The sequence below is a fragment of the Takifugu rubripes genome, chromosome 18 (genome assembly GCF_901000725.2).
Source record: "Takifugu rubripes chromosome 18, fTakRub1.2, whole genome shotgun sequence".
Classification (NCBI taxonomy): Eukaryota; Metazoa; Chordata; class Actinopteri; order Tetraodontiformes; family Tetraodontidae; genus Takifugu; species Takifugu rubripes.
In genome coordinates this window covers 5,016,158-5,145,706 of record NC_042302.1, presented here as the reverse complement: position 1 = coordinate 5,145,706, position 129,549 = coordinate 5,016,158, and the positions used below count along the sequence as shown (strand labels likewise).

The 129,549-nt window shown below is 49.8% G+C and overlaps 4 protein-coding genes and 1 long non-coding RNA gene across 9 annotated transcripts; 3 read left to right on the top strand and 2 right to left on the bottom strand.

Annotated features, from left to right (window-relative positions):
* Positions 1-10,227: 10,227 nt before the first annotated feature.
* Positions 10,228-28,517, top strand: hgfa (hepatocyte growth factor a). 2 transcript variants are annotated; one of them, XM_011613344.2, is made up of 18 exons: positions 10,228-10,452; positions 13,837-13,999; positions 14,154-14,266; positions 14,838-14,952; positions 17,893-18,035; positions 18,116-18,236; positions 18,315-18,433; positions 20,473-20,647; positions 20,824-20,957; positions 21,812-21,905; positions 22,751-22,890; positions 24,522-24,554; positions 24,631-24,739; positions 24,812-24,886; positions 25,229-25,366; positions 26,003-26,109; positions 26,196-26,329; positions 26,407-28,517. In XM_011613344.2, the coding sequence occupies exons 1-18, from the start codon at positions 10,389-10,391 to the stop codon at positions 26,581-26,583; spliced, it is 2,154 nt and encodes a 717-aa protein (XP_011611646.1). In that variant the 5' UTR covers positions 10,228-10,388; the 3' UTR covers positions 26,584-28,517. The 2 variants fall into 2 exon arrangements, with proteins under 2 accessions (XP_011611646.1, XP_029681628.1); XM_029825768.1 differs by having other exon boundaries at positions 20,806-20,957.
* Positions 28,518-28,633: 116 nt separating this feature from the next.
* pax4 (paired box 4) lies at positions 28,634-32,587 on the bottom strand. 2 transcript variants are annotated; one of them, XM_029825769.1, is made up of 10 exons: positions 32,476-32,587; positions 32,158-32,288; positions 31,854-32,069; positions 31,672-31,762; positions 31,481-31,603; positions 31,308-31,390; positions 31,173-31,233; positions 31,004-31,053; positions 30,762-30,855; positions 28,634-30,036 (listed from the first exon to the last, which is right to left on the bottom strand). In XM_029825769.1, exons 1-10 carry the CDS (start codon positions 32,489-32,491, stop codon positions 29,723-29,725), a joined length of 1,179 nt encoding a protein of 392 aa, XP_029681629.1. In that variant the 5' UTR covers positions 32,492-32,587; the 3' UTR covers positions 28,634-29,722. The 2 variants fall into 2 exon arrangements, with proteins under 2 accessions (XP_029681629.1, XP_029681630.1); XM_029825770.1 differs by having other exon boundaries at positions 29,875-30,036; positions 30,748-30,855.
* LOC115246682 (uncharacterized) lies at positions 30,587-33,520 on the top strand. Of its 3 annotated transcripts, XR_003885775.1 has the most exons (5): positions 30,587-30,598; positions 30,781-31,152; positions 31,232-31,358; positions 33,263-33,387; positions 33,468-33,520. It is a non-coding gene; the product is annotated as an uncharacterized lncRNA (long non-coding RNA). The 3 variants fall into 3 exon arrangements; XR_003885774.1 differs by lacking the exon at positions 30,587-30,598 and having other exon boundaries at positions 30,682-31,152; XR_003885776.1 differs by lacking the exons at positions 30,587-30,598; positions 33,263-33,387; positions 33,468-33,520 and adding an exon at positions 32,508-33,181 and having other exon boundaries at positions 30,682-31,152.
* A 2,484-nt stretch (positions 33,521-36,004) lies between these two features.
* snd1 (staphylococcal nuclease and tudor domain containing 1) lies at positions 36,005-124,878 on the top strand. Its single transcript, NM_001032733.1, is given in 24 exon segments — positions 36,005-36,155; positions 38,200-38,349; positions 38,681-38,801; positions 38,946-39,027; positions 41,998-42,158; positions 42,773-42,864; positions 43,339-43,497; positions 43,568-43,674; positions 43,806-43,896; positions 46,954-47,058; positions 53,033-53,134; positions 56,005-56,105; positions 56,453-56,563; positions 57,696-57,768; positions 60,328-60,469; positions 66,264-66,373; positions 94,769-94,957; positions 107,786-107,927; positions 114,277-114,400; positions 115,204-115,273; positions 116,689-116,802; positions 118,010-118,213; positions 123,495-123,539; positions 124,088-124,878. Coding segments are annotated over 24 exon segments (2,736 nt in total). The 5' UTR covers positions 36,005-36,080; the 3' UTR covers positions 124,154-124,878.
* On the bottom strand, positions 78,530-81,639 carry LOC101064199 (leucine-rich repeat-containing protein 4-like). Its single transcript, XM_029851635.1, has 2 exons — positions 79,531-81,639; positions 78,530-78,720 (listed from the first exon to the last, which is right to left on the bottom strand). The coding sequence occupies exons 1-2, from the start codon at positions 81,424-81,426 to the stop codon at positions 78,568-78,570; spliced, it is 2,049 nt and encodes a 682-aa protein (XP_029707495.1). The 5' UTR covers positions 81,427-81,639; the 3' UTR covers positions 78,530-78,567.
* Positions 124,879-129,549: the final 4,671 nt, after the last annotated feature.

The following is a 129,549-nucleotide window of genomic DNA, read 5'->3' as shown; positions in this document are numbered from 1 at the left end:
ATGACAAACATCTGCAATATTTTCCCAAAAAGTCATTCAGTGTTTAGATGTAGCGTCATTAAAAGCGTCTTATGCACGTCCAAACAACCACGAAGGAAGGATTTCTGGCTCACTTTTGACTTAAAGGTCAAGTTTGCAAGAGTTTGAAGATTTGTTCCTTGTTTGAGTTTCGCAGTCGAAATATTGAAGGGTTGTCATTGCTTTTATAGTTAGGTGTTTGGAGAAGTTTATAAATATGTCAAGATACTTTATGTTCTTATCGTCTTATATTTATAATGATGAATTTGGGGTGCTACGCTAATAGTTTTGGGATTATTTGGAAGCACTGGCTTTAAAATTTCAGGTAGTGAGTTATTTATATTGCTATAAAGTGAGATTAAGTCACTATTTAAAGAAACGAACAGGAATAATATAAGATAAAAGGTCAAGGCAGACAGAAACACACTCATTATTTTGTCAAACAACTTGACTTGTTAAGATATCAGAGACATTTTAACTGATTTTGTGTTGATTTATCCTCTTGGGCCAACACGATTTCATGATTTCAGCCAAACCAAGCGGTGAAATGACCCGCAATAAATCTTCAACAATAAATTTGAGGCTTCGGGCTGGCAGGAACGGAGCGCCTTAACCTTTGCTGACAACAAAGCGAGGAGATCAGACCACCGAGGGGCTGTGGAGGTCTTTGCCTTCGCGCTGCCTGTCATTTTCCTCCTCTGTGTAATTTTAAAGGTCGCCTCTCTGCCTCTTTGCTTTAATCACCTGGGTCCCAAATGACACTTGAGCTCTTTTATTTAAATTTCAAACACCTCATGGAGGCACTTGTTTGACCTGGACCCAAACAGCCAGTCAGAACCTCTTCAGCAGACGTCTTGTGATCCTGAGTTGGACATTTCAGGGGAAACTGGGACGGTGATGTTTATCATACCTCTGTTTTTACCTCTGTTGGTGGTGCCATAGTCAGCACCGCCATACGTCAGGACAAATGTGCCGTCGGGGCACTTCTCCCAGTGATTGACTGGCCCTAGTTTTTTGGCCCCCCGTGACCTCCAAAGAGCAAGATAGATGCACTGTGCCTCTATTCTTCATAAGCACGTACCCTGAGGGACACATTGCATTGTACGCTACTCCTTGCGCCGATGTTTTTTTTAGATATTAGATTACGATGAAGGAGATTGCGCTAAAAGTATGGAATTCTTTCATCATGGATGCTAAGCAGCTCCAGAAAGCATAAAATAAACCTTTGATTTCAGTATGTTTCGCATAAAATACTGATATAAATCAGGTTATCGCATTTGCTTTTATCATCACAAGAGTTTCGGTATGTTTGAAATAAAGGAGGAAGAATGACGTGAGGGCGCCTCTTAAGTGAGGCCATCGCTCCGGAACTCCCTCTGGTGGTGGTGTGTGGTGAGGAAGCGAGGCCCACTGTCGTGACACGATAACGGGTAGGTCTTTCTTCATGGGATACGCTGGGCAACAAATGGACATTCTGTCCCTAAAATTAATGTCGGAAGCAATTAAGAGTTGGTGGTTGGAATCTATCAAAAGTGGTGCAAGAAATCGGGTTCAGGGGGTCTGATCCAACAGATGACTAAATAAGGAGAGGGTTCTTCTGGGCGACCCAAGGTCCTGCCATCGATGTGGGCGTTGCTCCCACCACCTGCCTGACCCGTTGTGCACACTGGGAATTGTTGAATTCGGCCATCAAAACAAAAGTCATGCAAATCTTCTTTAGTTGTGAGGCCACAGCGACGGACACCAGCCTTCCCATGACATTTGGATCAGTGTGACAGCTGTTTAGAAAACCAGGTGTAACCCAGCAGAACACCTCCTGGGGCCATCTCAAAGCAGCGGGTCTGGGATCCACTTCAAGCAAACTCATGTGCGAGGCCACACAGACCGTCTCAAGCGATCATGCCGTCGCCGTGGCATTTGGCAGGAACTGGGACAACGCGGTCCTCGTATGACCTGAAATTAGGAGCAAACACATGCAAATGATGTTGACAGTGTGCGTTATTACGTAATTGCCCTGGCCCTGGTTGGTTTTTCTGCGTAAACAGCGACCCAGCGGAACACATCCGCTGGAAATTAACGCAAGAAATTACGCAAATAGACTTGAACAAACAGAGCCACATGAAAGTCCCGGACAAAAAACCCCGCTTATGAAAATCAGACGTTTGTACAGTTGGCCTCGGCCTTTTTCTTTGTATTTCCAAATTTCTTTCACCTGCGTCTGCCTCACCACTACTGCTTTGTGACTCATCCGCTGCTCACTCCTTTGCTTGTAATTGCTGCAGTCTGGTAGCGCCGGTGTTTCGTGTTTTTCTATTTCTGTGCCGCCGGAGAAGGTGAAGACAAGGCTGACGCTGGGGCTGTATTGGGGAGACGGACGGCCCGGGTTTGGACGCCCTCCCTTACAGCTCCGGGTGGAGACCAACTCATGGGGATTCTGTTGTGGTTTTCGAATCACCGGCATCACCCACAGTTTTTGTACCAGCCGTCCTTGACTGGAAATGAGCTGTTCTTATCTCAGGGGACGGGAGGAGGTGGGAGGGGAGGGGGGGGGGGAGAAGAGAAAACAGAGGAGCACTTACAGAGATCTGCAGGCAGACCTGAGGTGGGAAAAAAACAGGCTGTCAAAACTTTCCTGCTAAATGACGCCGGGCAAACATTCGGGAACTTATCCGCACCACTTTGGAAATGAGACTGTCAGCAATATCAGTACTTTATTCTATATTAAACTCTTCAAAAATTAGGACCACAAAATTCGCCAGAATGCAAATTGTCAGTAGAAATGCTTCTTTGAGAGCTCCGAAAGGGGAGCAAAGATGGACGCATCTACGAGTCTTCTCAGTCCAGATGTTCCATACTGGCTCTGCTTTCAACACCGTTGTCCACTCGATTTTTATAAAACCCCAACCCCCTAAATCAAAAAAATAGTACGTTGAGTTTGTTATCCAATTGAAAAAGCATGTCTGGGTATATTTTACTCATGTTCTGACTATAGATTATGAAACCTTTTACACACTGGACCTGTAAAAGGAACATTAATTCTTTTGTTGGTTCATGTGTTGACAAGGAAATGCTCGCCGGACTAGTCATCCGTCTGCTGATAGGAGCAATTATCAGCATCTGGACACTACAGGCAGGCGGATTTTTCACTCCAACTCGTCGCTGCACCGACCGTCTGACAGAAGATTCACTTTCAGTCACAAACTGAGTCACTCCCCAGACAAACCATTATTGTAGCATGAGTGGTTTTACAGGGAGAATTACATGCAAGATAAAGCAGACTCCAGCTAATTACAACGTGTATCACAGGAACTCTAATTCTGTTGGGAGTGAGTGACTTATTTCCTCAGCTGAGAGCTCCAGGTGTCTGATCAGCACGTCAGCACTTTGTCCACCTTAATCACTCTGAGTGTGTAAACCAGGGATCCCATCAAAGGCACGCTAAACCCCGCTACCCGTGACTCAACAACGCCAAAACACAAACTAGGCTCCGTAAATTCTTAAGATAAGCTATAAACACTCACGCTACAATGCAGAAACTACCATTTACAAGCAGACGAGCGCGCACATCACCTGCTATCAAAGTGTTGGTGTTGGGTATAACTGCGCCTGAGCTTGGGTGGGCACATGGGCAATTAGATGCTGAGTAAGTGCAAATGTGCGTAAAGACGGGATTAGACTGCACACTGGATCTTTGGCCGTGGAAGCTCTTCAAATGGGGACTCTACTGAGTGTGAAGAACACTCTAATACCTGCTCTTTAGGCCTAAGGTACCCTGCTGGGGGTACTTCAGATGCTCCAATTTGGTGGCAACAGAATTCGGTGGCGACCAAATCTGCTCAGTGTGCAGAAAATGTGTTATAAACCGACTTGGAGCTTTTCAAGTTAGTCTTTTTCACTTTTCATGTAAACTTGGTTCGATTCAAGTCGACAGATTACATCAAACTTGTGTAATGAAAATACCCTGATGGTATCTAACTGGCAAGATCGGTGATTCGGTTGTGAAGCTGTGTGTGCGTGTGTGTGTGTGTGTGTGTGTGTGTGTGTGTGTGTGTGTGTGTGTGTGTGTGTGTGTGTGTGTGTGTGTGCAGGTCAGTCCCACTTGGTAAGTGTGTGTCAGCGTGTGTGTCGCGGGCGTGTGTCTGGGGTTTGTGTTGAAGGGAGGTCAATCCTCGGTCTGGGTAATTTGCCACAGATGAAACCTGACTCCATTCCAGGGGACCAGCGCGAGCAAACCTTTCAAAGCTGCAGGAAATCTATTAGCACCTGGTTGGACTCCCCCCGCGTCCTATTATACTGCCTTCTCCCCAATCCATCCATCCTTGGGTCTACCATCTCACCCCAGCCGCACCCCAGTTAATAAAGCCACACAGGAACACCGTGCTCCCTCAGTGACACTAAAGTCAGGGGATTACATGCCGTGTGTGCACGTGTGTGTGTCAATGGCGTGTGGCGAGGTGTGCATTTATGTTTCCATACATGGACCTTGTGTTTGTGTGGTTGTGGCGTATCTGGATCAGTCCATTCACACTCACACGTGGAGCCAGTTAGCAGTGAATGAGGTGCCAGACAAGCACGCGGCGGCCGCCACACTCCGAACGACGGTTCTCGATCCAGACACGGAGGCTGATGAGAGGACGTTGGAGACCCAGTTTTATCAAATGAGGACTTTTTGTTTCCTAAAAATGTATTAGCGGGTTATTGGGCCCAAAGGCAAAGACAACGTGGGATGTCTCTTTCATGAGCTGGCTTGCCCTGAGTGTGCACAGCAGATTTATCACAGTCTGCATCTCGGAGAGTGCAGAGGGTGACAGACATTTCTGCTTCTGCTGCCAAGACAACTGGTAACTATCAAAGGTTGTCCTGTCCTCTGGCGTCAGAGACGAGAAGATGGGACTGTCCTCCCAAAAGGCTGAGGTAAATCAGACAATCGGACAGACCACAGAAGACAGGCCGAATGCAGATAACCCGTGGTGTTTAAGCATGATTTCACAATTAATTAATGCTGAAATTTAATCTGTTGACTAATTTATAATCCATGTAGAACGTACGGCTAATCGGACCTTCCCGCGTTTTCATACTCCAATAAACCTACAACCTAAGGCTTGGTTAAAAAGATAAGGTAATTAATTACAGGTTTGCAATTAATTGTTCTCAATAAATCAATAATGACGACTCAATAATCGCCCCCCTCCCCCTCAAATTCATGGATTCTGTGGGTGTGGAGGGAGTGTTTTTCCCTGGGTAATCTCCGGAGAAACCTGTTGAGTTCTTCATAATCCTTGAGACGGCACTCAGCGTGTCTTAAATCCCTCCCCAGATGGAAGGATCCTCTGATACTTAACGAGATTAAAGCTCACTCACTGGAGGAGCGCCGTAGTCCTGGAACTGAAAGTGGCACGGCAGCTTCTCCGATACAGTGGCACCGCCGCTGGGCACAAACGGAGTGAGAGAGAAACCGCTGGCCATAAATATGCCCCTTGATGATAAACTGTTGGATTTAACACCTGTGATTTCATTTATTAGATTTCATACCAAAGGCACTGAGGACGCTTACCTCATCCTTGAAAATGGACTCAGGGATTCCAGCCAGAGTTCATCTGGCTACCAGTCTCCTCTCTGAGAAGAGACGTGCATCATTATTTTGGTAAAGCATTGTTTTTTCGCTCAACCCATCACTCCCAAAACCTGAATGCTTTGTAGCCTGCGTGTCTGGCTGGAGGGCGTTATATTTTGGCACAGAGTTTGAGTGTGGATACCTGAGCTGCATTATTTGACACGAGAAGGATCCTTTTCATTTAATGCTAAAAAGTTAGCATGCGCCCGTGTCCCATGAATCTTTTGGCCATTTAAGTGTGGTTGGCGGACCACCTGTGTCAAGAAAACCCCGAAAGCAAACACTGAGCTGTCAGAGTCGATCACCCACTTCAACATCAAAACCAGACAAACCCAAATAGCCCAAATCCTGAATTAGAACATTAGTTTACTTAAGCTTAGAACGTCTTTAGCCATTACCGGGGCTACATCTTCCTCTACCTGCTGCAAGAAATCTGATTATATAAGTGTGTCTGTGGCCCTTTTGGACGGTCTTGCTCTGTAGCTAACTCGTGTGCAGGGTCCCACCTAATTGGATTTATGTGCGGGAATGTTTTCCGAAAGCCACACTTGTGAAATACCCCACATCTGCTGGCCATTAGAAGTGGACATAACACACAACAGAGAGAGCAAAGCCCCCAATGCCTTGATTCATTGGACTGGAGCTCGACTTTTATTGCAGTGAGGGAAAAAGCTCTGCAGTGTATCAGCACAGCGGACTCGGCCTTATCTCTTTTCATCAATTAGCTGCCCTGTTGCAGTTGTTTTTTTTCCCCCCTTCCTTTCGGTCAATATGTCTTTGTAATCTTTCCATTCCGCCACAGCAGCTCCTCTCATCAGGAGGTTCTCAGACATCTAGGTCACGGTACAGTCGTATTAAGTGCTCCAGTCAGCGTCAGTTGTAAGACGTTTAGGTTCTTGAAGATGTTTTACCCCATGGGCATCTTTTGGACTCGAGCACTTAAGACGATCAATTCTTCTTACGCTGTCTAAACTTCCAGCTTGAGAATTCTGCTTCCTTTACTCCAACAGATCTAATTTCCCATCTGTTCCTGACCCTGACTTCCCGCCTGGACTCCACTTTGTGTTCCTGATCCCGGTGTGCAGACACTCATTCATCTATGTCAAGGCAACTTCCATCCCCAAACCCTGTTCCTCCTCGTTCCCAAAGGAATGGACGCCCTGCCGTTTCTTCTTTCGGTGGGCACGCGGAGAAACTAGCAAGGCGGGCTGACAACCCGCTGACCCCTCATCTGTCAATCGCAAGGGGAAAGGCACCCTCCTAATTGGGGGGAACGCGTTGAGGGTTTGGGGGGCTGGGATGAAGGCTGTTATTGTAGTGTCGGGTGGGTCAGAGGTGAAAAAGGGGAGATCACACTGGTGATTAGCCTCCTTCATGTGTGGGGACAGAGGGAAGTGGGGATTGCTGGGGTGTTTGTGGGGCAGCTGGTGTTCAAAATAATTAGCAGGAAAAGGTTAAAATCCTTTATGGTAACTGTTTTTATCAACATCACTCCAAGTTTCAGACAACTGGCCTCCGATAAGGCAAGAGACAAGAAATATCCATATTTATAGGCTACATCCAAACACGCGTGCACCTGTATTTTCACTTTCCACAAGAGACACATCCTCATCAGTTGTTTGGAAACCTTGATCATGTACCTTTGTTCTACATTCTCACTGTTCTACATCAACAGCTCAAAACTGCCAGCTGGATATTCAAATCCCGAGAAACAAGTTTATCTTAGAATCGTACGTGTTGGCACAGCGCTGCGTGGAACTGCCAGAAAGTTTGTCAGCGCTGACAAGACTGGAGCCGTGGGAGCTGAAGCTGTCGAACAAAAAAAAAAAAAAATCCGGCTCGGTTTGACAGCAAGTCCACGGGGGTCGCCGGCCGTCACCTCCTCGCCACTTCCCCTGCCCACACCTGGTGAAACAGGTGTGTGCTTTGAGTCAGCGCAAACACTCCCAGACACAAACATGTCCATTACTCCTTGTAGTGGTCCATACCTGACAGGTTTCTGTGGCTGTAGGTGCAAATATGCAGGTTCAGTTGTTACAGTGAATCTTTTAGCGGTGAGTCATTTCTTACGGTTGGTCATAAATTGTCATGCAATCATGTGGGAATTGGCTCCCTCACAGGATGTGATCTGTGTCATTATTTTTTCTGGCAGTGGCGAAGTGTTTGTCAGCTACACTGATTGCATCTGTTAATCTGTCAAGTAAGGTGGCTCCTTGCTCTTACACTTCAGAGCTACCTAACCTCCCCTGCGCTAATTAACAACTTGGCGGGGTGACTGACATTTTGGAATCCTCAGCCATAGGCCGGGGGATATGAATGAAAATATAAATCATGGAAGTTAATACTCCCAGTGCTTCAGTCCGTTCAGAAAGAGCCCTCCCACCTCCGACGTCTTCTCCCCGCACGCACCGATCACTTGTCAGAACCAACTTATGTACCTGTGGGTCACCAAGCACTTGGGACAGGGCGAGCCGCACTTCTCAATCTACCCGTGTGTGGGAATCTGCTCCAAGGCTGATTTTCTGAGTGTCTGGATTTCATCTTTGCGTTGATGCATTTGCAGACCGAGAGCTGCCGAACACACACACACACACACACAGTCGTCTACACCTGCCGGTACTTTCCTCGCACGTGCTCATGCACACAGTCAGACCAAAGAGAAGAAACCAGACCAAAGAGAAATTAGAAGACCTGCACGCGTCTTAATGAGGGACGGCCGGGCATCTGGCGTTCACCTCAGACCCTTTCTTCCCCCCACCGCTCTCTCTGGAGGACCTTAAGTTCAGCGCCTGTTAACAACTAAAGTGTGGATTTCCTGTCAAGCGCGGGTTCAGGCCCAACAAAAGGCCTACATGCTGGTACCTAAATACGATCCCTTCCAGCTGCCCCACATAAACACACAGATACTACCCGAGTGCAGGTTTATACTGCATCTGCGCTGCTCAGTGCTGTCTTTTTTTGTGCCCTTATTGCACCTTTTATGGTACTCTAAAACCCCAATAATCATTGTAATATTTCTTTAATAAAGATGTAGGAGAGTATAACATTGCATGCTTAAGTGTGCTCTTTCCATTAGTCTCCTTATATAGTATAAACTCTATAGCTCTTTATGGGCACTGTGCAGCGTCGGTCTCCAAGGTGCTGTTGGGAGAAGTCTTGAGTCTTGGCACAGAACTTGCACCCATACCTCTTTTTCTCAGAGGGACTGTTTGTACAGAAGGACAAATATTGCCTCAGACATTTTTCATGTTTGTCTAGATGTGAGGGAGCAGCCGAGTCGTGGACTTGACTTGAATCCTAAATTCTGGCTAATGATGAGTCAATGACCTGCGATGCATGTGTGCCTGCGGGTTATCTCCAGGCAGAAGATGAAACACCTTTCAGTTGTTTTCCCTAAAATTATTTATTTGATTCCTTTTAAATCAGCGCTGTAAATCACGGTTACCCCATACAGTTCATACCATGGGGCAGGCTGGAACAGGAACCCACCCCAGGGTGTGTATGGATCTTCACTATGCAACAGCGTTACACTGTATGAATTGTTCTGCTCACTATAGCAAATTCAAGTAATTGCATTTGAGCTTTCTTATAAGCCCTTCATTTGGTTATATCAGGTCCTGACTCCACATTTTGCCCCATTTCCTGTTAATGTATGCTAGGATGCTGGTGTGTTCCTTGAAAGTTTGTTGAATTCCTTGAATGGCGAGTGCTGTGCTATCAAGGATCTGGGGTGGTTAGGCTGTGGACGCTACCCGTTTTTACCTGTGCTTTTCATTTAAGGTCCGAGTGTCCGTTTGGTATAGTGCCTGTTTCAGTTGCACTAAAGCGAGGTCTGTTGTCCTGGAAACATAAAAATCAATTAGTAAAACAATGAAGTAATCCTTGTAATTTGATTAGGGTCATGGCTTTTGCAGTGACCTGTCTGCTAAAGAATCACAAACTCTAATGAGCTGTAAATTTAAGGTTTTTCTCCACTTCTTCTCCTTCACCCACAGATCAGATGCCAATAAGCCCATTAAAACTTTAAGTCCAGCAACACAAACATGAATTAATGCTTGAAACAAGTCTGCAAACAGGCCGGTGTGCAGAACAGCCGCAGCATTATTCCATCACTGCTGGCTTATTCTGGCTGAACTGCTTGATTAATGGAACTATAAGCCCACATGCTCATAGAAATATGCCGACAATGCTTTTGATGACCGGGTTTAATGTGAAGTGCAGTCAAATTTGTGTGTTTTCCCCTATTCCGCTTTTGAATTGTCTTTTATTGTGAATAAAACGGAGATAATTGTTCAAAACCGTTAGTTTTGAGTGTTTCATGTAACAGATGGGCACTATGAGAGATAATTGCATTTGTTGGCACTACTTTAAGACGTGGATTAGTAGCACCTGGGCGTCGCAAGAGTCAGTGGAGGGATCCATGCGGGCACCAGCTGGATCCGGCTTTTGCTGCTCGGAGATTATTTGAGGTATGAAATGTGCAGATCTGTGGAGTCGAAGGGTTGTGAGTCACATCCGCTCTTATTTTGAAAGTAGCAGGAGGAAGTCGAGGTCGCCTCTAAATCTGAAAGGCTTGACTGCGAGGTGAGGACAGCCGCTGGCAGAGAGGAGCGCAAACTTGGAGCAGAGAGGGGGGTTGAACCGAGGACTTGTTGGAGCGGCGGCATCTGTGTGAGGAAGCTGAGCTGGACTTCACACAAACCACCGGGTTTGTCGCTCATCCAAGCCGGACTAAAGTGATCCCAGCTTCTGAACCATGAGGACAAACGTATGGATTTACCAGGCTTTGTTGTGCGTTGTGGTCACTACAGTAGACTCAGGTAAGAGCCGGGATGCCCGATTTGATTAATTACAACGTTTTAGTGTCATCTGGGCACAACTGTGGCAATTGACAGAGAAAGAAAAGTATCAAATAAAGTTACAATTAAAGTTGTTTTATCAACGCCAGGGCCTATTCTATGTATGCATATTTAAAAAATCTGCAGTTGCATCTCTAAATGTGCTTAATTTTATTTAGCGCCGCTGATTGAATTCGCAGGAACCAGCATGCAAGTCCTGTCATGGAGTGTTAACTGATAAATATATTGACTTCTGTAAAACTCCCAAGGCTAAAACTTGTAAATCAAGGAGAGCCTCTCGCCCAGCGTTCGCGTATGTGGCGCAAACAAACTTTGATTGACGCAGTCGAGCAGCTCCTCAGAAGCGCCTGCAGGAATCAGGCAGAGGCTGGAGGTCTCTCGGTGTACCCTGACCCTGATCGCCCAGCAGGACGTGGATCAACGTCATCAAAACGGTGGTTTAGTGCCGTGTTTTGAACGTTTCTCCGCACCTTCTCTCTGAATCGCCCGCGGTGACAGGGTGACAGACCTGTGCCAATGACGCACACCCTCCTGACGCGTTCTGGATCGAAAATGACTCCAGCAGAGACACTAATGTATCAGCTGGGCCGGCGGCACCCCCGTCCCTCCCGGCCTGTCGCAGCAGAACCCCACGGTGGGGGGGCGGGGGCGCACAGCCACCAGCCACTTGAACCCCATCCAGGGCTGCAGATTATCTGGTTACACGGTGTCATGACATGTCATGGAGTGAGGCACTGAACCCATTGTTACCGCCTCCGGGAGGGGTAGCGAGGACCCCCAGTGTGGGGTGGAGGGTGGGTTGAGGTGGTTGCACACCCTGACCTCTGACCGCCCGGAGTCAGGGAAAGTAATAACGTGAACCTTGGTGTGTGCTGTATGTGCGTCGATCTGGGTAGAGATAAAAACAGGGTGTGTGAGCCCGTATGTGTGAGAGAGAGGTGTGGGGTTGGGGGGGGGGGGGGGGGGGGGGGGTAGGGGGGCCCAACATCTGGCTGCTGAGCCCAGCTCCACATTCTAAGGTAGATGTAACGTTTGCTTAAATCAGAGGCAAACCTTTAACCTGCTACTTTCCTGTTGTGCCTGATACACACCATCAGTTCCTAACCCCCCCCCCCCCCCCGCAGACAGACACACACACACACACAAAAGATACCACAATCATGATTAAAAGTGACTCATTTCTGACAGCCATTTTTTTCAATACCAGCTGACACTTCGCTCAGGAGTTTGGTGTCGGTGTCGGTTCTTCACCTTTGCCTTCTTCTCCGAGCTGAACCGGGGACCCCACCTGTCCCCGCGCGCCGCCGCTGCCACTCCTCATTACATCTAACCGCCGCCCGTCAAATACACAGCAAAGTCCACCTATATGATGAAGCGTGTGGGATATCTGGAGATAGCGGCTGAGTCCGGCTGCTCGGAGAGGAAGAGACCGAGTGAAATCTAATTGAGCGGCCCGGCCAGACATCAGGGCTGGAACAACACATGTGATGAGTGCCAGATGTGGTCCGGTGGAGGCCGAACATTAATAACACCCCCCCCCCTTCAAAAAAAAGAAAAAGAAATCATCCACGAGGAGCCTCTAAACGCCGCACAGTTTACAATATCTTAAGTAGACGCAGGACGTCCTGTGTCAGATCTTGGCTCGGCAGCGTGCGGCTGTAACTCGGTAGCGTGCGATTTTACTCTGAGTTTTCTCACACTTGGTTATAGTTGGAAAATTATCGCGGCTAAATTCGAACTGCAGAAACATGAGTTACAGCAGAGTGCCCTTCTCCCGAAAGGTTGGGCCGTCTTATTTGTATCACAAAGGATTTGGCCTTAAAATATGGTTCTGTCCTGCTTCTGAACCCGCTGGGATCATGTACGTTACATGCCTCCATGCGGCGACAGAATTCCTCTTCTGATGTGCCTTTTCGGAGGTAATGGCCCTCCGCCAGCATCAGCTTTACATTTCCCACATGCTAGCGTGCTTTCAGAGGCTATTCATAGAACGTGTATCTAAAAACTTTGCTGAGATCGAGATGATGAGTCACCTCGAAGTTTCGGTTTTGGCGGAAAAGGACACAAACTCGATCGGGTCCTTCGTGACTGTTGAGGAGTCATGAAAGTGTTGCTGAAACTTATCCCCGCATGAATCACCGGTGTCCATAAAATATCCACATATCGCAAAAAATGAAGCATAACAAATAACATGATGTATTAAAAAATTTTAAGGGGGGGGGGGAAAGCTGCTTTTGGCCCTTCTTGAAAGCAGTAAAATTCAAGATAGACTTTCACGAGCTCTAAATCTCTGACTGAGGCACTGGAGCGCATCAGTCTGCTGGACGGACATCATTCTGTTCTCTTGGCTCTGTTCACGCCTGCGCACCCACTCTTCAGCTCTCTCTGGAGTTTTCCGGGGCATTTCTGTTCTTTGATCCCTGAACCCCCCCCCCCCCAAAAAAAAACCCCACTTTCCTCGCACCTACAGCGCTGCAGGCTCGTGCGCTCGCTTCAGCCGAGCCTGGCTAGGCTGTAGCCCAACCTGAAAGCGTGCCCTCTCAACATCTGCGGGACAGCAGGGTTTTCGGAGAGGGCTCGACGGTGTGGCAGATCGTCGGGGAAGGCCCGGGCGGCGTGATCGCATACATAGCAATGGCGCTAGCCGAGGGCTGCTTTCACTGACAGATACAAATCAAACAAAAACGGCACCCATAGCTTTGCAATTTCTGGATCCACCCCCTTAAAATTTATTGGACTCTTACGCAGCCAGTTTCCCTCCTCCTCCACCCTCCCCACTGAGTTTGGTGAACTCTCTGCAGGTTTTTTGCGTAATCTTAACAAACAACAGAAATGTTTTCGCCTTTGCTCCGCCTCTTCCAGGCCAGGACCCTCGCGCTTCTGTTTTCTGCTGTGCTAATGTGATGTTTCCAAATATTTAATCCCCGCTAATATTGGTATCTGACCCACATACTGGTGTAAAACAGATGAGTCAGGGGAGCAACAACGGGTGGTGGGTCTGGTAAATCCATGGAGGCCACTGATGATTCCTTTCTTGATGTAGATGTAGAAGAGTCGTGAAAGTGAAAGGAAAGTCTGTAGTTGCATGGCAACAAGAAGAAGCAGTGGGTTGACTGGTCGCAGGCTAAAGCTGGACCCAGACAAAGGTGCTAAAGCTCCAGTTGCGGGGCAGTCAAAATCAGTAAAATTTGGCCAATTTTCTAGCCGCTGAATTGCTTTTGCTGGTAAATTGGAAGAGGGTCAAAGGGTTGAATCAGCAAATACGGCCGATGTTAGAGGCCGGTCGCGTGATTGAGAGAAATAGCCACAACCCAAAATTGGTATCCTCTGTCCTCGTTCTTCTAGGTCCCGGCAGAAAGAGCCATCAGTCGCTACAGAGGTACGAAAAGTCCGACAACCACGTGCTGGTTTGCGCAGACTGCCCTCAGTCCCCTCTTGTATGGACCAGCCGGTCGCAGGAACACTGCGCCCGCAAATGCAAGAAGGTCAAGAAGAACTTCAACTGCAGGTGAACGCAACACACGCTGTTTGTTTTCTGTTAGAATACCTCAAAAACCTGGAGCGCTGCCTCGTCTCTCCCCTCCTCTGCATTGACAGTATTTACATATTTTCGCTGTTTATCGTTGGGTCATCTCTCAATGACTTCCCTGGTCTATACGCAGGGCTTTCAACTTTCAGCGGCACAACAGGAAATGCCACTTGCTTCCCTTTGACCGTTTCACCCATGGCGCGCAGAGGCAGCCCAACGTCAACTTCACCTTGTATGAAAAAAAAGGTACACTCTGTCAGGGTTGGGGTTCCACCGGCTCAGGTGCAGACGCGGCCGGGCGTGGGTTGGGGGTAGTTTCAGTTAGCCTCTAGTGTTCAGGGTGTTTGGTATTTCTCTTGACATAATAAATGCCCCTTGCTCTCCTGCTGTTAAATCACTCGGCCGGGGAGAGTTGCATGGATAAACAAGTAGCGAGCTAAATGGTAAACAAAAAAAAGTTATTGTTTATAGCGGGAATGCTAAAGGATTTTCTCCACCGCGGCCTGTGGAATCTAGCACTCTAGAATTTATTGCCAAAGTTATGGAAACTCCCCCCGGTGACATTTAATGAACTTTGGGGAGTTGTCTGTTTTGAGAGCAACACGCAGGCTGGGACATACTAAAACGCATGCAGTAAAAATGTCTTATTGACCAAACATGGATAAATGTATTCCAGGTGGTCGATTCGGAGAGCGCAAATCAACCTTTAATTGACTTTAGACTGTTTACATTGGCACACGGCAGGTACACAGGGAGCGCTAATGTGAAAGTGAGAACATGAATGGATGTTTTCTCATGTTTTTATGACCTTTCTTAGATTATATACGGGAGTGTATCATCGGCACCAAGGACAACTACAGAGGGAGGCGGTCATGGACCAAGTCAAACATTACGTGCCAAGCCTGGGCAGATAATAACATCAACGAGCACACGTGAGTCCTCCTTTTTAATCAGGGACCTTGATAAAAGGAGCACATCTTTATGGCCACTAATGAGAAAAGCTGCTGCGGCTTCCTTGCGTGATGCTCGGCGAGAAACCAAAGGTGTTAATCATTCGCTTTCCGTGCGCCTTTCGATCTAAACCAGCAGCCTTCAGAAGCCCGTTCCTCTAATCTTCGGTCTTCCACCACCTCCCTGGATGCTCCCTCTCCGCCCCTCTGATATTGACCAGGCCCCAGTAGCTGATTTATTGGGGCTCAGATCATCCCCTTGCACCTCAGGGGTTAGAGGAAGGCACGGAGATGGGCAAACGTTTAGCTAAATCAGATTTCATTCAACACATGCGAGGATTTCCTGTCTGTGGAGCCACCAGGTGCATTTCAAAGATATTTTCTGTCGGTGGCAAAAGATCTGTGCCAGTGCCTCGTTAGCGTGCGTCATTAGTTACAAAACATTTTCGCCATCCCGACCCTAACAAGAGTTCAAAAACACTTGTTCAATAACACCCCCGAATTAAAAACCATGGCCAGGGTTTCCCCTCCACAAGTAGCCCTTAGCACCAGCCATACTTTGTCATTGTTTATGTGACACACGGCTCTGATCCTCGTCCCAGATGGTGAACGTAACGTCCCACAGCATCGCCCCAGCTTGTCAGCAGCTTTTTACATCCGAGTGGTTAAAGGGGGCTGTACTTCAGGGAGATTTAGTGCCACTGTGGGGTTAGCAAACATGGGACCGTCCCGCTGTGTGAGAATTACCGCTGTAATGAACCACGGACCATTTGAGTTCCAGGTAACTATTATTTTCATGCTTGACCGATCACCATGGACCAGGGGGTGATTTCTCAGGAGGTTCCCTCCCAGGAATGGGACTTCCACCTGTTGTCTATATTTAGTGTTTGGCCCAAAGGGTCTGAAAGCAGGGTGCACTAATGTCTGGCCAACTGTGAAGAATGAAACAGAATGGAACATTTCTGTTCACATCAATAATAACATATAATAATGTTAATAACATAAGTTTTTCAGCTTACACTGCCGCAGACTCATGACTCTGAAGCTTCTGCTGAGACGCGAGATCGACACTTCTTACATGGTTACTTTGATTCCAACATTTGCTAATTAATATAGAATGATTTAGAAGCACTATCGTGAATGAAGTTAGCATTAATGTCATTCTAGATGTATTTTAAAGTCCAACTCCAGACAGTTTGATATCTGAATTTCTAAGCTAAACAGCAGCATGCTGATGTGCTAGCCCAACTTTAGCCTATCTGGTAATTACTGCTAGAGAAGTACCTGTCAGTGGCGCCAGTTAGCTTAAGAAGAAAACAATAAAGTCCTGTCTTTGAGTGCCTCAGAGGTTCAGGTATGTAGATCCGTTCCAGATCAACAGATTTCAGATGTTTCCTGTCACACCATGCTTCAGAAATGAAAAATCACTTGGAGAGATTGTTTTTTCCCCTCTGATTGACAATTCGCTCACTGATCTTGGAGCGCTTTTTCGCTTGGATGCTTTGGCGCTGAAGCCCTGCCACGCTCGTTACGTCACCGCCCGCTTTCGCTGCAGTTACTACAGGTCTAGATTTCATCTTCAGCCGTGTCCAAAACCCCAGCGATAAGATTTGTCGGCCGAGGCGGCGTAGCATGTGTGCGCAGTGTCTGCCTGCTCTGATGGGAACGGATTTTGGCAAGGAGATTAATAACTGGCCAACATCTGTTAGCGCAACATCATTATGGCTGACTTGCTCCCATGCCATGACTGTTTGTGGATTCTCACCAGATGTATAGCGAGCAAACTTGTTATTCAGTTTGTGAATTTAGGATACTGTACTGCAATCGAAATGTACTGCGCTTGTGAGTTACGTGCACCAGATGTGAGTTCTGGCACTTGGCGCTGCGCTCCATTGAAGTGGAGCCAGGATTTTGACTATAAGTGAAACTTTGCTATTAACACGGTTGTATTTTCTCTAGGTGGGACTATGATGTCTAGCTGAAGGCCTTCTCCTTCGCTCTAAGTTAGATCCCAGAGATTTATTCTAGTTCTAGTTTGAATGATGATCTACATTAGAGCAGAAGCCTCGCGTAAGTCCCAGGGCCTGGTGGGGAGAGCGGAGCTGACTGCCTGCGAAAAAAAAAGGGTCATTGTCTGGGTTAGTGCACGGACAAGCTGCTGAAGGGAGGGTGGTTCGTTTCCTGCTTCTCTTTCTACACCATTAATTAAACACAGGACTTCTTTTTGCTGACGCTGTCCTGCTTAGTTAAATCAGTCACCTGGCGTCTTATATATGCAAGGGCACGCTGTGTTTCCTGTCTTCCCTCCACCCGCCTGCCTGGGTGGGTGGGTGGGACAATGTGGTCAGCATGGATCAGAGGGTGCTGACTACCAGCTTTTCATCATCCTCCCCTGACAGAAGATGAATTTCACGCATCATCCCCTTTGCACGGAGGCCGCTCCCAAACATTACATCACATCTGTTTGGGCTGGTACTGGACTGGTCCGATTTCTTGCCAGCCGCAGGACCGCTTGGGCTACTTCCAGTGGTTCATAGTATCGTACTGTGCTGTTGGTGGTTACTCTGGTGTGACACAGTCTGGCCTTTTCACCCTTGAGCGGGCGAAGATTCAGTAGGAATCAGTAAGGGGAACGAGGAATACGTGGAATCCTAGAGACAAGAAAGGTATTGACGTATTTACCCTACAAAAGGTGTGTGTGACCGGTCAAGCTGGGAGTTACAAAGTAACCCAGTCATGCCATAATCACATGCATTTCTCAGTGCAGCCTGGATCTTTATGCTGAAGTCCCTTGAATTTATTTGCCTATGTTACTGTATACACACCCCGAGCAGCCAACTGTGCAAGTATTCCCGGAAATTTATTTATACTGCCTGCGGTGTCAGTTAACACTCTCAATAATGTTTGCCTGCTCTCCTGTAGGTTTTATCCTGATAGGTACCCAGCGCAAGACCTGAGGGAGAACTTCTGCCGGAATCCCAACAACGACCCCGGTGGTCCATGGTGCTACACTACAGACCCCAACGTAAGGGCCGAAGAGTGCGGCATACCTCAGTGCTCTGAAGGTAAGAGCCTTCGAATGAGGGCCAAATAATAAGGGGATTAATATTTGTTCCTCTAACTTTAAGGTTTTCCTACATGATAGATGTCTGTATGGTGTGTAACGGCGAGGACTACCGGGGGAAAGTGGATCATACAGAGAGTGGCAAAGAGTGCCAGAGATGGGACTCTGCAAGGCCGCACAAACACCCTTTCCAGCCCAAAAAGTGAGCTCCAACCCTGTTTAAGCTGAAACATATACATAAATTCAGGATTTTACAGCATTTCCATCCTTTCCATCCAAGGTATCGGGGCAAGGACTTGAAGGACAACTACTGCAGAAACCCAGATAATCGCCTGCGTCCCTGGTGCTACACCATGGATCCCGCAACAGCATGGGAGTACTGCAACATCACAGTGTGTGGTAAGGGCCAACTGCAAACGCTCTCCACCTTCGTCAGATCAGAGAAAGGTGAACCGAACTCCAATTATGGCACTTTGGAAAATACCTGCTACGTTTCACCTTTCCGTCTGTTGCTCTGTTGAGCTGTGCTTTGGTTCTTTCGGATTGCGGTTTGGCTAGACGGCCAAGATTTATACACAACTTTTTCGTTTCGCTGTAGGTGTGGAGTTGCTTGAGCAAAAACAGCCCCCCCCCTTCCCCCCCTTCCCCGCGGAGCCTCATAAGCCTTTGTTTATGAAACTGAGTCTTTCATGTGGCGGTTGGGTTCAAATTTATCTTAACAAGGAAAATAAATAGGTTGTTTGTAGCTGGAGGTGTGTGTGTGTGTGTGTGTGTGTGTGTGTGGGTGGGTGGGTGAAGGGAGGTGGGGGGGTGGGCTCCACGTTTAGTTAAGACAACTCACGGACCGCATTTAAAATTAAGTTTTATGAGACAGGTTATGTTTTCTAAAAATGTGTCACATTCCTTTCAGAGGGTTTCATAGATGAAAACTGTGACAAAACAATGATGGAAAAGACGAGTTTAACGACCGCAAATGCCAAACGAGCATAAACAAATGTCTTGGAGATGATGCGATGCACATGATACGACCTTGACAGTCACTGGATCTCAATCTAATTGAAAACTCATGGCAGATTTTTCCCGCTTTGTTCTACAAACCTTCTGGCATCAGCACAAACGAGGAACTAATTATTGGAAGACCGACGCTAATCCCCGTCGTAGATCTACGATGGATCGCGACAGGTCGACGTCATGGCGAAGGCTGTTGGTTTCAAGATTTTTACTTTCAACACATTGTGGTGCATGCGAGGCATTCTTATACATGAGTGGACATCTCACATGTGCTCTTCAGAGAAGAAGAAAATATGCATCAAAAGAAAATGTCGAACCAGAACAAAACCCTTGACGTTGTGTTTTTTTATGGACAATACAAATGGTTCATATCCTGAATAGTCGAAATAATTAGCAGCAGACCTGATGTCTCTCACATGGAACTCTGCGTTAGCTTTTTTAGGCGTGCTGTGCGCCGAGCGCACAAACAATCTAGCGTTACCGCGGCTAAATCGTGTTTGACAGAGTTGTGGTTTAGATAACTTTCCCCTTCGTATCTAATACAAAAGACAAAAGGAAACAGAAAAGAATGGATGTCAAAAGGAGGATCTGCCATTGGAGAGTTTGCTCAGCTCTGCCTTTGAAAGCACCATGAAATATTCCCACATGCGCGCCCCGAAACACTCTCAGCATCTCTCTTTGTCTCCCTCAGACACATACGCACATGTACTTTGCAGAACATGATATGATTTACAGCGAGGGTGGAGGATCTGCATTTGTCCAGATGTGTGCATCTGCCCTCTGAAAGATAAAAACCACTGACCTGTACTGCGCAGCGCACACAGACACTGGCATGCATTACATCAAGCCAAAGAATCCCTCTTTTCCACCCGCCTTCTCATTTCTGCTTCAAAACATTCCCCTTCCCTCCTCCATCTCCTACCATCTCATTTGTCAAAGGCTAAAGAAACAGAGACAGAAATCCAGAGGGGAGAACTCGCTCCCCTCTGCTGCGGTCCCTGAAGTGCTGAGAAGCAGAATTCCACCCCAACATGTTTGGAATAGTTTTTCTGCTGGATAAAGTTGCCCCCAGTTGGGTGTCATAACTTGGCTGAAATAAACAAGGTCCCAAGCTTGGGAGTGGCGGGGGGGAAATTAGTTTCATGTTGGGCCCAGGGACGTATTCAGGACTCGGATTGTTCATCGTTGCGTCTTGTCGGAGCTCCCTACTTGGAAGAACGTGTGGAAGCGATGTTATGAACACAGGTTTTCCATCGCAGACCCGGGGGAACTACTGATTTTGATCATCTGTCTCTAGGTTAAACATGACACATTCTTCAGGGGATTAATTCCTCCCTTCTTGTTCTCCCTCCCTCCCTCGCTCTCGTTAATGCGCTCTCCCTTTCTGATGTGCAGAAATCCAATCTGATGTCTTCGTTTCCCCCTAGACTCCGACCCGAGGCACGAGGACGCTGAGGTCAACGTGACAATGTCCTGTTTCCAGGGGAAGGGGACGGATTACCGAGGCACCATGAACGTCACCCCGGAGGGCGTGACCTGTCAGCGCTGGGACTCCCAGTTTCCCCATAACCACTCCTTTCTTCCAAACAGCTACAAATGCAAGTGAGTCATGTTTGTTTCGTGGCCTCTTGGCGTGAATTCCGCTGCCTTGGCCCTGTCAAAGAGGTTATTTATACATTTTGCGCGTCTGACTGTTGGACTGCCAGAGTGAACCTCTGGTGCGGAGAGCGCAGTCGTCAGCATCGTCATTTAAATTGTAGCTGGTGCGTTTGTTTCAGGGACCTCAGAGAGAACTACTGCCGTAACCCCGATGGAGCAGAATACCCATGGTGCTTTACCACAGACCCTAATCAGAGGAGAGCCAACTGCACCAACATCCCCAGGTGTGACGCTGTGGACACACAAACAATAGGTAACTTTCTGTAAACCTATAGCGGGATATAAGGTTGTACGCCATAAAGGAGCCATTTTACTCTCTATTGAATAAGATACATACAGGTGTGAATAAAACATGTTTTTATTTCTTGTTCATTCCAGTCTTATTATGTGGAGGAAATTTTGATGCCACGGTTCATAATGGGGGATGAGATCATTTTGTCATTAAACAAGTCTCAATGTGCAAAATTAGGATGCTCAACAATCATATTATCTTGGCCAGCTAGCAAGCAAAGCAGTTTCTCTCCATTTCCAGCTCCCGCTAAGAAAAAAATAAAAAATAAAAAAAAATTCTAGCAGCAAATATGCAACTTTGAAGATGGACAAACGTTCCTGAAGAAATGCGATCGAATTACAAACCCGCAAAATTCTCCAAGCGCTATGTCGTCGTTTTTTTTTTTCGTGAAGAGCCGAGTTACATCGACGCTCTCGTTATTGCTCCCGTCGGACTTGGCCGCTTGGCAGCGCGCTGACGAGTGAATTCCATTTCATGGAAGAACAAGAACTTTGGCAACCGGCGCTGCCTGTCATTCCCCATGTTTCCCTGTTTTACGTTTACGGAGACGAGACCACACATGTCAAACCGTGGCGCATTTGTTTGTTGATGGAGCGGCGACATTTGTGTTTAAGGGCAGAAATTGCGCCGTTTCATTTTCCTAATAGGATTGAGAGCTACAGATTGAACCCCTGACACAGAGTCGTAAGTCAAGTCAGAATCCTGAACGTGACTCTTATTCCATCACGAGAATCAGCTGCCAGCGCTGAACTCATGTTCAGTTTGCAGCTTTTAAATGCTGATTGGGTGTAACTTCTTTTTCTTTTCCTTTTCAGAGTGTTATGAAGACAGTGGAGAGTCATACAGGGGCTCTTTATCTACAACAAGATCTGGGATTCCCTGTGCTGACTGGTCGCATCACATAAACCGGTAATGATGTCATTTATTCTGCAAATACTTATCTTGGCACCTGGGAGATGTTCCTTGAGGAGATGGCAATCTTTTCTACATGGTTGTTGAGTCTTTGTTGACAGCTAGCTAGCTTCTTTGTGAAAACCCCTTTCACAGGAACAAAACTAAGCAGTGAAAACAAACAGCGAGAGGAAATCGGGGGATCCTCAGGGGTCAATACCCGGCCCGATTGTTATTCGTCTGTAAGGGACAAGAGGAACACCCTGGGGTGCTCTTTGAGCGACCCGTCCAGAGGGAAACATTCCCCACTCGAGTGTTGTTGCTTCACGCTCAAATCGAGCTGTTGGAATTACTTAATTTACGGGAATTCTAAAAGCCAAAATGGCACAGACAGATGGACATGTTCCAGAGCTGACCCCTGGCCCCAGGAAGTGCTTTCTGAGAAAGGCAGATCAAAGCCAATCAGCTCCCTCACATAGAGTGCAGCCAGCGAGTCTACTCTGCTCAAGGTCAAGGGTCATCCCAGGAAAAACTGCTGTGAGCTACAGCTTGTTTAACATTCTCCTGGGAAGAAGAATTATCTCCTCCCCTTGACAAATTGTTGCCCATCTCTCATTATTATCATTTTAGCATGTTCAGACTCACAAAATTAGATGTGAATTCCACAAATATGGATCAGAACCAACCCATTCCCGCTGGTCCCGAGCCTACGTAACACCCAGAGAACATACTTTCTTTCTCCCGTGAGACGGGTTTCTTTCCTTCTAGGGGTAACTGAATGCACCAAATTCATCGCACTATAGAAAATCCACGGTCGGAATCTTTAGGCGTGACATGAGAATCTGCATTTGTGTGTTTTACAGTTGGGATTCTCACTCTACTGAATCCCACGTAGGGCTGGAGCAAAACTACTGTCGGAACCCGGACAGGGACAAACACGGGCCATGGTGTTACACCACTCCAAATAACCTTCTGGTGTGGGACTACTGCAAACTGAAGCACTGTGAGTACTTCACGAACCCTTTCAGATGCATCTCGTGGTCCTTTCTTATAAATTGGATGTTAATGCTAACCTTTAAGAGCCAAAGACAACTTCTTAACGCATGGAATCAAAATTTTTATGAATCCAATTTGCACTCCACAAACAAGAAAATGAAATTTAGTCATACCCCAGGGGAGATCCTGCTACAGTTTTAGCATCAGGCTAGCTCTAATGCATATTATTCAGACTGGGCTAACCTGCTGTTGCCAAAGACCCGGGAATGACTTCAACCGTCCCATCTCAGCCAGCACAAATGCGTTCCCGACGTATAAAATCCTACATTGCCTCTTTCCCTCCTTTCATAGATTTTACGTGAGCAGCGTAGAGAAGGAGAGACAATTCCGAATGTGTTTCGAATTGAGCTCGGCTTTAGCGAGAGGGCCGTTTTTCGTCGGCTTTCTTGTTTAGAACACGATCCCTCTTTTTGTTGCATTTCTCAAAACAGCACTTCTCCCGTTGCCAACAAAAATGCAGTTGATACATGAGTGTGTACAGTACACATGTGGTGTGTACACATGTGGAGGCACTCGCAGACCATCGAGAGTTCTGAGAATTAGGGCCAAAATTGGTCGTCATGCTAGCAGTGTCCTGTGCACAAAAATGAATAATCTGCATAAAAATCTTGTTAAATATCATTCTTGCGGCGAATATTTATCTAAAGACTTTGTTTAAAGCCCCTTTCCTCCTCTAAGGAGCACCGCTGGACCAAACTTTTCTGGCAGCGGACCATATTTACAGCCCGTTGCCTCATTCTTTGGGGTTTTCCATTTCAGGGCTCCTCAGGTGATGAGCCTGGCAGCTTTTCTGATCCCCCCATTCCTATCCGATTGTTCTGTGTATCTCACATCGCCACCATATGCCGAATATCCCCCCCCTCCCTGAGCGAGGTTTTACATTTTACAGACTTCCTGTGTGTTCCTTCACCACATTTAGAGGTATGTTGGCGATGATTGAGATATTTCTCAGAGCTGTAGATCTTTTGGAGGACACTAAACCACCCTGGCAGATCGTCTTTGACATGTCAGCCTTCATATAGAATACAGGCAACCACAGAAGTTGCTGCCAACATAAAAAGGAGGTTTAGCTACATTATGGTTAATCCCAGCTGTGCTTTGACTGACACTTGTTATACATAAAAAGATGTTAGCATATGACTAACTATATTTACAGTAGCATGCGCGAGCTCGGTAAAATATTGTCAGGGGTTTTTTTGTGTGTGTGAGCTGTTGTTTCCCATTGGCAGAATATTCAAACAGCAAACAGATGCAGGGCTTTTTTTGGCTGCCGTCACATCATCTGATAAAACGCACTCTCCAGCTAAGATGGACCCAACGTTTTCTTTGGCTGCTTTTAATCTGGCATCTGTGGAAGCCTCTATCAAATGGCCGCCCAATGATTCCCGTAATGTAAAACACATCCTCCGTGAAGTCTTTGGGGCCTTGAGCTAATTTATTTGACGAGGTTGCTCACCATCGCAGCCCTCGCCGATGATTCGACGCGGAGATTTAGCGTGGTGTCGTGTTTCGGGGGTGTTGGCGTGCACCGTGGATGGACGGTCTTTTCTTACCTGTGTGTTCCTTTACTTGTATCAGGTGCATCTGCGACAGCGGCTCCTCAGATTTACAGTGAGTGTTGGACTTTTTTTGTCCCTTTTTTCATTAAAATGGACTGTAATTACCCTAAATGCATCTCCGTGCTTAGATGCGACTCGCCCCAAGATATCGTGCTTTGTGCACATTAACACCAGGATTGTCGGAGGACACCGAGTGCTGGGTACAGATGGCAGCTGGGTTGTTAGCATCCAAAGAGCGTAAGTTATTTATTGTTGTTCCTATAAAGCCCTCATTTGCGGTTTAACCCTAAAGGTGAAATTTTGCTCCAGGGACGTGCACGTGTGTGGGGGCTCCTTGATCAGAGAGGACTGGGTTTTGACGGACCAGCAGTGCTTCTCTTCCTGGTAAAGCCCTTGAAATAGCTCCCTAATGCTCTAATATTAGCTGAGTCACTCTCCTGTTTATTTCTTGAAACTCTTCTTTCCTTCTCGCTGCCATTCCTGAAAAACTGTTTAAAATGAAGACACAAGATGTATCCTGTTTACTGATCCTCCCCGCAGATCTGTTTAACTTCTGCGGTCGGCCAACACAAAGCAGGTCGCACACAAACAGCGTGGCTACAGCTGAAGTAGCCACGCTGTTTGTGAGTCACCTTTTTAACTAATGCTAAAGCTAACAAAAGTGAGGTATTTGTAATGAGGATACCGCTAACATGAGTTTTGAATCTGTGTCCCTGCGGTTATTAGTGTTCCAGATCTCAGGGAGTACAGCGTGCAGGTTGGTCTGCGCCACCTTAACGAATCCTGGCTCCACCCGAGGCTGCGCATTTCCCGCCTCATTTGCGGCCCGGAAGGATCCAACCTGATTTTGCTAAAACTGGTTCAGTAAGTAAACACAAAGGTTTTACCATTCGGTCCAGTTTGATACAGTGCAGGTCGGAACAGCCCGGCGTACCTCTCCTGTGGGTTGCTTGCGCTGGATTTTGCTAGCTGCGTCAACTATTTGAGTCCTGTAGCATCATTTTTACATGATTTGTCAATAATAACAGTGTCAAGGTGGCTTTCCTTAGGGGTAAATAAGCTACCCAACGCCTGTCAATAGTACCAATAAAATCAGCAGGGTAGGTTACAGGGGGAGCGAGACACACAAGGTAAGCTGGTAAGCTAAACTGCCAGGAGAGTCTTGGAGACTCGGTTTGATTGGGCTGGAAAAAGTTCCCCCCCTTGGTTTGTTTTCAGACTTCACTTTAGAAAGTTGAATTGTCCGTTTTCATTAGCACCATAAGCGGATCGGCTTTGCTGCTAGCGAATTGAGACCAGAGTTTGTTTGTTCGGTCCGTATCAGAGTCCGGATGAGCTTCCCCAATTCCCCAAAAGAAGAAGACTATCCAAGGAAGAGAACTCTGGTCCCTTTTAAGCCCCCCCGACAGTACTCACACACAGCTGACTCTGCTAGCACCGTCCAGCTTACAGCGGATCATAAGGAACTGCATGTGATTCTCTTTTTTTTGTCCGATGTAGCCCCGCCCCTGTTTCTGAAGGCGCGTCCACCATTCACCTCCCGGTAAAAGACTGCCACATCACCGAGGGCACCAACTGCACCATGTACGGATGGGGGGAAACCAAAAGTACTGCTTTCTTTCACCGATGAGTCCGTTTTAGCATTTATTCGGAGGGCACTGGCAGCGTTTAACCCCCGCGTCTCTTCGTTCAGATACAGGATACGAGGAGACCCTGAACGCCGTCACCATGCCGATGGTCAACAATGACATGTGCTCGCAAATCAAAGGGGATGCCGGGGAGAGCAGGATATGCGCTGGCGGCAAGAGAGGGGAAGGCGTGTGCGACGTAAGGGTCCCCGAGAATCCTCGTAACCCAAATGGCCTTTTCTCTCTGAGGTGTCATTCTCTCCGCTCTTCCCCCAGAAAGACAACGGCGGTCCGTTGGTTTGCCAGGAGCACGAGCGCAAAGTCATCGTCGGCGTGAGCATCCAGCGGACCAAGTGCGCCTCGTCGCAGCCGGCGCTCTTCGTGAACGTCGCCTTCTACTCGGAGTGGATATACAAAGTGTTCAAACTTTACCCCAACGCGGAGACAAACTGACGGCGTGCTGTGAAAACGTAACTGTGAAGGACTTGACCGCAAGGAGAGGCGGCGAGCAGGCCAAGAAAATTCCAAAAACTTCTCCAGCTCGATCCACGAGGGACAAGTGGGGAAAATCGCCTTATGGAAAGTGGCCATTTTGGGATTTTGCGCTCGAATTTGTGAGAACGAGGACGTAGAGCGGTGGAGTGATTGAAGGCTGGATACAACAAACGGAATCTGTTCTTCCACTTTGCAAATGAAGACATTTCGGTTGTCAAGTCGAATGTCGGTCTCACCTCCAGCGTTCCTGGCACGCGGACGGCTTGCTAATTGTTTTTTGACATGTTCAGAGTTTCTGAAGCCAAGAAAGAGTATTATCTCCTGGAATTTACTTGAAAATGGACTCGGCCCAGTGCTCTGGGTCACCTATTCGTCTTTCTTCTTTTCTGAATATGTTGCCTGACTGCAGAACATTTTTTTTTTCCCGACATTTTATTTTCATTTTAAATAACAAAAATAATGCCCTCGTGAACTTTACAGTTGCTTAAAAACACCTAAAGGCAGACCCCGAGCCCTTCTTGTGATCATTTTAAAGAAAACCCCCTACGACCCGACCCGACCCAAACCCCATCCCCCCTCCCCGTGGTATTAGGAGCAAAATCTGTCCCACCCAAATTGAAATTTCTTTCATCAAAAAGCTTTTTTTTCCTGTTGCTTTTGTCGACTCTTGCTTGGTTCACATCAGTGTTTGACGTGAATTAGTGACGGTTGCAACGTGGTCATTTCAACCCTATTTTGGTACAATTCTTCAGTCCTCCCAGCCAGCAGGGGGAGCAAACCATCGTAGAATTTAACTGATTTTTCCATTTGGTTTGTTTCAGGTAAAGTCCAAAATTAGGCCGAAACTCAAACAAAAATGCAAAACCGTGCTTCGGACTCTGTCCGGTAGCTGGACTACGTTCTCCCCAGTTAGCTGTAACTCTTCCCCTGTGGTGGGTCTCTAAGTAGGACTGAGCAAAAATGCTCTAAATCTTGTGCTAATATTTGTAGCATGAGCGAGAGAAGAGCCATGCCAAATATAACATGGCTATTTGGTCTCCAGTTTGGAGGGAACTTTGGCCCCTGGTGGGCTGTGTGTGGTCAGTAGGATATTTTATACTTTTTTATTTCATGGAAAGTGACTCTTTATGTATATAGCTGCTGTTTCTGCTGTGCTCTCACATGTTATAGGTCTTATAGATCTGGAGTATTTTTGGTCAGACTGGCTTCTTTTCTTTTTTTTAAACCTTCGAGTGGTAGCGAGTGAATAGAATAGCGGTTATTTATTTCCAGATTTCACTGCGAGATGTTTGACTCGTGGTCACGTGTGTTTTACACGTGTGACGCAAAAAGGACAATGACTCCATGTTTTATCTAATTTTCGGACACAAACAGCGGTACTCATTTATTCAAGATAAGTAGAAGCAATAGACCAATAATAGTAATAATAAACACCAATAGAACATGCTAATGATACAGTAGGAGCCTAATGCTATCAGATGAAGCCGCAAACCGTTTTTGCAAGGCGGCACATGAATTCCTTTAAAAGAAAACAAACACTTTAAATTAAAAACTAGGAGCATTGGCATGAATGTCACATGTTGCTACACCCACCGGCATGGAACAAAAGGAACAATGTGAGTTTTAGCGAAGCCAAATCTGTCATAATCTCGTTCGCAGATCAGTTTCCTGTCCCCTCGTGTCTCTTATTTAATTTTACCATGATGTAAATAGCCCGGGGCCCTCGGTTAATGACAGCTTTGTAAGTATTTTCATTTCACGGTCCGTCCCTTCGTGTTTGTGCAAACTCTTAGCGGGCTGCTATTTTTGTTCAAGCGTTGTGTATCTGAGGATTTTGTGATTCCTGTAGCCATTTTGCATTATTACTATTTTAATAAACAAGTTGAAATCCACCTCAGACTTCTGTTTCATTCCCTGCTAGGTTTTTTCCAACCCTGAAGGGGTTTATTTTGAACGATTACCCGCTTTTTGGCTTTTTTGCATCACAGGCCGACGCAAATCCGACTGCACGATAACCCCTCTGAAGTGGCTAAGGGTTTGTGCTAAAGGGGGAAACTAAAATGTCTGGTGGGGAGGGAAAATTGGATCAAAACTGGAAGTCTCATACTTAAATGACAAGATAAGAACAGCACACCCGAGTGCTTGGTTGCTCAATGTGAGATTAGATATGCAGAGATCTCCAAATGTAAGATTAGTTTTGTGTCAAACGGTTGATAGTTAGCTGGACCACCGTACATGCTATGCAGCTAATGGGAAAATACTCAGCTTTCCAACAAAAAGGTCACCGATCTGCTTTCAAACCATCTTATCCGGTATGGTTTTAAAGCAGTTTTACAGTAAATCATTACCACGTACACGCTGAGAGCTCACACGTGCGGTTTTCTCCTGTGAAAGGCATCCGAGCAGAAAACGAGTAGCATAAAATGACAAATAAAAGCAGCCCGAGGTTGAAATTCTCATTTCTGGCGTGAAGCTAAAGCTGTTTTAAAGGCTTCTGGAAGATTCACATCTGCGGCGGAGATCACAAACTGTCATGTGGGGATGTCATTTTCCCTCAAAGCCCGACCATCTCTGCGCGGCACTAAAGGGATCTGAAGGAACTCGAAGCCTCCGTCCCGTTCCAGCCGTAAAAGCCGATACCGAGAGGAGCAGATATCGGATTGGACTTTCTGATGCCCTACTTTTTCCCGATCTGCAGAGAAATCTTGAGGGGGGGAAAAAAAGATCCTCTGTGGACACTAAAACAAGCAGCAAACCAAAAAATGCGAAACACAACATAGTCATGGTGGCAAACTGAAATGATCCGTGACATAGCCAAGATAAACTGTGGGGGAAGTCCAGTCCAAATCCTGAAAATATACCTGCGATTGAGTGATTTGGATTGATGTGGTTTCAGTGTGATTGAGAGCTTTTTGTCATCGTTTTTCAGGGCAAGTGATGCAAATGGAAGAGAAAAAACTTCACTTTCGGAAGGCAAAAAAAAGGAGTATGTTCAAAATCAGTAATCTGTCGCCCTCTTCTGGTCTCAGCTCGTCCCTGCAGGCTTGGACTCAAGTCTTCAGACGTTTGACCCTAAAATAAAGCTGCAGCGGCAGGTTCAGTGTTGGGACAACTCCCATGACTGCTGGGAAAACAGGAATCCCTCATCAGGGTTTAAATGGCTCCAGGAAACAGAAATCCCCTGTTGGTTCCAGCACTGACTCCCCAGGTGTTCTCCTCTCGCAGGTTTCGATGCCAGAGAGAGGGCTGTCCTGGCACCTGCTTGATAGGCCCCTGTGGGGAGAGCGAAGCCGTCTCTGTAGAGTTCCGCCATGGCTTTCTGGGTCACGGACTGGGTCACGGCGCCGGGAGACGGGTTCAGGAACGAGGAGGGAAACGAGAAGGATGCCAAAGTCTCAGAGTGCCCCACACCTGGAATCAGAGTGAGAGAATGACATTATATTAGCTGCAGGACATGTGAACAGATATATCAATAAATAGGAGTTTTGTAAAGACTAATCACATTCGCCAATGGAAAAATAACGACTTAAGTCCCAAGTGTTGTTCCCTAAAATAACAAGGTAACAGACAAAACCTGTTATTTTTCAATGCACACACTAAAACAGAGGTTTTAAACAAATGTCTAGGAGGGTCATTAAGGCAATAGATTAGATAACCAAGGAAGACCTTTAAAAATATGTTTTGTGAAATATTTGTGAGTAATTCTCGTCTTATCCAGCAGAGGGAGCCGTTTACATAGACTCGAATAAAGGCCTAGAATAAAACCCCTCAACAAACTACAACAGAAACCATCGTTCTGCAACATCTTTGTTGGGGTCCAGGGTTGTGCCTGTTTTGTCCTACAGGGGGCGATGTTGAGCTCAATTGGCTGCAGCTGGCACTGCAGGCAAATTACATCCTGCCGCCTACTGAAGGAGGGTGCTTCTGCCTATCAGTGCCAGAGTGTTGGACCGGTTTCCGTTGCCAGAGTGTGGTGGGTTTGCCTCTGTTCCCCAGTTCTCTGCAGCCCAGGAGGGCTGCCTTTGTCTTCCTTGTGTTGTCCCCCCCTGTAAATAAAACCATTTGACCCTCTTACCATCGTGTCCTGGCCTGCTCTCAGGTTCTGTTAAACCCCTCCGATACCTTATCAATCTTACCAGTTTCTTTTAGAAACAGGTAGCCAGTTGGCAGCTCCCTGTGGTCCAGGACGGCTTCAAACGCTTCACAGCCGAGTCTCGACGCTCTCGAAGCCTTCAAGTCAACAGACAGAGGATCAACCAGGGTAGAATTTCACTCATTAAAGCTGCGTGTGATATTATTTACTATGATTTAGGAAAACCAGCTGCTCAGATGTGACATCACGGCGACTTTGCTGCCTTTGCCGAGAGTGCAGCCTCACCTGTTGAGAATAGCAGCCGTCTCCTGGAGCTCCTCTCTCCTCCTGAAGGCCTGCCGGTGGAGTGCACGTACACAGATTGTCACATAACACTCAGGTGTGAGTGGAGGTGTTGGCACGTCCCCTCTCCTCTGACTGCCGCCGGAGCTCAGGTGGGATTCAAAACACTTACTTTGGTTGCTCTTCAGCTTGGCTTCCCTCCTCCATTTAGCGCGTCTGTTTGAAAACCAGACCTTCACAGGACGCAGAGTCGTCAGCAGACGAACCAACAACCATCTCCGACGGTGCTGAAAGAGGTTCACGGTACCTTGATGGTGTCCTCCGGGAGTCGGATCTGGGCTGCCAGCTTCTCCCTGGTGTAGGTGTCTGCGTAGTGGCTGTGAGAAAACTCTGATTGGGGGCGACAGAGGGGTGTTTCTAGGTGATCTGTCAGCTCCGAGATGGTTTCCATCTGCTTTGAAACAGTTTATTGACGCGAACCTTGTTCAAGCGCCGCGCTCTGCTCCCGGCTGAAGGTGGTTCGGTTCCGGTGCCGCGCGTCTCTGTTGCCACCCGCCGCCTCCAGCAGATTTCTGCGGCCGATCTCTTCAGGAATCCGGTGATCTGCACACGTGACGCGGATCAGATGTATTTCCTCTCCGCGCGATGGAGTCCTCTCCGCCTGTACTCACCCTGCTCCGCCACGCCGCGCTCACCGAACTCCAAGCACGTCGGCCCGTGATCCAAATGAAGCTTCCTCAAGATCCTGTTTATAGACGACACCTTGAGAAGGAGGAGGCGCAAAAAGAGCCATCGTGAGTTGCAGAAGTGTTTTCTCCTCCGGTTTCAAGGTTTGAATTTCCCCGTCACCTACGCTGGGCACTTTGGAGGCCTTGCACGGCCGCGTGGCGGCCAGCAGCTTGCGGATCTCCCACGCAAAGATGCTCGGGTTCTCTCTTTTGCATCGGACTATTGTGGAGATGACCCCAGGGGTGAGGAGCCGAGGCCGGCTCCCTCCGATGGTCTTGGGTACCAGCAGCCCCGTGCGGCGGTAGCGGCTCAGGATCTTGCTGACGCACCCGTTAGACACCTGAAACGCGCGATTGCTCCACGTTCACTGACCTCGAACACATTTCGTCACCGAAAACCAAACGTGAGTGGTAAATGTGAACGCGTACTCTCAGCATCCTGGAGATCTGGCTCGGACGGACTCCCTCTGACGCCAGTTCGATCATTTTCCTCCTCTTGGAAACAGGAAGCGGTCGGCCGTTCAGAAACGTGCCTCCAAGCTGGTTGACACTTCCACCAACTTGACACAAGAAAAAGTAGTTTTAGAGCGTGTAAATGTCCCTAATATCCAGGAAGAACTGGCAAACATAACTTGTATTTTCGCCCTCAGGTGTGCGTAATGCGCACCTGGACTGACGCAGCGCACCTAAAACTATACAGATGCAGTTTGAAATTTGTTAAACGTTAACTTTTACTTGTCAGATCACCGTTTGTTTCGAACATCTCTGCTTGCCTCCAGGCTCCAAGGTGAAATGATGCGGGAGGAAAACGCGAATGACGGACGCCCGCGGTGAGAGCAGACTTGCGCAGGTGGCTCCGCGTCTGGGCGGCCAGTGGAAAAGAGGGGGGACGGCGGCCGTCGGCATGGATTTATAGGGCCGCGGACCTCAACATGACGTGGCGTCTGTTACCTGAAATGTCAATATTGCCCAGAAGTAGATGTGGACATTATAAATCTCCGATGGGTCCCGCAGGGGCGGGTCCGGGCCGCACAAATGCCACGGATGACGTAAAAACCAGAAAACAGTTTTCTTTCCAGGATTTAAGGGACTAGTTTTTAGTTTCAGGTAGCCTGTTTACAACATTTAAAAAGTTTAAAAAACTGATAATATAATTTATTAGTCAAATACTGTTGTAGGTTTCTCCGGCTACATCCCAGTCTGGACTCTGGCGATGCTTAAACACAACTGTCACACGTCAGTGAGCCACTGCCTCAAGATTGTATCCGTTTCCTGTTGTTTGCCATGTCGAGTTTTGATAGTTATGGATTTATTTCAATGTTTCTGTGATTTGGCTGAGCACGTTTTTGCCCCAGGGGTTTCTCTTCTCTCCTCTTTGCGCAGCGGCCTCAGGTCTCACTCCAACGTGCGGCGCAACGATTAACCTCTGCTGTGATGCATTAAAAACATTAAAAAAAATAAAAGTCAAAGCTTTTCCCGTCTCTCATAGGAAGCAAATGATTGACACCGATTTTTCCTGTCTCTCATCCTTTAGGTGCCCTCCGTGGTCACGTGACCAGCGCATCCTCTACCCAGGATGAGAGGCTCGGATTAAGAGGATCCCCGGCCTCCTTTCATAAAACAAACATTTGGAAACTGGCCGATGACGACGGCCATATGGTAAAGTGCTTTTGATAAATCATAAATCCATCGAGCCGGTTTGTCTTTATTACATTTTCTTTCAAAACGTGAACAAATAGACTCGTCTGCGGACTCGAGGAGAGGGCCAACATGGGGGACCGGGTTTATCCACAAGAGGCAGGTAAAAATAACCCTCACAGATGTTCCTTGGGCAGCCAGCAGATAAAAATGCGCTGTAAACGTTTCAAAGGGAAATATTTGACGAGCAAATATTAGCCCATGTGAAAATCCACACAAGCCTCGTCTTTGGGGCTGTTTAATGACTAATTGAATATCATTAGTTGGGTCCACACAGATCGAAGTGCCACCGAAATAAAGGCTCAGATTTATAAAGCCATATGGCCCAAATTATACATTAACCACGAGTTAGAGGACAACAACACTCACTGTGTACAGTCAGCCAGGTTTGATAGAGGGCGGCCATTTTTGGACACCATTGTCGCCTTGCCAACCGAGACAAAGGACAGACAAGGGCGGCCTTCTTGTTTATTACAGGGGAGCTGATGTGCACCTTGATTTATAGCACTTCATAGCACGGACAGTGTGTGCCAAAGCAGATTGATTAGAGTGTTTAAGTTGTGTTATTCAGACCGCACCACGTCTGCGCGCTGCGTAAATATTCACCACGGACCCGGTGGAGGAAACGCGAGTTTAAGAGACAGAAATGGGCAGCAGAATTGAAGTGCATTTCCCTAAGACCTTTCGTGTGTTTTTCGTGACTGTTAAGCGCGTGTTTCTTCCTTTTGCTGCGTCTTTGAGCGCCGATAAATGTGAAGAAATCGCCCGCGTAAAAGAGCCGCCAAAAGCTCTCCAAAGCGCACTCCGGTGCCTTTGTGCGCAACTGAGCAGTGGCCCGTTTAGCATAGTTTCCATTCTGTTTGGACGTACGCGGGGTCCGTGTTGTTGATTCCCTCTCTGTTTTAATGATTAGGTGGTCTTTGTAGTCCGTAGATACAGATGATTTGTTTCTGGCTCTGCTGATTTACTTGTTTGATGCTTCTGTGAGGATAAATTCAATCGTTATTACGCGGCGGAGCGCAGGACGCAGTGACATTACAACTCCTCTATTTCACCGTTCAGTTATTGCCTTGAGAAGGAGGTTAGTGTCCCTGAATAAATCTTTATTTTATAATTTAAACACCAGTAACTAATTTCTGTAATATTGTGTGCAGATCATTTACTTATCAACCTTCATTTCATCCAAATGGAAGGGATTTTGAACGAGTGCGCAATATATGCACAATTATGTACTTACGAAAATGACATTCATCAGGTAACATTACATAAAACAAACGACCAGAAAGACGTTTTAGAGTTTCCACTTTTTTTCCCCCTGAACTTTTTGGATGTTCAATGCTCGATTCTTGCCCGTGTTTGCTGGTTCAACATGCGCGTCGGCCAGAAGAACTATGCAATATGAAGCGAAGGAAATGCCTCTATAACTATGGGATTTGGAGAGAAAATCCGAGTTTGTGTATTCCTGCTGTGCAATTACGCAGGGAAGACTGTTTAGATATAGGACCCTTTCCAAATGTGAACACTTTAGCCGACATTGATACAGCTGAACAAGAGCCTGCTTGAGCCCAAGTCCCGCATGCATTATATTCTATATATCAAACTATAAAACTGAATATCAAATCGTTTTATTTTTATTTATAACATTATACCTCACAAAACTTTTGATTTTTGTCTTTTGTCTTTTGATTTTTGTCCCCTCCTGCCCCCAAATGACCCCTGAAACCTTGATTAAATAAAGAGTTTATGAGTAGCATGAAAAATATGAACAAGTCCTGCACACTCAAAATTGTATTTATTGGACCAAAATATAAAAATGATTACACAAGGTAAACTGCAACGGAAGTACAACATAATATATACAAGCGACTGCCCTAATAATTAAACAACACAATGATGAGTGCCAACCTCTTGCAGTTTAAAGTCAGAATATAGCACGGCGGTATCAGTGGCTCATCCTCCAGACTGATTTTCCTGGATAATCTACGTCTTATCCAAGGTTTAATATGGGAAAATAGGTTTTTACACCATTTACGAAGAGAAGAATACATGAGTGAGTCATGCAACTCTAATAGCAGCTCAAAGTTGTCGACGACCTGTGAAGAACCTATTACATTATCTTATTAACAATCTAAACATTTGCCTTTTCAAGCGATAAAACAGGACATCACGAATATTTTAGACAGTTTCAATCCAAAAAGCAACGCATGGATTTACTGTTTTGTGTTTTTAACATTACTGCTATTGTTGCTGCAACAACTTTTTTTAGTAGAGATGTTATTTTATTGTTAAAGTCGTTCAGGACATGTTTTCGGATCAAACTTTAATATTCCGGATACACCTGAAGGCACCACCGGAGCCCTCCTCGGGTTAACGGTATGCTGACGTGTCGCAGCTCTTGCACCGGAAGAACTTCTTTGAATCCGCCTGCGCGCGCGCACAGCTCTCCACTCGTCTCCATTCATTCCTTTGTCCAGACCCGGAAGTAATCTTGACGCGTGCGTCTTGCATGGCACTGTATGTTTCCGGGATAACGTGTGTGTTGATCAGTGCTCAGCCTTTTTCTCTTGGCTTTCAGTAGAACAGTCGCTGACTTCAGAGCCCCATCTCCCTTAACTGGTCACCCCTTAGCGGCGTTTTGTCTCCAACCTTTGGACATGGCATCTGTATCGGCATCATCTCAGGGAGCTCCTGCTCCGACTGGTCCTCTGCAAAGGGGAATCGTAAAAATGGTAAGTACCCCAACATGTGAATATGTGAGCTCACTACGTGATTGTAGGCATACAGCTAATTAGCTTGCCTAGCCACAGGCTAACTAGCGTTACTGAGTGCTAAGTAGTTTTAGCTGTCATAGAACTTAGGTAAACTTACACTTCGGTGCATATGGATTTGTCTGGTCAGTGCTGATGTTGACATCATTTACAAAACAAATGTCAGTAATATTTTGCCTACCTAAAATGAGCTGGTTTGCTACTACATTGGCTAACCTGCCAGTGAGATGAACCCATCTGACGTTAGCACATGTTTGCTAAAGTGCTAGTTTTCCAAGATTATGTGTAAGTAACTTAAAAGACCGACCAAAAGTATAACGTCCAGCACGATCATCTGATTTAGATGTGCTAAGATCGTAGTTGGCGGAGAAGCGTTTTTTAATACTTTGTTATCTGCAACGTGAACAGATGTTTATTTTCCCAGCTAAAGGCTAGCTAACAGCTAGTAAATTGCTGGTAATTAAAGTATTATAATGCAGAAAGTTCATAATTTTTAGGGCCGATTTCTACTTAATTGAGAGCGTGTCCCCCAGATTCGATTGTACAGTGTGTTTAAAAACTTGGATCATGGCTTTCCATTCAGTTCACTATTTTGTCGTAGTTACTTCTCAAAACTTTCCGATCACTCCTGCTTTAAAAGTCTTCGAGTAATTCACATGGCGTTAATCAAGTCTGCAAATGATTTCCACCGACTGGACGGACAGATCGTCCCCTCTCTGGGCCGTTTAAAGCCAGCCACAGGGGAGTGACACGTAGCGGTCTTGCCCCTATAATCTCCCAGTCACGTTGGTACTTTGTATGTGTCTACACGTTATCCCACCATAAATGTGGGGAAAACAGCCCCAATACTAGGTTTGAAACGTATAAAACTTTGTCGCAGCACCGAGTTTGGCTTGTGGAGGATGCTAAATTTAATAACAGTGCTGCCACAATCACATAAACCTTATGCCGTTTGATTTTGCTGCTTGTCATCAGCTCCTAGTGAACAGAGGAGCTCGGAAAACATTAAATTTCTCAGTCGATTCAAAGACTGGCTAGTGTGAAGATGTGTGGCTGGTTTTATATTGAAGTAAACACCAGCTGGTGTCATCCTCAGAGGGCTGGGGCTTATGAAACGGTTGCACCTTTGTGGCATTTATTGTCAGAGGAATAAGAGGGTTTGGGAAAAGAATAAATAAGGTGCCTGAGCCTTGGATTAGTATGGTTGTTGTCGGAAAGGCACCCTGGACTGTCAACAGATCTGTTATTATGCTGTATGCATATATGTAGTATGCAGACTATATGAAAGGAACACATTAATCAATTCTTCATTTCAAACTGTCATTTTTGTGTCACTCTGATGACGATCTGTGAGTCGGCCAGAGCCGAGTTGTGTTTTCTAAATGGAACTTGTTCCTTTTGTAAACAGAAGGGCCCTCTCCCCCACCACGTGGTCCGTGTATAAAAATTACTACTGCTCTCCTGTTTCACCTTTACATCGAGGGCGTGCGGTGATCCGGCCAAACAGTTTATCTCACACACATCTTAGATCAACAGGCCCAAGTGATGCTCCCCGCGGACAGGCCGGAGAGGCCACAGATAAAAGGTGTTTGCTCAGATTTGCGTAAATGCCGCGGTTGTCAAACCCAAGAGGACGTTATCTCCCTTTTTTTGTATTTAGCTACGTTATCAGCTCGCGTGATCTCGCCCTGCAGTTCACCATGACAACGCGGAGTGTGAAGTCGGCGTGTCACCTGTATCATCGTCGTCGTCATCTGAGGGACATTTTAGCTTTTGTTCAAACGCGTGTTCAGCTTTAAACACCAACTGGCTTGAGACACGTCGGGTTTCATAACCATTTGTGACGAGCTCGGCGTGTGAGGAAAGAAACCGAGAGCCGATTGTCATTTCTTCTTTCCGTCCATGTGACCTCTCTGGTTTTGTGGCCTGAGTTGCCACATCTGTTTTGCTCCGAATTGATTCTGAAAGCAATTGACCCCCTCCCCCCCCGTCCTCTCCTCCGCAGGTCTTGTCGGGCTGCGCCATCATTGTTCGGGGCCAGCCTCGAGGCGGCCCGCCCCCGGAGCGCCAGATCAACCTCAGCAACATCCGGGCCGGCGCCATGGCCCGCCGGGCAGCCCAGAGCCAACCAGACACCAAGGACACCCCTGACGAAGTGAGCGGCTCCCTCCTTTTATTTGTTTCTGTTTGTTTGACGAAGGCCGAACACACGTCTGCTCCACGCCCCCCCGCCAGCCCTGATAATCCCGTCTTCAGCTCCCAGTTGGTGTTGGATGAGGATTTTTGTTGGGGAATGTTTGTTTTCCATGAAGCTCTGACTGTATGAGTTATAATGCAGTCTGCTGATGAGGATCACTGATATTAAATTCATTTTTTTTGATAAAAAGTGTCATCTTGGCTCCACCACAACTGGTTCTGCTCTCTGATGCTGCGGGGGTCAGTTCACGGCTGATCAGACTGTCTGTATCTCTCGCTCTGTGTCGCAGCCGTGGGCCTTTCAAGCCAGAGAGTTCCTGAGGAAGAAGCTAATCGGCAAAGAAGTGTGCTTCACCGTGGAGACCAAAACCACCTCGGGCAGAGAATACGGCGTGGTATACCTGGGGAAAGGTGCGAATCTGAGCACAGTCACTTATTTTGTTGGTTGAATTTGAAGTTTCAGTGAGTTTTCTGCTGTTTTTCTGCATGTTTGTAACTCTGGTGCTCAGTTGGACTATAATTATCTTTCACCGTGGTGTTTTTCACTCATTTCAGACACGACGGGGGAGAACATCGCCGAGTCTTTAGTCAGCGAGGGTCTCGCCACTGTCCGCAGAGAAGGAATCAGAGGGAACATGTACGGTTTATTTATTTATTTACCTCTTCTGTCATTATTCCACATAACGATGATCAGAACACGCTCTGTGTTTGTAATGTTGCCGATCTCCCTGTTGTTTTTCCTCAGGAGCCATTGTGCCACAAATCATTGTGCGCCTGTAGTTTGCGACTCAGCAGTTTGTCTCTTATCATCTGCGCGCTGCAGCTTATAGAGGAACAGTTTGTGGGAGAGATAAACATAAGTCTTCCACTGAGGTGGAACCAAGTGTCCCAGATGGTGGCACTATTACCCTGTTTTACCCCGCTGCAGCCAGGCCTCCGTGAAGGCCGTTTCTGCCACATTGCCCCCCCCCATCCTCCCCTAGCAGCCCGCTGCACACCCACGGCTGCATGAGAGAATAGCTATCACCCCCCAAGCAGCAGTATTTGCACATTACAATCGCGTTACGAGCAATTTGCCTCATCCTACTACATTTGTGTCGTCCAACATGAGCAGAGATGATGGGGATATTTTCCCATTAATGACTCGTTTAGAGCATCGGGTGCAACGACCCAGAGCAGGCGCTAATGTAAACGAGGCTTTAAGTAGAAGGCGGCATCGTTTGGCCGAAGGGCGGAGGCCATCGCTCACTCAGGACCGGGGGTCTTAAGTTTCAGTATCATATCGTCTGGTGTGATCATTACCTCTGTGACCAGCCCCGCTGATCATGTGAACAGTGATGCGATCATAATTACTGGGTTATTATGGTCATGATGGGTTTGGACAGTGCAGCGCGCGTGTTTAAACAGGGTTGAGGACGGCGCTAAACGGCAAATAACGCTGACGTTCCGGTAAATGTTTACTCCCTTCAGCAGTTGCTGCATTCATTTTGAAAGGGAGATCGAAGTCATGTATTTTCTAAAATGCCTTTTGCAGGACAGAGTCACCTCCTGGGATGAAGGGTAGCTTCTTAAACTGAAACATTTACAAGCACAGCTTAGTCGAGGCTAAGATGTTCACGTGCACCTTTTGAAGGTGTTGAGCCTGGACTTAAATGCTGCACATTGTAGATAAATGTACTTGTCTAAAAAGCAAAGCCACACTGTCCAGGAACCAGAGTTCTGTTGTGAACTGTGGAGATGATTTAGGTCTGGCTCTGGTGCAGATTCATGTCTCTGCTGGACCACACCCACCCCCACGATTCCTGAAGCAGCCGTCTTACAGCTGCTTTGATATCTCCCAGATGTCATTTCATTTCATTGGAATTTCATTTTCTACTTCCGCCTATTATAGAAAACTCAAACACTAACAGGGGCTTCAAACAGTTCAACATTTAGCATCTGCTGGTATTTCTGCTCGCTCCAGCGAGCCAGAGGGTGGTTTAGCAGAGAGAAAAGAGCTGACCTGAGACCTCCCGCCTGTTTGTTTCCCCGTCCTGCTTAGTGGTGCACTCCCCCCCATCAATATCTGTTTTATTTGTAGCTGTGTGTCGTTTAGAAGGAGCTGCTGACCCGAAACAGAAACATTGCAAGGGTATCCACGGATAAGTTGACTATTATCTGCCTCCACACACAAAGCTATTCCTGTATCTTGACTGATCTGGGCTCGGGAGTTTCTCTCCGTCTTATTTTCCCGGCTCGACGGCATCTGCTCTCCTTGATTGCATTGTTAGTGTCTCCACTTCTGTCTGTAGCTCTCTGTTCTCTTTCGGTGCTTAAATTCTAAGTAGCTTAAACACAATTGACTTCTTATAGAAAGTTGCACTATTGTTGCCCGGTAAGCAATAAAAGTCAGTTCTGTTTGAAGTGGGAAAGAACTCGGCAGCTTTCGAAAACGAGTCAGAAAAACCCAATTATGAAGCGGCGGCTAGAGGACGGGGCTCCGCGTGTGTTCGCGTGTGTGGCATTTTAATTGAGACCCACTTTGTTGCCGCTCCAGTCCCTTGTTGGCGCCGCTCCCTTATCAATCGAGTAGCCTTTACTGGTGAAAACCAAAGGCAGTCGAGCATTTGAAGTAATGAATAATTAGAGCTGAACAAGGACCCTCAGAAAGAATTACACCGCGCAGTTTCGAGACGGACAAACACAGAATCAAATGTGGCTTCTGTTAGCGGCTCCGTCGATGCTGTTTGAAGTCGCTGTCAGATGCTGTTTTTTTGGGGGGTTTTCTCTGTTGTTTCCACTGAAATAGCAGCAGAGTTGATACAAAGCAGCATTTATTGAGAGTAATTGAGTTAAGAAGTTGGTTCTTTTTCATTTAATCATCACTTGGTTGTCCAGGTTGAAGCTAACTGTCGCGCTCCACTCGTCACAACCTCCAGTTCGTGTAATTGCTGTTGGTGTCATTTGTGAATTGCCCAACACGACGTTATTAGCTGCCGTCTTCATCCCGCGGGGAAACAACCAGAAACATGGAAAACAGCATACACGCCACAGGAAGTGAACACTCTCCCTCCTTTAAAAGGCAGCAAATCTAATATTTCTTAGAAAATAACAGAGAGCATTTGTGAATAATTTAAGTAATATATATGTATAGATTTAGTTTTTGCTTTGGTGACCTTCAGGTGCATCTTCAGATGTCCTTATACAGAACCCTGGGGCACTCCACAGGAACTTAACATCCTTTTCCTGTTGGCGTGATTCTCCAGTTACTCCGTTTTTATACTAACAGCGTCTTGCGGTTTAATTTCCGCGCTGATCTGAGAAGATGGCTCCATAACCTGGGTTGTTTAAGTGCTTTTTTCAGATCCTGTAAGGTTCCAGGGTCATTCCAGCTCAACAGATTGAAGGAATAGTGTTGCCACGGAGATTTCCTCATCACTTCTTTCTTTGAAACAGAAATGATAATTCTCCCTCTTCGCTGTCTCGGTCACTGTGACTTATTAGACTCGCAAAATTCGACAGGATTGTCATATCTCAGCAGGACCTTTATTTCCTCCTATTTGTTGAAAAATGTCATAAAGCAGCACTTTTTATCCCGCTCTTCCCTGGTTTTTGCTCCCACCATCAGCCCAGAGCAGGTCAGACTCTGTGAGATCGAGGATCAGGCGAAGTCTTCCAAGAAGGGCTGCTGGACCGAGGCCGGCGGCCTGCAGACCATCCGCGACCTCAAGTACACCATCGAGAGCCCCCGCAACTTTGTCGACTCCCTGCACCAGAAACCTGTCAACGGTAATAAACACGATTCCGCGCTGTGTTACCGAGGATAGAGGCAACATCATCCCTCTGAAAAATGATGTTCCTCCCAGAGGAATTTCAAATTAAAAGGATCATTAATGCTGCATATGTTGGTGTTAGCTCTTTAAAGCTAACGCAGTAAAGTTTTGAGCAATTAGTCCATTGAGTGTTTCTTTATATTGTAACTAGTAATGTTAGATTAACAAAGTGACAAATTATCTTATTGTTTTAGCGTGCTACTGTAGCTGCAAGTGTCCCGGCAGCAGAGGGGATTTATTATTCTGCAGGAGTACTTCAAAAATTCTATCATTTAATTGGAAAATTAATTAGGTCTGACCCCAGCCGGTGGGGAATGTCCGTGCAGCCAAGTTCTTCCAAGGCTGCAGTGGTGAATGCTGTAATTTATGTGGTGGAACCGCTCTGCCAAGGCGAAGTGTGTCTTTTTATCTGGACTTAAAACCTCTGCTTTGTCGCGTCAAAGTCTCAGAGCTGGGAGTTGTTAAAAACGGCGCTGTCGCGCGCTCGTCGGTCGCGGCTGCGTTTGCAGTGATCTGACGGCGCGCCTGTCCCCTCCCGTACGTGCTCACATTCTCCCGCTTCCTCCCCAGCCATCATCGAGCACGTCCGTGACGGCAGCGTCGTCCGCGCCCTCCTGCTCCCAGATTACTACCTGGTCACCGTCATGTTGTCTGGAGTCAAGGTAAAACCGCACTCGGAGGAAAGTTCTGAACGAAACGCGAGAGAAGGGTGGAATAAAAAAAAGTGGCTCACTCTAAACCTCTTTTTTCCATCATGTCGCCTTTTCCTAAAGCATTCTAGTCTTGTTTCGGCGGGCCTCGAGGCAAACGCTCGTTTCTGTCCCCTCCTGTTTGTTCCGCTGTCATATCCTTCCCGCTAAACTTCCCCATCAATCTCTTTCAGCGCGCCCGGCTTTGCCAACGGGCCACTCAAGATAACTAATCTTTTTTCATCTCCCACTTGAAAATATTTCAAGTTGTGTTTATGTCTCGTTCTTCAAAGGCCCGTCTGTTGTCTTTGTATCTACTGAGTTTTGCCGGATACTTTACACGGCGTGGTGGCACCATTTAAATGTGGATAACAGTCGTACAGAGACGGCTGATTACATCATAAAACACCTCAGTCAGGGTGGTAATTGTGCGCTTCTCGTCCCCAGTGTCCTGTGTTCAGGCGGGAAGCTGATGGGACAGAGACGCCGGAGCCCTTTGCAGCCGAGGCCAAATTCTTCACCGAGTCCCGTCTCCTGCAGCGGGACGTTCAGATCATCCTGGAGAGCTGCCCCAACCAGATCATACTGGGAACCATCCTCCACCCGGTACAGCTAGAGTTCCGCCAGCAGCGCACGTTCTGTTCAGATGTTGGCTCACGTTGTTTTTCTGTGTCAGAATGGCAACATCACGGAGCTGCTGCTGAAGGAAGGCTTCGCCCGCTGTGTGGACTGGTCCATGGCGGTGTACACGCAGGGCGCCGAGAAACTGCGCGCAGCCGAGCGGTGAGAGAGCGGAACTTTCAGCATCTCTCTGTGCACTTTTCCCTCTTAAACGACTCTGTCAGCTGTCCGGAAATGCTGGAATTCTCCCACTTAAGCTTTTCGATTCAACGGTGGATTTTGTTCTTTGCCAGATCCGCGAAAGAGCGCAAAGTCCGTATCTGGAAGGATTACGTGGCACCCACGGCCAACTTGGACCAAAAGGACAGGCAATTTGTTGCCAAGGTGAGCTCCCAGTGGACAGTTCCCAGTTTACAGCAGGCACATCTCTGTTAGTTTGGACCCTCTTGCCTCCATTAAAAGTGGCCACACGGCAACTTGAGTTTGACCTTGACAACTGTCGCCCAGGTAACCGAGAAGCCCACCCGCACTTTTAATGGAAAAAGAAATCAGACCGGCTTCATGAAGGGCGTGTGGACAAACGCTTTGTAGCAAATTGGAAGCACTCCCCAGTCAAATTAGGGGCCCAAACCGCTGGCGTGTGCTGTACCAGAAGCAGAGAACGACCCCCAAAAGCCGACAAGTACAGAATAGATATTACTTTTGGAGGTTATTGGCCAGAGCTCAGAGGAAAAGAGGTGTCCTTAATACAGAATAAGAGCAATTGTCAGAAGGATTTAGCTCAAATCAGGCCTGATGGACATTTTAGTAATGCAATCTTCCTGAGATAAAGCATTACATTGTCCATGCTATAGCTTAACGTAGTTTGGAAACTCCTGCCTCAAAAGATCAGCCTTTATCTCTGTGCCCTCTGTGGACATTTAGGGTTGCAGATCGGCCCTCTTTCTACTTGAAATCCTGTATTTTTCCATCCGAATAGGGTGGGAGAAATAAGGTTTAAAGCCTTCCACGTTTGGTCCCTAAACTGGTGAGACTGGATTATTCCTGGCTTGCGTAGAAGCTGTTGCCAGGATGATTTTCTTACAGGATGAATTTGATAAACACGCGCAAAGAAGAAAACTGAGATATTCGCCTCCCAATTTGGGTGAAAGGGTGAAACATTCATGCCAGTGGGAGGTGCTCCCGTCACGGACGCCCCATAAGCAGCACCCAGGACTGCCAGGTAGACGTTGGAGGCCGAGGTCGCTCGGGCTCCCCGCCACCGCGCCGCGCTTTTGACATTTGTCGGCACCTAATATTGCAACGCACCGACTCTCCCAGGGACACATCCATCCATCAATCCCATCATACACTCCGCCTCGCCCCGTCCCCTCCGCTTTTCACTTCTGATTATCTGAGTGATGGATAGAGTGGAGAGAGCAGAGCAGGTCCAATCCCCACAAGTCAATCCTGCTGACGCATCCTCCTCTCCGACTGACTGGCGTCCTGCTCCTCCCTCTGCTCCGCCGGGCCGGAGGAGTGGATGTAGGCCAAGTCCCAGTGGTGTTCTGCTCCCCCCCACTCTCCTCCCCTCCCCTGGGTAACCGCCGACCTGCGAGACTGATGGATAAAAGGAGACATGGTGCGCACCCTTTCATCGCCGCCCCCCCCCGGCTTGTTCAGCAGGGACGTCGCCAATGCCGTTCACACCCGGACTACTGCAGAAGTGTGTGTGTAATGTTTGGTACGAGAGGAACGTTTTTTTTAAATATATATTCCTCATAAAACAACCAGATTGAATAGTTGCAAGGTCAGAAGAAATGTTGATTGGCTCAGAAGAAGAGCGCCGTTTGGAATCGGCTGAGCGATTGGCCTCCTCAGATTTCATCTCCCACGGCAACACGATTGAGAGGCTGCCACAGGTGGGCCGAGCGAGTCGCGGCTCAACTCGCTGGGCCCCGCAGTTCAAACGACCCGGACGGAGCGCCGCGCCGGCCTCTGCAGGTGTCATCCCCGCTGCAAACTGAAGGTGGCAGCAGATCCCTGCGTCACGGCGTCAGGGCCCACCTCAGACAGGCCACCAGCCTTGTTTACCCCCCTCCGCCCCCCCCCGCCTGCCTGCTCGAGCCCCATGACAGCTACTTTGCAGAGACTTTTTGCTCTATTTTCCGAAATATCTCCATCCCCTCCCGTCTCTCCGGCTGAGATTTATAGAGACACCTCTCTGGCTCATCTCCATCTCCACTCCTCTGTCCCGGCATCTTGATCCCCCCCCTCCTCCTCGCCTTCCCTGGCCGTTAATTAGCCGGTAAACGCTGAGCCATTTTCCTCTGCTGCCACATTCTCTCGCCGTTGCAGTATATTTACTTGGGCGGGCTGCAGAAATGACCTTGTTACAACGTGAATTCCTGTAGGCTGGTGTTCCAGCCCTTGTATTTGCTCACTTCCTCATTACTCCTGATTTTTCTCCTGCCAGCCCCCCCCCCCACCCTCCCATTTTCCCCCGTTATTGCACTGATTTGTCCTCTGTGTAAAGGATTTTGTCCTGTGTTGTACGTGGTTTATTTTACACGTGGGCTCAGAAAAGAAGCCTAGCATGCATTTTCCCTCCATAATGACCTTCAGCAGCTACACCGAGACGGTGCCAGGGGAGGCTCACGCCGCTGAATGAAGACTCGTGCTCGCACATCACAGAATAGCCTACATATGATCTGGAGTTTGAGTGATGAGGCCAATTAATGCATGTGTGGGTGGTAATACGTGTGGAGCGATTGATTTCTGTCTCTCTCGCGAGCGGCCTACTTAAAGCTGCAGGTTGGGATGCGTCCTCCATCTTGGTCACACTATATCCCCAATCTGTCTTCTCTGGAGGGCACAGGCTAATGGGAAATCACTTTCTGGGTATATGAGTCCCAAATATTTATTCCTCACCTACCTTGAGATGCGTCTCGACGGCTGTTTTCCTTTCTGCTTCTGCCGTAATAAGCGATCACCCACCTCAGCACTTGCTAGCTTGTGCTGCCAGCTAGTTGGGCGATTTGTCTGCCATTCTCTCTCCAACAGTGTTTGTTGTTAAGCTCTTCCCTTCACGCTCAGACTCCCCCCCCCCCACCATGAATCCAGTCCCCCAGATAGCGCGCCGCCCTCCCTTTGTCCTCCAAAACCCTGCCGGCCTAATGGGACGTTATCGCGCTTACTTAGTCACTCAAGGATCACTCTTTTCTTTCCTTGCTCCGGCTGCCCTCCACTCCTGACAGCACCCGATCCGCGCCGTCACTCTCCTTCCATCTCAGAATGGATCTCTTCCTCTCCATTTATCCTTTACCTGGCCCTTCACTTTCCATCTCCCCCTCAGTCCGTCTGCTCACTGACGCCACCAAATATAAAAGCGCTTGACCTTAAGCACAGTTCCCTCCATCCTTAAATAATCTCCCTCTCTCTTCTCCTCTCCTGCGTTCCCAGGTGATGCAAGTGCTCAACGCCGACGCCATGGTGGTGAAGCTGAACTCTGGAGAGTACAAGACCATCCACCTGTCCAGCATCCGGCCCCCCAGGAACGAGGGAGAGGTAGGAGCAGATCCCGCCTCTTGTCTTGTTCGCACGCAGCTTTGCACACAGTTGGGGGCCGTTTACGTGGGCGAGCCGGTGGCCTCAGATGGCCGGCCAGTTAATTAGAATCTCCCCCAGAGATGACTGCTGTCTCTGATGTCTTGAAAGAGCTGGCTCGGTTCTGCTTTGAAAGTAAACACAAGCTGCTCACACCTCCAACCGCACATTTCTTTATATCCATCCAACTCTCGTATTTCACACACACACACACACACACACACACACACACACACACACACACACACACACACTCTCACTCTCACTCTCTCTCCTCCCGCAGGTGACCGTGGGAATAAACGGCACCACTTGGTGGCGCACTTGTAGTGGGGGGCACGTTGAGTTGTACACACCCAGCCTTTGCAGCACTGCAGAGAGTGATTTATTTATTTTTTTATTTTTTATTTCTCCCCCCACTCACTCTTTTCAATTTCACCCAGAATCACGTTAAAACGGCAAAACCCCCACAAACTCACTCACACGTTGGCTCTCGGCAGGACGGACTTGATTGGACGTGTGCGAAAATGTAAAAAATGACCGACGCACACGGTTCCGTCCCCCTCTCCCACACCTGCCCGGCTGTTTGTCAAAGCCTTTTTTTCTATTGCGCCGCGTTTGTTTGCTTTCAGACGGCTTGATTCTTCCAAACTGAATTAATTATCAGAAAGGCTGCGTGCGTGTGGTTGGTCTGCAGCGCGTCTGCTTCCTCCTGGCATCATTAGCTTGTTTTTCTCTCCTTTTCTTCTCCTCTCCATCTTCTCTGCCCTCCTTTCTCTGTGGGTGTGCATGTCGTGGCCTGAATGTTGACCTGCACTGTTGCCCTTCCTGCGTTTCTTCTCCCAAGCTCTGTGTGTAACCAGCTCCCTCTCTCCATTTTGGCTGCTAACTCTTCTTGTTTTAGTGTTCCATCCTTCCTTTACACGAGGCGTCCGTCACCTTTTCCTCCATCTCTTATTATCGGGAGCCAGGAGATGGTGCGTTTTGTTGTATTGGCTCGGAGGCATGCGATCTCTCGCACTTGGCGGTAGCTATAGAAACAATTTGGCTACTTTTTTCCATTGAAACGAGCACGATTTGACAATTAAGGCAATCATGTCAGCGCCTGGGACGCAGTGATATAAACTGTTGCCGTGGTTTTTGCTCCTTTTTGTTGGTTATTTCTGTCTCCGTGCTAAGTGCTGCCTGCCTGTCTGCATCTCTGCCGGCTCCGCTGTGAGTGTTGTCGCTATGGCAGCCGTGCAGAGTTATGATGAGGCCTTGGACTGCAAGTCGTAATAAAATAAATCAGATATCTTAACTACAGGGATCGGAGAATTCTGTGCCCATTCTCGTTTCCTACCGAGGCTCGTGAACACAGATTATACTTGATTGGATCATCATGATTGACCTAATCGATGTTTTCAGGGGTGTGGCAGCGGCTCGGGATGATCCTTAAATCTTATTTGGGGTGTTTGGCAGGTGAAGTGACCAGGTGGTTCCATATTAGCACAAGATTTTATATTGATTCCGTGATTATAAAAAGCCTTTTATTTTCGGGCGCAGGAGGGTCTCCTCACATCAGCGTGTTGCTTGTTTAGGGGCTTTCCAGACACCCACGGCCTGTCGCCCACAGTTATTATGATTGTAACAGGCACTGTGTAAATCTAAAAGGGAACACTAGAATTGATTTGGGTAAATATTGTTAAGTGGTTAATTTTGAGCAGTGCCTTCAGCGCTGTGGTTTAGCGGTCAGCATTTTTGCCTCCCACCCTCCCGGGTTTCATTTTTAATATTTAGGACTCGACTGTTAATTACCGCCTCGAAACCGTTGACTTGCAGCGAAGTGAAGAGGAGTCCAACGCAGCGCTCGCCACCTCCCAAGATCACAGGCGTTGCGGTGGCATATTGTGTTTCCGGCTGACATTGTGTTGGCTAACGCTGTCACAAGCGAGCTGGCTTCTTGCTTACAGTGCAGCAGACGGACCCAAAGACGTAGTCATGCTTTGCAGCACAACTTACACACGCGCACCCACACACACGGAGATGGTTAAGCCGAATTATCCTGTGTCAGGCAACATCTTGGAAATTGCTGCCAGCGTGAGCAGAAACATGGATTAAACAGCCATGTGCTGTGTGAGTGTGTGGAGACACTCCAGGTGTGTGTAACTTACCGCCATAGTGTGTCAATAGATTTTGTAAATCCCCAGAGAAAACCAAAATGTGTGTGGGTGCGTGCACGCGTGCACACGTGATTCTGTTTCCTCTAGAGGTTGGTGGGGATTTTCTTATGCTATTCATCGTTATCTGTGTCTGCCTTTGTGGTTTTTCTGGGCATTCAACAATCCAGGTTATACTTGTATTTAAGTGTGTGCGTGCACGTGCGTGCACTCTCTTAAATGCTACAGTCGGGTGACTTGGGCCAGATGAAAAGCACCAGTGCCCTGGTGGAATGTAATGGTTCCTGCAAAGCTCCCCGGATTTGTTGCCTCATCTTTCTTCCTGCTTTGTGTCCACACACACATTTGTACTTCTATCTTTTTGGAGACTTTCACAGGCATAACACACACCCTGTTCCCTTCCCTAATCAACCCCCTCCGACTCTAACCGAAGCCAAATTATAACATCAACCATAACCCTCCATCACCAGTCAAAATGTCCTCACTTTGCTAGCAGAAGGCCTTTTTCCAAGTCCAAGAACATACATCTTAAGGTTTTCTCTCATTTCAGTTAAACCACGCCCCTTTCCCCTGTCATCTTGATATAATTCAAGTCTACGGGGGGGTTTATAGCCACCCCCCCCCCCACTGTACGCAGCAGGACGGTCCAGCGAAGGCTGACGATGCCCCACGCTGACTCACTGCTGCACCCACTCATTCTGTTGTTGAGGCCTGTTTTGATGTTTTGATGTGCATCTGCATCAAGGTGTCTGCGTGCGCGCTGATGCATTCGGTGCTTATTTGACTTAAGTAGGGTTGAGGACTGTGCTGATGGCGCACCCAGAGAGGTCAAATGACTGTCCTTATAGAAGCAAAAAATGGTTATTGCTCCTCTAAACACTACTCCGTGCAGCCCTGCCTACTTAACCAACCTCTCTATAGTTGTTTTTATGCCTTTCTGTTAAGTCTCTCCGTATCTATTTTGACTTTCATCTCATGCTGCCTCCTCTACACTATTCTGTAATTCAGATTCTCTCCTTTTGCTCTGCACCATTTGCATTATTTAGTTTCAGCTGTTACACTAACACATGCGCTGCCCTCTGTAAACACGCTGCAGGTTTGGGGATTTAAAGAAAGGTGATTTCTGCACAGCAGCTGTTGGAATGCCCAAGAAGGCAAAGGTTGCATGCAGCCACTAGCTTTAATAATTAGGCACCACAAATCCATATAGACTTAATTTGATCGTTTTACTTGTATGTGGAGTGAGGCTTTGTTGTTCTAAATCGTGCAAGAATAATCAATATTTTCTACTCTTGCTGAAGGAAGTGGATGCCTCCTGACTTCCTCCTCGCGCTCTCTCTGCTACACCATCCCACTCTCCTCGGCAGCCTTTGGCACAGTTTCGGGTTTGTGCACAAATGCAATTTTTAAACGTGTAAACGGGAGCTCGATGAGTCCAGAATGGAGCCTGTGCATCGTGCCTATTAGCATCTAGCTTCTCAATTAGCTCCAGCTCTGATACTGTACCCCCCCCCCCCCACTGTCTCGGCCACCCATCAGAAAAGGCGACTTGCTGCTGACTCACTCTCACCCTCGAGGTTCAAGAAAACGGCCGATGCTTCCAGCAGTCGCGTCCCCGCATTTGCATTTGTCCTGCAACGCTGTGTAATCCCGCCTCTGCAACAGTCAGAGATGATTCCTGAGCCGTGCCAGTAATTTGGAACGAAGGGGAATTTACCCCAAATAGAACAGAACTCCCCCGGAGGACAGCCGGAGCAAACTGTTGTTATTGGGTCACGGTTGAGACCGCAAAAACTCCCTCTCTTCTCTCTCAGCTCGTGGGCGGCCGACGCGGGTTTTGTTTCAGCTGCTAAATTATGCAGATTTTTTTTTTCTTTCTGGTGATTAATTGCGACGGCCTCGTCCTCTACCTTTGCAAATACACAGCCCTCAGTGAAACCTTCATGACGGCAGCATTTCTTTTGTTTCCTGAACCGTCGGGGAGAGGGTTAGAATGAGAGGAGATCTGAGGAGGCTGTTTAGAGGCCTGACATTTAGCCCTTTCCCCCAGCAACGCCACTCCCTTTCCTCCTTATTAGGTAGACACTTTTTTCCCTGCTCTCTGTGGGTTCGATCCATCTCTCCCAGGTGCTCTGATCCATCAATGCGAATCAATAACTCCGTTGTTTGGGCAAATCCACCAGAAGTGACTGATTGGAAAGACGGCGACGGTGCACATATGCACTTGAAAAGCATTTTGGGAATGAATCTGCCACACCGCTTCTGAAGGTGGAGAGGGATGCAATCATGGAAATGCCTCTCTGGGTGAAATAAAAGCTGGACACAGAAGTAGGAAGTAGCGGAAATTGTCAGTACGGTAATAATGTTTGAGTTTAATTCTCTTTTTGGTGTCAGGTCTCATAATCCTCATGCACAGATTGTGTTTGGACACTTCCCCTGTGCTTTTTAAGCCAAATATGCAACCAAAAGAGAGCTTCCCGTTAGCAACATGCTAAATGTTAATCGTCTCATTCCCATGAGTGGAAGGCTTATGTGAAAATGTTGGCTGGGTGTTTGATTAAAGGACCCTGTGTTCTTATTACAACAGCGAAAGAGCCCTAAACCACCTGGCGGAGAGTGGAGGTCCTTGCTTCTGTGCTCTTTCATCTCACACATGGGAGGGGATAAAAATGCAGGCTGTTTGGGTTCTTAAATTCCCGCAGAGACTAAGAAGGTTTTGCCGAGTCAATTTGGCAGTCGCTGCAATTCCAGACCCAATCCAGCCGGTCTGCTGTGCAAAATAAGACATTTACTCAATTTTGTTTTTCCAGGGAAATTTCCCGTTGGTGTAACTTGCTGTGCAAATCCGTCCTAAAGACTTCGACATGCCGGAACACCCAAACGCATGCTTGCACAGCCTTTGTTTCCCATGCCCCCCCCCTCCCAATCCATCTGCCAGACCCCACCCGGCGGCTACCAACAACTGGAGGAGCATTAAAAATGAATGAGCGCTACTCAGGGAAATGAGATATTAATCAAACCCTGCGTGTTAACTTGCGAGAGCGTTCCTTCTGTTTGTCTAAGGGATAATAATGGCAGCCATAAAGAAACGTGGGAGGGCAGGACTGGCAAGCGCGCTGCTATTGTCATTCATAGCCTCGTTTCTCCTGTTAGCGCCCGTTGTTTATTTTCCCGCTGCGTCACTCTCGTGCGCTGTATTTATTTATTAATTTGAATCCTTCCGCTCCAAAAAGACACCTGTCAGCAAGCGAGCGCAGCACCAAATCTTGGCCTCTTTATTTATTTATTTTTTGAAAATGCAAATAGCTTCTATTTGCGGCCTGCTGTCACCGAGCGGGTGAGCGAATTGCGGGGAGTCCCCCCCCCCCCCCCCCCCGCATGCAGCTGTTGGCGTTCGCTCCCAAACCCAACGCAGAAAGCGTCTCCGGCGTAGCCGCTCGCCGCTACGTCCTCGGCAAACCGCGGCTCTCGCGCTTTGTTTCCTCGTGCAATTTGTCAGTATTGACAGCACAAGAGATGTTCTGTCTTGAATGGCAGCGTGAGCCGTTCATTCAAGTCCAGATCCTTCCTGTCACAGGGCTGCAGTGGGGGGGGGGGGGCAGACAAAGCCACTGTGTGCAAATCTGTGTCTTCACGGGGGGAGTCTGGGGGCTTTGTGCTCCTCTTTGAAGGGTCCGCATCTGCGACGGATGTGTTAAGTTGCGCGGCTTTGGAAATGCTTTATGAATAACTTTCTCTCCTCTGTGCCCCCCCCCCATCTTCCCTCCTTTTCTATTCAGGAGAAGAACAAAGACAAAGACAAACGCTTCCGTCCACTCTACGACATCCCGTACATGTTCGAGGCCCGCGAGTTCCTGAGGAAGAAGCTCATCGGTAAAAAGGTGAGTCGAGACCAGCCATGTTTTAAGACGAGAACCCCCCCCCCCACCATCCCTCCCCCCTTATGCCCTGAGGCCTGGTATCGGCCCAGACGCACCCTTTAAACAAGCGATGTTGATTCTCCTCCTCTTATGTCTATTGATTTAGTGGGTCTGTACACTGGAGAGCTGCTATTATTTACACACACAACTCTGTAGAACCCAGAGCTAAGCTGCAGTGGGCTGGGAACACTTGTTTTATATTGTAAAAAATGTATCTGCAAATCTGGTGGGGGGGCGGGGAGCAAGTTTTTGGTCACTTGCGTTGGCAGTAAAAGCCCAGAGACGGGCGGTGTCCGGGGCTGAATGACAGGCCTCTAAACAGCTGACGGAGCCACATTATAATGGGAAGCACTCCTGAAAAGATTCTATCTTTCCTCTCCGACTCCGTCGAAATGAATCATTTATAAACAATCGTCCCGACAAAATCACCTCAGCAGTCACAACTTATCTCATAAAACCCAAACTGTTCCGCTGCTGACCTCCGTGTATTGGCTTTTTCAGCTCCAGGCCCACACAAACCAATTCCCCGGATGCATCCTAAAATCTTATTTCAGCCAGCGGTTTGCAACATTGAAAGACTGGCAAAAAGTTGCCGAGATTTCCAGCAAACATTCCCATCTCCCACCTTTTCTAAAGAACAGAGCAGGCAAGAAAACATCTGCAAACCAGCCTGAAATACAAAACACGCACTCAAAGTGTTGAACAAACTTGGTAAAATGACTAAAACGAGTGCCTTTTAAAGTTAGCTTGCACCATCTGGAGTCTTTTGGGCTGCAGGTAAAAAGCGCAAGTGTCTGCTGGAAGGAGACGGGTCTCCCCACTTCCCTCCGTCCTGAATAAAATCATTTAAGCTGTGCAGAGGCAGATTTGGAGCAGTAAGCTTCAGAAAAGGAGCCGAAGAATGCTGCTCTCCCAGAAATTCTGCCCCAGAGAGCTCCTCTTTTATCCGCCTTTGTCCCTCTCTCACACTGACCGAGGCCAAGGTTTTACCTCGGAAGTGGGGTAATTGTGCCAGTCGGCCCAGTGAGTTCGGAACACTGAAGCCTGCTCTGGGTTTCCTCTGAGAGGACAAGGAAGGAACCAAAAACCACCTCCAGATGCAACTGCTAATTAGCTTTGACAGCGTAGCAGGTAAACCCGTGACTACGCATAAACCACAAGGCTTTAGTGCCTTTTTTCCTTCAGAACCTCCTTTTATCTCGATTTGAGGCATCAAATCTAATATCTTTTTCCTAAAAAGACTCTTTCCCTCCTCCTCCTGTGGCCAAGCAGAGTCTATATTTACTAGTTCCCAGGCAGGAAGGAGTCGCCGCGCTATTTGATCTGGGCTTCGCAGCAGCATCACTTTTTAAGATAATTTTGACAGAACTCTTAAAACATAAGCGTTGAAATTGAATTCCGCGCCACGCATTTAAGGTGACATTTACTGGACTTTGCTTTATGATCAACTCCCTCATAGAATTAAACGTTTCCTGTCGCTCATCGGCGCCTCGCTCCCATTGAAACGGCAGCTCGCGAGCGGTGACATAATCCCAAAAAGCTTGATTTGGCTAACTTTATAAGAAGTGCTTCTTGTGCACCCAGTTCTCATCCTCAGCGAAAAAAAGGACCAGTGGAAATGTTGCATTAAGCCACTTATCGGGGTTGAGCACATTCGGATAATCCTGCACGCTCAGAGTGGCTCCTGTTATGCAGCTGCTTATGTGGTACCGTTGGCACCAGAGTTTTCTACTTTTATTTTCCAGCGCACGAACACGTCTGTTTGCGCACGTAAGACCTGATCCCAAACGGTCTTGAGGTGTGGGCGTCACAGACGGTGCCGCGGTTGGATCCCAGGAGCGCGGATGATAGCGCGACGCTGCATTTAAGCTAACACACATGCAGCTGCATTTAAGCCTGCGTTTGGAGCGCCACGCGGCTCCTTCCTGCTCTCACCTGGGCGGAACCCCAAACATTTTGTATCCCAACTCTCTCTCTCTCCCTCTCCGTCCTTGTCCTTATCACACCCCAGGTTCTAATCCATCCCCCCCGCCTCTCCTCTGTCTCACTCCTGGCTGCGGTGGGTTCTCAGAGATAGCTCCTCCTTATCAGGACATCATTGAAGAATCGCCCCAGAACTGCTTTAATCTTACGCTGCTCTGATAAAGTTTATAATCGATCATCAGCTGGGCTAATAGTGGCGGTTTAAAATGTCTCCATGAGTGCACACACACACATCCACCCACACCCTTTTAGCACATTTGAATCCATTCTCTTTTGTATTACAGCGCCAGCGGTGGCCTTCAGAACCTCTTATCCATCCACTGGTATCCCTTTTAAAATCACATCTTTTGAATTACAGGCTTTACTTGCTGATGAACAGTCAACTAAAACATTCAGCTTCAACAAAGCCCCCCCCCTCCCCCCCGTCGGCGTCCTCAGCCTGTCTCTGCTGACAACTCGGTGGTTATTCCGAGCCGTTTGGCTCCTCTCTCATGTGCCTTTATAAGGCCCGTCTGCACTCCTTCTCCCCGACTGCACCGACTCTCTAACGCAGAATCAGAATCCCTCTTTTTTCGTCTGACGCCGCTGACACGTAGCTCTTAAACTGCCAGTCAAGTGCTTCGGGATAAGTGCGTAGACGCCGTCTGGATGCCGCCCCGGCACAGCTGGCTGGCAGATTTTTATCGTTGGGATGTCTGGTTTGGAGCCTAGATGACCTTTAACTGGGACAAACCCACACCAGAACATACACTAATCATCAGTCCGCTGATCCATTTTTGCCATTAAAAACGTGTTGGAATCGCTTGGTTTTTGTAACCTGGCATCTCCCGCCATCTCCGCCCCTTCAGGTCAATGTGACGGTGGACTACATCAGAGCAGCGACCGGCCCGGCAGAAGGCACGCCCACCTTTGCAGAGCGCACCTGTGCGACAGTCACCATCGGCGGCATGTGAGTACGCGGCGAATGCCATCGATTCGTGCATCCAGAGGCTCCCGTAGGTTTCATGATGTGTCTGGTGAATGAGTAATCGCCTGTCAGCACTCGGAACCTTAAACCGAGGCAGGAACCTGGAGCCTTTTGTGCTTTAATTTTCACAAAGAGGTTCACCCGAGCACTTATTCTCCATCCCCCGAATGCTTCAATCTAGCTGCTCTGATCGGAACCTATGTTTTCTGTTGCTGTTATTAAACCACTTCAAGTTTAATCAAAACTCGCCCGGTCTAGCCAAGCATGTTGGAGGAGGTTTGGTTGCGCGCTGGTTGCTAATGTTTCTGCTTTGTCTCCCCTCTCCCCAGTAACATCGCAGAAGCTCTGGTCAGCAAAGGCCTGGCCACAGTCATCCGGTACAGACAGGACGACGACCAGCGCTCCTCCCACTACGACGAGCTGCTGGCCGCAGAGGCACGGTGAGGAGCCGGTAGAATCACTCGCGTTACGTTAGCCTAGCATACACTTTTGCACATTAGCAAAAAGAGCCGCGACCTTGGCACCCTCAGAACGACCTTTGCCTTCCCAAAGCCGGATTTATTCACCAGCTTTGCTCCATTTTTGCCAGAACAAACGTGTATTTTATGCGTTTATGCATGTCTGTTTAGTCCCACGTGCACCTCCCTCAGTGCTGGACACTAAAACGGGGACTCTTTGCAGAGGCCCTATGAATATAATTATAGTATATGGAGGTGCAGCGGGGAGATTTAGTACAGGCTTTTATTGCTCTGCCTTAGATTAAGATCTGCTGGCTATAGGTAGAGCAGTTGCAGCCGTGGCTTCTTTTTATAGGACCAGCTTTCACTCCTCTCCTGTGGTGTGGTGCCCGTCTCCTCCCCCTGCCTCCTTTCAACTTTTGCACATTTTGTCCTTCTTTCTCCTCCTAAGCCTGTTTTCGGTTTTGTCCTTCTTTGGCCTTGCGCTACTGTCTTCCCTTCTCCCCTGCCTTCCCTCCGCGTCCCTGGTGGGGTCTTATTAGAGCTGATGAGAGGTTTCTCTTTTATTTTTAGTTGCCCGCGCGCGAGGCCGGCGGCCCCCGCAGCCTCAGAGGTTTCCTCTCGGCGATTAATCGCACCTATATGCATTCCCGCATCTTGGAGGCGCTTCATCACAGGAGCCATAGATTTCCTTTGCTGTAGCCGTAGGTGGCACAGTTCCACTTCACAGCCGCAGCCCCACGAGTCATCTCCTTCAGCCCCCGAGGGTTTTAACACGGATCACCATAACCAGTCATCGTTGCTGAACCTCCAGCCGCCTGTAGAGAGGCAACCCCCCCTCAGAATCTTTGGTTTTCCTCCTCCTCCCTCTCTTCCATTTAGAGCCTCTCAAGCACCGTTTCCACATCTGGTCCCAAGCCTATAGATTACCTCTTCAGGGTTTCCTCCAGTTGAGCTGTAATGGGAGTTGATGGAAGATAAACTGGTAGTTTTTGATCCCTCTTCCCAAAGCCACAATGGCTCCATTTGTGTATCTCCATTACTCAAACAGCAGGTCTGTTTCAGCCTCCAGCTGTTTGAATTCTGTGACTGGAGCTCTTTCTTTGACTTGCAGGGCCATCAAAAATGGGAAAGGGCTGCACAGTAAGAAGGAGGTTCCCATCCACAGAGTGGCGGATATCTCTGGGGTACGTATCTTTGTCTTTTCTTTCTTCCCTACAAAGCTGGATTCTCGCCGCAACTTTTCCTCTTCATAAAGAAACTAAAAAGGCGTCTAAAAATAAGCCGGGCCATTAATAAAATCATCAGCGGCGTTCAGTCCTTGCTTGTTTACATGTGCTCAGGGGCTTTATAGAAACATCATTTGGCTAATGAAGCCTGATTAGGAGTGAGCATTTGCGTCGGGAACCCATAAAGACCCCCAATAAGAAGTAATGGCCGTTTCATAGGCGTTCCATTTTAAGCATGTTTTGGCTTTATGGCTGTTTATTTGAGTTCTCTCTGTAATGTTCATCTTTTCAGTCATCTTTCCTGGTTCTTCTGTTCAATTATGACAGCATCTTTTTCTATCAGAGCAGAGATGTTTTTGTTTAATCTCAAACCTTTTGGACGGTTTATGTAGGGTCCCTCAAAACTCCCTTTATTCTTTCTCATTTAAGCCCCTTTTTGAATATTTCAACGCTTGCCACTCAGCCGCCTCTAAAGTTCGACAAGCCTCTAACATCAGCACCTCATCGTCTCGATGGAGCTCATTTGTAGTACTCGTGAGCTCTGAAGGAGACACCTATTAAATTAATCAGAGCGGCTCTTTCCCTCCCTCGGCCTTTTCTTAGAGCACAATGCTCCGTCAGATTTACGGCCCGATTTGTTGGATTGCTGTCGAGCGTTACTCTCTGCCGGGGTGCAGCGGACGTCCCTCCATAGCTGCTCCTCTCAGAGGCGACGCGGCACCGCGCTGACATTATCGTAGCCCCCCCACGTCTCAGAGCGGAGCCGCCGGACCCTGTAAACATCATGATGATGGGGGAATTGTTGTGCTGACTGAGCAGCCCTCTGCTATTTCATCAGGACTTTTAATGCTCTTTTTTTCTTTTTTAATAGCCGTAAACCCTCCAAACTCGACCGGCTAAATTGACCACTTGTTGTGCAGCGATGACATGGGAGTCGCAGCTGAGGGAGGTGCTCAATAATTAATTTACTTTAATAACAAACTGCTAAATGTGGCGCGGCGGCCTCGGCTGCGAGACTAACCCAGTCGCGGCCGCGGTGGTCCTGACATCTTCCCGTGATTGTGCTGGGCCGCTGTGTTACATTAGTGCCACCAAGCCCCTTTAAGCTCTGCTTTCATTACCGCTGCTGCGTCAGTGCATCTGCAGCTCCGCGCCTCTTTTAGCAGCCTCCAATAAGGCCACAAGCAGGATTTTTTAGCACATTCCTGGAGCGTCGCCAGGCGTGTGCACAAGCGCGCACCAGTTGTTTGGACAGGCGAGTGTAATGAGCATTCTTAAAGACTGAAATAGCAACATTATAACCCCCCCCCCCCTCCTGATACTTACCCTTCCCTTCATTTTCTCTCCCACACACAGCTGCACACATGCACACGCGCACAGAAATAGGACTACACTTCTCCCAGCTTGGCTATATAGGTTTACTAAAAGAGATTATGTACGTTGAGTGGGAGGGAGGCACAAATAGAGTAGAAATAGGTTTATAAATGTATAGTGTAGGAGATGAGCAGAGGTGGTGGGAGGAGAGTAGTTAAAGCTCTTGACTCACCTCGTACCTCTAAAGGTTGCGTAATGAGGGCCTCTCTCATCCCTTTATTTATTTATTATCCCCTGAAGTTACCCTGCACAGCCTACTCACTGCAGGTGCTGCAAATGTGCGACAGAATGTTTGTTCTGGTTTTCTCCCACTCAAGGGGCTATTTTGGACCGGTGTGGGTGGAGTTCAGGTGGTGAATCTTGCGGCTAAAGCACAGGACCTGCGCCGGCAGCGGCTCGTCTGGGCCGGGGGGGTGTCGGCTCATCCGTGGCACGTCCAGCCAGCACGCTGTTGTTTTTGGAGTTTTCCCTATGTACTCGCGGTGGATACTGGGCGCTTGTCCTTGTTTCATCCATCCTTCAGGCCTCGGCGCCGCTCTGGCGGGCACCCACACTCGCAGACAGCGACACTGGTCCACCTCCGAAGGCTCTGTTGTGCCTTCCTCACGCATGTTAAATCATATTTTTATCATTTCTGAATCCGCCAGTGTCGCCGGCTCTGCTCCGATACCCATGATTCAGCCGCGCTCGTGTTTCGGCGCAGGCAAAACAACGAGCTGTTGAGTCACCCCTTCGTGACGGAGTGGAGCGAATTCTCTTCGATCGCCCGGGTTTGCAGATGTGCCGTGGCCAAGCAGAACGGCCTTCGTTAAGATTTCGTCTTGATTTATGCAGGAAATGGCTCCCTCCTCCTTCACATCATTAGAATTGTGATAAATGTACGCGAGAGTCGGCACGCCGTCAGTCTTCAACACCGATGCGCCGATAGAGCGTCGCACCATTGTCCAAAGATGACGCGTGCTGCTGGATTAGGTCTCTGTGAAAATGGAGCCAGCGCGTGAAATTAATCACGTTAAATCCTCTTTCGGTTAAGTTGGTTTTGTTATAAGGTGGAATTTTGAAAAGGGACGCGCGACGGACCGGATTTGTGGTTGTCAGAGAACGCGAGACGCATCACCTTCGCCCCGCTCTCTTGTGTTTCAGGAGACGCAGAAAGCCAAGCAGTTCCTGCCCTTCCTGCAGCGGGCCGGCCGATCCGAGGCCGTGGTCGAGTACGTCTTCAGCGGCTCCCGCCTCAAGCTCTACCTGCCAAAAGAAACCTGCCTCATCACATTCCTCCTTGCTGGTAGGTGACATTATCCTGTGCTGGAGTGAGAGGTCGTCCCTCTGCACAGATGCTCTCTGAGAGCAGCGTTCCAGCAGCCTCAAACCTCACCGAACCTCCAACAGGCGCCAACCTTATTTCAAAACGCCACCACTGGCATGTAACGCACGCCGCCTTTTGATCTCACCTTCCGCTCTCGGTGCCACGTGCCAGGTTGGCTCACGGTCGGCGTGCGCATCATTTCTGGGTTACCGCAGTGGTCATATTTATTACAGACCCACTGCTGTGGTGAGATGGTTTATATGTGATTTATCAATCACATTTACACTCTGATGCCGCTTTAAAGCCTTAAATCTGCAGGTTTAAGATGATTTCGAGATATTCCGCACTGCAAAGTTCATCTCATCCATCCAGAACTTCCACGTTTCCACTTGGATAATCAGGTTACAGTTCCGATAGATCCATTGTAATTATACACGGCTCCATCACCGTCCTAATTAATATCGTAATTTGCTTGCGATTGTCTTTGCTATCCACTGATGGTTTTTGTAATTAACATTTTTTTCCCCTTGCCCGCTACACTATGGATTGGACACGACCCCTGCTATTAAATCTGCATTCAGGACCCCCCCCCCCCCCCCCCCCCCCCCCATGAATGGGGGATTCATTGGGCATCTCTGACATGGTGTTTACACAGCTGCCCTACTTTTGGGTTTTATTCAATCAAAGTTTATTAGGAAATTGTCAGGAGCGCATTAGAGCCCCCGAGTGCGGTTGATTAAAATTGTCTTCGGCAGAAAGGGTTCATCATCTGCGAGCTGCCTTTAATTCACACATTAGCCCACTTTAAACAGCTGCGTGTATTTTTAACCGCGGGCTCTCCGACGTGCGTCTCTGAGTGTTTTTCCTTGTCGTCTGGCACAGGCTGGGATTTTTCTGGGATAAAACCTTACATCTGCGAGGTTGCGGCCTCGGTGCGAGCGCGCAGACGCGTCGTCATGGTTGACTTTACGCAACAACTGATGCTAAAACATTTAACCACATATGAAGCCAAACCCCGAGGCACAAACAGCGTCTTATTATCTCTGCCTCGAAACTCCAAGCGCTCCCTACCTCCTCGCACTATTTTTATTTCTGTCAAACGTATCTTTCCAATGTTTTATTCAGCCATCTGTTCCAAGAGCTTATTTTCTTTTTAGTGAAAATGACACAAACATGACAAATTGGCTGCCCTGAACGTGTTTCTTTTTGTGCGAGGAGAGAAAAACTTCTTGACCTTATCTGCCACATATTGTCAATAGTTAATTAAATGTTGGAAGAAACCTCATTTCTATTTTCAGGTTCTCATTACAGCTTTGCGTGGTGAAGTTGTTCTGTTATACCTGTCTGAATCGAGATTTAATACGCGGTAGCTTATTAGCATGTATAGAATTAACATTTGTTAATTAACATTGTTAAAATTTGTTCATTTTAAATCACTGTAGTGTTGGAGTGCATGAGAGCACAGTGGGTCTTTGTGTTACTGCACAATGTATCTTCACAATATTACTTAAAACGGTCTTTGAACCGCGGTAGTTTGCTCGGCATAAAACGCCTTCAAGTGTGTCTTTACGTCCGGGAAATTTGGTTAAACCTTTTTTAAAGAAATCTCCATAAGTCCTCCTCAGAAGGTCTTATAAGCATAATAAAAACACATCGTTTTGTAGGTAGAAGACCTCGACTACCTTGAAACACGGAATTAATCAGCGCTCCGTAAAAGGAGCACGTCGGCTGTTCACTCCCATTAACTCACCTGTTAAACTGCTGCTATTTCCCATAATTATATTTCAACCTTTGCAACAGTCATATCCCTCATTTGAAATGTGCGTGGAATTTTTGGTGGGTTTTGAGAAAAAGTCACTAAACTGGTGTTTAGAAAGAAAAAATAATCCAAAACTGGCTGGTAAATAAAACTTTTTCAGCAAACGTCAATCAGAAGTACATTTAAACTCCACTTCAACATTTGTTTGTGCATCGCGAATCACAATAAAATCCCGTATCGGGAGATTTTTGCACGACATCACCAAATATACCCGGTTCCAAATAAAGTTTTCTGCCTTTTTATCTTCCTTTTGGAGGTCTTCCTCTCACATTCCTTAGGACTGATTATTTCCCTTCAGATTGCTTTTAGATGTTGTTTTTTTTCTCCTCCAATGTGCAAAAACATGCAAGTGAGCGCGCCGGACACATTATCTGTTCTGATTTAGGCCCGGAGCGACCTACTTGCTCTGGCGAGATGCCTCCGAGCTCTTCTGTACACAACCTCCTTCCGCTTCCTGGAGGTTTCCTTGATGGGAGAAGACAGTTCTTTAAGAGAAATGGAGGATGAGGAAACAAAGGGTAGCGAGAGAAGCCCACGCTTCAAAGAGGAGCGGAGGTGTGTTGAGTTGAAGGGAAGTTCCCCTCTCGCCTCCTCCCACATCACCTTTCCTTTCTTCTCGTCTCTCGCCGGCCTGCACGGTGTCACTTCAGCATGCAAGTTTGATAAAGGGTAAAGGAGTCATCCGTCTTCTGAAGCTGGAAAGAAAAGCTTTCCACACAGGAAAGGGGGCTCGGGAGGGAGCGGAAGAGGGAAGAGATGATGAAACGAGGAGGCAGAGGAGTAAAAATGCAGAGGCTGATAGGAGAGAAGGGGGGGAAGAGAGGGGCCCAATTGATGTGAAGTCTCTGGGCATTAAGGCCCGCTCAAGCTCAGGGAGGGGCGGCGGAAGGCTGAAAAATTGGCCGCTTCAATACTTTATTTTAGCCACTTTCGGAGCGAGGCCACAGCGGGTCAGGATGCGTGTCGGTGTTCCTTAAAGGTGCCGTTACGGCTCTCTGTGTCTAAGAGCCGATATAGACCGTGTCCACGCGCCACCGTCCCTGGTGTTCTCCATCAGGCCACGGCGCCGCCCCGCACTAAGAGTCACCTGCCTGCTCGCTGGAAGCAGGTGATCTTTTTGAAGCCCCGCCCAAATAAATAAGTATTGGTGGCTAATGGGGCTTCATTGCATTCTGCATGACGGCCTCAGTCCTGAAGCTAAACGGGCCATGAGCTGCATCAGCCTGGAGGACAGTGGGTCTCCGGCCGCACCCTCGGAGGCTCCGGGAGCGTTTAAATCTGGCGACCGCTCTGATTAATTACGCAGATATTTGGAGGTTAGAATATTTTAGCGAGCCGGCGGCCTTATCTGCGGGAACATACGCAGCAAAAGTCAAGCACCCCATCTCCAGAAACTGCTTACGGCATCAAAGAGAAGTTGTCATTTTCTTTGTTCTGTGCTCAGCGTGGGTTCAACCCCCCCCCTTAGCTTACCCCCCCCCTTAGCTTAGCCAGCTCGCACACTCAGCAGCGGGCGACTCCGACGCCATGTCGGGGTTTGAGAATAAACCAAAACAAGTGTAATCTAACTCACAAAGTGGTTTCTTCGGGGTTTAATCAGCGGCTTCAGCTAGATTTTAATGACTGTCTTGTAGCCAGGAGGACATTTTAAATATATGTGAATTCCCCCAGAGTTTTGTCATCTCTAAATAAAGCAAAAGCAATTAAATGATTTCAGCTTCTTGAGGAGAGGCCTCGCTCGGACCGCAGAGAGGTGATGGCGGAAGGAACGGAGGATAAAAGAGCCGCCGAGGCTACTTCCATGGGTCGCCACTTACAACCTCCCCGGCAGTCCCCCCCCACCCACACTCGCTGGGAGCCAGTTTGAGCCAACAGAGAGGAACCGCTGGTAGTTGCATAAAATGGCAAATTGATAATTAATGACCAGCTTTTTTAGCTCAAATGACGTCAAAGATCCCTCTCAAAGGTCTAATTATACTCCCGCCTCTTGATTATAAAACACTGAGCATGAGTAACTTCGCCGAAATACTGCAGATGCTAATAGCATTAGCGCTCAGCTTAAAGCCTCCACGAACAAAAGTATCAAAAGTTTCATGAGCCGAGCGGGAGGATAATACGGCCACGATATTGTCGGAACTGTTATACGTTTGTGCGCGTCGCAGCGGGCGCGCCTGGCCTCCCTCCTCCCTCCAGAACCGTTCCTGAAGCTCATTATCTCGGCACGGTTTGTCGGCTTAATTCCGTCTTTGCTCGACAGCGAAGAAAGAAGAGGGGCAAAAACAGTTGCGTTACAACGTGTGAACAGTATATTAGAGGCGAAACAGTGTTTCCAGCAAATGAACGCATATGAATTCATCCAATTAGTTTCGGGTTCTGACGTGAATTCCAAACACCAGCGCGATGATCATCCCTCACTGGAAGGGCCCATTCTGAACGCGCCGCTCGCACATTTGCATAGCACTTACTGGCATTGTTTCACCATTAAACGCGCCTTAATGGCCGCGCGTGTTGGTTTACACGTCCTGCGGTTGAGCGATACACAGATTATGAAACATTTTCAGCAAGAGCGGTTTGACATTTGGTGGAAGGCACGTCGGTGCTTTCCTTCCCCGAGACTGGTGCGCGGCCATCAAAGGCGCTCTTAGCTGCATGTTAATTGTTTGGTTGGCGCCAGAGTGTTAGCTTGATTCGGCGCTGTCATCGATCACCCCCCCCCCGGGTCATCTCAATAATCCCGTTGAAGTGCTGACGTCAACAGCGGCAACGCCTCTTGACACTCTGGCATCCTCAGTAGAGTCCCCTCTCATCAAACACTGGTTCTGCTCCAGGGTTCTCCCTGTTAAAGGGCGCTTTCTCGCGATCATGTGGCTGTAGGGTAGACGGGTCCAGGAGGAGTCAAAGACGAGCTGAAGGCGTCCGCCTGTCTTCGACTGCAGCACCAGGATGATGGATTTGCTGGCGGCCTTCAGGCGAGCGTTAAGAACAACACGGCAGAGTCGTCGTGTGTGTGGTCCGTTGTCAGCGGCAACAGCTTTGTCTCGCTTTAGAGCGGTCGTGATGGATTTGCTCTGACCAGTAGACGTTAAATAAACAGAGGCTGCAGCGGTTACGCAGACGAAGGCTCGCAACTGCTCAATATTTCAGATGGCGCTGTTTTATTTATCCGGTTGTAAAAAGACGTAACCTTTGAGGAAGCGCCGGGTCTGGCTTCTTCCGCCAGCTAGCGATGTGTCAAATCAGCCAAAGGTGAAGTCGTTTCACGCTCGCTCCCTTCCGAAAGCCGAATTAGCGTCGCCTAAATGGACTTTTCACAGCGGGGAATCTTCCATCCATCCAGCTAATGGCTGCCAGGACATGTCTGAGCCTCCTCCAGGACCACGGGTCCATCCTGAGGCAGCGTGCGTCGCGTCGAGGAAGCGTGGTAGATTTTCCTGATCATCAGGACACGCCGGAGGTTTTCACCGCCGTTACAAGTGTTTATGCTCGCCCTGGACACCAGTTGAATGAATTAACCGTTTATCGGTTCCGAAGGAGAGTGCGTCCTAATACGTGCAGGAGGGCTAACTTTAGCCTTTAGCAGCTTTTTTTTTTTTACAAACTTTTTTTTTTAAACTTTTGAAGGAAACATTGGGACTTTTTTCCGGCAAAAAGTCCCACAAAGTGGACAGCCTTGGCTCTTTTTCAGTATCGCACCATGTGCCCTCGCTGTGATGCCAATTATGCGCACGCACACACACACACACACACACACCGGAGCTTTTGTGAAATGTTCCGGCTAAACAATTTTGGCTCTGACCTTTTTGTCCCTCCGAACACACGCAGGTGCCCGTGAATGATCTTTTGAATTTCTGAAAGCCGGATAATGTTCGAACTTTTCATACCCCCCCACCGCGGCCGTGATTAGCCACCGCCACCACCGCACTGACTCTGTTCTTGGGTCCCTGTCGCCCGCAGGTATCGAATGTCCACGCAGTTCCAGGAATACGCCCGTAGGGACGCAGGTGGCGGAGCCGTTCAGCAACGAGGCCATGCTGTTCACCAAAGAGCTGGTGCTGCAGAGGGAGGTAAGCAGGGTCGGCGGGGGCACCGCGGCCCCCCCTTCCCATCACTCGTTTGCCGCCTTCTTGCCTTTTTACCTGCCGTTTGCTTTGCTGTTTTGGCATCCCTTCACTTTCACACGTCTCAGTCCAAGTTTTAGCTGCTCCAAGCAACATTTTTGGTCCAGGAAAGTCAGAAAAATGGTGTGTGTTGCCTCTCAGACAGTGGTTAGCCATAAATACTCTACCTACTTTACATTCGGAGGTATTTGCCAAATGCCCATCTGGCATGTTTCAGTATCGAATCAGCGATTAAAGGGAGGTATACTGAAATGTTTCATAATAAATAGGGTGTTTCGGACGCGGCGAGTGAAATTGTGCAGATACGCGCTGACGTTCTTTTTATGAAACCATTACTCTTCATCTTTAAACAAGCAGCCCGCCCTTAAGAGCGCAGGAGCTCCACAAATCATCCTATCAATGTTCAATACACTCGTCTTGTATATTTTCATTGTTCCTGGCTCAAATGCTTTCGCCCGCCTGGATTTCAAACACACTTTTCATGTTTTTTTTAACGCCACGCATCAAGGAATGACTGCTTTTATGTCCACACCTCAGAGCCAGAGCCAATGACTTGAAAACGCTGACTAAACCCTCGACTCCCAAATGACTATTATGGTATTTATGCCAGTGTTGATTCAGGGGAAAAGTGGCTATAAGCTGCCGACACACTCGCGCCAACCTTCCCTGTGTGCTCCCAGTTTATGGAAAGCTTACCTGATAGAGAACCGGCGCTCCGGTGATCGACAGAACTCCCGTCCACCCTGTGCCTGTTCATTCACATGCTAATAGGTTTTTAGAAGAAGCGGTGAACGGTCCAAAGCCATGATGAAACCAGCTATAATCCTGCCAGCACTTATACTGGCCTTGCACTCTCTCATTTCCTCCATTTTTCCTCCCCTTCTCCTTTCTTATCTTCATTCTAAAGGGTTTTTTTTTCATTCTGACTCTGTCCTGGGTTTTTCATTGTCATGGAAATGAAGCCTTGACTTGCATTTTCAGTGGAGCCTATAGCACGCTGTTTGTATACAGGGCTATATGTTAGCGAGTTTTGTAATGGAAGGAAAAAGTTAGCAGTTTTGGATGTTAGCCATAAAACAAGCCTGTGAAAAAATCCCTCTACATGTGAATAAAACAGAATTCCACTCACTTCCTTGGTCTATATGTGACTAAATAATCTAATAGTAGGTGTGATCGTACACACAGGCTAAATGTTTTCACAGGTTTTGGTTCTTGCCAGTCCTCGGCGGCGTCGGCATGTTTGTTGTGGGTTGGTATGAGACAGCAGACAGGCCGGAGCCATACAATGAGACTGCAGCGGGGGGGGGGGGGGGGGCTGTGCAGCCGACCCGGCCTGCTGTGACGGACGTTTCCCAGCGCTCGACGAAAGAGGCGCATTGATACCAAGAGCTGAGTATCGGAGCACGAGGGCTTTGTCGCGGAGTTGCTCGAACCCGTGCTTGGATGTCTAAAATAAACGGGGTTTTAGGCGTTGTCGCTCTTCTGAGAGGTGACAGGAAGTGCAGACGCTGAACTTTTTGGAGCGGGAGGAAATGACTGTGCCCTTCAGCGGCGCCGCTGAAACAGGTTATTAAGGTGTCACGCTCGGAATACGAATATGGATCCTATGATTTCATTAGCATAAGATTCTGCTGTTGATTTGTGTCTGAATAGCGAGTGATTGCGGCAGATCCGTGCGGAATCGCGGCGGTGCCGTTTTATTTGGGTTTGGCTGAGGTATTTATCTGCATTCACATCCCTCTGCGGCTCCCTCCGCTCGAGAGTCATTCACAGTTCTCTATAGTCTGTTGACATGTTGATGCAGCCGCAGTTCCATAGTTTGTGGGCGCAATTAGACCTCTTTTCATTTCCCGACGAGCCCGTTCACCCTTTGATTCTGGAATAGTCTCTTCTGCTGTCATCACGTTTCACCGCCTTGGTGTCCATTTGTCTCCCTCCTTTCCCTTCAGCCCGAGTACTGCACTTCAGCCCCATTTTGAACTGAAACAGCAGTGAAAACTTCAGCAAACACCCCTTTCATGCTGTCCTTTATTATTTTAATGTTTGTGTAAAAGTACAGTCTTGCCTCATTGTCTTCCTCTGAATGTTATTTATTTTAGTTCTCCCTGGTGGTTTTTAGGGCAAATTTAATCTTGACCTTTAAGAGGGGACCTCAAAGAATCCAAACTTTATTTCATACGAGGCACAAATGGGAATAAAACTCCAAAATAGCGTTAGCATTTTAGCATCGCTATGCTCTTTAAAGCGCAAACGTGGTAAAAGGTACTTACCTTCCACACTCTAGTTGCTGTTTCGGTGTCTTGAGGCGTGATTGGGCTCCGCTCGCCTCCGTGAGCACCTGCGCCTCGTCTCGCCTCGCAAACACGATCTTCTTTCAGACCCGCGGGAGGTTCTGCCGCGGCGTGCTGACGAGTCACCGCCAGCGTCTCCTCCTAATTCTTTTGGAGCCCTTTCATTAAATGTCACTGCTAATCTTTAATAACGCCGCTAAAATATCAGGAGAATCTGCAAATTTCTCTGGCGGCTCCGTGTGAATCGTAGCCTCAAACACCACACTGGCCATTAGACGAGACCTCGGAGTCGGGGCCGCTGGATCGCTCTATTTAGCATTCTGCAGAGCACCTCCTGCATGCAGTTCAGCCTTTTTGCCTCCTCGAGGCCACAGAAAAGCCTCCATTTGGAGCTCTCAGTGCTCTTGTGCACATTTCCTGACCGCATCTGATCCCCCTCCTCTGTTACTTAGTGTTTTTGACATCCGCAGATGTTTTTGCATCTGTTTTGCTCCCCTCGTACTCGACCGTGTGCCTCTGAGTGTTTGCGGTGAGGGAGATGGGTGTTGGTGATGAATAATTCATGGTGTGGTTTCCTGGGACGGCGAGACGGACGGCGGGCATGGGAACTGACCCTCGGGCTTCTACCCCCCCCTCCACGTGACATAATGTAGCTGACAGCCCCATACTCACATTACTGCTGCTGTATAGACACAGATAGAAGGTGTCCGTGGCCATTCATGACCCCGGCGCCAGTGGACGTTGTGTTAATACGCGAGGAAGAATCACGCCGGCGTTTGTAACTGTTGAACGGCGTGAAGCACCGATGCTAATAGAAAGGCGGGTCCACTTTAAATTGCAGTTTTCAATTGAAAGTTTGACCTTGAAGCTTATTTTCTGAACAGACCTGCTTCACTGAAGGTTTCCAGCATCTATTGCAGCGGTTTGTCCATCACTTCCTGCCGATTGTTGTTACAGGGTGGGTGTTTTGGGGGTTTTTTGGGGGGGGGGAGGGGTTTTGCATCGGTGCATAAAGAGGCGGCGCTCATCTCGGCGCGTCAGTGTCGCAGCCGGGTGCCTTTAAAATCATGAATTACGGCCCAAAGGTGAAGAGAGCGAGCCACATAAATGCGATCACACAATCGCGCTAACGGCAGAGATGGATGGCTCCGCATCCAGATGAAGCGGCGAGAGGAGAGGCGAAGCCCGCGCGCCGCTTTACGGCCGCCGCTCGTTTACGAGGGCGACCTTGTGCTCGGCGTGCACAAGCGCGTGCGAAGGAGCTGCAATTTTGCCCTCCGCCTTGCTAAACATACCCCGGGTAGTGTTGCAGACAAAGGCACACAGTGTGCTGGGGGACCAGCTGAATCCTCTCAGCCCTTCGCCTCTACATGAAGGGCACTGCAGCACTCTTGCTCATTAATGAGGGCAATCAGACGACGCTCTCCTGCACTTCCGCCGCCTCGCACTTTATCACTCACTGGATTCATCTTATTTGTCGTCCGTTTCCTCTTGAAACGATCCAGCTTTAAAGGCATTTGTCCTGGTTTGGGAATGTGACTTTTATTACGTTATTATAAGGATGATGGTGCGGTTAAATATTTAACCTGCTCTGTGATCACATTTGTATCAATCATGTTGTGTAAAGCAGCTCTTCCTCTTTGAGGCTTAATGTCTGAGGCTCTTCTCACTTGACTCCGTCCTCCGCCCGCCTGACTGTGACCCGCAAATCGATCTCGGCGTTCCATCTCGCAGACTATCTCAGATGTGAGGAGAAGGGGAAGACCTGGCGCTCTTCCCTCCTTTCTCTTTTTACCTTCCAGCCCCGCTCACATCTTAATCACAGGGTCGAAGTGGCACCCAAAACAAGAGCGTTTTTAAAGGAAAGACGATGTTTCTGGGGCTAAAGGCCCACCCCAAGCGGAGGAAACTCAAGAAATCTCACTATTGTGCCCATATATCAACAATAATGGATGGATCCTGAAGTCAATTACATGAATTATTTTCATTGCAGTGAACAAAATCTGCATGCGCTCTAATTATACGCACAATTGTGAAATCGCCGAGTTTAGAGGACCGGCAATATTGAACAGGGAGCAGAAAGAGACAAAGCTTCCATTGTGCGCCTTTTGTTTGCCTTATCTGTGCTCGTGCTCTGGTCCCACTCACATTAAAATTAAATAATCTATGCATTGAGTTTTGGTCCATTTGAAAATATGGCAGGCGCCCCATTAGCTGTCCAACGACTGTGTCAGTAGACGCTTACCCGTCTCATTATCCCACGAGTCCTCTTTGTTCTCCTGTTATTCACTCGCGTGTCTGATTAGGTTCAATCTGTTTTCTTTCTTCGGAGTGTGATTGCCAGAAACGACAAGTGCGAGAGGAGATAGTGACAAAGTCTGGACAAATACCGATTAAGTCCTGGATGTTAGCGGCTGGAAAACAGAGCAGCGGGTTAGCTTTATAATTCCTGCTCAAAATCCTCGATGAAAGACCTTTTTAACGCCGCCCGTCCTTCCCAAGTCAACACTTGTGTACTTCGTATGGAGTCGGGACCCAAATGTACCATATTTTGGCAGCTGGACCGGTTTCTCATCAGGTTTTTGCATGTGATTGTGGCACCCTGTTAGCGTCCGCCTGTCGTCCCCTGAGCAAACAAGACTGATGAAAGCTGAATATGCCCCCCGCTGAGTGGACGGCAGCTCGGCTGCGTTGGTCTGAGACACCCCAGCCCAAATGGTGGGTCTCTGGCGGCAGAAGACTCGCTGCCGGACGTTTGTTTCCTCCTCCTCTCGTGACCTGTCATGTGTCCTTGCTGCAGGGAGGCCACGCCCTCTCCGGCCTGCAGTCTTCTGCTGCCTTGTCCCCTTTCTCCCTCCTCCCTCGTTCCCCCTCCTGCATTTAAAATTCTGTCTCTGTGTTTATACCCGAGATCACAGCCCCTCAGATCTGAATAAATAAGTGCTGAGCACACTTGGAGGTTTTTACAGGTAATCTTCCCAGCATAATGCCCCCCACTTGGACCTTTATCCCCCCTCAGCGCCTGCTTCCATTTATTTTTTTAGCTTCTTCTTCATCCCATCCCCTAACAAGGGAGGGGCTATCTCAGTAGCTGTGTCAGCGATCGGCTTTTCCCTGGTTTCCAGAGGAGCATCCGGGAGGGGGGGGGGTATAAAGAGAAGGACGAGATTGGCAAAATCTTTTCAGGAATCCAACCAGGATTAGGCTCACTTGGTTTGGAATCCTGAATGTGTGTGGTACATGGTACATCTAACCCTGTTAGCTGCCTGGATCTTTCAGCTTTCTTAAATATTGCAGTTGCCAGTTAAATTTCTTGCAAGATCAGCTGCAGCTCTTTAATCTGGACTGTGTTATATCATTGTTTTATATGCACAACCTAACCCCCCCACTGTGGTCGAGCGAGAGGTCTTCCTGCTGGGGTGGCACGCTCTCTCTCCTCGGTGCTCAAGGGCAGCTGCAGTCGTCTCTGGCTCTGCTGTTGTGCTGCTGACATTTAGCATTAAATCCCCACACATCTGCAGTCAGACAGGGTTTTCCATTCATCTGCTGCTAGATTTCCCTTCCATATTGTCTGCCACCTCATAGGAACTTGCTTCACACTTTTAGCAGGATTAGCGCACATACACACACACACACACACACACACACACACACACACACAGTTATTATCTCCTGGAACAATACTAATAGATGTGTGTACTGCTGTGAGCAGTTTGTGCCTTTACTGCCAACAAAGTAGGAGGCTGCTCGCTTGCCAAGACTCCATCTCCTCTCCTCTCCTCTCCTTTCCTCTTTCTCTCCTCCTTCCTTCCTTCCTTCCTCTCCTCCTTCTCTTCCTTCTCTCTCCTCTCCTCTCCCCTGTCCTCCCCTCTCTCCTCCCCTTCCTCCCTCTCCTCTCCTCCTTCTCTCTTCTCTTCCGTCTCCTCTCCTCCTCCTCTTTCTCTCCTTTCCTCCTTCTCTCTTATCTTCCTTCTCTCCTCTCCTTGCCTCCTTGTCTCCTTCTCTCCTCTCCTTCCCTTCCTCCCTTCCCCTCTCCTCTCCTCTCCTCTCCTCTCCTCTCCTCTCCTCTCCTCTCCTCTCCTCTCCTCTCCTCTCCTCTCCCCTCCCCTGTCCTCTCCTCTCTCCTTCCCTTCCTCCCTCTCCTCTCCTCCTTCTCTCCTCCTTCTCTCTTCTCTTCCTTTTCTCCTCTCTCCTCCTTCTCTCCTCTCCTCTCCTCCCCGACTTCTCTTTTCTCTTCTTTCTCTCCCCTCTCCTCCTTCTCTCTTCTCTTCTGTCTCTCCTCTCTCCTCCTCCTCTTTTCTTCTCTCCTCCTCTTTTCTTCTCTCCTCCTCCTTTCTTCTCTTCTCTTCCTTCTCTCCTCTCCTCTCCTCTCTCCCCTCCTCTCCTTTGGTCTCCTCACACACCCTCAGCAGTGCTGGTCGACCCAACAGAGTATTTGATGGCCAAACCCAGGTCTGCTTTCACGTGTTCATCTTTGATATGTCTGCTTGTGGTTAATTAGCCATGGTGAAGGACTCCAGGGTGGTGGAGGGTGCTGGGTACCAGCACCACCACTGGCTGTCTTCATTCCGGTCCCTGCCATTGGGCAGGTGCTCTTATATGGGCCAGACTGAGGAAGTGGGGCTCAGCTTACACGTGCTTCCCCGATCAGCCTCTACTCCTGCATTGAATTATTATAATAAATATTCTCATTATTATGCATGCCATTATTGTTGGTACTCACGCAGAAATCTTTCAAATATTTTGTATTGGGGCACTTTTATTTCTCTGTGTGGATTCAGTTGTTTGTGTTTTTCGCCTGTGTGGAGGAGGCAACGATGGACGGGCACAGGGTTAACCTGCACTGACTCCTACACAGGCTTCGTCAAGCTGACACGTATAATTGCACATCTGTGTTTCCACCGTTTTTGTGACACAGAATTCTGTGTAAAGAAATAACAGATATGGGTTCCCAGCTGCACACTGGGCAGCAAAGCTACATTTTGGCGTAATCTGCTGCCAGGAACTAAATGGCCAAGGATGGGGTTCCAAAGAAAATGGATGCGCTCTTAGGTCAAGAATAATACGCATGACCTGTCAATCAAAATCGAATTTATTCAGTTAAGAGACGACTTCATCAATACTTGATAGCGGATCGTGATTGGGATGACGATACTCAAACCAGCTTTGTCATTCTCGCAGTTCCTCGGACCACAAATCCTCAACCCCCCCCCCCCCCCCCCCCCCTAAGTGCTGGTGTCCATCTGGATTTCTTTGGACTCAGAATTGAAGGCAAAAGGATTAAATTTTGCTGCCTTTCCTGCCTCTTAAATCTGCCTGGCGACCCCACCCTGGCTTCTCTTGAGCGTAGATTGCGTTTTCAGAAGCATCCGTTTATGCAAGTAATCAAAGCCTTTCTACGGTCAGCGCCTGGTCCCTGCTGCCTTCTAAAATCTACTTCATTTACACCCCCAGCTTACATTTGGAGTCTGACTTTGGATCTATATTTGACCCCTTAAGTGATTAAAGCACCACAAATGCGTCCATAACAGAAAGCAAACGCTAGGATCGAACTCAATGGCTTCAGTACCCACAATGCAACTTGTCCTTTGTTGTCTGGAGCGAGTAGAAGTTGCTATCGATCCGTCGTGACGTTTAAAGATCAGCGCTGCCAAACTGTACACATGCGCAGGTAAACACAGCACTTCGCTACAGTGGCTGAATAATCCCGACGCCGCGTCAGAACCGGGGCTTAACCCGCGGGCGGTCCGCGGAGCTTTGATCCCGGCGTTGCTTTCATGCGCCGCTCTCCCCACGGTGGCAGCGCTTCTCTCAGCAAGTCCTTGACATTAGTGCTCTGCTCATCATCACGGCTCAGATTCACCGTCCCCCCTTTTTTTGCTGCCCCTCTCCTCTCTCACCATTTCTCCATTTTGCCATCGCACTTGTTTGATCCAGACTTCACGTTTAGAATAGAAGTTGTTGCATGGGAACGTGAGTGCCATGGAAACAAGAACGGCTTGAAATCTCAAATCCTCTGACTTATTTCTCCCTCCACGAAGTGCTCATATTCATCCTGGATTGGTCGCAGGAGCGTGTTCATGCAGCTGTAGAAATATGTCAGCTTATCCTAAAGGTGTTGGGTACATTTAAACGCCATCTGCTCCATCCCAGCGTCCTTGGTGATCCTGGAGGTTATTTCTTTTATTTGTTTGCTTTACTGCAGGCTGTAACCCAGACAAAAGCAATGACATGGATGGGGGGGCTGCTTATTTATTCATTCAATAATTAAAATAATTGTTTTTTCTGTGATCGAACAGGCGGGTTTTTTTGTCCGCGTGTCCAGTTTGTGTGTTCGATACTCCCTCTTCACGACTGCCTAGGGCGTACTATACTTGATTTAGAACACACACACACACACACACACACACACACACACACACACACACACACACACACACACACACACACACACACACACACACACACCCGCAACATCCAGGCAGGATCATAAAAGTAAGGCTTCACTGTCACTTGCCCCGAAGAAAACACCAGGATGTTTTTCACCTATCAAAGGGGCAATAAACCCCGTCTCAGTGGGACGAGCACTCCCTAGTGATTCCTCCCCCCCATTTCTGTCGCTTGGTTAATACATCTGCCATTTCATCTTTCTTGTAGCGACTGTTTTAACAGTCCAAACGCGGTGTACATGCCTCCAATAAAATCCACACTGCCATCACTTTGACATCGCTAATGAAGATTCTTCCTCCTCTTCATGCCATAGCAACAAAGAACCAGACCCAGAAAGTCTGGGTATCTGCAGCTCGGCTTCTGCCTCCCTCCGTGTGACATTGGGAACAATTATTTGGCCCTGACTAACGTTGACTCATAAGGCAGCACGCTCCCAGGCCTGCTTAGAATAGCTCCCTGTCTGCTCCACTAGCACACTGGCTAGTGCTCCCAAACCCCTGACACGTGCACCGCCTTGGAAAATCCTTTGCTGGAGTTTAGAACGCCACCGGCTGCACTGTCATGTGTCAAAAAAATGAATTCATCAGTCAAAAGTTATTCAGTGGGAATCTGATAGAAATACTAAATAGATGATGCTAGATAGAAACTACTTTTTTGGGGGGGGAGTCTATGTCGACAAAAAACATGCACAGAGAGCGCAACATGTAACATACATCATAATATGGCAGTTCTTAATATAAAGACATGATGTTACACTACCACATCGGTGGTTGTCAGATCAGTGACTACCAGCTGCAACCTGAGTTGATAACAAATAAGGACAAAAAATACTTTAAATGAATAATTAAAATTGCATCTATTCATTAATTCAACGTTAATTTTTTGAAGTGGGTGGGAGCAGATATGCAGCTCGTCTTAATGGCTTTGACCTGCTCGGTGTCCTCCTGACGACACTGAAAACACGCACATGCTTGCATTGGGCCAGTTACCCTCCCCACAGTTCCATTTGCACTGACCTCTTGACTCCCCCCCCCCTCTGCCTTCATATTCACCAGCCTCGCTACCTAAAGTACCCCCAGCGGTCCAGTCCATTACTGGTATCATCACTTCTCAGCCCACACCACCACCACCAGCACTTCTTCGCGTCGTTGCCCATCCAGGCCGTTCCCAATCACGCAGGAGCCGTGATGGCCCGGCCATATATTCCTCCTTCCATCTGTAGCTGGCACTCTTGCATCACATTTGCTCAGCCTGCTCCCTTCGCGTCTCTCCTCGCTCTCCTCCTCCTCTGCACCTTCCGCCTCAAACGGCTTTCTTTCACCTCCTTTTCAGTTCGGCCTCTCTTCGCTTGTTTCATTTTGCTGTTATTTGGGCGCGTTTTGATGTCGCGCGCTCGCTCGCTCGCTCCCCGTTTTCTCTCGGCGAGCCCGCTCTGCCCCTAACTGTCCTCCCATCTCTCCCACTTCTCACTCTGCTTTAGCGTCCCAGATTTCTGTGTGGACCATTAGCCACATCACTCACTGCATGTCTCATTTTTAGGCTCTTCTCATAGAGCTGGTCTCAGTTTTGGCTTCTTTAATCAGTTATCCGGCAATCTATCTTTCCTTTCCTTGTCTCCCTTCTGTCATCTCATTTTCTGTGCCGACTTGTCCTGTATCCTTTCTCTTCCCTCTCTCCTCAGGGGCTGAGCTGCCAGTAGGTGCATCTTGCCCTGCTTCCTCTTTGAAATGGCCTAATGATTGCTAATGATGCAAACAGAAAAATACAGCAGAGGAAGGATGGAGGCAGTGTTTTCCATGGAGACGTGCCCTTCACTCGCTGGCTGGCTGATTGGCTGATTGATGACCCCGTAGCAGTGTTGATTAGCATGAAGGGGCCTGTTATAGCAGTGCAGAGTGATACCACCACACAAGCCAATACACACATAGACGAATGCCAAAAAAGAGCCGATACACTGTGTGTATCCCGAATTCCATTTTCACAGAAGAAAAACATCATTAGCACTCTAATGATTTTTCAGTTCTCCACCGTAAAGAATATAGAACCACCTGCTGACATTCTGTGGTAGCGAAGCAGGAAATATTAATGCTACATGCCACCGTCACCCCCACAGGACAAGACCTTGGTCAAACTCCTGCTCATTTCAGTCTTTTTTCCACCCCGTGCCGAAGTCCCGTCCTCAGGATCGATCAAATAATCTACCTCTCTCAATATGTATTTAGTCAGTTACACAAGCCATGACTCAAGTCTCTCATCCCAAAGCTGTAAGAACTCTCTCATAATACACATCTATGAACCCATCGCTCTCTCTTGCGCGCTGTTTTTCTTTATCACGCAGACAATGGCGAGGATATATGATGATTGAGAGGGCCGATATTGTCACTGATGAAAAATGCAGTGACCAAGACCCCGAACGCATCGGCCACCATAAAGGGGCCCCGCACTGACTGATGAAAGCACAACAGCTGGCAACACAGTGGAAGGTGAAATGAAGATCTACAACCTTTTGGCAAAGTGTGATAATAACGCAGCCGATCTCCTTAATTATGGGCTTTTGTTCTGCCACAACTCATAGCAACAGGCTGGTGCTCCACGGTGGTGTGATATAAAAACCGGAGAGTCTCCTCTTTGATCCCAAGTAGAAGGTTTTGGAACTGATAAAATGTGAATTAAAAGCACTCCCCCCCCCCCCGATGGTTGATTCTGCTGGAGCCGCCCAGCACTCACAGGGTTAATGTATAGCTGCTGCAGCATCTTACTGCAGTGTCTACAGCATTCGGCTGATCCTTACAGTACACGGCTGGAGAAAAAAACACCTCTCTAACATTTCCTTTTTCTTCCAAAAAATCCTTTTTATTGCATTTTTATAACATTTGGCACAGTACAAATTCTTGGTGCTTTTACAAGATAAACCTCTAAAGATCACTTCCGACCTTTTTTTCGGTTTTGTTAAAGAAAGTCTTCTCGGTATAAATATTTTTTTTTTCTCAACACTGCATTCTCTGAAGCATGGTGTAAAAATCACACAGAATGCCCCTTTTTAAAACAACACTACCCTCATTTGTCAAAGTCAAGACGGCATCTTAAACAACTCATTGTTTAAATAGAAGTTACAAGTTGGAAAATAGTTTTCATTTTCTCTTTAATATATGTTTCTCTATCACCAGTCCATGGTAGTTTTAATTTGTCCATATATATATTTATTTATATTTATAAGCATATACAACAAGAGATCATCAGTCTTTAGGTTTGCACTCTGTACAAAAAAAAGGTATTTCCTGTCCATTCATTGTGCATTCTATTGCATGATTTTAATGGAGAAATCATGGGGGGGGGGGCTCATGGGACAGGTCAACGGGAGCTTGGGACTTGGAGAAAGTGCCTTTTTGGGGGAGCTTCCTAAATCTGAGTCTCTTGAACTTTCTCCTTTCCGTGAGTTTTAATGACAAAGGGCTCGGCCATTGCTGTGATGGTGCTGGGCAAGGTTCGAGGCAAAGAGTTCCCAACGTTGTTTTCTGTCCATTTGGCCCCGTGGGGAGTCGGTTTGTAGGTGTTGTATTTGGGTTTCAGGGTGCTGTAGTCCACTTTATGGGAGCTGTAGTCCATTTTGTGTGGACTGTCAAGTTTAGGTCTCTGAGCGTGTGGACTGAAGTCACACTTGAAGGCGCTGTAATCCGCTTTGTGAGGGCTGAAGTCGGTCTTAAAGGCGCTGTAATCGGTTACCGTCTTATGGGGGGCGTAAGGATCCTTGGGTTTGTACGTGAAGTCGGCTTTAGATCTCTGGGCACTGTAGTCTGTTTTGGGTTTAGGCTGGGTACTGTAGTTGGGTTTAAATGGGCTGTAATCGGGTTTAGATCTTGGATGGGTGCCAAACTCCGGCTTGAATGGGCTGTATTCGTCTTTAGGTTTATGCTGCGTGTTGTAATCCGATTTCAGTGGGCTGTAGTCGTGTTTAGGTTTAGGCTGGGTGTTGTAGTCCCGCTTGAATGGGCTAAAGTCGGTTTTCTGCCTCGGATGAGTGCTGTAGTCTGGTTTAAAGGGGCTGAAGTCTGATTTGACTTTTGGGTGGGTGCCAAAGTCTGGTTTAAATGGGCTGTATTCTGCTTTAGGCTTGTGAGTGCTATAAGCTTGTCTAAAAGGACTGTAGTCGACCTTTGTTCTGTGAAGGCTAAAATCTGGTGTGGATTTATGAGTGCTGTAGTCCGGGAGGAATTTCTGGCCACTGAAGTCCATATTTGGCTTATATGTGGTGTACTCTGCCTTGGGCTTGTGAAGAGTAAAGTCAGCCTGGGGCTTGTACTCTGCCTTGGGTTTGTGGAAGCCATAGTCAGTCTTGTGGCTGATAAAATCCAATTTGTGTATGTTGTTATGGTCCCGGATCTCAGGCAACGTGAGCGCGGTCTCTTGAGATGCTGATGCAGGAGGCGGGAGATCTTCCTCATCCACCTGGATAATCTCCACAGTTCGGGCGGCTGCCACCGTGCTCCTCTGCTGGTGTCGCTTTCTCAATTTGTAGAAAGCAATAAGCATGACGGCAGCCAGTAACGTCACTGCCACAAAGCATCCTATTATTATCTTAGTGGTCTTCATCACTTCATCAAGACTGGGGCCCGACCTTCCTGGTTTGCTAGTGGCACCTTGGGGTCCTGGTGCCACCGATGGCTTGGCTGCACCCAGCGGACTGTCGGTGCTTTGCAGCAACACAGTTGGTGTGGAAATAAATACTGGCTGAAAGACCGAAGGGGAGGCTGTCGTGGTGGTCGTCCCTAGGCCTATCCCTCCTCCCCCAGCTACACCAGAACCTGGAGCAGCTGTGGTCGTGGTGGATTTGGCTTTGGGCATTTCGGTCGTCGGCCCCATCACCTCAACAGTTACTGTGGTAAAATAACTCAGGTTGGACGTATTAAGCTCAGCTGCGCTCACATTGAGGTAGGCTGAGGCATTGGAGTTCCCAGCTGCATTGGACACCATGCAAGTGTAGGTTCCCGTGTCTGCTGCCAGGACATTGGAGAAATTAAGGGTACCGTCATTGAGTACGGATATTCTCGGATGGCCAGAAGCGTGGGTCAAGATGGTCCCGTTGGGTAGAAGCCAGCGCACTGAAGACATCGGGGCCGTGCGACAACGAAGCTCCGCCACCCGTCCCGCAGAGATGTTCAGGTCCCTTGGTGCGTCTCCAATGTAAGGTGCCGAACACTGGACTGCAGCGCCCTCGCCTCTGTCCACGTCCACCAGCTGTCGACCCCTCATGCTGGCTGGCGAAACGCAGCGTCCGCAGCAAGTCGAATTCGTTGGGATGTACTCCCGTAGCCACTGTGCTAACCATACAGCTTCACAGCCACAGCTCCAAGGGTTGTGATGGAGATGGAGTTCCACCAGGTACTTTAGCGGGGAGAAGAGATCATGTGGCACCGCGCTCAGATTGTTATGGGCAAGGTTGAGTTCCACCAGTGAAGACAGGCCGTCAAATGCGTTGCGCTCAGTCACTGTTATTTGCGAGTTCATCATCCACAGCTTCTTCAAAGAGCGCAGGCCTTTGAAGAAGCCTGGCTTTATCTCTGGGAACTGATTTTCGGAAATCTCCAGCTCCTCCAGACCCTTGAGAGGACTCAGGTTAGGCAGGTCACCTTTTATGTTGCACATGCCCAAGTTGAGGTACTTAAGGTTTTCCAGGCCCTCAAAAGCTCCTTCGGAGATGTATTCCAGTTTCCGTAACTCTCCCAAGTCCAGTCGCATGAGGGACGGCACCCGGTTGAAGGCATAAGAGGGGATACTTTCAATGGGGTTGCTCCTCAGCCATAGTTCTCTTAATTTGGAAAGGTACTCAAAGGCCCCACTGGGCACCACTGTCAGCCGGTTGTCAAACAACTCCAACGTGTTGAGGCTGGTGAGTCCATTAAACGCGCCCACCTCAATCTGCCGTATGGCATTTCGCCCCAGCTGGAGCACCTCAAGGTGGTGCAGATGCCGGAAGGAGTCAGCCTGCACCGCCTCAATGGCGTTTTCCATCAGATTGAGGTGTCGCGTGTTGGCAGGGATGCCAGGGGGCACGCGGGTGAGTCCTCGTCTGGTGCACACCACCTTCCCCTGCTGATTACTACAGGAACACTGCGGTGGACAGCCCTGGGGTCCCTGAGACACCGCCGCCCCCGCCAAGGCCAAGGAGGCGCTGCTCCATGCTCGCGCCATCAAGAAGACTACACAAAGCAGGGCGGCTTTCCTGGCACGATGCACAGCTACCCGCCCCAGGAGACTCATGATGTGGCACGTTCATAATTCAGCATCATCTGGGGGGAAGGTTGGGGATGATTTGGGGTGGCGTTTTGGGGGCTTCGCGGACAGGAAAAGTAAGTGGATTAGCAGTTGTGTTGAGGGACCGTAAATTTAGGGAACTGTGGAGGACAATACAGAAACGTTGCTTCTAGTTGCTTAGATTACACACAAAACTGATCAATGCTGTTGTTTCCATGAGCTGTGCTCACAGGCAAGAAAAAAGCGAGGGATAGCGGAGAAGGCTGCCTCCTCTGAAACGGTTCAATAAATACATAACGGTGGTAAATTAAGCAATAAGTAACCATGTTACAAGACAGACAGGAGGATAAGGTGTTACAAATTGAAACACTAGACACCTACCTCAAGTTATTATTACAGGTCCTTGTACTGAGATATATAGCTTCCCTCCTTTTTGCAACCATAAAGCTGTTGTTCACATCAGATGCATGTAAATCCCAGGAGTGGCAAAGGGAGCCTTTCTCTCTTTATATTTGCTGTGTCAAAGCAGACAGATGCCAAAGAGGTTAACCAGAGTTATTTTGTAAATCCAAACATCCAAAGCGATAGGTTCAAAGGCCCTTGGTGAGTTTTTGTTCCCCCCTCCTCCTTTTCCTTGACGATTCGGGGAGGAAAAAAAAAAGATTGCAGATAGGAATCCAATCAGGCTCCCAACGCAGCAGTGCTCCCTCGCTCACTTCTTGATGTCGGCTCCTCTTCTTTGGCTTGTCCTTGGAATCCGACAGTTGATCGCCCAGCCGGACGCCGTACCCCCATCTCCAAAGCACGGGTAAAAAGACGTGCACAGTTTTCTGCACACCGTGAACCCGGACCCCACAAAAAAAAGGGAAACGGTTGATGGGGAGCGATCAGAGTGGAAAAGCTTGAATAAAAATTTCACAGTCCTTTTGCAGTGTTCTCTGCCTTTTGTGTTCGCAGCCTAGAAGAGGAGGTTGACAAACCCCCCGGGGGGGAAAAAAAGCCTCCCCAGTATTCCTCTGTTCACTTTTTAGTGGTCACTCATTTGATTGGTTGGTCAGTCTGACAGCGCTTGTCCCTCTCTCACTGTCAAACGCATTCTCTCCCTTGTCATTGTGGCGTCGCCTCCACTTGATTTCTCTTTTCCTCTCGAAACACTTGGTCGAGGGGGGTTGAGGCTAGGTGGCGGACGCTACCTTCATTAGCGGCTCCCTCTTAAGTATCCGCACGCTCCGACATCGGCAGCCGCGGCGGCGACAGCGGCGATTGGAAATGCACACACACCATCCCCGCGCAGCACACGGCACCAGCAGCAAGCGCACGCAGCAGCAGCTGCAGCCCGCCTCCCTCGCACTTCCCAATAATCCGTCAATTTCTTTAGAGGAGGAATGGGGTGGGGGATGGAAGGGGGTGCTGAGAGAAGTGAGGGTATTGTAGCTAGGTTGATCAAGCTGCTTTAGAAAAAGGAGGGGGTGACGCGCAATTTCTTCTTCCTCTCTCCGGCTTGTTTCTTTTCTCCTCTTGTTTTCCCGTTTCTTTTCCCGTCCCCCCCACCTCTGGGTTTGACGGTCAGCACCCCCTCGGTGATGCAGCGTCCGGCAGAAGAGAGTGGCAAGACGAGGAAAGAGAGCGCTGTCCGAGCGCGCAGCTTACAGGCATGACGTTAACAGTAGCGTTGATGTGGAAAGGATCCGTTGTAGCGGCAAAGAGAGAGAGTGCACGCTGGCTTGCATTACTCTCTCACTTTCACTCCCCCCCCCCACGCTCTCTCTCTCCTGCACTCTCTGCAGTGTCCTAAGGTAGTTGGGTGAGCGCAAAGCACTCAGACCTTTTTAAAGATCTACCTCACCAACCAGTTTGCTCCTGCTTACTCTTTTTAATGCTCACAATGCCCTCTTGTTCTGTGGTTTTCTGGGTCTTTGTGTGGCTCAGGGGAACAGACGGGCAGTCGTGGCAACAGCCAGAGATGGACAGCGGCATCCTCGCAGTTTAACTCCATCATCTCCAAACACAATCCAGACGATCTGTGCAGACCGTGGTGGCAGTGACACGTGCAATCCCCCTCTTCTTCTTCTTCTTCTTCTTTTTGTAGGATGTTCTCTCCTGTTGTGTGCCCCCCCCCCCCAGCAGACTCTGCCTTACAAATTCTGCCTCTCAGTAGACCAGAAAGAAAATTGTCTCCTGGTAACTTCTGCTGCAAACGGCGCTGTTGGTCTGATGCAGTGTGATCTGTGCATTGTACCGAGCTCAAGCAATAATTTCTTCTGTCTGTCCATTTTTCAGTCGACATCCCTGGCTGTCATGTCCCCCCCCCCCCACCCCCCTCCCTCGCAGGTAGTTAGAGCGCTCTAAACAGGCAGGCCTTAACCCTCAATTTCAGCACAAACTGTCGCTTCAGGAAGCACGCAGGCATAAAGGTCAGGCTTGGGAAGGCAAACAAGGCATGTTTTACCTGTCACAGGTGAGGAGGCGAAGCAAACAACCCCTCTCTGTCCCATCGCTTCTTTATCTCCGCTGATTTCGACCAGCCTCGCGTCTATTAAATTAGGCAGCAGCGTGGGTAATTGATGGTCGGTGATGCTGGCTGTGACATTGCTGCTAGGTGTGTGTTTTCTGTCTGAGCTCGCGGGAGGAGAGGAAAGCAGAGCGGCTGGAAAAGGTCACGCCGCTTGTAGCACTGTACGTCATTCCCAGCGGTAAAGGAGCGGAGCCTATATTATCCATATCCACACGCAGACCTTCTCCTTGACTTCAGTGCGGCTGAATATGAACGAGCTTCAGCGACGCCCGTTTAACAATCAGGTGGCGGCTACGTTGGCATAGGGGGATTTTCCTTGTCAGGTAAGAGGCTAGTTCCTGCATTCCCTATGGGAATTCCCCATCATGACAGCCATGTGGAGTGTGATGTCTCCGGCGCGCTGCTCTGCTGCGTCTCTCTCACCGTGTTCTCCAAACAAATGACAACAAGAGACAGATTTGTACAAAGAGGCGACCGTGCAGAGCAACAAATGCCGCTCGGGCAAACTTGCTGTCAATAAAGGCGACTGGGAAAGGGACTGTGGTGCGATGTCCTTCCTGGCTCTCCCTCTACGTCAGATGGCGACTGCACCGCCAGGTTTGTTGTGCCACCGTTTGATGGCCAACTGACCCAGAATCAGCTCAGGTTGCCGCTTTGACCTGAAACACTCAGCGCTGCCGGGAACTTTGGCAAGTTGGTCAGTCGAATTTGTGGTCGCTCCACATTCTGGACATTTGAGAAGGAGTTTTTAAAAACAGATATTTGAAGTGCTCAACCTTTTTTTGGGGGGGGGGTTGTCACTCATTTCTGGGTCAGATTTCATGGTTAAGTTGGCAAACCTGGTGAAACTGTCAACATGGCTTTAAGGTTGAGCTACGCCAGTGCATGCGTCCGCCATGTTGACAAATGGAGTATTGTCAGGCTTTATCTCCAGGACTGGCCAACCCATGACAGCTTGACGAGCTGTCAGATCCGTGGGACCTTCATGCGGTCATGCCAGCCCCATGCCCCCCCCGCCTGCTTTGCGACCCCTGCCTTCCCTCCACCTAAAGCCTTGCGCGGCTCCTCCCCGCAGCAGGCCAGGAGGTCACTGGGTGTAGTTTGGGGGTACCACATGACCTACTTTGGTGTGACTTGTCAGCCAGCATGTTTAGTGGGTGCATTGAAACGCTGTGGAACCCATCCCCCGAGGTGAATACGGGCGAATCTGGGCTGCAGCCAGTCACATTTAGGTCAGCAGCCTGTGTCTATTTGCATGTGTGTGCCTGTCAGTGGTTCTATTCGGGTGAATGGCCTGCAGTACGTTAGAGCGCCAGTGACATCTGGAATTGGAAATGTACAGAGAATTGATAGATCTAATGATAATGTCAGCGCCTCCGTCAGTGAGACTATGGAGGATTTACAGAATAATCCCTTTGGCAATTTTGTGTCCCCCCCCCCCTCGTTTTCATAAGAAGAGACATTATTCGTGTGTTGGCTTTGCCTATAATGACATCATCGCGTGTTCTAATGAGGCTGTAATTGGCCGGCTCATTTCCTACATCGCTGCAATGTTATTGGGGTCACATTGGACCCAGCGCACGCGTAAACACACAGAATAACCTAAATGACTGCGACCTTCAGGTAAAGACACTTCCTGGTCAATTTCCATTGCAGTTTGGCAGAATTAATGTGGCGGGAGATCATATCTCTCACACGCAAGCTGCTGCTGGACCCCTGCTGAGGGCTTTAGCTGCTTGCTTGGGTTTTAAGGATTTTTCCACTTTTTATTTCCTAGTTTGCTTTCAGTCTCCTCGCCTTCTGTTAATCTCTCCACACCTTTCTGTTCTCTTTTTAGATTGCCGCCCCCCCTCTTCCTCCTCATGTCCTCCTCTCTTCCCCTCATTTCTTACTTTCTCTCCAAATCTCCACTAAATTGCTTTGAGCGGGAGTTCTCCTGCTCTCAACTCTCCAGTTAATTGTGTTTGCTCATTCAGCATGTTTTTTGTGTCCCCGACAGGGTGCACATTGTTAGACGAGGACAATGGGTCATGGCGACAGTTTTTTTCCCCGTTTTTTCGCTTGTCTTCCTTATTTCCGTTATACTGACATGACCAAACATGTACGTTTTATTATTGCACTGGCAGAATAGAATGGCGATAAACAAAGTGGGTGAACACCATAACTGTGGGAGTCGTCACACCCCCCCCCCCCCCCCCCCCCCCCCCCATCTCATCAGTTCAGTTTGTTGCTGTGACCTTCAAATGCCCTTTCCTCCCTGAAAATCCCAACAAAAAAAAATTACCTCCTTTACCGCATTATTGCTCCGAAACAGTTGATCCTGTAATTTCCATCTGGCCTCATGTAGCTGAGGATTAGCCTGTCTGAAACCTGGTGTGCAGACATGGAGACAGCGGAAAAATATATCAGTTCTTCATCTTTCCAAATCCACCTGGTCACGGCGAGATTAGCGGCATCGTCACCCCCAGTCATCAGACTTCCAGGTCCATCTGTCTGCTCTCTCAAACATGCTTTTGCATTTAATTCATCCATATTGTTGATCAACCCCCCCCCCCATGTAATATCTGCTGCCTGACACTTTTTCATCGCCCCCACATTGGCGATTCAGGACTCAAACTAAGTGTGTCTAATGTATGAGCACAGTCAGCAGCGTACCTGCATCCAGCACCAATAACGCGCTTCAGCAGCTGTCTAACCAAGCACGTAGGAGACACCCTGGAAGGGGGGGGGGGGGGGGGGCAGTGGAAAAGGGGACACAAACAGTTATGACAAAGACTCAGCTGAGGACATGACGTGGGGTCGGATTTAACTATTTACCCGTCCTCCCGTGACCCCTTCTCAATGTGTTTTCCACAGCAGCACGATCGGGGATATCCCCCCCGAGGACGCTGCGACTGGGGGGGCAGCGGGGCGTCTGCTGTGAAGGGAATGAGGTGGGGAGCAGCAGGCAGCACTTTCTAAATTGAAGTCAATAACACAGCGGGCCCTTCTATCAGAGTTTATCCTCCCACACAGACCGCTTACAATCACTGAGGAGAGCTAAGGGGAGGATGGAGTTCTCCATAGTACCTCTACACGACGTGCAGAGGTACTATGGAGAGGTACTGCGTAGGCTGACGCACGTGTGTGTGTGTGTGTGTGTGTGGGGGGGGTGCGCCTGGTGTTATGGCCTCACCTTTATTTAATGAGATGCAACTCTGTCTCCAGTATTGAAGCTGCCTTTAAGCCGCTCTTCTGCATCGCCGGCACCGTTTTGTGGCGGTAAACGCCGCGGCGGCCCCCCCCTCCAGAGAGGTTGCGTACTCATCTCCCACCAAACTGCACCCAAGTACACACCGCGCTCGTACCTGACGCGCGGTTGCATGTTCGGTAACCTCGCTGGGAAGCGATGACAGGCGTTTCATGCTTCCCGGCACAAAAGGAGGCCACTTTTAGGCGGGAGGCTGCACATTTTTGCTTACTTCTGCTGAGCAGAATGCTCAAAAGATCCAATCATGCAGTTTTGATAAATACCCTGCCGCCAGTGTGCTGACACACTTGTGTTCTCGCTCTGCCGGGCGGATGCAGCTCAGAAGGAAACGCTCTCAATGTTCCGACGGAGGGTTTCTAGCTTCTAAAACCATAATTGACTTGAAACGTCTGTTCTCATTAATGCCGCTAATGCTAATATGAAACCAGCAGACTGAAGTGCGAGAGCTTGCCTCCCAGTTCCTCTGCTGGTTCTCCCACCCAGTGGTTCCAGTCTAGGCCACTTCCATCCTAGTTGCACTGATTGGTGTGTGCCCCCCCCCTCCACTCCCAGCCCCATAATAACCCCCCACCCACACACGGTACAGCCTTGACACATGGATGAACAGTGGTAATTTCCCCAGGCAGAAATTGATTCCACTTTCATTTTCCTGCCACTCATTGTTGACATCCTGCGGAAAATGATCATTTGGTCTTTGGCTGTCTCGCCGGTTTTAAATAGCTGACGGGTTGATTTAAAAAAAAAAAAAAAAAAAAAGACGCAGTGAATTTTACCGCACTTCATTTCTTTAGACGCCTGGTTTGATTTTAGGTGACGCCAGAGCAGAAATATGCTTAAAAGGACCGATCTCCTCCTCTATTAAACATTTGTGCATCTTAAGCCTTGGAATGGCTGAAAGTTCCCGAGCATCCTCATCTTTAAGGCGCTTCAGCGGAGGGAAGAAACTTTTTTTAAATAGTTTGACCTGCATCTTCCGCCTCCTCCTCTCCCGATTGAGTATGCAGAGCATTGCTGGGCTGATTAGCAGCATCTGCATTTCCATGCCCCCCCCCCCGTCAGGAATGTGAGGACAGAAGAGAAAACAAAATTAACTTGCACCTTCAACTTTTTCCCCCATCCCACCCTCTCAGCCCCATTTCTCTCCCCTGTCTCCTCATTATGGAGGCGTTTGGAGGCCTAGTCTTGTTTTTGACACCGATTTCCTCGCTCTTTTTCTGCCCCCCCCCCTTCCAACGGCAGGACAGAGGAGGATTGAAACAAAGTCAGAGTACAGAGATTTCCTCTTTGAAGCTTTGGGATGGAGGCTCACTTTAAATATTAACAGAGGGCAGAATCAACGCTGCGCTTCCACAAACGTCGTGATTTTACTGAGTCACACGCGCCACAGGAGGCGTGATTGAAGGCCTAATATTAAAATGTCCTAATCCAAATGACATTTAAACCCTCTATAATCTAAACTATTCAGTGCTTCAGCTAGGTGCAGTTAGCACATGACGCATCATGCATCTCTATGGAATCTGCACGGTAACAACGGTGTCTTGCTGGTGTCATTATTTCTGGTCCAGGCTGAAATATTAAATGGACTCTTTATCGTCTTGGTTGAATAAGAGTTAATGGCGTCGATCCCAGGAGGTCCAGGTTTCTGGGGTTGCATGTGCAATGGGGCTGCTTCCATTACTGGTGCGTTTACCTGTTCTGCCCGCTGTCTGCGTCGCTTTTCCCACACTCGGACCCCACCCCGGCTCTCTCACCAGCCCCGATTCTGGCCGCCGCCTCTTGTTTTGACAAGCGCACCGAAATTGACAAAAAGCCACGGCGGGAAAAAAATGCCTCTGTCGGCTCTTTCCCTCTTTTCTCCCCCTCCTCCTGGCTCCCTCGCTCTGTCAGCGCGGGTCTGAGAGGACAGAAATGGCTTTTTGAGTGACAGCGCCCGGCTCTGCCATTTGCCACGTCAGCTGGCCACAGACGATAGGAAAGAGGCGGAGACAAACGATGATAGCCCGGCGATGATTCTCCCTCACCCTTTCTAACGCTCAGCCCTCATCTCCCCCGTGAGGCCTCCTCCCGGGGGTGAAGAACTGGCTTTTGCTGGCTCCTACGTCCGGTTATGTTCCAGCCCCGATGCTTGTGTTCAGTTATTACATGTTAATAGAAGCACGTGTTGATCCATTAGCACATTTCAATGATGCACCTGCAGTTTTCCATCGTCCTCTGAGTTATTTGCGTCAGTGGATTAACAGGAAGGCAGAAGTATCGCAGCTCCTCGCCGCGTTCCAACACCCGGGGGCCTCGGGAAGCCCGGCGTCTGAGCCGAGAACGCGGCGTTCCTTTGGGACGCGAGCGCCGGTTCTGGGGTTTTCCACACAAGGCTGCGTTCGCTTCCAGCGACCGGCGCGGGGCTTTGTCACATTTTAAACCCCCCCCCAACAACGCGGAGTCCTATTCAATTTGTGTTTTCCCAACTGCATCTCGCACTAACCAGTTAGGGGGAATTACACATTAGCAATATTGCAAATGTAGCTCAATATTCATCGATCAGCGTGCCATGTCACCGTCTCTTAAAAATGAGATGGATTGTAGTTATTGCTGTTATTGATTTTAATAACCAGGCTGTTAAGCTCCAGTGCTGCGCTTTCCTGTTGCTCTGCTACCTTTGGGGCCTCACGAGGGCTGAAGTATTATTTTCATTTGAGAAACAAAGGATCTATAAAGTAATTTACCCGCAGGTTTTAGCATGATTAGCTCTGTTGGTTTCTTTTTTTTCTTCAGAAATTCTCTTTAAATTGGATTTACTGATATCCGCCTTCCTAATCCAATCCTTCAAACCTCCTTATCCGCGGACACGTGCGCGAGCGGCGACGTTAATGGGGAATCGGCGAATTATAGAGGCGGTGATTTCAAATCGCGGATCCGAGCGAGGTTCAGCGCGTTGCGCGGAGGAGCGAGCTCCTTCAAAACACCATCGATCGCCGGGGCGAGTAGCGAAAGGAGGTCCGATATTAAATCTTGTCAGTCATTACATCGCCACAGGTCTCGCGTGACTCCACCACGCCGACCTTTCCGCCGTGTTGGGACTTGCGAGGCCCCGGTCGCCGCGCGCGTTTTTAGCTTTAGGGGCGAAATGCCAAAAGTGAAGATCACGGAGGTCAGTGAGCATGGCGAAGGCCCTCGGCGCCTGGACCGCTCGTCGACGGGTAACCTCTGACTAATCAATGCCAAAAAAAGAACCGAGAGGAGCGTTTGCGAACGCACCTCTTGAACGCTGCTGGCCGCCCAGACAACCGCGTCATTACAATTACTTCATCATCAAAAGACCCCCAGATATCGCCGAGCTCATCGCTTCAGGCCGCCGTCCGGGCCGCCGCGGAGCACCGGGCGGCCCTCACAGGCAGAGCCCACGCTTGTTTGTCCGGCTGTTAATGGCTCCGGACTGTGGAAAATCTGGTTGACTTTTTCCCAGCCTTCCGTTGTCAGACGGCAACCTGCCACTGACGTTGATGCATGAGACCCCCTGAGTCCCATTGATCACCCTGAGAGAGTGTGTGTGTGCACTCGCACACGGGAACATACACAAACATCCGTGTTCTGCATGCGGAGCGGCGCTCCCGTGTTATCCGAGCCAGTTTTCAGACGGAATTGCGAAACCTTGTTGGGCGACGGCGAGGCGCGGGAGGGCGTAGGACGCCATCTCCCGCTCCACCCGTCCTTTCGTTGGCTTTTATGTTCCTATTAACTGCATATTTAAAAGCCGCTTCCCTCCCAGTGTGGGGGAAACACCTCCCGGGCTTTGCTCGATCAACATCTGACAAATCGCTGCCTGTCCTGACCCCGCAGTCCGGCGCTTAATGAACCAACCTAGTTTAGACTCCATTGTTGCCAGGGATTTCGCCCTTGGCCCCGTGTCGCCTGCTCGCTCCCCAACACGGGGATGGTCAATAATCCCCTCACTATAATTCCAAAAACATCCCGTTTTAGAGTCGCTGTGACTGATAAGGATTGTTTCCTCCGAGCGTGATGAACAGATGTCCAACAGCCAGCAGGAATAATAAGGATATCAGCTAAAAACGGCCATATTTTCCCGCTTTTTCACACTATTGGCGTCGCACAAGTAAACATTTTCAAGCGCTATTTTCCGACATATCATTCTCAACACCTCCTGCAGTTGCTCTTGCCGTCCAAAGCGTTTTTTTTTTTTAAATTACAGGCCCCATTACACGCCATTTACATCCTTTCCTGATCTATTCCATTAAGGGATCAATAAAGAGTTTGTTTAATTCACTCATTTATTTTTCCTGTCTCTCTCCGCTCTTTTTTTTTAAGGTGATCTATATTTATAGATCCCTCCCAGAACTGACTCGTGTTTTCCACTTTCAGTTTGCACAATATGAAACGCCAACACGTTTAGGATCACATTTGGATCTGAGCAGACCTGCTCGATCAATCAAGACTCTTACAGGATCATGCTACGGTGGATGTAGCGAGTGGCTACGGCGTGTTAGCTGATGATGTTGCAGTGGGAGAAGTTTAAGGGGACTCCGCGCATGTGGCCTGTGTTTCCTCAGCCATCCTGTGCAAACATGTTCCGAGGCTGGAACGGCGTTCCATCTGCAGCTTGTCCTGTTTCTTATCTCCCTTTTCTGTCCGCTAACATAACCCAATATCCACATTATGATGCAGCCCGTTTGCAGTGTTCGGCCCGCACAGCTGCGCTAGCTCTCCCAGGGCGTCCCTCCTCCCTGGTGACATCACTTCCTGTCCAATGTGCAGACTTTGTGAGGGATCGCCGTGGAGACGGACACGTTCCTTTTCAAACGCTCCGTCCCTGCTAATTCTCTAATTTATCAGCTGACAGTAGTCCATTTATTTACACTGTATTGCTCCCTGCTCATCTGTCGTGCCAGATAGTTTGATTCATTTTTCACTTTGGCCTTGATTAATTGTGGCCGCCCATTGGAGCACCTACGTGAGGTATCGATTCACGGACCAAATCGGATCAAAGTCGCGGAGATACATCTCTGCTACCGAGCGCAAACACGGCGTTTAAAACAACTCTGCGTGTCCACTTAGAAAAATGTTCCACATAAGCCCTCGCAAGCAGCAATACTGAGAGATGATGGACTTCTTTCGGATGAGGCTTTTCATAACCTCCAAATGGAGTTTTCACGCAAGACTGGACTCCAAGCAGCGAGGCCGATCTGTCAGTACTCTGCTCCTTTTTTCTAAAACTTAAATTCTCGCCGCGCAGCCGTAATGACTCTGAATTAAGGCTCCATTGATTTCTTTTCTTCATAAGCGAGGAGCTGTTATTCCCTATATGAATTAGCTGGCAGGGATTATCTGATTGCTCACCTTTCTGCTCACATTTCTGGGCTTGTGATCATCCATCCAGCGCTTTGATCTCCCTCTCGGAGCACAACAAAGGAGCGGCGCGCACGCACGCCAGGACAGCGCCGCGTCGCTCCTTCAATCTTCTCTGAGGCTCAGCTGATAAATTGCTAATTGTGGCGGTCGGCGCTACAGGAGAGCGGCTGGAGTCTCCCGTTGCTCCGCCACAGATTTTGTCTCATCGCCCGACGAGACGGCAGAGATGAACACCTCGGCTACAGCTGCCACCCCAAAGTGCACCAACGCCTCCATCATTCAAATTCAGCGTTCCTTTGTCCCACCTTTTTGAGTTGAGTTGAACAAAGGCCAACCTTCTCGTCCACTGTCCACCAGCCGATCTCCACCAATCACGGCGATCCCAGGAATGGGAATAAGTTAGTCCAGGGGCCAGCGGTGATTGAAAGTGCTGACAGGTTCTCTTCCATTATGTATGTTGGCCTCGGCTACTCGCTCCAGTAGAAACAGAGCCTCTTTCCCACCTAAATCACCAGCACACTTTGTTGTTCAGAGTTCATTTTATTTCCAACACACCTGCCACTGACTCCCCCCCCACTCTCAGCTAAGTGAATTAAATCCGCCGCAGGTCTAAAACGCACCCCCGGGCTCGGTTTCATTCCGACTTCCTCTTCCGTACCTTTGAGCGCACGTTCTTGCGCACGCCTGCGTGGATTTTTACCCGCTTTTCTGACTCCCGTCCGCCCTCCGACACAATCCCAGCATTTATGAGATTACCAGAGCCCATTTGTGCTCCGGCGGGAGCCATCTTGGCCCGGAGGAGGCCTCCGCTGGGAACCATCTGGCCTCCACTCAAAGCTGTTTTTCACTGCCCCCCCCCCCCTCGCCACCAAGCTTTTTACTGTACTTTTAAGTGAGGGAAAACCCGGGATTTTACGGACGCCGCGCACGTGTTTGTCGAGCGACGCGAGTTCAGAGGAGGTGTCAGCCTCGACATAAATTACCTTCAGAATAGCGGATAAAAATAGTGACACCTAAACAATCTATTACCGGCACATTTTCAGATTTCCGAGCGTATTGTAATTTCATTCTCCCGCGCTTGGCTGATTTAAAGCGTTTCTTTACTGATCTTATTTAACTAATGGAAAAATGGAGCCTGCGCTATCTCCATGAATAAATTTGTCTATTTTAATATCGCTTTTCACTCTTTGTAATAGTCCTTTTCATCTTCCTGCTGCCCGCCGCACAACCAGCTTCCTATTTATTTAATGACTGTTTCCACATCTCGGTCATCCAGAGATTACGGCGCCAATGTTTCCAGTCGGCGCGTGATCATCACCTCTAAGAACCTTTGATTATATTTCTGTCGGCTAACTAATCAGTTGAACTCGAGCTGAACCCACGTGTGCTAACCTGTTTTTGCCCTCTCCTTCTCCTGCTGTTTGCCATGTTTCTATTAAACATTAGCCTAATTATTAATCGGTCCAAATCCGTTGTTGTTCCACCTCCTCGCGGCTATTTGTTAGCATTAAACCTGCGCACGCATCGCGGCAGCCCTCCAGTCACGCTCGTTCTCCTTCCACAAGGTCAGCAGCATGTGGCGTTCTCCCCTAAACGAACGGAGGAGCCCGCGGTCGCGTCTTCAGCTACGCCCAGAACGTCCAGCGCACGTCGCGCCTGTATGAGCTTCACGCCTGCGAGCAGAACAGACGATCGATGGAACCACAAAAGCTTCTTTACTTTAGTTAAGAACAAGACGGAGCAGTTTACAGACATAATTCCCCTCAGATTTCCCATGTGGCCTTGGGGCTAAGCAGCCACCGGTCTTAATAGCTCGACTCCTCTCTATCTCCTCGGCTCACCTTCCCTCTCGCTTCTCGCTGACGGAGGCGTTTGAGAGCCGATCGATCCCCCCTTCCCCCGCTCATTCATCACTTATGAAACAAAATGTAATGAATAGATAATTAACCTGAATAGGCAGAATTTGGTTATGGTCCATCATGGGAGATGTTGTGCTCCCCCCCCCCCCTCTGTCAGCAGGGTCGGGTCTTTAATTGTCCTCGTTTGTTAGGGGAATTATGACTCGCGTGTCGTGGAACCGGGTGATTTACTCCCCATTAAAAGCCTGAATTGGTCGTCCCTTTTTTGGGGCGGCTGCCTTCCACAGATGCAAATATCGATCGGCAAATATGCGCCGCCGAGTCCAAACGGAGCGAACGCCGACCTCTTTGTTCTTCTTCCAGGTGGAAGTGGAGGTGGAGAGCATGGACAAAGCCGGGAACTTCATCGGCTGGCTGCACATCGACGGGGTCAATCTGTCGGTGGCGCTGGTGGAGAACGCGCTGTCCAAAGTGCACTTCACGGCCGAGCGCAGCTCCTACTACAAGACGCTGGTGTCGGCAGAGGAGGGGTGCCGGCAGAGGAAAGAGAAGGTACGTCTCATTCCCGTCCGCCGTACATCTTTGACCACGCTGGGACGCGTAAAACCGTCCCAGCCGAGTTTATTTCCCCACATTTATCTCGCAGTCACAGGCTTTGGATATCAGCGGGACAATATATAGTTTATTTTAGACAACAGGAGCGCCGGGAACATCCTTTATCTGCGCTGGGCGATGATATCGAACCATCAAAGAAGCATTAAATAAGCTTGTCCCTCACTGATACAGTCCTTCTCTGTATCTGGGCATCTTTTAGTGCAACATAAAACTGATGAATGCCTCTGATAAGACAGAAGAAGCCGTTTGCACGTGTTGGCAGCGCCACTGAACTTTGGCCTCCTTTTAATCAGGAACGGTAAAAGCAGGGGCCGCGCCGACACTTCCAACCTGACACACGTTCAATCACCAGAAGGTGCATCATTAACACACGCGGTGTAATTAAACCTGGGCTGCACACTGGCGCCTTTTCACCCCCACCCAGGTGCGCAAGTACAATCCATTTGCCATTCCGGAGGCCTCCTTCCTGAATGAACGTCAGCAGATGGATGAAGGTGTGATTCCGACGCGCCACTGGTCGCCCCAGATGCATTAAGCGTCCTCCTGGATGTCACCCTGTCCTTTCTCGCTTCCTCGAAGGTCTCGCTCTTCCTCCCTGTGTTTCTGAGGCCCTTCAGAAGACACAAATGCCTCTTCTGTCGGCGTAAGCGTAGCGAGCGGGCTGTCATGTTAGCACGGCTTCCCTCTCAGTCCACACGTAGTCTCTGTCTCCGTCTTTCTCCCACTGTAAGAGAGAGGGGTTTAATGATTGAAGAGTACTACCCGCTCAGCCTTTTTGTCTGGGTCTTTCCGAGCTGTCCCGGCAACGGCGCGAGCGCGCCGAGCCTGTCATGTTGAATACGCAGGCAGCTCCCCGACACCTCTGACGCCGGCTCCGCTGGCTTTTGTGGAACGTCCGCACGGCCGACTCCCCCCCCCCACCCCCCCCTCCAACGAGCTAACCTGAGCTGGACAGGAGAGCCGACAGAATGGGGGCCACACAAACGGTGATCGGGGTGGATGCGGGCTTGACGGGGCACCGGGCAGCGAGTTTTGTGAATGCATAGTTTGCAAATCGAAGTGGGATTTGTTGGCGTAATTAACCCGTCGAGGATCGGCCGAGGAAACAGGAGGGCTCGGCATTTTTCTGTTTTTACTCCTCTAGCGTTTGAAGTTGGGGCTGATCTTTGTGTCGACGCCAGGGCTAGGTAGGGCAGATCTCCTTCCTCACCTCCCCCTTCCCCCCTTTATATTGTCCCGTGGCGGTGGATATGGGAGACATCAGTGGGTACTGCTGTGTCAGGCATCCCTCCAGGCCGACATTGTTGTAATGAAGTGGAAGTCAGAAGGTGCACACACACACACACACACACACACGTACGCTCATTAGACAAAACGTCCCCCTGGTGGTCCAGACCCCAGGACGAGGGGGATTGAGGCTTTGTGCAGCTGCATCCTGAACCAAAACTGCTTAGTTCGAGGGACTTCCGAGTTTTTCCCACAATGAGACCAGGGGGACGGAGCGATTGTGTTCAAAAAGGCTTATCAAGCGGGGTCGATGGGCCTTCTATGGAGCTCAGCACGTTTGGATTTTGTCTATCAGCAATTTATCGGATCCCAATAAAGCAACGGGACTCATTACCGTTCCGGTCGAGGACGTAAATCTTTCACGTTTAGTTCCTCCGTTGACATTTCAAGAGTTTCAGAGAGGCGCCAACCCGGGATTTTCCTGCACGGATCCGAGACCAACAGGAGAAAGCAGTGTTGCTAATGATGAGACCTTCATGGGAAACATGACAAGTGCTCATTCTCCCCTCACTCCTATTTATTTGCAGCTTAGGTTCTGTTTCCTCTAAATCTCTCTGCCTCGTAACCTATTGTCACGCTTTAAGTGCCAACAATTGCTTTAGCTGAAGGAGAGATGCCAGCGTTTGTGTGAACTGTTTGCTAATTGTTGCTAAGCAGCGCTAATACATAATTATCCCTGGAGTTTTCAGGCGTGTTTGGAAACTTCAGTAATTTCAGGTATATTGTCTCAAGTCAACTATTAATCTGCACGTTCCCGTTTCCAAATCATTATTCCCGAGTACAATTACTAGAAATAATCAGACGACAGCGGACGGGAAATGAAAGGAGAAGCGAATCATGCTACTAATTGAAATCGCCTAATTATGAAAAGACATATCAACAAATGTGGCTCGATAATAACCAGAGTGTGCTTTCTCTGGAAAGATCTCTTTTTTTTTCTCCGTAATTACCCAACCTTGAAAGGGATTAATACACTCGGATGGATCCGGGAGTGGGTGAGAGAGGAAGACGGGGAGGAGAGCGGAGAAAGCAAGAGGATGTGACAGCCCCTGTTTAAAATATTTCATGTCATGGATTCTCTTTTCATCACTTTCTGACAGTTTCCCTCAATCCTGCTTAAGCCTTTTTTTCCCTTTAACCTCTTCCCTTTTCCCCCGCCTGCCCCCGCTCTGTTGTACTGCTGCGGCTAATCTTCAAATCCCTCCTTTTATCTGGATAAACATTTTTTTTGATGAGGACAGCTCATTATTTGCACCTCTTTTGAGGGATTGACCTGCTCCCCTTTTCCTTACCTGTCCATCAACAACTTTGTTTTTTTTTTTTTTGTCAAACAAACAGCATTTTTAATCCTTAGAAAGTAGATTTTGACTGTTTTTTTGGTGGTTAATCACAGTCAAACACTCATGAGGTGTAGTGATGCTCAGAAAGGTCAAAGATGACCCAAGAGGTCGGCCTCACTGTCACATAATGGTCTGTAAAGCTTGGCCTGGTTGTTTGTTAAGGCCAGAACTTGAGGCCAAACTTCTCCAGTCCAAAAGAAGAATGGCGCCTCTCCTGTCGTGCACCTTTCTCAGCAGTCAGTGCATCACACACCTGGCTAAACAGGAACATGCTGCGGACGAATCAGGATAATTGGGCTTTTAGCAAAGCTAATAGACTCCAAGCACAGACAAGAGGAGGTTTACCTCTTACTGGTTTCCACCTCACTGGTTCCAATTCATTTTCTGTCAGGCTCACATAATGGCGCCTCTGTACTGCTCTGCAGAGGACCGTTAACGCATCACCTGCGGCCATTTTTAGTCAGGAAATATCCAGATTTATGCAGCAGATGAGCTTTTGCTGCTGAGGGGACGCCATGCTGACTCCTGTCTTGTGTAAATAGTCTTTGCAGAATTACATATATGCAGCCTTGTTTGCTTTTCATGGATGACGGTCTCTTTTCTATTAATGCTACGCTCGGTGCTTCCTTAAGCCCCGAAGCTGTTGCAGCGCTTTTAGGGTTGTTTTTTTTTGTCTCCCGCCAATATGAAAGGCATTTTCAGTGGAAATAACCTGCTGTTGCTGTTTACTAAAGCAGCTTAATCTAAGATGTGTTGTTTATTATGCACAGTTTAGCTAATTCCTTTAGCTGAGCACCGACGTCCGCTACCAAGAGCTTCCCAAAATAAGAACTCTGGGAGGGATGTTGAGTTCATTTAAGATGAAAGTCTTCCTGTGTGGAAGTGGATGTCCCAGCTGTGTTTGAGAGAGGTTATTCTTAAGCAAAGTGCTGAGGTTTTAGGAGTCATCTGCCTCTTTGGAGACTTCTTTGCCACTATGTTTCCCTTTTTACTCTGCTGTAGCATCACGGGAAAGTCCATTTTCTTCCCTCCCCCCTCCTCGTCACTCTGGGTCACTGTAGAATCTCAGACTGTCTGGCGGTACCACCAGTACATCCTTTAAAGAGGGTCCAGTGAGTTCTACATTACACCCAGCTGTTCTTCCCACCCCCCCACCCCCCCATCGAATCGTGGTTTCTTCGAGGTTAACTCTCTCTCTCCCCGGTAGGGTTGGATTAATAAAGAGGTATTAGGAGAGCTCCTTCTTTTTTTTTAATGTGCTTTAATATTTCCTTGGCCCCCCTGTTATATTCTTCAGGTCATAAAGATGCATAGCTCCTTTTCATTTCCTGCCAGCTTCCTGTTCACGCCAGTGCGACGCGGCGAACTCATTGTCATTTAATAAACCCGGACTTTGAAGAGTTTGAGTAAATGCATATTGCATGCGCGCCGCAGACCGTGCATAACGCCATTTTTAAAACTGCTCATTCAAGGTAACTAATGGCAACCGACGGTTCTGCAGACATGCTACATGATTACACGTGAACGCTGCAGTTTCTGACATGCACAGGCATTAAAAGGAGAGGGGGGGGGGGGGTGAGGTGATTAAATATAACACAATTGGCAAAGAAACACAGATGAGATTAGATTTTAGAAAATGCTGCATTTGTGGCGAGGAAACGTGTTGAAGTGGATTATCCACTGAGGGGTGAATGGGGAGAATTCCCAGGACCCGCTGGCCCAGTACCACCAGCACGTGTCGGAACACCTCGTCTGCAGCGATCACCAATCAACTGATCTTCAAGGCCTTGGCTTCCTCTTCTCTATTTTTCTTGGCCGGCGTTGTCGGCGTGGAGCTGCGAACAGGGTAATGCGGTTTGATGACTCACGGTGCGGCGCGGCGCCCCCCCAGCCCACTGTGCTCACATCATCTCTCCTGTCTGTTTCCCGGCGGCAGCTGTTTGTTTGCCGGATTCCGAGCCCGTTTGAGGTCTCCCCGACAGTACCGGTTGCCAGATGATGAGCTGATTCAGAAGCGGGACACGATAATGGGTCAAAAAAAACAACAACACGCTAACGAGCAGTCTGTTGCAACCCAACGAAGGCGCTTCGAGATCTGTGGCTTCCCCGTCAGTGTTTAATAAGGTTGATTCTGCCGGGTGTTGTGGGGGGGGGGGCACGATGGCCCGCAGGGCGGCGCTGAGTGGGGGCCTTTTTCAGCACGCGTGCACCGGCCCGCTCATGCCTGCTTCATCTGCGTGTGCACAAAATGACCCACCTATCACACAAAGGCAGAGAGCTCGGGGGGCTTTTTGGTGGGTCTAAAGGATTACATAATGTGATTCTCAGTCTGCTGTGTACACATCTGCACGGGGGGGGGGGGGGGCACGCACCACAGCCTCTCGCTCCGTCTGTCTTACTGTAAAGGACTTTGAGCTGGGAGCTGGACCCCCCCCCCCCCAAAAAAAGCCAGAGAGACGTAAAGAGATGAGCGGGCCCACCGATGTGTGCGTTGTTTACACCCCCATCTGCCACTTCTGCCTCTGACCCCCCCCCCCCCCCCCCTCATGTCCGAGCTGCACATTCAGCAGGCTGTCAGCTCCACTCGCAGTCCCGTGCACGCACGCAGAGGCCGCGTTTCCGCCCTCACCCTGACGACTGAAAGGGTGGGGCGGCGGCTGGAGGCGGCGAGGAAGGCCCGGTCCGCTCGTCTCACCTTCTGCGTGGTGAATTATGCATGGGCGGGGGCTGCAGGGGGACACGGCGCCTTAGAAATGTCACCTGAAAAATGCATCCAGCCACAAGGACATCAGGGTAGTCTTTAGGAACACACACACACACACACACACGGATAAAATATTCTACTTGATGAAGCGTAAAAACAGGAAGTAGGCCTGTTTTAGTGCAGTGTGTGTGTGTGTGTGTGTGTGTGTTTGTCTGTGTGTGTGTGTTTGTCTGTGTGTTTGTCTGTGTTTGTGTGTTTGTCTGTGTGTGTGTGTGTGTGTTCATTTAGCTGTTTTGTATTTCTCATTGAACCTATCAGCTTCTGCGTCCTCGGCCTCCCGGATCCTCACAGAGAAACCTGTGGGACAGGTTTGCAGCCCCCTCCATACAAGCTCCACCCCCCCACTAGAGGGATGGTGGGGGGCGATGGGATGTGACACAGTGCGTTGCATTATGGCTGATTAACACGTCCTGAGCGACGCCACCCGCTGTAGAAAACGTCCAGATCTGCCTCGCTGCCTCTCACTGTCCCCTTTTCTCTTGCATTGCAGCCCCCCCCCCCACCTCACCCAGCCCCCCCCACCCCCCCCACCCTCTGCTCTCCCTTATCTCTGCTGATGAAAGTGAGTGTGAAGGACACGAACTGACGGGACTCGAGCACATTATTTGTTCTCCTTTTTTCTCCCCCCCTCCTCCTCTCGTCCCTCTCGGGACATTGTAAGAAGACACTTTTCCACTTGGTTTGTCATGGACTGGTCTTGGCTGACTGCTTCTTACCTCCAGTAGATTGTGTGCCTGGAATACAGACGGGGGGGGGGCTCTGAATTTTTCATGCGCGAGCGATTGACCTCAGATTGCAGCGCTCTGATTAGTCCGTGGCTGCAGCGCTAAATAAACTTTGCCTCGACTGGTGCGTTTAGACACGCGTGTGTGAGCGTACCCCCCCCCCCCCCCCAACGCTTTCCTCCAGGTCGTAGCGGTGAGTTGGCGTCGACTCTCTGCACGTGACCTTCCCGTAACCTTGCAGCAGTCTGCAGACGCCATTGATGTGAACATCCATTACGGGGCTGCGCCGCTGACATTTATTTATTTTGGGCGTCATCAGAGGGGGGCTGCGAAAGCATTCATCAGGTGTCCTCTCTGATCGTCCTTGTTTAGGGGAGGGGAGGAAGGGGAAATGCCCCCCCCCCCCCCGCGTGTGTATTAAAGCCGTTTACACACTCTGACATTTTTTAGGCACCTGCTGGAAGCTACATTTAGCTCTCATTTAATATGGGTCAGCAGCGAGTCCCCCCCCCTCCTCAGGTCGTCCTGTCCCCACCACCGCTGCCACTCTTATTTGTTTCTTCAGGGGTGGGTTCTTTTTTCGGCCGTTGCCCTTTTTAATGAGAACTTTCTCCAGTTTGGAGGCATTTCTGCCTGTCAGCGCCGCTAAGGTACGAGCCCCCGGTTGCCTGGGAACACTGACCTTTATGAATATGCGTCTCCTCTAATGTGATCATGCTGCTGTTACTCAGCCACCCAGACACGTCTGGCCGTGCACGGCCGTGCACGACTCACCCCTTTACCTGCTCACACACCCCGACGTCCTGGCTGAGCAGCCGCTCTTAAGTTCTCCTGCGTTCCTCTTTCACACACTGCTGCTGCTTTTGTTACCCCCCCCCCCCCAGTTTCCCGTCGCGTTGACATCTCACTTCGCTAGGAAATCCCTTCGCCGGGTTTGGGCGCTCCGCCGAGCGTCCGTGGAGGCGTTTCAAGGTCGCCGCGTCCTTCAGAGTAAAGTGGCCCCGTTTGTGCAGAATGCATTTAACGTTAAACCCCCCCCCCCCCCCCCCCCAAAAGGAGGGACAACTTGATGGAAAAGGGAGGGTGGAGGAATTCGGGAAGCCACGGAAACTGACTTTTGATTAACTTTTTTTTTTCTTTTTCCAAAGAAATCCGCCTCAGTTATCCAGGCCACTCCACTCTCAGTGCCTCCTGTTTGGCTTCTTGCAGGAAAGCCTCTCTTAAACGTAGAGAATGAGACCACTCTGGTGGCTGTGTGCGTTTCTGTGCCCCCCCCCTTCCCCCCCGCCTCAGGGAAAAAACTGTTACATAAACGGGCTCTCGTCATCGCTGCACTTCCGATTCCTGCTGTGGTACCAGTCTGAGTTCCTTTCTCTCCCTTTTCAGTTAGTTTTTCCTCTGCATTCTTTTCTTGCCCCCCCCCCCGTGTCAGTAGAACCATGGCGTCATTCCCAGTCTAGCGGCGCTCCCCCCAGTCAAAGGGCATCCAAAGGCCGGCCACAGAGCCGGCGGGCCTGGGACATAAAGCCACATCCGTCGGATACATACGTGTTTTCCCACATGTGGGAACGCCTGAGGGGGCTTTGATTGATAGGATCACCATCCCACCCCCCCACCCCCCCTCCCCGCCGCCGCTCCTCATGTTTCCCGACACCTTATTTTTTGTTTTTTCATAAGAAGGAGGAAGGGGGGGGCAGAAGGAGCGATCCGCGAGAAAAATGATCAGAGAACGGGAGGCAGAGGGAGGGGAAAGGCGAGATAACGCCACCCAGGGAAACTGTCGTCATGGCAACAGCCGTGGCAACCCAGGACAGAACACGTTGTTAATTAAAAAGTTGATTAATTGCCTTTGGATTGCGTACTTGTGCGTCGCGGCGCCGAAGTATTCCTGTTTCTTAATCGTGGTTTCATACCTTCCGCTTGGCTCCTCGTTATCTCCCCTCTCTCGTTATTTGACGGTCGCCTGTAATTTCCAGTGATCAGACAAAGCGCTCCGTCTGAGACGATAATCTGAGACGCGTCCAAAGACGTAACGAGTCTCACGGCAGATGAAAGGAGAAGCGGGGGGGGGGCTGAAATTGCCCGACCATGGTTGTTCATTTGGGCCCGCCCTCTTGTCCCGCCTGCTCCTCGCTGGCGTATTTACAGAAAGAAGCCACCAGTTTTCAGCCATTTGGCATCAAGGTCATTAGAGGAAGAGGAGTTGGACAAAAGGTGGAAGCGAGAGAGTCAAGAACATGTGATCAGCGCGCCACATGTCCGCCAGCCGCCGTCATGTATGAGATCCCACCTCCCAGTTGCTCCTCTGAAGATCGAGCGTCTGCCCTCACACATGCAGCTGCTCTCCTTTAATTGCCTCTTATTCCCCAGCGCCACTTTTGTTTTTGCTCCGATGACGTCTCGCTCGACTCGATCGGCCTTTAATGGCAGCTCCACGCTCCAAACGCTCGCCGCCGCCGCTCCGGTCGGGGGGGGGGGAACGACCCACTCGACATAAGGCTCCATATGTTGGAGCTGGTGCCTCTGGGGACCACGTGTGTGTGTGTGTGTGTGTGTGTGTGTGTGTGTGTGTGTGTGTGTGTGTGTGTGTGTGATGAGTGTCTGGGCCCCCGCTCGTGCAGCACCAGCAGCCGAGAGCGGCTCGCAAAGGCGGCGGCACAGGTGTGGACGTGAGCACGCTCGCACGTGTCTCCTCCATCGCTTATGCGCTCCCATTTGCAGTTGCCATGGTAACACCATGCCCTCTAACAGATCACAACACTTATCAGCGATGTCTGTCTCATCCAAGTTAGTCCTCGTTAAATTTGACTGGGTTGTTTTTGTTGTTTTTGTTTTTTTTAAGAGTTCACGTGCTGGAAGCATGCTAACAGCACGTGCTAACAGACGTGCTAACAGCTCCGCTGTACAGCCGACACAGTCGAGGAAGAGGTTTTAGTTCCCAGAAAGACATCCTCGGGTCACTTCGAAGGCCTCGGCTGTTAAGTGTGACCGTGTGTGTAAGCATACAGCAGGGGGGGGGGGCGGCCATATTAGCTGCGTAAGCCAGCATTGAGTCGCCCCGCTGCCTTCCTGCCACCTCTGCGGCAGAACATCTGTTTGCTGTGATATGAAGCCGGAGTATCTTCCTCTTTCTTCTTCTCCCTCGCTTCAGCCCTGAATTCCCCCAGCTGCTCTGCCTGCACCCCCCCCCTCACCTAAAAAGCCTGTCCCACACCACCTGTGCAGTTTTAATGCATAATTTATCTGCTAAGTAACCACATCTGAGGGACTCATCGCCCCCCCCCCCGCTTCCCACTGGTCGGGGCGGCGATAGCGGACACCTCCAGTATCGGCTAATGTTACGTAAGAAGATTAGACATGGTTTCCAGTGGGGGGGGGGGGTTATCTCAGAAGTCCATTAGTCCTTAGATTTAGCTTTTTGTCTGCTGTTGTTTTTGCTTCTATCACACAGATAAAATCTGTCAGGACAAATGAGCGTCACCCCGAACGGTGCTGCGCCGCTTCTTCTTCTTTTTTCTCCGTGCGCGGCCGACGTGTTTTGCTCCTGCGTCCACACGTGTGGCCTTGCGGGCTCATAAGCAGTCGTCCCGCATTAGCCCGCCGTGGCAGGGATAATGTCGCTCCGACATTGCAGGGCCCATTCCTCCCAAGGCCGCCGCGGCGGCCCCGCGCGCACACGCGGGTTTTACGACGCGGAGCTGCTGCGTATTAAGTGTGACCGCGAGGACAGGGAGGGGGGGGGCAGCCTGTAAATCAGCCCCGGCGACGGCCACAGATGCCCCTCTTACTGATCCCACCGGGGCGAGGAGTTTGATCAGGGTTAATGTACCCTCAACAACCCCTCTTAACCTTGTAGGCGGGGCCTGTTCGGGTCGGGCGCCGGCGACTGGTTAACGTCGCTTGGCTGCGACACCTGTCACTCAACTCGCAGCGTGACTCCGATCAATATAGAGAAGCTTTTTTCCTTTTTTTACCCATTCACAACTTGATTTGGCGGGTGTCCATTAAACTGAAGAGCCCCCCAGTGTTGTGTGAGAGACGGTCGGGGGGGGGGCAGGTAGGAGAGTCCGGGGTCGTCCACCTTCCCACACGTGCTCCGTGTTCACAGCTCCAGGTCTAATGAGCTGCTCTGCCTGTCTTTGATCATGTTACACATGGTTGGAATTTTAAAGGCTTTGAGGAGATGATGACTAAAATATCAGTTCCATTCAATGGGGACAGAAGGGGGCTAAATAGATGAGGGGGGGTCTCCTCTGGTTATGGCAGGTTATGAGCAGCCCTGGACTAGTTCATGAGAGCCCCCGTGGGTGTATTTAATGCAGCTCCACTAATGCCCCCCCACATTCGTCATTTCATAGAAGGCTGAAAGCAAAATTCTTGAATGGAAATCTGATTCAGGGAATTCAATTAAGCAGACACACACACACACACACACACACACACACACACACACACTCGGAGGCAGGGCTGGAATTGACACGCTGCCACCTTTCATCAGCGTTCAGACCCCCCCCCCCCCCCCTCCCCCCTTCGCTCTGGCGACCGCCACGGCGTTCCCCCGTCCATCTGTCCTTGCCTTCCTTCACCTGACCGTGGCTCTGGAGGACACCTGACTGGTTCCCAGTGAGGAGACTCTCACCTGCTGACTGGTTCCCAGTGAGGTGACCCTAACGTAGGTCGGGCGTCGCACACGCGGCCTCCAGCTGTGGAGTTTCATCAGGAGAAAAGAGGATTATGGGTAATACAGGTGGAAATGGAAACAAAGCTCATCCGAGTCATTCCGAGAATCGCTGTATTGTTTAATCAGGCATCACTCTAAACCGCTGGACTCGGGGGGTCATCAAGGTCAGCCGAGCCCGCCATCTGGCCGTGCCCGGCCGCGGCGTTTTGGGCGGTGGCGTCCCGGCCGGCGTCTGTCCGTTCCTCCTCCCCGTCCCGGTGTTTGTCAGTTCCGGTGGCCAAATCTCCCGGCCGCCGCGTTCCCGCGCTCGAGCGGAACAAAGAGGACGGTCGGCTGCTCACGGAAGGTCAGCGGCCCCGGGGGCGCCGCGAGCACGCCGCCACGCCGTCCTCTGAACAAAGCGGACTCTGAAGGTGTGGAAGATGTGACGCTTCACAGGTGTCCTCTCACCTGCCTGCGCCGCTCTGGCATCGGCAATCAACCCGAAGCCGGAGGTGAAGAGGGCGCCCGCGCTCGGCGTCCAGTCACGGCGGCGGGGGTTTTCCCGCCAGGCTAATGAACGCTGACACTCTAATCTTTGTAATCCCTAATTGGTGTGGCAGGTTTAATTAAAAGCAGAGCCACCGCAGCTCATTTGCCAAGGAAGCAGGTTTATTTCCAGCCTTTTTCCCGTTTGTGAGTGCGCATATAGCGCTTGATGCTAATAATGCAGGTGTCTCCGTATCCCCCCCCCCCCCACCACCTCCAAAATAAATACATAAAGTAAAATCCTGGTTGATCTTGGGGTTTTTGAAGCGTGGCTGCATTTTCAGTCCTCATTAACCTCGCCTGCCCTCAATCTCTCGGATTTCTCCCTGCTTCCCTCCCTCGCTCCACCGTTTCCTCCTCAGCTTTATTTTTTTCGTCCCAGCATTTATGCGATGGGGAAAAATTGCAGCTAATCGTGTAGCGTGACCCTTTTATTAGCCGCTAGGCGAAGCAGCAGCGGCCTGTTCAATCACTTGTTTCGGCCGTTATAGTTGAGAGCCTTTACTTAGTTTTGACTGTGACCTTTTGGCCGTGTTCCACCCACCGGACGCCGTCGCCTCGTCGAGGCTTTTTTTTTTTTTTTTAACAAAGCCGTGGTTATTAATCACCAAGTCTCATCCAAAGTCAACACTCAAACCAGCTAATCTAATTAGCTTCATGAGAGCATGCAGCTAAATAATTAGCCTAATTGACTCAAATCTCTCTTACGTGTGAAGGGTTCCATCGTGATCTTCCCCTCCAATCGCAGCGTCCACTCTCACTTTCACCCCCCCCCCCCCCCCCCTCCCGTCCTGTTGGGCGACGTGATTTAGACGATTGCTGCACTTGAACCTGCGCGTACGTTTCATTCAGCCCTGACTGCGTCCTGCTATTTTCTCTGCATTCCCAAACGCGCGCTCACAAACACACCTCCTGACAGGCGGGCGCGTTGATATGTGGCCCGAGGCGAGGAGCACTTCCTCCTAATGAGCCTCCTGCCCCGTTTATCCCCGCGGGCCAGAAAGAGCGCTAACCTTGATGCCGCGCGGAGGATGCAACCTACTGACACGCACGTCTTTACACCACTTTTACTTGTACATGTGTGTTTTTTTCCTGCAGGTTTGTATTAATGATGTCGTGAAGTCGTCATTAGTTTGTCAGCTGACCAAGATCAAATCCTTCCTCTCAACTGGGGCTTGAGCCCAAACAAAAGCGCTAACGGTTTCAGGGACTGGAATGATGTCAATCCAGACTGCTAATGGATCTTTTTTTGACTAAATCCAGTTTGTCAGAGTGTCTCCTCCCAGAAACTTGAATCATCTGCTTCTTCTCATTAAAACAGTCATTCCGGCCGTTCTTGGAGTCGCTGCGGTCATCGTTGCTCTGCTAGCGTTAGCAAGAGTCGTACGCCAGCTCTGATCGTTACGTGGCGCTAAAGCGGCATCACTGTGTGTTTCGCAGGTCTGGGCCAATTATGAGGAGAAACCAGCCGAAGAGTTTGTGCACGTGTCCGAGGAGAAGGAGCGCGTGGCCAAGTACAGAGCGGTGTACGTCACGGAAATCACCGACACCCTGCACTTCTACACCCAGGACGTGGAGACAGGTAACGTGGAGCCGTGTTTACCGTCATGTAAAACAAGCGCACCCGTGTGGGGCGGATGTCAACAGGTGCGTTTCCCCGGTTGTTGTGCTTTTATTCCCTTTAACGCCAGACTGACTTTATGAGTGTCAATTATCTCCAGCGCTCTGACATTCACCTGATCCCTGGGCACCCCCCCCACCCCCACCCCCCCCGTGCAGGAGACCAAACAAAGGACGCCCCATTTGTTATCATCCCCGAATGAAGGGAATAAATCACGCCGTCCCCACACGTCAACGCTGATGGGGGAGGAAATGAGGGGAAAGTTCGGAGAAGCTAACATTCCCTGGAATCCTCGCACGGCTGCTTCCTACAGCGGGGGGGGAAAGGGGGGCGGAAAGGGGGGGGAAAGGGGGGGGGGTCGTATGTTAGAGCGCCGCGCCCACAGTCTGAGAGAGTTACCAAGCTGACCTCACCTACAAACCTGAGCACCGGCTGGTCCTGGAAGCCTCGATGCAAATGTCCGTCCTTTCATCGCCGGCCAGTTGTCCCGTGGTCCCGGCTCCTCCTCCTCCCCCCCCCCCCCCCCCCATATGTCGCCTCGACTTGCAGAGCCTGTGAAATTGACTTTGGCCGCCTCTTAATTTGCCTCACTACTGTAATTAATTCATTTGCTGCCAGTCTGGCGCCCCCCCACTAATAAGCCCATCACTCGTGCGGCCCTGGTGGGCGCCGTCCCTCCATCATCTCGCTGTAGTTTCACACCCAGAGCTCCGGCGTCTCCTCGGGCACCCAGATGCTCCATTGTTTCCCGCTGAGGGAGGAGCCGGGAGATCCATCACCTGAGTTCAGATGATCCAGCTGCTCTTATTTAGTCTCTCCTCTTTAATCGAGACTTAAAGCGCGTTCACAGCAGGGCCGAAAAACCTGAGCCGTCTTGGCCCCCCGCCGGTCCCGCCGGTCGCCCCCCCCGCCGCCCTTTAACATCCTTCTCTCTCCCTCTGACGCCTCCTCAGAGCTGCATTAAGTCATAGAAGCCCCTTGAAGAGCACATCAAAGTGTTAGGGCCTGTAAAATCATACAAGCGGAGTGCATTACAATATCACCACGTGTACCCCCCCCCCCCCCTCCCACACACACACACACACACACACTCATCCCATTCCTGGGTCTCTATTCTCACATCAGCTTTGAAAGCGGAGGCTGGATCTCCTGATTGTGGCTGTTATCATCTGCACCATCGGAACAGGCTCGATGGGATCTGCGCTCCGGATCGGGCGTCCCCTCTAACGCCCCGGCCCTCGGCGCTCCGGATCGGGCGTCCCCTCTAACGCCCCGGCCCTCGGCGCTCCGGAGAAAACTCCGCTTTGAGGCGCGATTCCGCCCGCTCAGAAACCTGTCGTCTCGGAGCGTTCAGACCGAAGATGAGCGCAACCGACGCTAAATGCTAACTAATGCTAACTCCACCAGCGTTGGACTCTGTGGTTCTCGGAGTCGGGGGGGGGGGGATCCTCCTGTTCAGCGCTGGCGAGAGCGCCGCTGGAAGCATCCAAACAACACATGTTGTCTTTATGGGACCCCCAGGACCCCCCGGCTCATCCTCCAGTATGTTTACGGCCTCTGCAGGCTGCACCGTATAGCGCGGCGAATATTACGCTGAGGATACATTTTAGATATATCGCGGCGCTCTAATCCCCACGCAATTATCTTCAAAATGATGCTCGTAATTTGCGGAGGATAATATCTCTCATTCTCGGGGGGGCCTGAGTGCTTTGTTGTTTTTTTTTTTCTTCTGCTCCTGTTTAAATTATTCACTTCTAATTACGCTGTCGGTTTCTTTAACGTATAGATATCTCCACGCAAGCGTGATAGGCAAACGCTTCTCTGCGGGGGGGTGTTTGGAGGGGGGGTTGGAGGCGGAATCCTTGGCCTCGCTAACTCCGCCCTCCACGCCCTCGCGGAGGCGCGCTGCCTCGTTATGATCTCGATTGATCAGCGTTTAATCAATCCGCCCATGACGGGCCCGTTTAGCTCACGTTAGCTTGCAGCATCCGGGGCTGTTGCACGAGAGCGGCGCCGCTCCGTCCCCGCTGCTCCCAGCATGCACTGCTGGGAGCCGGTTTATCTTCCACCCTGCTTCCTGCTGAACTTCCGTCACTGGGATTCATTTCTGGGGTCGCCGCCTCTCCGTTGCACGTCCTCATCAGATTCTATTAACTCTGTGGTTCCAGCTTATTTTAATATCCGATTGTTTCATTTCTTCCTTTTCGGATGAAATATGTCTCGGCGGGGCTCCGGGCGTCGCGCCAGAGACGGCGAGGGGGGGGGGAGATAATTAACGGTTGCACCAGCGCGTGGTGACATTACATCATCTCAGCCGTTTGAGAAAGTCATTTGTTCACCGTGTCACTTGAAAACAAAGTTAAAAACGATCAAATTGTGGATTCCAGCGGCAGAAGAGGAACGTTAAAGCGACGACGGTGTTAACGAGCGCTGAATCGTTTAACGACCCCGTCATATTAGAGCGCTTTTAATTCCTCTCCAGCTCTGCCCGGGAACGAAACCAGTGAATTAGTTTGAATTTTTGAGCTAGCCTCTGTTGAATTAGCTGCATTAGCAAGAATTAGCGCCCGGCTCTCCTTCAGCCGCCGTGTTTTATTCAGACGGGCGTCGTGAGCGAGCTCGCCATGACGCCCGTCGACCACACGCGTTCAGCTTCCTCCAGGCGGTCTCCACGTCCGCGGCCCTCCGTCACTGCAGCCGATGTAATATTCAGAGGTCAAAGCCCCCCCTTCCCACCCCCCCCCAGGCCTCCCGAGGCATTCATTATTAAATCGGGTACACAAGTTAGCTCCTGAAAGGTCAACCAGCGTGCGGGGTTAGCGGCGAGCAGCCTTCGCTTCTTTTCAGGTGGAAAATGCTCATCTTCATCCCCATTTGTTCCCTTTTTTTTGTCTCCCGCTAATGTCAAACTTCCCGCTCCGTTGCCTGAAGCTTAATGGCGGAGCGTCGTCGTCGCCGGCCGCGTTCCCCAAACGTTGCACGCGGTCGGATCGCGAATATATTTGGACTCGGCGCAATCAAAGCGGGGGCATTAGATGGAGTCAATGAGCCTCGACAGGTGGTGAAGAAGGGGCTGATGGGAGGCAGAGCCGCAGATGCCGCCTCTGTTTGGAGCCTCCTGATGGCGTTCCCAATTACAGAAACGGTAATTTGCTGGAAAAGGCTCCAGACTGCTGGGAAGGGCCGAATGAGACGGGGTAATTGGCATTGTGGGGGTATTACAAGAGAGATAATCCATAGATCCCTGTGGTGGGGGGGGGGGGTTAAACAGGAAGTGGCCTCCCCAGTACCTGGCAGAGGCTGACATGGGAGGGGACCCCCCCCCCCCCCAGTGCACATATCTGGATACTTTGTTGACCAGCTCGTGCACGCAGGCCTCCCAGTGGAATCATCTCCACTGGTGGCCCCCCCGATCCATACCTGTGACCCCCCCCCCCCCCCCAATCCAGGGTATTCTCCCTCTGTCTCAGCCGTGTTGTGATTATTTACCCCTCTATGATTTGAACGACCCCTGTAAACAGCTTAATAGAATCCACTTCAGCCTGGGGTTGTGTAGCAAAAGGGCGTTTTGGTCGGCGCTCGCACACCTTTCGCCGCCCTAGAAGCCCCCCCCCCCCCCCCCCCCGTCTGACGTGCGAGGGTGTTATCGTCAACTTTCCGGCTCTGCGCTGGGCGTTCGCAGCGTAATTACATGTGATTTACCAACAGCTGCAGCCATAATGGTGGATAAACAAATTACGCAATGAGGAAGAGCACAAAAAAAGGGGGGGGGGGGGGGGGGTAATGAGAGGAGCCGCAGCAGCCAGCACTTTTTAGATCGACGCTTTGGCTCCTTCCGCAGCACAAAATGAGCACTCGGGGCCTCGCGCGGCTAACCTCATGCGGCTAACCTCATGCGGCTAACCTCATGCGGCTAACAGGGTTGAGGCTCCCTCATGGGGGGGCGTCCCAGCTCCACTTCCCTCTATAATGTCCACGTTTATTCCCAACCCACCTGAGAGAACCTGCGCTCGATCAACCCCTCCTAGGGCCCCCACATCCATGATATGCTCGTCCACAGCGATTCAACCATGCGGGTTCAACCTTTTATGGCGAACATCCGTTCAGGAGCCACGTGGAGACGGAAGCACGTGGATGAAGTCCGGCTCCGTCCAGGAAGCCCGAGTAACAACCCCCCTCTTCGCGCGCCAAAGTGAGCTGTTTGTCTCCACGGGGGCTGTGGAGCGGTTCAGGACTTCAAGGTTTTCATCCTCTTAAAAGGAGAAAAAGATCCCTGGATTTATGTCCGTCACCATCGGACCGGCGTCTCCTCGTTATGGCGCCGGCGGCCTGGGCCAGGAAGTAATTGGAGTGAATCTATGGGTCACAGCAGGCTGTAAGTCATCTTGTTAAAATCGGCGATCCATAACGCTGCACTGTCAACGGCCTTTGACCTCATGGCCCCAACTAAAGCCCGCGGGGCCCGGCTGGCTTCTCCTCATCAGTTAGGCCGGGAAAAGTTGGAACACACAGAGTCCAGTATTAGCTCCACACTGCAGTTTCAGCTAGCTATGCTATATCCGGGTGGCCTCTCCCCACGGATCCGAGGCGGAAATGAAAGCAAAAACTTCCCGGCAGTGGTCATGTGACCAGGACCGTTTAATGTACCTGCAGTTACGGAGGCGCCTCTTCACTTTGGCTCGATCCTTCTCTGGCGTTTGCATGAATAACGGATGCTAATTAGATTCAGCTAAGAGCCTCTGCCCATTAAGTCTTCATACGTTGGACGACGGTCGAGCACTTCTGGAGCTCATGTGTCATTTATTCAGGTCTTCCAAGCCCGACGTGGCCGGGGAGGAGGGATACGTATATGTGTCAGCGCGGGAATGTGCGCCGGTCCTCCGAGAAGGAGGGAGAGCAGCTAGCATTCTTAATTAGACTAATAACTCGCGGGGGTGGCTGGCTGTGACGGCTGCAGCCCCCGGCCGTTCCACAAAGTCGGCACTAGAGTGACGCAACCGCATCCCCCCCTCTGAGCGCGCACGTGCCCGCGCACGTTGGTTTCAAGGAGCAATTCCTCTGACATGTTTTCTAAAAACTGCTTTTTCTGCAGAATGCTGAGGATGAATTTGTCTGTGTGTGTATTTCTACCTCTATTCCCTCCACTGCATTCATCAGCAGTAGCGGCGCAGCGGTGGGTGGCCAGTGAGGTGTTTGGACCCCCCCACCCCCATTCTGCCCTGGCCCCCATCTCCGCCATCCAACTCGCTCTTTTCCTTCCAGCCTGAATCCCTCCGCTGCTGTTTTTCTTGAAGTTTGACATGATGCTAATGAAGGTTTCCAGGCTGCTGGCGGCTGTCTCAGCACAGATAACCCTCGGAAAACAGCATCATTATTTATATTTACTTGTTCTGCGTCCTGCATAAATACCAGCTGGTGGCGGGGGGAGCCCAACACAGCAGGCAAGGCGCAAATACAGGTGTGCGTTTTGGCGGGGGGTGTTTGCGCTTGATAATAGGCTAATGCGCACGCTAACACTTGTGTTTGCCTTTAAACTTGAGCTTTTCCTCTTGCTTTAGCATGCTAGCAGATGTAGAACCTGAGCCCTTCAAGCTCCAGAGACACTTGTGAGTCGTTTTCACACTTGGATGTCGGGATCTAGTCACCGGTGCCGGGGAACTGTTCCCACTGGGACACGTTCCTGCACTACCAGTAAGAGCGGAGCTGACCACAGCTTCAGCTTCAGTCCTACAGTCTCATTCCATCACTCAGTCCTCCTCCTGGTCCAAATGACCTCTTGTTAGCCTCTTCAGTGAGCTAGCCGCTCAAAGTGCCACTATTTGTAAACGCGAGCGCAAAAGCTAACTGGGCTCTACGCAAAGAAAGCGGCTGTGAGACGGCGGCAGGAGCGGCTCCGGTCCAGATCCGCTCCCTGAGCCCGGCTCACAATCAGCTCCCCAATTGCAACTGATGGGTACAAATGAGGCTGCCACTTAAGTCATTGAATTCACGGAGCGCTGACTCGCTATCTGATTCCTCTCTGCTCCCGCCATATCGACAGCCACGCTCTCGCCTTTAATCCGCCATAATGGGTCAGCCATGCAAGATATGATGGAGCGTGAAGGCACTTCGGGAGAGCCGGGTCGTTTAGCTCTCGGGCCGTATTTCTCCGGCAGGGTTTTAGCCGCATTAGCAACGCGGCGTTAATGTGTTTGCAGCTGCCCCGACTTTGCGGGGCAAAAACAGGAGGGTGTAAATTCCAAGGTTGTGTCAGGAATCGCGGGAAAATTAGCATCCCGGGAATGATCCGATGGTGCGTCTTCTTCCGCAGGAGCCCAGTTGGAGAGTCTGATGGAGACCATGAGGGCGGAGATCGCCGCCCACCCGCCAGTGGAGGGGTCCTACGCCGCGCGCCGGGGCGACTGCTGCATAGCCAAGTTCGCCGACGGCGAATGGTGAGCGGAACACTTTAACAAATGTGGAAAATATTGACGAGCCCCCCGATGACCTCAGCCCATTAGCGGGCCGCTAACCTAATCCCGGACCTCGCATCTGAGATGGATTAGTCAGCTAACCTGGTGAAAATCTATCAGAAAGGCTCCGCGGGCCGTCTGATCACCTGGAACGATCCTGGAACACCAGAAATTGCTTTTCCAGTTTTACCGCGTCTCGACTTAATCCGCAGACACGCACGGTGTAATTAGCTCGCTGGCACGTTTCAGCACCCCACTCACAGTAACACACACACACACACACACACACCATCAGCGTCAGTCCTTTACAGATGGTCGTGGGGACAGATAAAGTCACGGGGGGGGGGCTGTAATGGCAGGAACAAAAAAAGATGAAAAAACAGATTATTTTTGTTTTTAACTGGTTCTAAGACACAGGTGCTTCCTTCACATACCCCCCCTCCCTGTGCACAAAGGTCTGGATCCATTAGGGGGTTATTTGCCCCCCCCCAGCACCTCTGATTATTAGCCCCCATCTTCTCGTCCTCCCTGTTGCAACCACTTTGTCGTCAGGTTCTGCGATGAGCTCTAAAGTTGAGGCTACGAGGAGAAACGCTCGGGAGCTTCTGCCCGTTATTGCCTCCCCCCCCCCCCCCCCCCCCCCCCCCCCCCCCCCTCCCCCCCCCCCCCCCCCCCCCCCCCCCCTCACTCATCCTCTCCCACCGTCACAACAGACAACTCCTCCAACTCCCCCTCCCCAGGGAAATAAGCCCAGAATAATTTACTGTGCCCCCCCTCTCCTCCAGGTACCGAGCCAGAGTGGAGAAGGTTGAGTCTCCTGCTAAGGTCCACGTCTTCTACATCGACTACGGCAACGTGAGTAGATCTGAAGCCCGTTAATATTTGATCCTCCATCCAGCTGTCGTGTCCAAATGTGCCCGCCAGCTAACTTTTGGGGGGGGGTTCTGTTATTTGAGGAGGGATTCCGCGCACCTCCTCACACACTCGGCTGTTTATTACAACATTCCGAAGCCTTCTTTAATCTCCTCGGCTGTTTTCAGGGCAAATATGATGCAGCCGGGCTTCGTTGTTTACAGCCGAGGTCGCGAATCATTTTCAGTCCCCCCCCCCCCCCCCCCCCCCTCCATGGATGCTGATGAATTCACTCCATCGTCGGTGTGTTTCCACCCACTCGCATCACCAAGCGGCTCACGTAATCAGCCGGGCCCTCAGGTGCTTTTTTTCCCATGCTGCACTGGAGTGGCACAGTGTGTGACTTGACCTCTGAGCGTGGAGCCGGGGGGGGGACGGGGGGTGGGGGGCAACACACACAGCCTGGCAGACCTGATGCGTTCTGGCATTCTGCTGAAGGTGTGATCCTCCGAACCCTCAGCCGACGTCCGACTCGCCATTTTGTAGTTTTGACTCATCAGCTATTAGCCGCTAATAGCGCCGCCTGTCTCAGGCGGAGGTCAGAGCCTGAGTTATTACGCCACCACTTTCACTTTCACTTTTAAAACCCACGCTTCCCGTCCAAGTCTAACGCGGCGTTGATGAATCCCAACGTTCCAATCCGCCATAAAGGTTTAGATTATCCTGTCTAGACTGTACAGTCCAGCAAACACATTAATCCAGGGTGTGTGAGTGTGTGTGTGTGTTGGGGGGGTCGTTAAATTAACTCCCCACCTCTAACGACCACCTTTGTGTGGCTTCCCGTCGGCGCGTTCCTCCGTTTGTCATCGCTCACATCGGCTTTGTCAAATTAATCACATCTCTGCTGCGCGGCAGCAGAAATGTGGCGCATACTAATGAGCAATTTATTTTTATGATAATTAATCTGGGGGAGCGGGCCAAGCCGGAGAGCAGGATTAGCATTCGGCGCCTGTAGCCGAACCAGAGGGCGAATCAATGGAGGAAGCGCCGTTTCTCTTTGTTTTTCTTTGTGTTTTTGAAAGTGGCGTCTTTAATCGGGGTCCCGGCGTCTTTGCTGCGGCTCAGCGCTGAGCCGAGGAGCAGATGGAGCCCGGTGCAAAGGGCCCCGGCGCTGCTGTAGAAACAGCTGCGCGGCGGTCGCTACGGCGACGCGCGCCAGCCCGCTCTCCTTAAGCCACCAGATGACATCTGTCCCCCCCCCCCCACACACTCGTAGACTGTCCTCGCAGAGGTGACGTCCAGGTGTCCCGAAGGGAAACGGGATTAAAGCTCCGGAGGCGTCTCTTAAAGGGATTTGATTGGCTGATTTGTGTCAACCTGAGTCTGATCTGAGCTCTGATGTCTTTTCCCCCCCTCAGAGAGAAGTGGTGCCGTCCACCCGCCTGGCCGCCATCCCCCCCGCCTTCGGCGTCAGGACCCTGCCGGCACAGGCCACCGAGTACACCTTCGCCTACATCCAGGTCCCAGAGGACGTAAGTGTGCCGGCCAGTATGAGCCTGACCCCCCACCAGCCTCATGTTCTGAACTTTAGCTGTCATAAGAAGCGTCTGAGTCCCACTCAGGGTTTGGGGGGGGGGGGGGGGGGGGGGGGGGGGTGCTGCATAATTCATGTGATCTCCAGCAGACTTGGCTTGATTTGGCTGTAAATTGGAGAATAATTTAATAATCGGCCGCCGATCCCCTCCCCGGTTGATCAGGCGGTTTTGTGGGGACCTTTTATAACGGAGGAGAAAAGTGGCCTGGTTGCTCTGGCAACAAGCGCCGGCAAGTTGAGAACAGGAAGCGAAGACGGCGGCGGCGTTGAGGGTCGGCCAGTAGCAGGAAGTGGATAAAAGGCAAAGAAAAAGTGTCCCGTCGGTTAAACGGAGGCATCAAACACAACCTGGAGCGGCGCCACATGTTGAGCTGACACACACCTTCCTCCTCCTCCTCCTCCTCCCTCCCTGTCACTCTCCATCCGTCTCTCCTCCCTCGCTTCCTCTTGCCTTTCATGTGTTTTCCATCTCCTTCCTTTAAATCTCGCCGCCGCGTCACTCCCGCTGGCAGCGCGGCGTGCTGCTCTTACCGCCACTCGGGGGAGGTTGTTGCCGGCGTCCCCTGATGCCGGAGCTCAATGTCTTCACTTCCTGGAGGATGTGAGATAAGTTGAATATCGTCAAGGCGCGGTTGTCCTCCATCTTGCTCGGCTGCGTGAGTGTTTTCTGGTCCCCTCCTGCCCCCCCCCCCCCCCGGGCACCTGGAACAGGTTGACCAGGAGCGAGAACGGAGACAAAAAAGGCCCTTAGCTCAGTGGCTCAAACAAGCTACCCTGCCCACACACACACACACCCAAGGTGGCTAGCTTGAAGGGAGTTGCCATGGAGACAAGACCAGGGTGAGAAAGAAGCGAAGCAAAGAGATGGATGGTGTAGGGAGGGGTGGATGATGGCCACAGACGAGCCTAGATTTTTCCTCTTTCCCCCCCTCCTATGATCCTGATCCTTGTTTTTTGGGTTTGTCCTCTGTGGTGTGTTCAGACAAGCCCCCAACACACACACACACACACACACACACACCCCCCAGGTGATCATTGAGAGCGAAAACATGGGTGACAATGAGGGAATGCTGGGTAAGATTTCCGAGGTTGGATCACGGCGACGCTCCGATTGATCTCTGCTCTTCACTTCCTGTGGTCTCCAGGAGGACGCCCGCGCCGACGTGGTGGACTGCGTGGTGAGGGACATCCATAACAGCCAGTGCCTCCTGAACGTGGAGTACTCGGGCCCCACCTGCCCGCACGTCACGATACAGTTCGGGGACACCAAGGACGACGCGGGCCTGGGCCTGGTCAAAGAGGGACTGGTGATGGTGGACGTCCGCAAGGAGAAGCACCTGCAGAAAATGGTGGGTGAACCGTCGATGCCCGGACGCTAATGCAGCTAATGGCGCTAAAGCAGCTAGCGCCCAGCTGTCTTTACCGTGTCCTCGTCCGGCGCTCTGCTGGGACACACGGTACAGATTGATAACCCTGCCGCACGTGCCCACCTGTGTCCTTCCATCAGAGTGGCGGGTTAGCATGTAGCTTAGCATTCTTGACAGAAAATGAGCCCTTTGTTTAGCGTTTGCCGTTGCCGAGGCCATTTCCTTCAATGATGTTTATGTACATTACATCTCCTCAATTGTTTCCTCTCAGTTTGAGTATAGATTAGCTTTGAGCGCAAGGCGCGCTAAAGGTTGGGTAATGGGGGCCGCGTGTCGCTCACTCAGGCGCAGACAGAATGTCAATCCACCAAGCGTGGAGTATCCACTCCCACACCCCTGTAATTAGCCCCAGACGGCAGCCATTTTGTCAAAGCGTGAAGCTCTGCTCATTTACTCTTCCTTCCATTATGCTAATTAGCCCAGCGCACTCGGAGCGACAGTACACATGAAAGATAAAGGAAAATGGAGGATATTTATTCCCGCCGCAATTACCGCGTCCCCGCCACAGCCGATATTAGTCAGCCAGACGCTTATTTAAAAGACGGCGGCATTATGTCGACCATATTCGGAATAACGGCGCAGATGTATGGGCACATCTGTAAAGACATCCGTCTGCTCTCACGTGGAGACCCGGCCGCTCTAAATCAGGGTGATAAAAGCCCTCCGCTACCTCAGAGTCGGTCAATAAAGCTCTGCGCATCCTTGTCAAAGCCGTTTGACCTCTGACCCCTAAAGAGTAGCCAAGGACCATAATGCAGTCTCTGGGTAATGGACCCTATAGACAAAGGACAGTGATTAAAGCCCTCAGCCGAAGCTCTAATAGGCTTAGAGAGCGCACAGATTTAGGTTTTCTCTTTGGCGTTCAGGGGCTGGGATCTGTAGGAGCGCTAGCGTTAGCGTTAGCGCTGCCATTTCTTAACTGACAGTTCCAGCCTTCCGCTGGTCTCCGGTGAGCTGAAGTGCCATCGAGGCGCTCTGCACATTTCAAATTAGCTCGTTGCCTTTTTCATTTTTTTTGGGAAACTCGTTTTTAAAGACAAAAGTCTTAAAATTTCGGCGATAATGAGCTTAATTCCCTGACCCACAGTTGGTGGTTTGCAGGCAAAACAAAAAACAAACAAACCAAAAAATGTTATCTTGCGAGTTAGCTGAGCCACTCTACAGATAGAATGGTCCACCCCCCCCCCCCCCCCCACACACACACACACAGATAAGTCAGATTCCCATAATGTTCCCGTGCCAGCTCTCTCTCTCCTCCTCTCCCTCATCCTCCTTGGAAAAGTGACTTTTGTCCGTCCGATAAGCTTTATTTCAGCTTCATTCTTTATTCATTATCCATCCGGGGGGGGGGGATTGGATCATGGTCATTGTAATCTGTACTTTAGCGTTGAGCGTTGTGTAACAGATGGGCCCTAATGTCCGCTGGAGCTTCGGCGCCCATCAATAGTCGCTCATAAGTGCACCGAAGGTTAACACCCGCTTTTCAGGGTGGCATTGTCCCAAGAGAGACACTCTCTCATCCATGTGGGGGGTTTACCCTTTCCCCCTCCCCACCCACATGCATTCAGCCTAAATCCTGTCTTTCCTGGAAGCCACTGAACACACCATATGGATGCTGACGGTTGTAGCTGGATGCTCCTATCAGGAGCGCGTGAGCGGGGAAGCTGGTCATATGCACGCCAGCTGCCGCCGTCCTATAGGAAGCAATCGGGATCATACCGGGGACACGGGGACAGAGATGTCCATAAGCAGGGAGCCGAGTAATAGCTGAGAGGATGGACTTGGCGAGGCGGACCTCAGCGTGTGGCCCAGATGTGCGGCGGAAGGATAGATGCAGCAGGAGCCACGTCTGGATGTAAACAAACTGGCTTTTAATTTCCCCGATTTAATGCATTTATTGCATTTATCCGGCATTTATCATCATTAAAGCTAAAGCTGCCACACATCTGTCGGGTTTGCGTGCTGTTTACCCGCGTTGAGCTTTAATTCTAATCAAGAACTCGCCGATTTCTCACCCACACAGACCTCACGTGTCAACATGGCACGCTGCAGGAGGTTAGCCTTCTGCTAGCTTCTCCGCTAGGTCAGGTGGGCAAGAGGAAAGCTGACGAAAGCTGACAGCCAATCAGCGGGCTGCTTTCAGAGAAACGGGGTGAGCGTAGCCCCTTCATGTTGGGGGGGGTGGTAATCAGGAGAGGCCTTGCGATCAGACCCGGCTTTGGCCTAATTATGTGCTGTAATTTAAAATGTTATCTTCTGTTATTTGCAAGTCACGGAAGATGAATTTGCCCTTTGAACCCGGCCGGCGTTGTCGGTATCGGCTCACTTTTCCCATTTTGAGCGAGAGCCTGTGCGGAGTTGGTGTTTCTGGGCTAATTAGGAGAAACTGATAAAGGTCGTTAGCTCGGCAGATACCCGGAAGCACTTCAGAGAAGTTTTTCATCTCCTGCCTGGACGTCCCCAAATGTGAGATGTCACAACACCTCAGCCAGCCTCTCGCCACCGTTCTCCAGTAGCGGATTGGCGCCGACCCGTCGTCTCAGCTAGCCGACAGCCTCCCCAAAGTGCATTATCCCTACAAGCTAATAATCTCCTGTTTGCTAATTACAAGTCAATTGCAAACAGGGACGTGTCTGTCAGCGCTCCGCCGTGCCGTTATCAATCACCGGCAGGGGCGGCGGCCCGATTGACCTCAGCCGGGATGCTTTTTGTTCCCCGCTGACGAGATTAAAAGGCAAATGTTTATCCAAACGTTCTTGAGATCTTTATTCGAGCGTTTGCCTCTCAGCTTTGGAGAAAACAGCTGTTGAATCCCAGAAATCCTCCTGGAATCTTTAATTATCCAGCAGCCCTCTGGGAAATGTAGTTCTGCTGCCTCTTTTTAACCCACTCTCTCGGGTCGCGTTCGTGGCTCCGTCTGGCTGTTGGAGGACGATAGAGGACGTGAAGACGCCTTCAAGGACGGCCTTTAAGTGGCGGCCGGGGGAGGCGGGTATTTGTCTTCGTTGTGTTTTCCTTTTCCTCGAGTCACCTCATGAGGGGTGTTTCGCTCCGAACGTGGCAGTTCTACGCCACGGCGGCTGCGTCGCTGCGCTCGTGTTAATGAGGGAGGACGATAAAGAGGCGAAGTCACGCCTAAAGCTGCAGGAGAGGGAGGCAGGCCACCTCCGAGGACACCCCCGGCGTTCCGTCTGTCACGAGGGGGCCAACGCGGCGCCGCCACGGTCCCGAGAGATCGGAAGCCGATGATGAGCCTCATGAGATGTTGGTGCTCCTGACATCAGCGGCGTGTTCTCTGGGAACCGCGAAGTACTGATGTCAGGACATGCCAAGTGAGACGCGTCTCTCGGGGCGGCGGGGGCACATCTGAGCCCAGCAGTTCCGACGGCGTTCCGGCAGATGCTCCGACACCGCTGTCGCGCGCAGATAGGAGAGCGGCTTTCCCTCAAACGAGCGCAATTCCGCAAGTGCCCGTCAAAGAGCCGCTCGCTTAGCTCCAGCGCTTTCACACCGTGTTTACCAGAGCGCCACCTGGACCGGGGGGGGGTGGGGTTTTCGCTCCGTCACCCTCAAACGGTCGCGCTCACTGGAGCCAGAAGAGCAGAGCCGCACCACCTGTCCTCCACCTTCACACAGCTTCGGTGCCCGGATATTCTGATGAACCCGCTCCCCCCCCCCCCCGAGGCTCCTCTGATCACTGCTAACCTTCCTGCTGATGCTTCCCACCCCCCCTCCAAAGCCAAACGCCATCCTTTCCTTTATGTTGGTGGCCACTGCTCACCAACCGTGGCATCTGTCTGGCATATGGGAGCTCTGTCGGGTCATCCAGACGGGCCTGCTGTCGCCCACCGCCGTCTGCCACCAGATCCCCTCCAAACACACTTTTCCTTCCCCTCGTCTCCTTCCGTCCTCCCGTTGGCGCCCAACTTCCTCTCCTCCCTCGTCTCCTCCTCCCTCTATCTGCGGAGAAGCACCTGATGAGTTCTGCCCGACTTCGTGGCATAAACGAGCCATTCTGCGGCTCTCCTGGAGCCCGTTGAGGAGCCGTCAAAGAGCGTTCTGAAGGCAGTCATCAGCCGCGTGCTGATTGGCTGCTGAATGAAGAGGTTCCCCCCCTTCTGATGGGAGCACAAAGGAGCTTAGCGTGGGACTTCCAACATGGCTGCACGTCATTTGGGCACATTGTGCCGTAGTGCTCTTCCCTCAGCTACCCCCTCCCCCCCAAAATGCCCCACCAATGGAAACACAGTCCACTTGTTCCGCCATATGGCGGCATCTGCCTCCATCCTGCCGCCACCTCTGAAAAAGGGAAAAGCTCTCCTTCAGCTGCCAGTGATGGATGACTTGTGCCGCTCCCGCACTTTTCTCCCGGCCGCGCGCTCGCACGTGCGCAGCCGCAGGTCTGTGGTCCTGGCAGCACGGCGGTCGAATCGGCCTACACGCGCGAGCTAGCTGAGCAATTGCACCCCGTAGCCCCATCCACGCTCAACTGTTCTAACATCTGGCGTGTGTGTGTGTGTGTGTGTATAAAGCCACAGAACATGCTGCACAACTGGATGCATCACACCCATATAAAACCCTTTGTGCCGCCATCCGTCGCGCTAGCTTCAATTTCCGAAGCCGCCGTTCAAAGTTTACGCCGCCGCCGCCGCACAGCCCCTCCCCCCTCCCCAGGATGACTCATCACCGGCCCGTTCGCCGAGGCTAAAAGGCCGTTCTAGCAGAAGCGGTCAATCTGCTCGGCTTCCTCCTGCTCCCTTTGTTCCCGTGTCCGTGCAGGCGTCCAGTTCTCCTCGCTCCCCCAGACATCAGCGAGCCTCTTCCTGATTGGCTCTCTATTATCTGTGGCGGGATTTGATTGAATTTAGCAGCCGTTTCTGCTTTGATTGGAGGGTAATTGAGATCACACGGCCGTCCGACCAGCAGAGTTTGATTCCAAGCGAGGAGCGCGATTAGATTTCGGCCTCAGAAGATTAGCCCAAAACACGTCTGGGTGAAAATCAATCAGCTGATTAGCGCAGAATCCCTGAGACGTGTTGAGGGTTTCCTCTGAATGAAGCTCAAACCGATGGGATGTCAGACACGTGCGCGCTCAGTACAGCCCAACCACATCCCTGGTTGTTATGGCGACCTGGCGACGGCATCTTCATCCTGCACAGCAGTGCTGCTAAATGCTAAATATCTTTTTTTTTGTCTCCTACAGGTGACGGAGTACCTGAACAGTCAAGAATCCGCCAAGACCGCCAGGGTGAGTCCCCCCCACCCCCGCCGATCCGCTGCCGTCATTATGGTCTGCTCTGGTTTTCCTCGGCTCTTCTCGCCTCACAGCCAGACAGGTTTTATTTGCCAACCAGGAACACATTGTGGCGCTAATAGCGCTCCTAAAGCGGCCGCTCCTTACGTTGGCAGCCGTGGTCGTCGCATACGGGACGCTGCCTCCAGTCTGGGGGGGGTCGGGGTGTACAGGGATAGGAAACCAGAAGTGAGCCAGTCTCACGTTCACCAGCGGAGTCTGCTGCGCTTGGCTCCATTCACTCACCCCCATAACTAGCGCTAATTAGCACTGTTGCTAATTAGGTATGAATCGCAGTCTGAACAGCTGAGCGCACATGCTTGGGAGAGCCAAAAGAGCAGCAAACACACACATGAGATGGAGAATTTGACACGTTTACAACAGCAGCGCAGCACCGGATGCTCTGCCAGTCTTTTCCCTCTGTTTCCATCCACTTCCTGTCTTCTTGAAGGCGTTGCGTTCAGGGTTCCGGCGCGACTAATTCTGTCGTTCTGTCTCATCAGCTCAACATCTGGCGCTACGGAGACTTCCGCGCCGACGACGCCGACGAGTTTGGTTACCGGCGCTAACGAGGGACACCCGAACCGGCCATCCAGTCGACACCATTCCAAAGACGAACGGACACCGATTTCAAGAGAGGACAGAAGGCGAACCTGAGAAACTAAACGACAAGCATCCACTCGCGTTTCTTTTTCTTGCACACGTCATCCATCCGCTAATGCGCTATCATCCCTCCAGCTAGCCCCTTTGCTACCCTTCACGTTAGCAGTAATAATGTTCTAAACCTGCCTGTGCCGTTTCCAGTCCGGATTATTTCCACCTTACCTTTGAGCTATTGCGTTAGCGATCATCAAACATACGTATTTCCGACACGTTTTTCGCTCTGGTATTTGGATTTTTGCCTGAATTCTCTTTTCTTTCTCAAACAAATGCTTCCCAGATGAAATCTATGTAAATTGTGAGGATACTTTGACGTGTAAATGAAATATTTCAGATTTCCGTAGATGGACGAGGAAAAAAAAAAAAAAAAAGTTTTATTTTTGTCTCCACCGTATAATCTGTGACGTTTGCAGATGTGTGTGTGGAGTGTTTTGTCGTTTATTCCGTCTCACTTTTCTGACCAGTAAACATGTCATCATCTCTCTCTCTCTCTCCTGTAAAGTTTACACTCGACGACGGTTACGGTCCTGTCTGCGGCAGCCTCTTCTTCTGTCTCTGTACGCCATAGAACCAGTGTTTTGAATTTTATTCCATATCATGGACCTTTGCATTCTATTAAAAACCTGCAGAATCACGTGTCTTCTCTTTATTTACTCTTGTTTCTGCTTTATTCCAAACGGGTCCTTTGATGTTTGTCGTGTTAGACGTTTGTTAGATGTTTGTCGTGTTAGCTTTGTTAGCAAAGGTGTCGCCATAGAAACGGGGGGCAGAGACGTCGATTAGCCGGCAAATTCCGGAGGCGACACAATCAAAACTGCCAAAAGCAATTAAAGCGCAAAAGACGCCATTACTTTTCATCCGGCCCGTGTGGAAGGAGAGACGAGCGGGAATTTGTCCTAAGCAGAGAACAGAGGCAGGAATATCTTTATTTCATGAACCTCAGGCATGTATACCCGCAGAGGGGGTTTGGGGGGGGGGGGGGGGGGGGGGGGGGGGTAAATCTATCTGAATAATTCACAGCGTATGGAGAACGCATATCAACGCTGCGGAAAGTCGTGTGGACATCGGATGGCGTCACGAATGTGAGAGGAAGCAGCCGTGCTTCGGGTTTACCTTTGAATAAAATATAAAGTGGGGACGTGACGCATTCGCCCATGTTTACGTTCGTGATCGGGCGGTCACGTGATGCTAACGCCTCTGGATTCATTAACAAGTCTCGCGAGACCCGTTGCGCTTCGGTACGTAATGACCGGAAGTGAGCTTAATTAGAATTATCTTTGATATCATCTGGAGCCGAAGTCTTGTGAAGAAAACTTGAACCAGACGCGGCGCCACTGGCGACTTACGGTCGCGTTCTTTCCCACCAAGCCGTCGGAGGTGAGGAGCTGACGTCCTCATGGGACTTTTGACATTCAAGTTGGACACTCCTTACTCTAAAAGTAGGAAAGGGGATTTGAACCGGGCACCTTCAGAAGCGCAGCCCTATGTTGAAACACCTGAGCTAAACACTCAGATGACCTGAGAGACTCTGACACCAGTTTTCTTCACAAGACTTCTCAGTTTGGGCTGTAATCCTGCTTCCGAGCGCGTCCACACCCCCCGAGTATTTTTGATTCCGTCAGATCCGATTACAACATCTGCTTTTGTGGGTCCCGGATAGCAACGGGGTTATTGTTGGTGGACACCGGAACGGGGATTTGACCGTCGAGGCTAATTCAATTAAATTCTGGGACGTGAGTTTGAGCTTTACGTTCATACGTGAGAGGAGGGAGGCGTCTCGGGAACATGGGTTTGTTAGCATCTGAACTTGAGCTAACTCTAGTGGAGGTTTTATTTCCTGATCCTGGTCGAAAAAGTCAGATCAGTGGCGCTACTTCCTGTAGCCTCCTGATGCTCTGACTTTAACTCTAACGAGCTACTAATGAACATTATTCCACAAAAACAAATTTGTTTGCCTGCTCAAAGATAAACTTAGCATAAAGAATGCCCCACAGCTCTCTTGTTGTCATGACAGCGCAGTGGAGACCTCTCCAGTTCCCTCATCAGTCATCAAGTATTCACAAATATGTTCATAACAATGTTCAACAACAACAACAAATGTTGGATTTGGGCTTTAAGCGTCTCTTAAAACAACTTATCGACTACTTTTACTGGGCTTTGTGGACACGGTTCAACCTCAGCAGCTATAACCAGTTGAGATGTCCATATTAGCATATTTGCCCCATCTGATAAAATGCTAACTTGAACCGAAAACAGCCTTGAAAGGGACGTGCGCGTCGAGTCAGTCGACCAATCCAAGACTGCTTAGCAGCGGCTAAGTGGACAACGTGCGGCGCTCCTGATTAAGGGGTGTTCCCTCGACAGCTCGCGAGGCAGCAGCAATTATCCGACTCATGTATAATTTAAAACAATCTCCCGCTCGGCGTTGAGAACACAAATTAACCTTTGTTTGATTAGCGCTGTAGGCGGCGACCATCAAATACCAACTCGAGCGTGAGCGGAAGCAGGAGGCCCAAGGAGGAAACACCGAAGGAGGCCACCGCCGACACGGCGAGCGGAACCAGCGGCCGTTCGCCCACGCCGCCCTCTCCTCTCGCACCTTGTTGGGGGGGGGAAACCTCTCTGCCAACGTGACAGGAGCCACCGGAGGGCCTCGACGCCACAGAACTTCGCCCACCTCTCTCACAACGGGCCTCGGGGTACTTCCGGCGTGGCATTCATCCGAGCGTACAGGAGAGCGCAGCACGTGCTAGCGTAGCTCGGTGACACAGCCGTGCACACTCTCCGCGTGGCCTCCAGCTCGTACACATGTCCGCTGTCATGCTTCCATACGTACACGTGTGTCCCCTTTCCTCCCCCACGCGCTCGCCATCTCCCACTATGACCCACCTGAGGCGCGCTGGTCCTGCTGTGGTAACCAAGGTCCCTCTTGTACACCCCCCACCCGCAGCTTCGGGGCTGTGTGCTAACTCCTGGTGCGCCATACTAGCTGCGTGCTGCGCTAATGCCCCCGGAGGGGCAGGTGGCAGCTGGGGGCCGCATGTGTGAACGTGGCGCGCTCACATAGCAGGTGCATCGGAGCCCTGACCTGAACAGTTCCTCCTCCTCCTGTTCGTGTTCTGCTTTTTAATGGCTTCACCAGCGAGCGTCGAGTCTCGAACCCGCAGTTTTACCGTTTCTCCATCTGAGGAACCGTCAAACTCGCTTTGGCAGCGAGGACGCAGAATCCCGTTTGCCTAAATAGGAAGTCACCGTCGGGCGTCAGAAGCCCGCAGAACTCATTAGTCAGTGGTGAATCTGACAGAAGGTGTGTTGGATATATTGTATCTATCCGTCATGGTGCATTCCCTGTAATTCCGTGACGCGCTAATGCAGCCGGATACGCTGTCAGAACGTGCGATGGAACGCTGGAGGCTCCTGTTGCAACCTGAACGGGGCTCAGGTAGCAGACATTAAACGCGGACGTGCGTTCAATTATTCAGGTGCTCATTTCCTCGACGCAGGTAAAAATAAACGAAAAAAAAGGGGGATTTTTAGCGTCTCGGAGATGTGTGCCACTGCGTCGTGCCACCTTAAGAAAAAAAAAAAAAACCCTCTCTGTGTGACTACATTAATCCCCCTGCCTGAGCCATTTTTAATTCCTGGTCGCCATGGCAGCAGGCCCTGTTGTCAGGTCTACCGGCCCTCGCAGCTGGACCGCAGTCCTCTGACTTACTGAATATTTTCCTCACACACTGCAAAACTCGTGTCTCTCTTGTATCCTAGCAAACACGCTAACATGGCTACTACAGAGACATCAGTGTAAAGTTGAGCAAAAGGGGGATGGTGAGCCATGATTTCTGTCATCTTTAGCAGGAAAAATCTCTTTCATGCCATAACTCATGTGCTATTTGAGCAAACTCCTAGCTAGCTACTTTTAATTGATTTTCGATACGATGCTTCTGCTAATTTTCCAGCCACGTTATTACTAAAACCTTGAAGTTTTTATCTAAACCCCTGAAACTCCGAGCTATACCAATAGATTTAAGTGCTACTAAAATTAGGGGGAAAAAAGGGGTAACAAGAGGGGTAACAATGCTAAGCTAACAACAGGAACTGAGGATGCGCAAGTGTGAATCCCTCCGACAGCAGCAGCTACCGTGAGGGAACGCTCTGCAGCCAGGTGGCGGACTGACAACAGATGATTTACATTTCCAATCTGGCAGCAGATAATCTTTTTTATTGACTCTTCCATAGCACGCCGCCACCGCCTGGCTCAGCAGGACGTCGTCAAGATCAAAGCAAAACTTAAGTAATAAAGCAGCAGCATCGGGCTGTGGAGGTAGAATATATCATGGCCTCTGTCTGGCCTCAGCTTTGATGGGAATGAATATATTACTGGGTATCCTAGCGCGCCGCAGCCTCGGCTAATGGGACAGGAGAGATGAGCGGAGGCGCGGTCTGCGTTGCTGACAGCTAACGTTCTCCCAGTTTATCGCGCCTTCAAATGTTTGAGGAGGGAGAAAATTGGGAGCGCAAACGTACGTTGAACCTAAATTAGATGTCTCACTCTGGCCACTGCTTCCCCTGCGCGCCTCAGGCCAAAGTTCCAACCAACGCGGGAGCCATTTTGTGTCTGTGGCAGAAGGTTCACAACAGGTTTGTGTGGGCACCTGATCACATAGAGGGAGGGGCCGTCCTGATGAACAATGAGCGCTCCGACTGCCGTCCCACCGCCTGCGGAACAAGCTGCTAAACGCTCAGATAAAGTCAGCTAAACGTAGCTTAGCAGCTCCTACGTCTTTCATGCCTCAGAGTGTCCTCGGATCTCTGCCTTTTGATTTCTGACATTAAAACTGTCCCCTTGCCATTTGTTTGGAATATATTAGCCTTTACGTGATTGATTGTATTCATTTATTATTTTTCTGCTTTAATACGCTTCAAATATGAAAGAAAAGAGTAAAAGAAGATGCCGGTAGGTCGAGGCTGAATAGGAATTACCCAGCGGAACATAGCTAATTACCAAGCATTAGCATATGCAAATGAGAACCCTTATCTTGTGTACAAAATGTTGCTTATGGTAAACACTGGCTAATCACTTTAACGAGTTTAGCTTTTTAAATGATGGTAATTGTGTATTGTTTAAACAGAGCCGGTGCAATTGGCTGATTTTCTGAGGTATAGCTGAGGTTAGCGGAGTGTGATGCAGCTCTTTTGTGTCCGGACACTGATTCACCTTCACTTCTGGAGCTCCTTTCGTGCAGAGATGGACAAGAGAACAGAAGGTGTCCTTGGACGGTTAGCATTAGCGGTTAAACTTAGGTTT

Excerpts from the sequence above, each read along its gene's own strand:
- pax4 (XM_029825769.1), bottom strand. Across the intron at positions 31,763-31,853 it reads AGGCCTCCAAAGTGCCCAGC|GTGTCGTCTATAAACAGGAT; the intron begins GTAGGTGACGGG and ends CTCCTTCTCAAG. Across the intron at positions 31,604-31,671 it reads GCGCGGCGTGGCGGAGCAGG|ATCACCGGATTCCTGAAGAG; the intron begins GTGAGTACAGGC and ends TCACGTGTGCAG.
- hgfa (XM_029825768.1), top strand. The coding sequence starts at position 10,389 with ATGAGGACAAACGTATGGATTTACCAGGCTTTGTTGTGCGTTGTGGTC. Across the intron at positions 14,953-17,892 it reads AATAACATCAACGAGCACAC|GTTTTATCCTGATAGGTACC; the intron begins GTGAGTCCTCCT and ends GCTCTCCTGTAG. Across the intron at positions 20,958-21,811 it reads TGTGGACACACAAACAATAG|AGTGTTATGAAGACAGTGGA; the intron begins GTAACTTTCTGT and ends TTTCCTTTTCAG.
- LOC101064199 (XM_029851635.1), bottom strand. The coding sequence starts at position 81,426 with ATGAGTCTCCTGGGGCGGGTAGCTGTGCATCGTGCCAGGAAAGCCGCC. Across the intron at positions 78,721-79,530 it reads AGATCCGGGACCATAACAAC|ACCTACAAACCGACTCCCCA; the intron begins ATACACAAATTG and ends CCCAAATACAAC.